Source organism: Lepidochelys kempii, chromosome 9, assembly GCF_965140265.1.
Source record: "Lepidochelys kempii isolate rLepKem1 chromosome 9, rLepKem1.hap2, whole genome shotgun sequence".
Taxonomy (NCBI): domain Eukaryota; kingdom Metazoa; phylum Chordata; order Testudines; family Cheloniidae; genus Lepidochelys; species Lepidochelys kempii.
The window spans coordinates 62370409-62501271 of record NC_133264.1 but is presented as its reverse complement, the minus strand read 5'-3'; the positions used below and the strand labels follow the sequence as shown (position 1 = coordinate 62501271).

The 130863-nt window shown below is 53.2% G+C and overlaps 1 protein-coding gene across 6 annotated transcripts; it reads left to right on the top strand.

The window, feature by feature from the left end:
• Positions 1 to 24458: 24458 nt before the first annotated feature.
• On the top strand, positions 24459 to 113109 carry KLF8 (KLF transcription factor 8). Of its 6 annotated transcripts, XM_073360692.1 has the most exons (7): positions 24617 to 25162; positions 43849 to 43974; positions 56207 to 56331; positions 100591 to 101143; positions 104382 to 104484; positions 104893 to 105035; positions 110264 to 113109. In XM_073360692.1, exons 4-7 carry the CDS (start codon positions 100627 to 100629, stop codon positions 110443 to 110445), a joined length of 945 nt encoding a protein of 314 aa, XP_073216793.1. In that variant the 5' UTR covers positions 24617 to 25162; positions 43849 to 43974; positions 56207 to 56331; positions 100591 to 100626; the 3' UTR covers positions 110446 to 113109. The 6 variants fall into 6 exon arrangements, with proteins under 6 accessions (XP_073216792.1, XP_073216793.1, XP_073216794.1 ...); XM_073360691.1 differs by lacking the exons at positions 43849 to 43974; positions 56207 to 56331 and adding an exon at positions 24459 to 24559 and having other exon boundaries at positions 25032 to 25162; XM_073360693.1 differs by lacking the exon at positions 56207 to 56331.
• The last annotated feature ends 17754 nt before the right edge of the window (positions 113110 to 130863 follow it).

Sequence of the window (130863 nt, the reverse complement as noted above, 5' to 3'; positions counted from 1 at the left end):
GGATGTGGAAGCTGTGGTATGTACATGATCCTGGAGGGGGCACCTGGTAAGAGTTTTGTCTGCATGAAATGCCGTCTGATAGAGCTGATGGAGGAAAAGATCAGAGGTTTGGAGATGCAGGTGGAAAGTCTGGTAGAGTTTAGGAAGGGGTTTGAGCAGATTATGGAGCAAAGACATGAGGTATCTGAAGGGAAAAGCTCAGACTTGCAGATGGAAGCAGGACTAGGGAATTTTGAGGGGAGACTGGGTGAGGAAAGTGGTCAGTGGAAGCATGTGACTAAAAGAACTAGGCAGAGGAAAAGACGGGCTAGTGAAGGAGAAATAGAGCTTCAGAATAGGTTTGCAGAGTTGGAAAATGAAGAAGGGGCTCAGCAGGTAGTCACTGAAGGTGACAGGGCAAGGAAGAAGAGAAGAGCGGTTAGTCCTATAGGAAAAGGGGAAGAGTTAATGGAGATTACACCAAATATGAGCCCCAGGAGGATACAGGATGGGTTAAAAAGGATTACAAGGGAGAATGGGAATGGAAAAAACTTGCAGCCAGAGGGAACAGGGGATAGACTGGAGAATAGCACCGTCACTAGGAAAAGGCAGGTCTATGTGATTGGGGACTCTTTATTGAGAAGAATAGATAGGCCTGTAACCAGAGCTGATCCAGAAAATAGGAGGGTGTGCTGTCTTCCAGGTGCTAAGATACGGGATGTAGACCTGAGGTTAAAAAGGATTCTAAAGGGAGCGGGAAAGAATCCCCTAATTATCCTTCATGTGGGAACAAATGATACGGCTAGATTCTCACTGGAAAGTATTAAGGGAGACTATGTTAGGCTGGGGAGGACGCTTAAGGAAATTGAGGCTCAGGTGATCTTTAGTGGGATTTTGCCTGTTCCTAGAGAAGGGCAACAAAGGTGTGACAAGATTATGACTATCAATAGATGGCTTAGGCAGTGGTGCTATAAGGAGGGCTTTGGGATGTATGGCCATTGGGAGGCATTCATGGATAGAGGACAGTTCTCTCGGGATGGACTTCATCTGAGTAGGGAAGGAAATAGACTTCTAGGATGGAGGCTGGCACAACTGATTAAGAGAGCTTTAAACTAGGAATTTGGGGGAGATGGTTGGGAGATGTCCAGGTAATCTCCACGCCAGAATTTAGCATAGAGTGGAAAGAAAATGAAGTAAGAGTGGATACAGCTGTAGGTAGGAGGAAGGGCAGTGTAGATACAAGTCTAATAGGTTATACTGGTAGTAAAATAACCGTGCCTAATAGGGTACAGAATGTGAGTGAGGCCAAACAGCAAAAATTAAGATGTTTGTACACTAATGCAAGGAGCCTAGGTAACAAAATGGAGGAACTAGAGTTACTGGTGCAGGAAGTGAAACCAGATATTATAGGTATAACAGAGACCTGGTGGAATAGTAGTCATGATTGGGCTACAGGTATTGAAGGGTATGTGCTGTTTAGGAAAGACCGAAATAAAGGTAAAGGTGGTGGAGTAGCACTGTATATCAATGATGAGATAGAATGTAAAGAAATAAGAAGCGATGAAATGGATATGACTGAGTCTGTCTGGGCAATAATTAAATTGGGGAAGAAAACTATTAGAGCCTCCCCTAGGATAGTGCTTGGGGTGTGCTATAGACCACCGGGATCTAATTTGGATATGGATAGAGCCCTTTTTAATGTTTTTAATAAAGTAAATACTAATGGAAACTGTGTGATCATGGGAGACTTTAACTTCCCAGATATAGACTGGAGGATGAGTGCTAGTAATAATAATAGGGCTCAGATTTTCCTAGATGCGATAGCTGATGGATTCCTTCAACAAGTAGTTGCTGAACCGACTAGAGGGGATGCCATTTTAGATCTGGTCTTGGCGAGTAATGAGGATCTCATAGAGGAAATGGTTGTAGGGGATAATCTTGGCTCAAGTGATCATGAGCTAATTCAGTTCAAATTGAATGGAAGGATTAACAAAAATAAATCTGCAACTAGGGTTTTTGATTTCAAAAGGGCTGACTTTCAAAAATTAAGGAAATTAGTTAGGGAAGTGGATTGGACTGAAGAATTTATGGGTTTAAAGGTAGAGGAGGCCTGGGATTATTTTAAATTAAAGCTGCAGAAGCTATCGGAAGCCTGCATCCCAAGAAAGGGGAAAAAATTCATAGGCAGGAGTTGTAGACCAAGCTGGATGAGCAAGCATCTTAGAGAGGTAATTAAGAAAAAGCAGAAAGCATATAGGGAGTGGAAGAAGGGAGGGATCAGTAAGGAAAGCTACCTTATTGAGGTCAGAATATGTAGGGATAAAGTGAGACAGGCTAAAAGTCAAGTAGAGTTGGACCTTGCAAAGGGAATTAAAACCAATAGTAAAAGGTTCTATAGTCATATAAATAGGAAAAAAACAAAGAAAGAAGAAGTGGGACCGCTAAAAACTGAGGATGGAGTGGAGGTCAAGGATAATCTAGGCATGGCCCAATATCTAAACAAATACTTTGCCTCAGTCTTTAATAAGACTAAAGAGGATCTTAGGGATAATGGTAGCATGATAAATGGGAATGAGGATATGGAGGTAGACATCACCATATCTGAGGTAGAAGCGAAACTCAAACAGCTTAATGGGGCTAAATCGGGGGGCCCAGATAATCTTCATCCAAGAATATTAAAAGAATTGGCACAAGAAATTGCAAGCCCATTAGCAAGAATTTTTAATGAATCTGTAAATTCAGGGGTTGTACCATATGATTGGAGAATTGCTAACATAGTTCCTATTTTTAAGAAAGGGAAAAAAAGTGATCCAAGTAATTATAGGCCTGTTAGTTTGACATCTGTAGTATGCAAGGTCTTGGAAAAAATTTTGAAGGAGAAGGTAGTTAAGGACATTGAAGTCAATGGTAAATGGGACAAAATACAACATGGTTTTACAAAAGGTAGATCGTGCCAAACCAACCTGATTTCCTTCTTTGAGAGAGTAACAGATTTTTTAGATAAAGGAAACGCAGTGGATCTAATTTATTTAGATTTTAGTAAGGCGTTTGATACTGTGCCACATGGGGAATTATTAGTTAAATTGGATAAGATGGGCATCAATAGGAAAATTGAAAGGTGGATAGGGAATTGGTTAAAGGGGAGACTACAACGGGTCCTACTGAAAGGTGAACTGTCAAGTTGGAGGGAGGTTACCAGTGGAGTTCCTCAAGGATCAGTTTTGGGACCAATCTTATTTAATCTTTTTTACTGACCTGGGCACAAAAAGTGGGAGTGTGCTAATAAAGTTTGCAGATGATACAAAGCTGGGAGGTATTGCTAATTTAGAGAAGGACAGGGATACCCTACAGGAGGATCTGGATGACCTTGTAAACTGGAGTAATAGGAATAGGATGAAATTTAATAGTGAGAAGTGTAAGGTCATGCATTTAGGGATTAATAACAAGAATTTTAGTTATAAGCTAGGGACGCATCAACTAGAAGTAACGGAGGAGGAAAAGGACCTTGGAGTATTGGTTGATCATAGGTTGACTATGAGCTGCCAATGTGATATGGCTGTGAAAAAAGCTAATGTCGTCTTGGGATGCATCAGGAGAGGTATTTCCAGTAGGGATAAGGAGGTTTTAGTACCGTTATATAAGGCACTGGTGAGACCTCACCTGGAATACTGTGTGCAGTTCTGGTCTCCCATGTTTAAGAAGGATGAATTCAAACTGGAACAGGTACAGAGAAGGGCTACTAGGATGATCCGAGGAATGGAAAACTTGTCTTATGAAAGGAGACTCAGGGAGCTTGGCTTGTTTAGCCTAACTAAAAGAAGGTTGAGGGGAGATATGATTGCTCTCTATAAATATATCAGAGGGATAAATACCAGAGAGGGAGAGGAATTATTTAAACTCAATACCAATGTGGACACAAGAACAAATGGATATAAACTGGCCACTAGGAAATTTAGATTAGAAATTAGACGAAGGTTTCTAACCATCAGAGGAGTGAAGTTTTGGAATAGCCTTCCGAGGGAAGTAGTGGGGGCAAAAGATCTATCTTGCTTTAAGATTAAACTCGATAAGTTTATGGAGGAGATGGTATGATGGGATAACATGGTTTTGGTAATTAAATATTCATGGTAAATAGGCCCAATGGCCTGTGATGGGTTTTTAGATGGGGTAAGATCCAAGTTACCCGGGAAAGAATTTTCTGTAGTATCTGGCTGATGAATCTTGCCCATATGCTCAGGGTTTAGCTGATCGCCATATTTGGGGTCGGGAAGGAATTTTCCTCCAGGGCAGATTGGAAGGCCCTGGAGGTTTTTCGCCTTCCTCTGTAGCATGGGGCACGGGTCACTTGCTGGAGGATTCTCTGCTCCTTGAGGTCTTCAAACTACAATTTGAGGACTTCAATAGCACAGATATAGGTGTGAGGTCTTTTTTAGGAGTGGTGGGTGAAATTCTGTGGCCTGCATTGTGCAGGAGGTCAGACTAGATGATCATAATGGTCCCTTCTGACCTAAATATCTATGAATCTATGAATCTATGAACACTGATAGAGATATATGCACAACTGTTTGCTCCCCCAGGTATTAATCACTGACTCTGGTTTCGTTAATAAACAAAAGTGATTTTATTAAGTATAAAAAGTAGGATTTAAGTGGTTTCAAGTAATAACAGACAGAACAAAGTAAGTTACCAAGCAAAATAAAACAAAAACAAGCAAGTCTAAGCCTAATACGTTAAGAAACTGTTTACAGGTAAAATCTCACCCTCAGAGATTTTCCAATAAGTTTCTTTCACAGACTAGACTCCTTCCTAGTCTGGGCCCAATCCTTTCCCCTTGTACAGTCCTTGTTAGCAGATATCTTAGGTGGAAACTAGGGGTTTTCTCATGACTGGGAGCCGCTTTGTTCTGTTCCACCCCCTTTTACAGCTTTGGCACAAGGCAGGAATTTTTTGTCTCTCTGGATCCCTACCCCTCCTTCTAAATGGAAAAGCACCAGGTTTAAGATGGATTCCAGTATCAGATGACATGATCACATGTCCTGTGAGACCGCAGCCTCCATTCTTCCAGGGCTGACCGGCTCGCACCCAGGAAGGTTTGCAAGTAAACAGACCATTTACAACCGGTTGTCCTAGTCAATGGGCGCCATCAAGCTTCCAAACCGCCATTAATGGCCCACACTTTGCATAATTACAATAGGACCTCAGAGTTATACTTCATATTTCTAGCTTCAGATACAAGAATGATACATACATACAAATAGGAGGAGTAGATTCAGTAGATTATAAGCTTTGGAATGATACCTTAAAAGAGACCTTTTGCATAAAGTATATTCCAGTTACATCATATTCATACTTATAAGCATATTTCCATAAAACATATGGAGTGCAACGTCACAGTAGGTACCTAGGGAGATAGCCATTGCCATGCTGACCAGCTGTGACCATATTGCCATGCTGACCAGCTGTGACCACATCCCAAATGGGTAGGACTGGTTACAGAGGCTATACTAACTCCAAGCCCTACCTAACAGCACTCCCAGTCCCTCTGACAACAGGACCCTGGAGCAATGCAGCAGGTAAAACCATGCTGGATCTTCTGCAGGAGGAGACGACAAATGCAGTTGGTCGTGGAACATGGAATCAATATAATTGGATTTAAAAATACCCCTAATTATACAACAGGCTTCCACTGTGCAGCTGTGATTAAACTGGACGGGGAGACAGAAGTCACTTTTGGGAGATCAAGTCAATCTCTGCTGGGGATTCCCCCGAGCTAGGGGATTTTCCATCCCAGCGGCATTGGCTCAAGCAATGGCATCATTTTTAAAGCCTCTTCCAGATGCATGAAAAATACTGAAGTAGATTAGACAGAAATCATAGGGATGGAACCTCATCAGACCAATGCGGTCTGGTATCTAGTCAGACCAGGGGGCCATCCAATCTGGAATTCCACATCTCACAGTGGTGCTGATACCTTTGGCACAAAACCGCCCAAGTTCCCAACCAGGCCTCTGGGGTGCTGTGCACTGCTCTGCTGGGGGGACTGGCAAGGGGGTTGGACATTCCTTCCTGACCCCCACCCTCGAGTTGATCAGCTGATAATGCCCTGAAGCATCAGGCTCGTTCATCCCGTTCTTAACATGAATATCTACAATGTTCTTTTTTTTTAAAAAAAATCCAGACACAGTATATGGCTCTGTCACTTCCTCCGAATGAGCCAGATGCTCTTACTGCCTCTGGCCTTGTCTGTATTGGGAATTACCAGCAATCAATGGCCAGCGCTAATATAGCTACACCTGTGTCTCTCCAAGCACAGACAAAAAAAAACTGCGATTTGAACTGGCGGAGTTTCCTTCTGCTTGGAGCAGAAACAGTCTCTCACTATGAGTCTGTAGAGAGTCTCATGCAATGCAGCCCTAATGTCAGTTAATAAAAGGAGGATGCACTGATGCAGCTATGTCAGTTGCCGGTCACTGATTGCTGGACTCAGAGCAAGTTCCCAGTGTAGACAAGGCACCTGCTGAGTACGTTCTGCCTGTAGGAGCATGTCCTTGGATTTCTTCTTACTGGTGGTGGATTTTATTATGGGAAACCCTCTCCCTCCCCACCAGGCAGCTTGGCCAAGGATGCAGCAGAGAGAGCGTCCTGAGGGTGGCTTGTTCTTGGTAAGGACTGAACAGATTATTAAGCCAAAGGAAAGGCTGGAAAATTAGTTCTGAATTAAATGGTTACATGATGTTAAAAAAACAGACTCCACAAGGGGAGGGTTAAAGCAAAAACCCCAGTTGTGGGGCATATGTTTGACTGGGGCAGAAGGTAAACTGAGGCAGTATATGCTTCTGATGCCAAACTGAGTAAACAGTAATGCCCATAACACTCACTGAGGAGTCTGTTACGGAGACAGTACCCCCCACCCTTGGTGATGTACAAGTGAAGTCTGCACAGCCCAGTACAGATGGGCACGGCTGAATGTCTATTGGCACTAGATCAGCATGTCATCTAGAAGGCAAACAAGTCTTGTCTTGCATTAATCACTTTAAAGAAGACAACCTATGAGTGGGTTTGCTTATAGGGATAAAAGTAGGGACCTCTGGATCTAAAAGCATGACTCTATTTCTTGTGCTGAAAACTCAGACCCCTTAGCTTGGAGACAGACTTGGGGCTTGTCTAAATGGGACAGGAAAATTAATCTGAATTAAATTTTAAAGTGGATTAGTTAAATTGTATTAAACCACTGTGTGGACACTTTTATTCAGAATTTAAATGGCCATGATTCAGTTTAGCTGTATTCACTGAAATAAACTTATCTTGATAAGTTTATGGAGAAGATGGTATGATGGGATAATATGATTTTGGCAATTAATTGATCTTTAAATATTCATGGTAAATAAGCCCAATGGCCTGTGATGGGATGTTAGGTGGGGTGGAATCTGAGTTACTACAGAGAATTCTTTCCTGGGTATCTGGCTGGTGAATCTTGCCCATATGCCCAGGGTTCAGCTGATTGCCATATTTGGGGTCAGGAAGGAATTTTCCTCCAGGGCAGATAGAAAGAGGCCCTGGGGGTTTTTCGCCTTCCTTTGTAGCATGGGGCACGGGTCACTTGCTGGAGGATTCTCTGCTTCTTGAAGTCTTTAAACCATGATTTGAGGACTTCAATAGCTCAGACATAGGTGAGAGGTTTATCGCAGGAGAGGGTAGGTGAGATTCTGTGGCCTGCATTGTGCAGGAGGTCAGACTAGATGATCATAATGGTCCCTTCTGACCTTAATATCTATGAATCTATGAAAAAAGGCCACTTTAATTCTGAAAAAGAGTGTCCACACAGGTGTAATGTGATTTAACAAATCCACTTAAATTTACACCTTTAGTTAATTTGGATTAATTTTCCTGAGTATCTCTGTGTAGACAAGTGTTTATAAACCTCTTTATGAAGTCCAGCCACTAAAGTGGGACAAAGACCCACATTGGTGAACAGGGGTCAGATGCTGGAATGCAGAGTCTCCCAAGGACCCCCCCCAACACCCATACCTGCTGTCGTCTATGCATGGAGGAGCAAGTGTGCCTCTCAAAGCTCCCATGAGCAGCTTTAGCTGATTCCCTTTTCACACAGCTCTTGGAAGTGATCTACCAAGTAAGTTGTTTAGCTCTGACCATTTCTCCTTCCTGGGAACCCACTCCCACTTCTTGAATTGTGCCCCTGAAAGGTGAGCCAGCAAATGTCTCCCTCTTTGTTCCCCTGAGACAATGTAGTAGCAGCACTTTGGGTGTAACTTACACCCTGTTGAGATGATCAGAGGTACCCTTGTTTGTCCAGCATGCTCCAACAGGGTGTAGATGAGCTGTGTCAGATCCATCCATCCACCCAAGTAGCCCTTTGTGGCCAGCCCCACCCCCATCTCAAACACCAGCTTTTTCTTTTTGAAATCTCTAATTCTGAGTGGTTGCCGGTGATGACTGCAAATCTGTGTTGTCCGAGCTCAGCAGAATGTTCCCAGTAACGCTCAGTCTCTGGGCTCGCCATTGGAGGTCCAGCTCACACCACATGTTGGATGATGTCACTCCTTCCTCCACCATCCTAATTAAAATCACAATTCACAGAACAGAGGAAATGCCTGTCATAGCTGGTGGTGTGTGACATTTCCCTGACTGTTATCTGGAGCAGTGATCTGCTAGGTCACTCCAATCCTTGACTCTGGGAGCCAGCCTTACCCTGCTCTGCTGTGAGAACCCCCACTCCTGGGCTGTTCATTTACAGCCGCTGGAATGTAAGCTGCTTGGATTGTGCAACTGAATGACACTAGCCAATATCTCCGGTCCCAGACACAACCCTAGGAACCTCCGTCCTGCAGTGTCCAGTTATGACCGCTGGACTCTGCAAGCTTATATGAGTTTGTCAATTTAACAAAGAAATTGATATTCACCAGGCTTGTTATCCCAAGGGGAGTCTCTGAAACACTTCAAACCAAACGCACTGCTTCAGGTAGAATAAACAAACAAATTTATTAACTACAAAAGATAGATTTTAAGTGATTATAAGTCAAAGCACAACAAGTCGGATTTCATCAAATGAAGTAAAAGCAAAATGCATTCTAAGCTGATCTTAACGCTTTTAGTGCCCTTACAAACTTAGATGCTTCTCACCTCAGGCTGGCTGGTTGCCCTTCAGCCAGGCTCTCTCCTTCAATCAGCACTTCAGTCGCTTGGTGGTGATGTCTGTAGATGGAGGTGAAAGAGAGAGAGAGAGAGCCAGCATTGCAAACGTCTCCCTTTTATCATGTTCTTTCTTCCCTCTTGGCTTTGCGCCCCCCCCCCCCTTCAGGGTCAGGTGAGCATTACCTCATCGTAGTCCCTGTCTGACCAAGGGAAGGGGGGTGACTCACTTGAGAGTCCAACAGATCCTTTGTTGCTGTCTAGGCCAGTGTCCTTTGTTCCTGTGAGGCTGGGCTAGGTTTGTCCCATACATGCCCTGATGAGGTGTAAACTGTCCCTCTGTTCCTGGAGAGTTTTGCCTGGGCTTGTTTTAAGGCATGAGGACACATTTTCAGCCTCATGACTATATACATGAAATTACAACCTATAACATTACTATAACAACAATGCTCAGTGCATCATGCGCCTTCCGAAGACACCCGACATGACAAACTTTGCATTGGATACCACACAATCATATTATAAGGATGAACATGGGGGTTCAGGGGGTTCCCCCAAAATACAGAGTGTCACAGGGTGTATGCGTCCATGTGGGTACATTCAGGATATTCTGGGCACTGGGACTGTGACATTTGGCTCTGCCTGTGTTGTTGAAACAACGTTCTGACCTGGGGCTCTTCTCCGGTCCCTGCTTTCCTCACCCTTCCTCCTTTGCTTTTGGCCAATGAAGCCTGTACAGATGTGGTTGCTGCATCCTTCCTACCTGTTTGCTCTAGCACTGTCTCCTCTCCCCAAGGTATCGGTTGCCACCCTTACTGCCAATCCATATCGCGGGTCTGTGGGGAAACTATTTCTGCTCCAGCTGAAACATCCGTTACCAAGGAAACGACTTGCTCTGGGTGCTCCTTTCTCAGGAAATATATCCCCGCCAAGCTCTCTGGTTAATTATTGGCCTCAGGAAAAGAAATAGCATCTGCCCAGCTCCAGCTCAGATGCAGACCCTTAGAGAAGGGGTGCAATTCTGAATTCCTCTGGTACCTGCCCTGTTTGGGAGGCCATGTTGTCTACTGGTGGCAGCCAGGTGGCCAGCTATCAGGACTCCTGGGTTCCATTCCCACTGACTCACCAGGTGATTTTGGGCAAATCACTCCACCTCTCTGTACCTCAGTGAGCTCATTGGCAGAATTAATAATTTTATTAAGATGATTTTGAAGTAAAAAGAAAACGGTACAGAGTTTAAGCATAGAAGTTTCTGGTTATCAGGGAATAAGGTACAGATTATCAAGGGGTGCAAAATTCGGTTTAGGAACAGGTGGTGTAAGGAATACATAATCTGCAATCTCCCCAATTGGGGGTAAAAGGTTAACGGGTCAAAGTACAGACATTGAGATATGGGGGTATGTTGTTCATATAATGGCTATGTTCAGGTATGGAGTATAATGAGTGGATATGATGATGAGGATGGATTTACTCTCATTTGGTGAGATTTAATGTTCAGTGAGTTTATGGTTCCAGTTCACATGGTCCAATGGAAAAAGTCTCTCAGTCCCTTTCCCATAGTTGATGCACGATGTCGTTCCGGCTCACACCTCCTGGTACTGTCGGTGGCCGGTGAGGTGTTCGATGTAGATGTCCCTGGACCATCGGATGGTGGCCGAGACCATGAGGCGCCGCATGAGCCGTGCGTAGTGTCGACCGATCCCACAGGTCTGCAGCACACGCTCGTTGCAGGGGTCCCAAGCGCCCAGGGCTCCGACAATCAGGGCATCCATCTGCACCTTGTAGCCCTTCGCTCTCAGGGTATCGCCCATGGTGGCGTATTTTTCCAGCTTATGAGCTCGGGCTTCGCGGAAGGCCAGGGTCCTGTTCCCAAAGGAGACCGTGACATCGATGAGGATGATCTTTTTCTGGGCGTCATCGGTGACTACCACGTCAGGTTGCAACTGGCTGTCGGTACTGGGGATGGCGCAGTTCACGGTGACCTCCCCCAGGCGCGGTGCGATGGCTTTCACCAGGCGGTTCTGGATGGCATTGTGGCGCAGCTGCCAGGCTCTGGAGCGGGGCTTGCAGCTGCACAGGACGTGGGGCAGGGTCTCGTTGGAGTAGCCGCACTTCCTGCAATGCTTATCTTGGTTCCCGTGGCGGACGACTCCGTTGAGCGGAACGCAGTTGAGCCGGGCACGGTGGATGAACCGCCAGTCGGCGAAACGGGTGAAGCTGCCCCCAGCAAGGAAGTGGCTGCTGGCGTCCCACTTGCTGGTCAGTTTGAAGGCTTTACCCTGGTCCGGTTTACGCTTCAGGGTTTCCATGTACAGTCAGTGGATGGCTGCCTTCAGGGTCCTCTCCAGCATGCCGCTGGCGCTTGGGGTGACGATGGTGTTGTCGTCAGACCTGATCTGTGGCACCAGGACTCCCAGCTCATGCTGCTCCCCACACCACTCCCAGCGGCAGCCGATGCACTTCCCCAGGCAATGCATGGCATTGCGAGCGCAGGACCACAGTGAAGCGATGTCGTGCCCGTCCTGTCCGAATTCGCCATCCAGGGAACCGCTCAGGAAGCTGGCGATGTCTTGGTTGGAGAGGGCTCTGCCAATCTGCTTCTTTGTCGCGTCATGGAGGGCGTTTGCTGCGATGTTCCTTACCATGGCGTCGGGACGTGTCAGCAGGCGGAAGGTGTGAGTGATCACCACGATGTCACACAGGTCGCACATGCGGGAGACATTGGCACTGACATTGGTCTGTGGACGATGTAGACCAGCTCGTTGCTGGCTCTCTGGGGAAGGAACAGCCACTTCTTCACCAGCTGCCGGACGATCTTGTCTGCCTTGTTGAGGGGTACCTTCGCCACGGCGGAACCCCTTCGGATGAACAAGATGCGGGGGATCAGGAAGGTGTTCAGGATGTTTATCTTCTGCCACGGTGCTAGCAGGGAGGGGTCAATTTTGGCGGCGTACTGCAAGATCTCCTGGATGGTGTCCTCGGGTGTCTGCCGGACACAGAAACCCGTCGGCATGCCAAGGTGCTGGTACGCCTGCCCCTCTGCCAGGGGCATGACGGGCTCGCCCTGGATCTGGAACCCCGTCGTCTGCACCGAGTCCCTTTTGCTGCTGTCAATGTGAAAAGTTGCGCACTTCTTTGCATTGAAGCGGAGCCCCATCCAGTTAGCAGCTCGACTGGTGGCATCTAGCATACGTTGGAGGTTCTCTGGGTCGTCCGCGGTCAGGACCAGGTCATCCGCATGAGCCAGGATGCTCACCTCTCACCGTGGAGGTTGAAGCCATCTGTGCCATTGGAGATCGCTCGCAGCAACGACTCCATGGCGAGGTTAAAGGTGATGGGGCTGAGTAGCAATTGGACACACTCAATACAGTAATGCTAACACTGCAGAGGGAATTTAAACACCCACAGTCGCTTTTCAGCCTTATGGACAGTGGGATCTCCTCGCTAGCCCAGTGGCATCCTGGACTCCCTGATGTTCTGAACGACTCTGGTGCCCCCCTGAGAATGGGAGGGCATTGTCGGGGTGGTGGGGGATGCCCTTGTGGAATGCCCTGTTACCACTGATTCCAGGCCAGCATATGGCACATATCCTCCAGCAAGGGTGGACTGCTGGGATCTCCAAGCACAGTTCCAGGTGTATCATGGGCATTGGCATCGCCTCAGAAACATCCACTGTTGGAGACAGGAGACCAGACTAGAAGAACCACTGCCCTGCTCCAGAACAGCTGTGTGCCTATGCCCACCCTAGGTAAATCTATGTGGTTCAGATGCTAAAGCCAAGGAGGTAAGTCAGTAGCTGAGGACTGGGATACCCTATGTCATTGCATTGCACGTGGTCTCTGCTAGGCCTGAGGTTACTCTCCTGGGATACAGTGTCTGGGATATAGTTTCATGCACTTCTAAAGGTAAACTGAAACCCAAACACATGGTCTTACCCTGCCTGGGCCAGACTCCAGCTCTAGTGTAGGAGGTTGCTGAAAAGCTACACCAGGCTGGCTCTGTTCTTGAAGTTGTGCTGCTCTCTAGTGGCCATGAGCATTAACAGCAGCAGGAGACCTCCTCTGTGTGGAGATGGTTTGGTTAAGGAGAAGGAAAGAAGCTAAGGACGCGATGTGCCTTGGTCAGCCATTCCCAGCAGGCACAGGGCGTTGCCATGTCTAGCAGCAGAGCTTGCACATCGTGACCCATCACCATTCCTGGCGTAGGGAAGGGTCCAAACACCAGATTGCAATCCCCCTCCCCCGAATGTTGGGGAAATCCAGACCTGGATCCAGAACTAGATCTGACCTTTGCATTTCTGGCCATTTGAGCTCCGCCGGGTCCAGATCTGCACTCCTTGACTAAGGGACCATTGGTCCAAGCAAGCACGTCTTCAGGAGCTATTGCACAGAGGTGTGTGCAGGGCCTTTTCTAGGTAGAATATTCCTGCCCTCCCCTGGAACTGGCAGGTAGCCCAATGGAACCTGGGGTGAGCTCTGGGTGATGAAGGGTAGAACCCCTGACACCCAGTGCTGAATGGTTGTGCTGTTTTTGAGGAATAACACCCCCCCACCCCACTCATTGTGCTGTAGAATGCAAAGGGCCCGGGAGACAGGTTATAAACTTGCATGGCTAGATGCTTGGGCTCAGGTGTGCCACTGGTCACATGTGGCTCTCAGTCACTTCCTTTATCCTCACAGAACCACCCCCTAGTTTATCACAGCTGCTGCTCTGTGCTCTGGACAGGTTTGCTGGGGCAGCCAGGCAGAAGGCAAAGCCTGGAAGAGCAGGGTGGAGGCTCCCTCAGCCATTCAGCCGCAGAGCTGGGGCAGGCAGGAAACTGAGAAGGGGGAGGGGAGTGCAGGGGCGGCTCACCGCGGCACATGCAGCTTCTGAACTGCACCTGGGATATATGGGGATGGTGTGGCCTTCTAGGGGGAAGATAGCAGGGCAGAAGGTCTTAAAGGGGAGCCCAAGGGAGGAAGCTGGAGTTACCCTAGGAAGGGGCGTGAGTTTGGACTCTAGGTCAGGGTCTTGGCTCCGCTGAGGATGGGTAAGTACTCGGGCCCAAATCCTCAATGGTATTGAGGTGCTTAATTCCCCTTGATTTCAATCTTTGAGGAGCAGGGCCTCAGTTTGCTCTGCAGGCCATCAAGCTGCAAGATGGAGCCTTTCATGTGCTTGTGAGCTGCGTGTGAACCTCCGCCTTTGCTGCTTCCTAGTCCATGGCCCTCCACCCCCGGGATCCTGCAGTGAGGTGGCAGCGCTGAACTTGTAAGGGCACAACCATTTCCATGGCAACACCAGATACAATTGGAGCTCTCTGATTGGCTGTCAGTGACGTCACCTATGTGCAGTGCATGCATCTCCACGTTTAGAGGGAGGTTTTCCCAAGTTGGCGCAACACACCCGGCTTCTGCGTGGCACGCGCTGATCTGCCCGGGTGTCTGCAGCCCAGTGTGGGTCTCTGTCTCTGGGATGCACAGAGCAGAGGAGGGCATTAGGAGGTGGGAATAGAGACAGTGTGGCAGAAGGAGGCCACAGACCCCTGTACAGAGATGGGAATGAACCAGCACCCGGATCCAAACCCACTGGAACCTCAGGGAAATTCAGACCTGCATGCGAACTGGGCAGTTCTGATTTCTGGGGCTGCTGAAGTGGGTACCTGGGGTCTTGAGAAAAACTCCATGGGCTGAGCCCAACTCATGTACTGTGATGGGTAGGGATGGGTGAAATGGATCAGCAAAAATAGTGCATGCCCCAAAGGGGCCCCTTCTAGATAACAGAGCCTGCAAACACAGGGAGGGGGGCATGTGGCCTAAGAATTACACAGGGAGTTCCTGGGGGTTTGTTAGCCCTGAGCCATGGTTACCTTTATTCTCTCCTGGCTAATAACCACAGATGCATTCTCACATTCATTGAATCATAGAATCATAGAATATCATGGTTGGAAGGGACCTCAGGAGGTCATCTAGTCCAACCCCCTGCTCAAAACAGGACCAATCCCCAACTAAATCATTCAGGACTAGTTTCCTACAGGGCGGAGCATTAAAGGAGCTGATGTGCCGATCTGGTCCCCATCACAATAGCATGACTTCACAGTCACCAATGAATTTATCCTTGCAACACTCCCGCCCCATGCTGCGCTATTATCCCCATCTTACAGACGGGCAACAGAGAGACTAAGGGACTCATCAAGGGCAGAGTAGGGAATTGAACCCAGGTCAGCACCCAAACCACTCGGCCATCCTTCCTCTCTACCTCCCTGGCCAGGCGAGACCAGCATGCTGCTATACCCATGCAGAACCCACAGCTGCAGGGTGCAGAAAGACGGAGAGCCTCTGAAATTCCTGCAGGAAATATACAGTCTGTTTCCCAAGTATAAAGTGGGGAAATGGGACCTCAGCCCAGGGGTGCTGGAACAGGGAGCCAGGGGGCCATGCCTCCCACACTTTTTATGGGTGGAAGAGCAAGTGACGAGCAGAAAGGGGTGGAGAGGAGCAAGCAGAGGTGGGGTCTTGGGGGAAGAGGCAGTGAGGGAGCGGGTCCTTGGGGGAAGGGGTGGTGTGGGGACAGAGTCTTGGGGGAAGCGGTGGTGTGGGGGCTCAGGGAGAAGGCGTGGTGTGGAAGCAGGGGTGGGGCCGCGGTTCAGGCACCTGTGGGCCCCCCCACACACACACTTTTAGGGCGCTTCCGCCTCTCCTCCCTCAGCCCTTCCCCTGGGGATATTAAGAGGGCACAGGGACCGGCTCATCCTATATATCTGTGATGCCCTTAGAGTGGGGAAGGCACAATTGCTGAAACTGAATATTCCTGGCAAGACTATTGACTTTAAAATTGACTCAGGAGCTGAAGTCACAGGACCATCACCTTGAACCCCTCCCAGAGCTGAAGTCATGTGACCCAGCTCTGACGAGCCCTGGAAGTATTCTGAGCTGCTTGGGCCAGTGTGCCACAGAAACAACGTACAAACACTTTGCATTCAGCTGTGCATCCAGACTGCTGGAGGATGGAAAACTGGGTTTCTGGCAAAGGGTGGATTTTGACAGAAGGGGTCTGCTTGCCTGGAAACCTTCGGCCTTTTGAGGAAACCTTTCCAACAAAAAGCTGACAGTTTCCCCTGGTGAAACCCCCACATTTTCTGATCAGCCCTCTTTAGCAGTAATGAATTGCACGCTGATCTGATGGCATGGAGATGGGTGCTTTCGGGTTCCTGAGGGAGATCAGGGGCTGGCTCCTCGGCTGGTGTAAGACAGGGTAGCTCCATGGGCCCTCCATGGGTGGAATTCAACAGCACTTCTCTCTAGATCTGTTTTCCTCATCTGCTGAGCTGATTGGATTTCCCACCCGGTGCCCTCCCTGCAGAAGGCAGAGGCTAGGACTCTCCATGGGGGTTCCCTGAGGGCATGGAGGCTTGGTCACTTGTGCTAAAGCTTACTCACTCAAGCCTCCAGATCCCATCAACCCTGTCAGCTAAGGCAACTTTATGGGATCCCTGAGTCATCTCCATCAGGGTCCTGGGTGGAGATGATGCCCATCCAGCTCTGCTGTAGCACATCAGAAATGGAAAGAATCCCGGGGAGCCACCAGTGTTTCCCCTACTGGTCAGGCTTCTTAAGAGAAGAGATGAAGCATCTTCACCCAGCCCGGATACTGGAGTCCATTCTCCTTGTTTGCCTCTCCCCTCCATTTTGGATCCCGCCCCCGCCACTCCTCCTCCTTTGCCTCCTTGCTGTCCCACTCTTTGCCTTCAACCCAGAGCTCAACAGCCCCTGTGCTCCCTGGCCCTGGTGTAAATCAGGAGTGACTCCCGCTGGTGTAAATGGTAGAGTGAGAGCCCCTCAGCAGGGGAAGACTGTCTTGCAGTCCCACCTCTCTTCCCCATTTCCCATGTATTCAGATCGCCAGTAGATTTGTGCCCTTTACCTTTTAAACTCTCCTCCCTCACCCGGCCCCAGGGCATTTGCACACTACTGTGTTTCTCTTGCGCTATCAGATCATTAGCAAAAAGAATTTATAGCAACTGAGCAATGCCAGGTGCTCTCTCTGCCCCTCCCTGCCCCACCCTTGCCCTTTCTCCAACCCCACAGCACAGACTAATCTCCCCCTCACCCAGGACATGGCGAGCTTGCTAGATAGCACCAGCCCCCGGAGCTGCTGCACCAGACTCAAGGCTAAGCGGCTACAACAGGCTGGGCGTGGCATTGTCACAGCCACCAGGGGCATGGGGCTAGCATCAGAAGCCTGCCCTTCAAGGACAAATGGCAAACCAGGTGGTAAGGGGAGGAGACGGCAGTCAGAACAATTTTACCCCGCCCTAGGTGGCACAGGCGTGGACTTCTGTTTTTGCTGGTGGGTGCTCCTCTCTGCTGTCTCCCCCACCCATGTGAGTCAGGGGGGAGAGGCCAAGTTGGGGGGGGGCGCGGAGCAGAGCATGGGTGGAGCCTCAGGGAAAGAGGCTGAGTGGGGGGGGCCTTTGGGGGGAAGAGGCTGAGTGGGAGGCGGGGCAGGGCCTCGGGGGAAGAGGATGAGCGGGGGTGGGGTGGAGTGCGGGTGGCGCCTCGGGAGTAAGGTGGCCAGGTGTCCGGTTTTCGACCCGAACACCCGGTTGAAAAGGGACCCTGGCAGCTCCAGTCAACACTACTGATCGGGTCATTAAAAATCCAGTTGGCGGCGCAAGCAGGCTCCCTACCCAACTCCGCGTGACTCCTGGGAAACTGCCAGCATCACCCTTTGGCTCCTAGGCGGAGAGACGGCCACGGGAGCTCTGTGTGCTGCCCCAGCCCACAGCGCCAGCTCAACAGCTCCCATTGGCCAGGAACCACGGCCAATGGGAGCTGAGGGGCGGCGCCTGCAGGCATGGGCAGCGCACATAGCCATGTGGTCGCACCTCCGCCTAGGAGCCGGTGGGAGATGTCACTGCTTCCCAGGAGCCACATGACATAAGTGCTGCCTGGAGCCTGCACCCTTCACCCCCTCCTGCACCCCAGCTCCCTGCACCAGCCCAGATCCCTCTCCTGCACCCTGAACCCCTCATTTCTGACCCCACCCTGGAGCCCACACTCCCAGCCCAGAGCCCGTACTCCCTCCCGCACCTCAACTCCCTGCCTCAGCCCTGCCCCAGCCCGGCACCCCCTCCCACATCTGAATGTCTCATCTCCAGCCCCACCCAAGAGCCCGCACCCCCAAGCCAGAGCCCTCACCTCCTCCCGCACCCCGAACCCCTGCCCCAGCCTGGTGAAAATGAGTGAGTGAATGACGGTTGGGCAGAGTGAGCGACAGACGGAGGGGGGATGGAGTGAGCGGGGGGCGTGGCCTGTGAGAAGGGGCGGTGCAGGGAGCGGGACAAGGGTGTTCAGTTTTCTGCAATTAGAAAGTTGACAACCCTACTTGGGGGAAGAGGCTGAGTGGGGGCAGGGAAGAGCCTGGGTGGGGCCTCGGGGGGAAGATGTTGAGTGGGGGTGGGGCACAGCGCGAGCAGGGCCACGGAGGGGGTGTGGTGGGGGAAGATGCTGAACAGAGGCAGAGTATGGACAGGGCCTTGTGGGGAAGAGGCTGAGTGGAGGTGTAGGCTCAGGAGAGAACGTGGGCAGGGTCTCGGGGAGGAAGAGGCTGAGCAGGGCCGGGGCCTCAGGTCAGAGCTTGGGCGGGGGGGGGGGGGCAGAGCCATGGTCCATGTGCTGGGGCCCACAAAAGATTAATGCGGCCTTCCAGGTGCTGAGCACCCCCTAATCTTTTTCGGTGCGTGCATGAGCCCCAGGGCACTCATGGAGTCGGTGCCTATGCTAGGTGGTACATTCCAATAGGGTGGGGTAAGGGACCAATCTTACAACATTCCTCAGCAGATCAATGGTCCAATTCACCTGGTTTCCTGGCTCTGCCATTGAGCAGCATTGGAGGCTTCAGGGCCAGGTGTATTATTTGTATTTCCATAGCGCTGAGCAGCCCTAGTCATGGAGCAAGATTCCCTTGCGTTAGGCGCTGTACAGACATAGAACAAAAAGACAGTCCCTGCCCCCAAAGAGCTTCTAAGCTGTGTATAAGATAAGCGGCAACAGATGGATCCAGACAGACAGACTGGAGAGTACAAGGGAACCCTGAGACAAACTTGGTCAGCATGACAGGCAGTGAGCTCAGCACGTCTGCAGCCTTGCTGTTGTCAAGCTTTCTCTAGGCGTCACAGCAAAGACAAGTTCTAAGGAGGGGCTTGAAGGGATGATGAGGCAGCTTTGCAGAAGCGTATGAGGCGCTCCTCCCACACACAAAGGGACCTGTTTGGAAATTTAACAAGCAGGCAATGGAGGCTGCCATCAGGGCCCATTGGAGGTAAGCGCTGAGTGCACGAAGCCCTCTTCCCACTGCACCTGAGTGCAAAGCTGTCCCCAGGGGTGCCTCCCTCCTGAGCCATGGCTGAGATTGATACCATTGGCTCCTGCCCTGGAGCACGAGGAGTGGGTCTCTGAGCCCAGCTGACCATGAATGCAGAAGCTGCTCTTGTGAGTGACAGGTTCTTTCCAGAATAAGCCCAAGCTATTGGTATCAATGACTCCCTGCAGCAGGCAGTGCCCCAGGTGAATGCCATGCTCCTGAACATGTGGAGGGGTGTGGGTCTCTTCACATCCTCACTGAACAACCCCTCCCCAATGTCCACAGCCCCTGTTGTTGGGACATGGAGAGACCTGCAGTGAAGCGCTGGTCCCCTGCAAAGTGGTTCTGAGCACACAGTTACACAGTTCCTGGGGACTTTCACAGGCCATGATGTTGAAGATACGGTGTCCTAGGCTTTGTGGGAACTCCACAAATCTGTGACTTGAGTCGTGAGCTTTATTAATCATGGCTATCCCCACAGCATGGACCCCCCAAATCCCATATCAGCCTACACGAGGCTCAGTGTAAAACCTGGGATGGCTTCACTAAGGGCCAAGATCTTCTTCGGTTGTTCCCAGTCAGGAATCTGGATGTGACATCTCCTGCTGCTAGGATGCTTCCCTCATAAACACGGCTGGATCAGCAGGCCAAGAACACATGATAGATGAGGTCTGGAGGGACAGGCTGGAAGGAAAGGGGAGTCTCTCACTCCAGACCCATGTTTGATCAACCTGCAAATATCATGCACTTGCCTTTCTGTTATGGCTGCATGGGGGGATTTGGAAGGTAGCACAGATTACAGAGGCCCACCCAAGAGCATCAGAGGAACTTTCCTCCTTCAGAGCCGCCTGCTGCAGGCCTCTGTAGGCCCATCCTGAGCTGGCCTGCCTTTGTCAAACACACATGCCCAAAGAGGGGAGCCATCGGATTAGCAGGCAACAGATGAACACAGGACCCCACAATCAGGGAGTCGGGAGGCATGGGAGGCAAGCAGGGAGTGCACTAAATGGAACCTCCCAACTAAAGCCTTCAGCCATGCCCCCTGTGACTGTCATCTCAATAGACCCCAGGGCACTTTTCATAAGCCTGTGGTGTAGCTAATCCCATTGTCCTGCCTGGACTCTCTGTATGATTATTACTTCTGTTGAGCGGAGATTCCCCCTTCAGTTTTACCTGGAGGACTTTTTATTTACTTCCCTTCCTGAAAATCATGGCGTGTCATTGCTGTGCTGCTATGCTCCACCCCCAGAAGTGGCTGCAGTTCAGTGGTTCATGCCTCAAGTGACTCCCTTTTGCACACTGAAGGGGAGATCTTCTGGCCAGTTATTGCTCAGTCTTATTGTCCTGACAGACAAAGTCCGCATCAGTGGAGATCTGGGTGAATGGCCTGTAAATTACCCCAGGCAGGGGAATTTTGCCATGTTAAATGAAACCAAAGTTTCAACGGAGTCCAAGGGCAATATGCTGCATTAAGCATCCAGTCCCCTTAACAATAGTGCAGTGTTGGTGCCAATGCTTCCACCCTGTGTCCGTGGCCCATTCACTCCTTGGCCTCTCTACTGGAGCACCAAGAGAACTCCTTAGTGCCAATAGTTTTGTTATGGAGTCACCTGTCCCAGATCATTTCACGTGAACTCTGAGCCACTGCTAGATGGTCACGTCTCTAGGTCTCCGCTCTGTATTGCCCAGGGCAGCAGCTGAACCAGCGATCTGGAGGTGAAAGGTTCTGTGTCCTATGGCCAATGACTGACTCCATAGTACAGGGCCACTGAATGCAAATCTTTATATGAAAGGCTTGATAGAGGAATGACTGCGTCAAGTTCTCTGGCCCTTGTTATGCAGGAGGTCGGACTAGATGATCAGCATGATTTCTTCCCATCTGAAATTCTATGAATCTATGAAATTACAAGGAAAATTACAACAGTTTGCGGGGTTAAAAACATGTCCTCCTGCAGTGTCATGAACCCAGACAACACAGCCTGTTAGAGCTTGGGCACAATAAAGTGAGATGAGTTCCCGGCGTGACCTGGGGAGAATCGCTTGCCTGCTCCTCTGAGCCTGAGTTTCCCCACTGACCACACCAAGAGAAAGGGGGAGCTGAGTTCCCACAGGTCTGTAAGGTTCTGAGTTCACCAGAGGGTGAAACTGGAAGTGAAACTGACCGTACAGCCCCCATCTGGCTTCCGCATCTGCATCCCAGCCGAGCAGCTACAAAGAGTAAACTCATGGCAGGAGTGAGGAGAGCGAGCTAGAGGAGTTTAAAGGGTGTTAGGCTTAATTACTAGCAGTGACTGGTCCTGACATAGCCTGCTCCTACTTCCGAGTGCTTTGCACACAGCACCATGATTGACAGCAGTGCGGAGCACAGACAGATCTATATGCTGTTCAGCCTGACAGTGCCCCTTTAAGCCCTCACCACTCTTGCAAACTTCCTTAGAAAAGCAACTGAACAAGCACATCTCCAAAGGTCCAGGGTGTTTGCTCGCCAGGCTGGTTCCTCGAGCTCTCCCTGCTTCTCTTAGTGTGAGTTTCAGATGCTGGAAACACCCTTTGTAATGAAATGTGACTTGAGAGACGTATCCATGGCAACAATGAGCCCCCCCTCTCACCCCACCCAGGGGCTCAAGGTCCCCAGCTGCCTCCCCTCCCAGCCATGAGAAAGAACTGTTCCCACGGGTGAGGCCAGCTTCCCCTCCCAGCCCCAGGAGCCAGAAACTGCACTGTCAGCAGCCACATCTGTTGCACCAGTGGGACAGGGTGAGAACACCTCCCCCGCCTCCTCCACTCAGGAGCCAGATGCCGGGAGGACAGGGGAAGCAACCCAGCTGAGCCCCCACCTGTTTACCCAGGATCCAGACACCAATGAGACAGAGAGAGAACACTCCACCCTTCCACCCAGTATCCAGGCACCAGTGGGTCAGGGGAGGGGGGCAGGAAGCTGGGGCTTGGACCAGTCGGACATTCCTGGGCCCTGCAGTTTCATCCCTGGACACCTCCCCAAAAGGACAGAGGTGGTCACAGAGCAGAAGGGGCAGATAGGTCCCCTCTCCTGCCACTTCCTGTGGGCAGCCTCCTCCTCAGAGCCATTGACAGCTGTCTGTCCATGCAGGCAAGCCAGCTGGCTGGGGAAGGAGAGCATCCTTCAGAGCCCTGGGAACCTGTGACATCAGGGGCGATGGAGGGTGGAGGGGCTAGATCCAGAGGGGGGTGTGGAGAGGTCACTGGATGACTTGCAGGGGTGGCCATGTGGAGGAAGGACTATCCCACCCAAGATGGAAATAAGTGCCCCCCACTTACCCTTTGTCGAAAGGTAATGCCATGCCCCAAGAGGACCTGTCTCATCTGATCTGGGTGGACATTCCCTGTATGTTCTACCTCAAAGGCATGAAGCCATGCCAGCAGGGCTGGGGTAAGCCCTCCTCTTGGCTAGATGGGAGACTTCTGAGGGAAACTCCCCTAGTCTATTACCCCTTACCAGGCAGTTCCCTAAACCACTGCCCCTGAGGCGGAGACCGTGTGCGCTAGTCTCCTGGCCAGAGCCCTAGACTGGGATCCAGGAACCCTGGGTTCTAGTCCTGACCCTGCCATCATCTCACTATTTGACCTCAGGACTAAGTCATTCCAGCCCAGATCCTAGAAGTTAGGAGCCTCAAGGATGTTGGCCTTCCCCTTTCTGTGGTTCAGCTCCCATCTGTGAAAGGAGACTAATCCACCTCCAGGGGGGTTGGGAGGATAAAATCCATTGACTATGCATGGCTCAGATACTATGAGGATGATGCCAATGTCTGGCTAATGGTGTCAGGGGGGTGGTGCTGCTTCCACCTTTTTGAGATGTAGAATTGAGGTGTCCTCAGTAGCTATTAATGATCCCTGGGCAATTAGCACCCAGATCCTCCATTGTGTGCTAGATGGATTCCAGTTTAGGCAGTTACATGCCACTTGAGTCCAGTGCCACCTGCTGTTTCAGGGGCTCGGTTGTCTCCTGCCCGAGAGCACAGTTTTGCACTGAGCTTGCTTTCAAAGAGCCACCACAGTTGCACCCCAGAGGCAGGTGAAAGAGACACCCCTTCTGGAACACCTGTAAAGTGCCCTCTGTTGAAAGGGGCTACCATGGAAATCAAAGAGCTGCAGGAGAAGCCTTAGTCTTCATGCCTCTTTAACTAGAAACCCAGCTTTTAGCCCACAGGGCATTAATTCCCTCTGTCCTTCATATGGGAGATAGATCGAGGTGCTTGGAGCAACTGTCCTTATTATTCCTCTGCGGATCTGATGGCAGGTGAATTGTCTGCCAGGGATGTCTAAGTTGAACTGGCTGCTCCAGCAGAAAGACTCATAAAAAACCATATATGCCTAGCTTGGTCAAGAACAGTAGCATCTATAAGGGCACAAGTGCACTCAGGGGAGGCAAAGCAATGTTTACATGGGGGCGGGAGGGGACGGACATAAAAAACCCATCTGATCTAGGCAATTTATTTAGCTAGCCTGAGGGCAGGAGGTTGCATGGGCCATGCCGCACCAACCCACTGGGCTGGGGGGAGCCCTGGGGAACCGCTGCCATCCAGCCTCTCTGCAGAGAGCAGCTCCCAGGCTAGCAAGGTGTGAGCGAGCAGCCGGGCTGTTCGAGCGCAGGAGAAGCAGATGGAGCTAAAGGGCTGGAAAACAACGGCCCCTCCCTGGAGTTTGCAGACACCACCCCTGAGCTGGGCACCGACCAGCTTCCTGCTCCTCCCACACCCAGCCCGGGCTTTGCTCCATTGCACATGCCCCCTCCCCCCTCGAAAAGTGAGCTCTAACGACCCAGATCTCGGGGGGTTGGGGGAGACGCCCCTCCTTGGACACCCTGTTCCCCAAAGGGCGTGGGAGCAGAGTTCATTGTCCTGATCTAGGCTCAGCGGTGGAAAGTCTCTGGACTCAGAAATGGGTGTGGGGGCAGGAGGAGGGTGTAGCCTTGGGGACACACCCACCCCCCCCCAAATTCAGTGGGAGCGGCGTTCTCCAGCCCGATGAAACTGAAAGGGGCCGAGCAAGGAGAACTAGCTGCTAGGGTGTCGCCGAGCCGCTCAGTCCGTCTTATGCACAGGAGGTAGGTGGAGTCAGGCAGGGAGTAGCAGCTCCATCCATGCAGCTCCCCCACCCCAAGGAATCACCCCCTACAGAGGCGATCAGGGGAAGGGGGGGGCTCCTTCTACCCTCCTCGGAAGGGTCCTGCAGCCTATGCGGACAGCGCTGGGCACTGGCCGTGGGGGCGGCCAAATGAGCCCAGGAGGGAGCCCAAGTTGTGCATTGCAGCTTTAAAGGGGCTGGTGATTGACAGGGCATGTAGCAGTGGATGGGGTGGAGCCGCTGGGTGGGGTCAGGGACAGGCAGCTGGTGAAAACGAAAAGAGAGAGAGGGGGGAAAACACAACATTACCCCCCACCCCCGCCCCTGCCATCAGCAAACCCAAGGCGAGGAAGAGGAGAGGGGGAAGAGGAGGAAGGCTGGGTGGGAGCAGAGCCTTTCTAAGAAGCCCAGAGCCTCCTCCACCCACCGACTCCACCCTCCCCTCCCTCCAGCACAGCTAAGCACCCAGAGCTCGCCCCGTGCCTGCCCGAGCCCAGGGGGAGGCAGAGGGAGGACCCCCCCCCCCCGTGAGCGAGCCCAGGGGGAGCAGGAGGAGATGCACTCCGAGGAGCAGAAAGAGAAAGTAAGTCCCTTTCATTTTGTCTGTGGTCCCCCCCCCCTGCCCCCATGTGGTCACAGGGTGGAGGGGGAGGATCCACCTTAAGAAACAGCCTCTTTCTTGCAGATCAGCGGGAGTGGGGCCTGCTTGCAAGCCTCAGTGTCCCCTGGGGGGCGGGGGAGGGCTGTGCACACCCAGCCAGGGCACGGGAGCCTCTGCTGCCCCGCGCTGCGGATCGGGGCGCTGTGAAGGGGGTCAGGTTTGGGGATTTTTTTTTTTAATGCAGTGGACAAGGCAAGGGCTCCATCTTGCCTGGCCTCTTAAAGGGGCAGTGCACCGCTTGGGAGGGAAGGAGGGAGAAGTAGGTTGCGCTGGTTGGAAAGTCATTCCAGAAGCAGGGCAGAAGGAGTGGAAGCTCCCTTGGTGCCGAGTGAGATCTTTCCTTGCAGTCAGTGACATTGCTGGGCCTGCCCTGCACGGTAGAGTCTCCCTCTGCCCCCAGGGTGATCTGGGGTTCAGTGTGTGTGTGTGTGGGGGGGTGCCCCTGCCACGTTCCCTGCCCTCCCATCGTTTGAGCTGCAGATTTAGGAGACAGATTAACCGTGCGTCGCGTGGTTTAACAGCTTCCTGAGCGTGTAGCAGTGACTGCTAGACACCTATGTGTCTGACAATTGTTTGCTTTTGGAGTGCAATGCAGTAAAGCGTGTGCGTGTGTCTCTTATTGATCTGGGCAAGTGGCCTGGCGTGAGTCAATCTGGCTAGGATGTCTGGGCACAGAATTTCAGGGGCACAGGGTAGTTGCCACTTGCCCTCTTGGTGTAGATGGCTATTGCATGAGTTAGCTTTCAGGCTGGGTCCTTGCAGAGTGTGGCAGAGATGCTGGCAAAGCCAGGTGCCCTGGCTTTGGAGCTGGAGCCAAGCTCAGGTGAGGGAGAGTGGTGCATATGGAACAGGTGCATCTCAATGGTATATCTTTCAGAGAGCTGGCTGTCTGCATCATCTGAATTGAGGCCTGGGGATAGCCGTTTAAAGGACCTCAGCTGAAAAATGAAGGAAAAAAATGACATGCATGTATGAATAAATGTGGACTCTAGGCATGTCTCTCTTGGCTAAACACTGGTGGGAAAACTACTGAGACATATTAGTAGAGAACATATTATGTTTTCATGCTGCCAATCAGTGCCTGGTCCATGTTCTGAATAGCTTAGGTCCAGATTTTCAAAAGTGACCAGTGGTTTTTGGGTCACCAACTTGAGACTCTTGGAAAATGCTGAGCCACCTGCCCTCTGAAAATCAGTCCCCTTCCAGCTGGGCACCCAAAATCACTTGTCACTTTTGGAAGCCTTGATTTACAGTCTTTGTTCCACACCCTGAAATTCAGAAAACTGGAGACTCATACAGCCATGTGTGTGCCAGTACTTGCAATGTTGTATAGTTCTACAGCTGGGGTCCATGTGAATTCAGACCTTCTTAACTAGAAGTGTGGTCCAGTGGCTGGACTGAGAGCTGGGAGCAAGTCACATATCCTCTCTGTACCACAGTTGCTCTATCCATAAAATAGGGATAATTGTTACCTTCTTGCCAGGGGGCTGATTGGGCAACTTAATTTAATTAGTGTGTTGTTGTGTAAGCACATTATAGACAGTGCTGAAACTTTAGTTTTAGGGTTAACTTCTTGGAATTCTTCCATCACCTGGGTGGGGAGAGGGAGTTTGTACACAGAAGATTTGAATGGGATCAGAGGTGGGAAGCCTTCTACCTCAGAAGAAGAGCATGGTGCCTGTTCTCGACCCTTGCATCTGAAGATGATCATTGGTGTTCCATCCTAGTTCTGACAGTGTGTTGAAAGAGAAGTCTAAACTCCTGATGCAGCCTTTACGATCTCACGAACTTCTGCTCCTGGACAGTAGAGTTATTTTCTCAGCCCGTGATTTTAGAAGTGTAAGGATCTCCTGTAGTGATTCCCTGATGAATCTCGCATTGCAGAGTTCCTAAAGCACCATTTCAGCAGAGAAGCTGGAGGCATTTACAGAGCAATCTGTATCACAAAGCATTGTAGAAAGGAGAGCAAATATCATTATCTCCATTTCACAGAGGAGTAGAGCCCTGCGCTCGGATTCAGGAGATCTCGGGTCCATTCCCAGCTCTGCCACTGACTCTCTGTGTGACCTTGGGCAAGTCAGTCTCCATGTGCCTCAGGTCCCTGTGGATGGTAACACTGCAGGGGGTGCTGAGGATCACCTTTTGGTACTGTTTTTGTCTGGGTGCTTCACCACAGCTGTATAAGTAAGTGCAGGCAGAGAGATTGTGATTTTGCTTTAGGTTGCACAGAGTCTCAGACTTCTGCTGTCCTTTTGGTCCACAGTGCTTCAGCTCCCAGTTAGGGACAGGTGGAACTAGTGTAAACAGGAACCAAAGAAAAATATATACAGAGTAGTCTTAATCACCGGAGAGCATAAAACTGGAATCCGGAGTGCTGACCTGCTTGCTAGTATATCGGATACTTGATGGCGTCTTTTTGTGATCACTATGGATGTGTGTTCTGTTTGCACCAGTCGCCCAAGCCCAGTCACACCTGTCATCCCACCCTTTGTAATTCACATATACATCTCTGAAGACAATCCACTGTAGCATCCTGGGATCTGAATGAGGGACTTGCTACTAGGGTTTAGATGGATGTTACCAGAGGCCCAGTTTCAGTGACCCAGATTCCCTGGTTTGACTGGAACAGGTACATTTCTGTGCCTAGTTGGCTCTTGGTGTATAGCTCTGTATTTGTTTGGTTAATTAAAAGGTGACTTGTAAATGATTATGACAAAAATAAAATATTGCGCTCATGCCTTTTTGTTGTTGTGGTTTTTTTTTTGTTTGGGTTTTTTTTTGCAGCTTTTTTGATGGAAGAAGGTCAGCAAGCTGTATGCCTTTTAAATCCCGTTCATTTTATTTTTACCTGTACGGATATCAGGAAAATTAAGGCTGGCTTCCCTGGGTTTGCTGGAGGACTTGTTGGGAGATCTCAGAGAGGAGTTTTATTCTACCTTCGTTGAACAGACTGGGGATGTTTAATCTTCACAAATACTTTTTCTCTAGAATGTTAATTGGGCATAGAAGTTTAACGGGAGTCAACAAAAGCCAAGGTTGTAAAACCTCTGCTGATCCCCTCCCCTCAGTTACTTGCCTTTCACACTCATGTGAGGTTGTCACTGCCCTGGTTCTCTCCAATCCTTGACGAATCTGCTCTAGACAGCGATAGGTGCTGTGCTGGTAGCAAGGAGGTGGCTGGTCTATACTAGTGTTCCCACAGTTGCTACTGTCAGTGGAGCTGTGCTAGGATGGTTACAGATGAACTGCTCTCCAGTCATGTTATCTGCCTGGACATTTCCCAGTGGCACAGTCTCCTGTAACCTCCGTTGGTTTAACCCTCCTCCTTTCCTTGGTCATGCCAATCTGGTCAGGTGTCTTATCCATTCTTTTTCTACTCTAATCCTTCCATGTTTTACACTGTCTGTTTCCCCCAATATGACTGTCAAGCATCCTTCCAGCTGCTATGCTGGAGTGGACATGTGTCTCCCAGTCTGGTTGGTGGGTACTGGCCTCCTGCATTCTGAATCCCACTCTCTAAAGATACATTTATTAGTTTTCACTGTCAGCTGCAGAGACTCAGAGTCTAGCTCTCTGACTTCTAAGCGTTATGAAGCGTGGTTGCAAGAGGATGTGGCTTGCTTAATGAAATACCCTCCATAGGAATTTGATTCTAATTCCCGGAATGCCATTGGCAAACAGGGTGGAACTGAGGCTTTTAATTTAGTGTTTTGTGGAGCTAGGTTAGCTTTAAAATGAGTGCCCGGTTTTATTTACCTTGACAATGTTCCTATCTGTGAAAGGGCTCATTTGGGAGATAGTATGGTCTAGTGGTTGGGGTAGTGGACTAGAACTTGACCTGGGTTCTATTACCAAATCTGCCACTGACCTGCGGTGTGGCCTTGGGCAAGTCACCTTCCCTCTCTGTGCTTTTGGGGCAAAACTGTCTCTCACTGTGTCTGTACAGTGGATTGGGGGGCAGTTGGGTGCTGCTCAGATACAAGTAATGGGGCCTCATTTAGCAGGGCTGCCCAGTCATTTCCCCCAGTGACAGAAACCCAAGGAAAGCCTCTCAGTTAATAGAAATAGAGCCAATTCCAGCTCCCTGGGTTTTTCAGAGGTTTTCTTCAAAGATAGATTGGGTGCCCTTTTTTAATCTCTCTCTCTCTCTGAAGAAGTCCTAAAAGGTACTGTGACAGAGAGCGAAATGTCCTTGAAAAACCGTACTGAATTAAATTAAAGTATCTGTGAAGTCCAGTATATTAAATACAGAGTTGATGTATGAATGTGGGCTGGAATTGTATGTAACCTCTTGAGGGGGCAGATGGGATGTGAGCCCTGGGAAGCGTTACGAACATCAAAGGACTATACTGAGCTATGGGCCAGACAAGAATGGACTTTTGGACAGTGTCAAGTGGTTTGCCTGGGAATCTCTAGTGGGAGGAGAAGCGAATGTGAATTTTCACATCTTTTGAAGCTAATTCCTGAGGAGGGGTCCACTGCCTGTTGATTACCTGGCCCTGGAATCTGAAGATCGAAGGCCAAAGCTGTATGAAGGAAAGATTCATGGGAGTGCTAGTTCTGAGCTAAAACCATTCTGAACTTGTAACCGCAGGGCAAACTCCTTGGTGGGGTTTGAAGGACCCATGTTAGAGTTAACATGAATGTAGATTCTTTTACTGTTTTTAATATATTATCTCTGTAATGCTTTCACCTTAAGAATAAACGTGCTCAGTTAGAAAGAGCTGTATAGTAACACATAACCGAGGGCAATTACACTGTTCATAGCCTCTGCAGAGAAAGCAAAGTGCGGACGCTGGCCTGATTAGGCAGTTTGGCTTGCTGGGAATAACACAGTGTAGGCAGGGAACTGTGCAACCTGGAAAAACTCCAGTCCGGAGGGGAGAGACATACTTCTCTGCCTAAGAGAGGTGATGCCTGGGGGGCCAGGAACCTAGAGTGGGTGCCCTCAAGGGATCATGAAGGGGGGGCACAGATGTAGTTGCTCTGAATTGTGACAGGTATGTATATTCTAATATTTAAAAATGTTTGGAATATTGAGGCTGTCAAATCTAGGTTCTCCTAGCTTTTCTGGAGGACTCATGGCGGGGGAGGGGAATAGTTGGCTTGGCGATGACTAGTTTGAGTTCAGAGGAGCTGAATCTTTTCTTCCACACGTGTGTTAGGCATTGGAGTTAAACAGGTAGTAAAAAGAAACCAACAACCAAAAATCCTGAGATTTCAACATTGCTCAGTCTCTTCCTCTCTGTTGCTCAACTTTCACGTTGTGGACTCTTGTGATGGGACTGTTTTTGTGTTTCTCCATCACAGAGGCTTCCTGGGATAGACAAGACCTGAATGTCTAATATCTACCCTTCTCCGTTCTAAAGACGCAAAACAAGGGCATAAGCCCAATTTTCCCAGGTCTCATCAGTAGCATTGCAAACTCTGGAGACTACACGTTCCAACAAGCAGTGCTCCCTCTCAATCTGTGCTGCCAGGGGCTGGGGACATGCTTTATCTGGCACATGCTTGCAGCAGATAAATCCTGTGCCCAAGCCCCATACCCATGGATTCGTTCCTGGCTCGTGTAAATGCACGTGGAAGTTGTCATTGGCGTGAATGGATTTAAATTAAGGCGATCATCCCAAATGGGACCACTCTCAAGGCTGAACTACTTGTTTAAGAATTAGATGGCTAGACGCAGTCTTGCCTAGCCTCATGTAGGCAGGAGAGGGAAGCTGGGATGAGAACCTTTGCTGAGCTTCTGGCTACTCCTCCCAAGGCAGGTACCTCCTAGCCATCTGGATCTGTGGCTGCATGAACTGGAGCTGATATTTGCTACAACATCTGGACTATAATTCTTCCTCTGAGGTATGCCTTCTGGGACACGCCCAGCCTCTGTAGGCTTTAGGAACTGAGATCCTGAGCTTGCATTTTTTTTTAACTCCTTCTCTGCATGGCTCCTTTGCAATCTGTGGATGTCAAGCTATACCTGCTACGTACCATGGCACCAGAAACGTTGCCACGTCTTCCTAAAGAATGTCACGCTCGTTATGTCCAAGAATTGCTTTGTACCTCGCTGTAGTGCAGCCGCTGCTTGGGACTAGAATGGGGTGGGCAAACTATTTGGGCCGAGGGCCACATCTGGGTGGGGAAATTGTATGCAGGGGGTTGGGGTGCGGGAGGGAGTGTGGGGTGTGGGAGAGGGTGTGGTGTGCAGGAATGGGCTCAGGGCAGGGGATTGGGGCAGAGGAGGGGTGCAGGGTATATGAGGGGACTCAAGGAAGGGGTGCAGACTGCAGGAGGGAGTTCAGGGCAGGAGGTTGGGGTGCAGGACAGGTGTGGCAGGGGGCTTAGGGCAGGGAGTTGAGGGGTGGGATGCAGGAGGGGTTCGGGCTCCGGCCTGGCGCCTCTTACCTAAAGCGGCTCCAGGGTGGCAGCGGCACGCACCGGGGCCAGGGCAGGCTCCCTGTATGCCTGCACTGGCCCCATGCCGTGCCGCTCCGGGAAGCGCCCAGAACCACGACCCTGCGTGGCCCCGGGGAGGCGGCACAAGGCTCCCATTGGCCGCGGTTCCCCGTTCCCGGCCAATGGGAGCTGCGGGGGGGCGGTGCCTGGAGGCAAGGGCAATGCACAGAGCCCTCTGCCCTCCCCTTCCCCCCGGGAGCTGCAGGGACGTGGTGCTGGCCGCTTCTGAGAGCGGCACGGGGCCTGCGGCACCATGGGGGGCAATCCTGCGGGCCAGATCCAAAGCCCTGACGGGCTGGATCCAGCCCGCGGGCCGTAGTTTGCCACCCCTGGTCTAGAACCTGTGGCTCCTGGGAGTCTCTACATGCCATGCCTTAAGCTTGGGTCATTTAAAGCTTGCCTGTGCTATGGATTTTTGCACCAATGTAACTGCTGCAGGTCAAACCCTTAGTGAAAACACTGCATTGGTGATATATAGGTCTTGCTCTGGTGTGGCTTATGCAGGTTTAAAACAGGTGCAAAACTCCCCGGTGCAGGCCAAATCCAAACTGCCTCCTCCTGGAGGAGGTAATCTGGCATGGGTCCCAGGCCATGGCCAAAGTGAACAAACAGGAAGCTTGTGTCTGACCCATGTGATGCTATGTTCTACCTGACAGTCCTTGACCAAAGACGGCTGGTCTTCGCCAGTGCAGCCTCCATGGGAGACCTAGGGATTTCCAGCTGTTTCTTTTAAGCTTGTTGGCCCTTTCCTCCCATCGGGCTCCCCTAGGGTGACCAGATGTCCCGATTTTTGGGTCTTTTCTTATATAGGCTCCTATTACCCCCCCCCCCCCCCACCCCCTGTCCTGATTCTTCACATTTGCTGTTTGGTCCCCCTAGGCTCCCCACATGAGCCTCGATTCTCTTTGCAGCATTGCCCTTCACCGGCTGGAGCAGCCCACCTCGGACACTGCTCTCCGGCTCCCCACAGTGTGTCCTTGTCGGTGTGGGCTGGAGTTCACAACCTCGGGATCCCTTGCTGGCATGCAGGGTGACATAGAACATGCCGTCCTGGGAAATCCGATCTCTGCTCTAAGCCTGCTGCCCTGCTTGCTCCGGGTCTTTTTTTTCTTTTTTAAAGGGAGCTGAATGGAATTAGCCTCAGCCCCTCAACAAAAGGGCTCTTGTTGAGACGTACCAGTGTGCGTCCGTAGGGCCCAGTGCGTGCTGACTGGGGCTGGAGCGAAGGGAGCACCTTGGCTTTGCCAGAGATCACCAAAGGAGAATGGGGCTCTGCGACTGGGTTTTCTCTCTGTGCTGCCCTGTCTCGTTCTCGGGGATTCCCTGCTCCTTCCAGCCATTCCTAGCTGGCGCATGCTCCCATTTTATTTTAAATTGAGGCAAATATATTTGAACTCCCCAGTCCCTGTGCATCAGTCTTGTCTGCAGGACCAGGGTCCTGGCCATTAGTTCGGTGCAACCCAGCAGTGGTTGCATGTGCTTTTTTGCTATGTCACCCCGAAATGGTGCCTCCTTTTTAAAAATCTGTTTTGGAGACAGACTGATATATAAATACATAGCTCTGGTGTGATCTTGGGTAAATCACTTAATCTCGTCGTGCCTCTGGTCCCCGTCTTCTGCTTGTGGTTGTATCCCTTTCTCCCGTTCTGTCTTGTCGTCTTTTAGATTCTGTTCTGTATAGGCTTTTGTGCTGCGTTCATCACTGTAGTGTCTGAGTATTGGGATTGTCAGCTCTTTGAGGCAGGGACTGCCTGTTGCTAGGTTTGTACAGCACCTAGCACAATGAGGCACTGATATTGGTTGGGTTTACTAGACTAATATTATTATTTTTGGTTTTCTGTAGTGCCTAGGAGCCCCAGTCATGGATATGGAACAAAAGACAGTCCCTTTCCCCCGAAGAACTCAGTCTAAGTTTTACCAACACTGTAATGCAGAATGCTCAGGTTAGAGAGGTGTAACCATTTGAAGGCAAATCAGATGAGGAGCTGGCAGGTCCTGCTGGAGATATTCTGTCTCCTTAGATATGAGAAGAAGTTCTTGGGGTCCTGGAGAGCAGAGTGGCTTCAATACTGCTGAATTGCCCTCTCATTCATTCTTAGCAGCATGGGGGGTTTTCCTCTGCGGGGGAGGGGAGGACAGGCCCCAAATGGAAAGGGAAACTTAGACGTGTTGTGAACATTTTGATTTGTTGGCAAATCCCCTGAACGAAATGAAAACTTTCCCATTTCTTTGTCCGTGTTCTGTGGCAAATCCTGACCCAGCTCTAGTCGAGGCTCTGTCTCTGAGCTGTGGCTGTAGGACATCGCTCTGCAGGACAGTTGGTCTCTGCCCACCATTCCCACTCTCCAATAGACTGGCACTCCAGAAAGAAATTAGGTTGAGCTTAAGCTTCAGCACAGGTGCTGCTTGGTTTCTTAGGGATGTCTTCATTACCATAAAAGCGGCAAAGAGTCCTGTGTCACCTTGTAGACTAACAGACGTACTGGAGCATAAGCTTTCGTGGGTGAATACCCACTTCTTCAGATGCGTCCGTGTAGGACTCTTAGTTTGGATCTGTAAAAGCGGCAAACACGGCTACCCCTCTGATACTTCATTATCCTACTTAACCTGGATTTTAGGTCAAACCCTCTCCCTCCACTACAGTCCACGTAGAAAACCTTTGACGTGGGTGTGGCGATGCTTTAAGCCCCGGTTTGCTGATCTAGCTGGGGGATAGAACCTGGGTCCAGTTTAACTTGGGCCGGACCCTGCCCTCTTTGCAGTAAGGAGACAGGCAAAAATCACTTGGGTGCTGGTACAGTCCTCCCCGGAGGATGGACAAAGTCTCCAACAATTGCCTGGGAAAGAATCCTGGAGTGTCTCAGCACAGAGCACCATGGTCCATGCCCCAAGACTCACGTGGGTGAGTGCAGGAACAGGGAGGCCATGGGACGTGGGTGGGCCTTTGCTCTGGAGGGGCTCGCACCATTGCTGGGCTAACTTGGCTGTGGATCAGCTGGGTTACATGTGCGGTAAAGACTTGCCCTTAGGCCTTGTCTAGGCTAGGATTGGAAAGGTGTTAGCCAGCATGTGTAGACAAGGCGATGTAAAGGTAAACACCTATAACGCCTCCCAAACCGTAGTCTTGGCAAGGCCTCGCTGAGCAGAAGGACGGTCGCCATGGACAAGCTGTCACATTTCAAAGACGACTGGGTAACCTCTGCTTTGTCTGTACCTGAGGCGTAGGCGGATGTTCCCTAGCAGAATGGTCCCTTCCCCGGCAGTAGCTGGAAACAAGGGAATGCTCGTGGGAGGGCGCTTTGCAGAGCGGTGAGCATTAACCCCAGGTTTGGCCTGGTGTATTTTTCCTCCTGCCATCAAATGAAACCCACAGGACTTGGTAACTGTCCAGCACTGGATGGCGTGACTGTGCCTGTGCCCTGTGTACTGAGGCACTGGGCAAAGGCCACCTAGCTCCAGAACGGGGGAAGGTGGGGTGGATTGGTTGGAGTCCAAATGTTCCTGCCACATCGCTTCACACCCAGACTGAACCCAATTCAAACCTGAGGGGGATAAATAAACTCCATGAACTTCTCTGTTCATGAACTTTGCCTGCCTTCATTTTGGGATCGCAAAGCACATTCCAAAACATGACTATTCCCATGTTACAGATGAGGAAACTGAGGCACAATGAGGGGAAGAAACTTGTCCCAGGCTGCAGAGCGAGTACTTGGCAGAACCAGGCCTGCTAACTTCCAAACCCAGTAGGCGAGAGGGTCCCATAGTGTTAGTTTCTGCTGCTTGGTGTTTGGCTGGGCTTGGAAATGCTTCTGCTCCCAAGACAGCAGCTCTTGGAGCCTGGTCAGAAGCAGGAAGCAGTATAAAAGATTCACTTTCCAAAGCAAACTTTCCTCTGAACCAAGAGCTGGTGTGGCCCAGTGGCTAGGGGATATGGCGGAGATTCAGAAGACATGGGTTCTTACCCCAGCTCTGCCTGCTGGGTGACTTTAGGCAAGTAACGTCACCTCTCTGTGCCTCAGTTTCTCCTCCCGTGCCCTGTCTGTATGGACTGAAGCTCTATGGGGTGGGGACGTCTCATACACTGCAAGCAGATGCAGTGTTCTGCACAATGGGGCCCTGATCTTAGCTGGGAGTTTCTAGGTGCGTCTGCAACAAGAGTAAATAACAATGATTAATGTCCCAACCCTGTGACGCCTTTCTGAAAGGAGGCCAAACTCTGTCCCCGGTACCAAGTGTACATGATTCCTATGCTGCACACCCCTGACTGTCTCTGGGCCTGTCAGCAACGGACTACTCCAGGGTCTTTGCCAGCCTCTTTCGGAGCCGTTTATAGGCGTATGCAGCCTGTGTGACATTGAGACCTTGCAGCAGGCCCCCGTGGGGCTCGCAGATGTCCTTGGCGAAGGGGAGCCCCAGCAGGGAGGCTGCGCTCTGGCTCTTGCCACCGTGCCTGCCCCTTTGAAACAAAGCACTTCGTGCTGCAGGAGCTTTGGCATGGGGTGAAGAGGTGCTTCCTGCTGGGCAGCAGGGGGCAGTAGAGGTCCCAGTGCCACTCTTGGGCAGGCCTGGGTGTACCAGTCCAGCTGGTTTCGTTGCCTCGGTGGAATATTGGGGCCAGGCTCTCAGAGGATCTGACTCTTTGAACAGAGGGGTGTGTGTGTGTGTGTGTGTGTGACCGTGACCTAGATCCCAGCCTTGCAGTTCGGGTCATCTCCAAAATCCACCCATGTTGGTGTGAGATCTCAGCCCAACATAGTGGCCTCAGCTGGGTTTCTGGAGTCGTTTGATCCAGGAGCGAAAGACCCAGGGGATTAGAAAAGGGACAGAGGGGTCATTCAAGTCTAGGCCGTGCCAGCCCGAGCCCACCAAGTTGCCGTGGCTGGGGGCGTGAGGAAGGATATGGTGGCCTCCCCTCAGTCTGCTGCGGAGAGGTGTCTGCTTCGTGGTTAACCCCTTTCTGGCTGTCTTGGCAATGGGGCCAAGGAGCTGGGTCTTGCATGGGGATGTGTACTCTGCCAGCCGTGCTGTATGATGATGTAGGGTCTCCTAGGCTCTTCACTGAGGACCTCTCACTAGGGCTCCGCTCACTTCAACCTGGCCTCTTCCCAACTCTTGTGCTTCAGGGCACATGCTGCCGGCTCAGGGAGGGATTTGACACCTGGTGGGCTGGAGGCTGCCCCTTCCTCTGGTCAGAGTCAGTGGGGCTGGGGGAGGGAGGGCAGCTGCTCTGATCCGATTGGGCCAAGTGGGCTTAGTCTCCTGCTTCTTATAGGTATAAACTGGGGGCTTCCCCTCTGTTGCTTCCCACTCAACCCCAGGCCCTGCACCGGGGGTGAGCGCCCCTCTCTGCTTCTGCAGCCACACTAGGTTAGGCTTTGGGGTCTGTCAGGCAGACGCCATGTGAGCTGCTGCTTATCCTGCCAGCCCTGGGTCTGTGTCCACTGTACCATCCTCCCCACCCCCTCTCCAGCTGTCAGCAGTGAGCCCGGGCTGCTTTCTCCCCTCCAGCTCCTCCCCAGCTGTCTTTTTGGGACCCCAAAAAAGGGCAGATTTTCTGTGGCTCTGGAGCCAAAAGAAACCGTCCCCAGGAGAGCACCTGCCTGGGCCCCATGCTCCCGCCCTCCCCTCTCAGCCTGGGATTAGCAGGGCTGGGCTGCTGCGGGGTGTGGTAACCTGCTAACCACACCCAGCTGCGTCTCTGTGCCGCAGCCCAGTGCAGGCCCCCAGCCAGCATTGCACAACGGTCCCAGGTTCAGGAGGTGTAGCAGCCGATGGGTCAGAGGATTAGGCTAAACAAACATAAAATCCGCCCCCCCACCCCCACCCCCACCCCAGCAACAGCTGCTTGTTGCACAGCCCTGCAGCATGTTTGCCTTCCCCTCGCCTGCCTGCAGGCCGGGCTCTGTGCACAACAACCGCTCAGCTTCCGCAAAAGGCTGCCTGGCTTCCTCCCCTCCCCCTCCTCCCTGCCCCGCCTGAATTCTGGGAACAGGGGAGCAACTCATGGCCTTGTTCTCTTCCCCCTCCATCCCCGGTCTCAGACAGAAGTCATGCAGGGCTGTGGGGCGGCTGTGCTTTGCTTCTGTGTGTGGCCTTGCATCAAGGTACCTAGTGCTGTTTCCTAGCTAAAATTGTCCCTTCCTGGTACCACCATTGCTGGGCCAATGCCCGCCCCCAGTCACTGACCCGGAGCGTTCTTAGTGTGTGGTTTCCTTCTGCAAGGTCACCTGGAAGTGGTGAGACTCTGTTTACTGGCGCTGTACAAATCCTGATCAGATCTGCTCCGATCACATGTAACTCCTGCTGGCCTCTCTGTGCCTCATACTTTACCAAAGTGCTTGCCAGCTGGGTTCTGCTGAAAGCTTGCTGTGTGAGTCACTTCCCTTCCCTGCACCTCAGTTTACCTACCAGTAAAATGGAGATGGTAATGCTGGCCTGGAATTGTACAGTGCTGGACTAGAGATACCATAGAGTGCATGACTACCTGAGAATAAAACCGACTGGTCTGGTCCCAAGTAGAGCACTAGTAGAAAATCAACAGTGGAAGAAGGAAGCGTTGTGTGAGGGTTTAACGACTGCACTGGCAAATGCAAGTTCTAATTTCAGATTCCCTGAGTGACCCGGGACAAGTCACTTAGTATCTGTGCCTCAGTCTACCCATCTGTAAAATGGGGATAATACTTCCTTTGGCTTGTCTGTTTAGATTGTAAACTCTCTGGGGTGGGGACTCTCTCATACAATGGGGCCCTGATCTGAACTGGGGACTTCTGTGATGCAATGAATGATTTAATTTGTAACCTAGGCCTTTTTACCAGGGTAATCTAGGCAGTGTCTAGACTAGGATTTGCAGATGTGACATTAACATGTGTTTAAATTAGTCTAGTCAGATTTTAGGGAAAGAAAGGTTCAGTATGTTGCTAATTTGTTTTCTGTAGGCAGTTCTTCAGAGCCCTGTATTAGCCATGTCACGTGTAGTATACTCACACAATCGATTCCAGTAAAATCGTCCATACCTCAATAGCCCATAATCTTAACTCCCTCCAGGAGCGCATTCCCTGGGATCACCTCCCTGCCCTGCCTTTGTTCCTTTTGTACTGCATGTGGTCTTACTAGGCCCCATTCCTTTTCACAGGCCTCCATCTCCCCTTATCTCTGCCCCAGATCAGCCCTCATCCCTATATGAATCCGGCCTCTTAAGCACTCCCTTGTCTGTAATGCCCTCTCTGCTCAGTTGATCATGCTTTTAATTGCTGCTCCTAGGGTGTAACCTCTCCTGAGTGCATAGCCCTCCAGTTGCAGCAGCTATCCCTCACCTTTGGCCTGTGTGGACCGTACACTCTGAGCACGTGAATATTGGGTCCTATCCCGGGAGCTGAATGACTGAGGTCTCCTCCCTCTGTGGAGCCTGTAACCTTCCCGTCTGCTTTGCCACCCTGCGCCATGAGCCAGTATTCTGTGACCTCTTTGTCTCCTTGGAACCTGCCTGTCCCCTCCCTCCTTTCAGTGCTGCTGCAGCTTCCCTTGGAAAGGAATCCTGGCACCAAACCACAAGTGCTGAGCCCATGGTAGTCCCTGCTGATCCCCCTCCTCCTTCACTTCCCTTAGTCACCCCCATCATGTCCACTCCTCCTTACTCCAATGCCCCCCTGCTCTTTTCTGCTCTGGCCATATTGTATGTGTCTGTCCCCATCACTGGCCCAAACCATCTGTGTGCCGTCTCCCCATCCCCACCTGCTGCTCCTTCCAGCTGGCCCCCTCAGCCACCGGCTCTGCCATCCCTGAGCCCCTCCTGCTGCTCGCTATCCCCAGTACAGCCTGCGCTTTGGCCTTCATAGCTCTGCCTGTGAGGAAACCTGGTTCTCGTGTCCCTCTTCCCCAGGGTCCTCCCTTGCTGCTCTGCACCGGGCACCATCTCTAATGCCTCTGTTGGGCAGCAACCTCCTCCTCAAACCACATCCCAAACCTTTCCTGCCTCCTCTCTGCTCCTGTCTGTCCCCCTCCCCTTCCAGCGACCAGGGGGTGTTAACTGGGAGCCTGAACCCCAGGCTCTGCTCTTCAGTGAAAATGACCAGAGGATAGCTAATGGGATGCCAATTTTTTAAAAAAAAGGCTCCAGAGAGATTCCCAGCAATTACAGGCTGGTAAGCCTAACTTCAGTACCAGGCAATTTGGTTGAAACTACAGTAAAGAACTTCATCAGATACATAGATGAACACTATTTCTTGGGGAAGAGTCAACGTGGCTTTTGTAAAGGGGAAATCATGCCTCACCAATCTACTAGAATTCTTTGAGGGAGTCAACAAGCATGTGGACAAGGGTGATCCAGTGGATAGAATGTACTTAGACTTTCAAAAAGCCATTGACAAGGTCCCTCACCAAAGGCTCTTAAGCAAAATAAGATGTCATGGGATAAGAGGGAAGGTCCTCTCGTGGATCAGTAACTGGTTTAAAGATAGGAAATAAAAGGGTAGGAATAAATGGTCAGTATTCAGAATGGAGAGAGGTAAATAGTGGTGTCCCTCAGGGGTCTGGACAAGTGCTGTTCAACATAGTCATAAATGATCTGGAAAAGGGGTAAACAGTGAAGTGGCAAAATTTGCAGATGATAACAAAACTATTCAAGATAGTTACATCCAAAGCAGACTGTGAAGAGCTACAAAGGGATCTCACAAAACTGGGTGACTGGGCATCAAAGATGGCAGACAAAATTCAATGTTGTTAAATGCAAAGTAGTGCACATTGGAAAACATAATCCCAACTATACATACAAAATGATGGTCTCAATTAGCTGTTACCACTCAAGAAAGAGATCTTGGAGTCATTGAATGGATGTTTTCAGAGAACTATCCACAATGTGCAGCAGCAGTCAAAAAAGCGAACAGAATGTTGGGAATCCTTAAGAAAGGGATAGATAATAAAATAGGAAATATCCTATTGCTTCTATATAAGTCCATGGTATGCCCACATCTTGAATACTGCGTGCGGATGTGGTCGCCCCGTCTCTAAAAAGGTATATTGGAATTGGAAAAGAGCAACCATATGAGGAGAGATGAATGAGGCTGGGACTTTTTCACCTTGGAAAAGAGACGACTAAGGGGGAATATGATAGAGGTCTATAAAATCATGACAGGTGTGGAGACAGTAAATAAGGAAGTATTATTTACTTCTCATAACACAAGAATTAGGGGTCACCACATGAAATTAATAGGCAGCAGGTTTAAAACGAGCAAAAGGAAGTATTTTTACACACAACACACTATCAACTTGTGGAACTCCTTGCCAGAGGATGTTGTGCAGGCCAAGACTGTAACAGGGTTCAAAAAAGAACTAGATAAATTCACGGGGGATAGGTCCATCAACGGCTATTAGCCAGGATGGGCAGGGATGGTGTCCCTAGCCTCTGTTTGCCAAGGGCTGGGAGTGGGCACAGAGAATGGATCACTGGATGATTACCTGTTCTGTTCATTCCCTCTAGGGCACCTGGCATTGGCCACTGTCGGAAGACAGGATACTGGGATTGATGGACCTTTGGTCTGTCCTTTATGGCCGTTCTTATGATGTGATCAGACACATCAGCTGCAGCAGGTCCCGCCTTGTACTAGCCATGATGGTGCCAACCCTGCTGGGCACTCCCTTTATTTCACCTCTAGTTCCTTTCAGTCTGTCACTTCCCCACCCACAGACACTGCTGAGCCTGGGATTTGATCTTCTCCTCCAGGATCCAGGGCTCAGACCTCTTATTCAGTGGCTGGCCTGACTCCGGATTGGGAAGGAGCCATCCCTGATAGCAAACTACTGCCAGATGAGCTGGGCAGCTTCCCCACTGGCCTCTCCCATTGCCAGAAGAGCAGGGACACTCGTTCCTCCATCGCCAGTGGGGCAAGTATTCTCCAGCTTCACCTCCGATTCCTGGTGGGACTTGGGTGTTCCTTGCCTCCCAGGTCTCCCACTACGTTGATGCTGAAGGGGATTCAGTTCTCCAGACCCAGCATGCACTGGGCTGAGCCATTCCACGCTGTGGCCAGGTCCATTGTCCTCGCTGCTGAGGTCATGTGGAGCAGTTGTCCTAAGGCCGTAGAGATCCCAGCTCCTCTAAGTCTGCCTCCCTCTGGGTCTGGAGGTGGTTTTCGACGCTGCTCCCTGGTGTTCAGGTTTCACATCCTGCACAGGGTGAGGAAGTCCCCGCAAATGCATCCTGCCTTGAGTGTGTGAGGTGGGGGTGGGAGCATGGGGTGAGAGACAGCATCCTGCGGTTTGCAGGTGTGTACGGCTGTGTAACACACATGTGCTCATGGGGGAGGGCGGTCTCGCTTTCTGTTTTGGATAATCAGCTGTTCTGGTGTATATCGTGCCTCTCCTCGACACCCCTGCCTCCCAGGCACCTGCTGCTGGGGTGGCTCTTCCACCATGCCCACATTTGGGTCAAGGAAACCAGGGCAAATCTACCCTGCTGTGAAAAGGCCTTTGGGTCGCTAATGCCCTTGCCGTGGTGAGGACCTTGGTTTAAAAGCTCTCACCTCCCCAGTCTCACCCACCCAACCTCATGCAAATAGCCTGGATCTTGGGGGATGTCTATCTGGGGAGGAGCAAGGATGGAGTCTCCCCATTCAAATCTGAACCTGTGGGTCCCAGGAGCTGAGATATTTGGAACCCGATGCACTTGGGGATTATGTATCTTCGGGCCTTGCTCAGCACTGGGGGGGAAAAAACAGCATCTGTTGGGTGCATCCAGTCAGGCTGTAGGTCTGCAGAGAAGTAACCAAACATCCTTGGTGCTTTGTCACAGCCCGTGTCTAGACAAAGGTGATCTTTCAAGCTAACTAATAGGAAGGGAGATTAAAGAGACACTGGAATTTGAACTTCCCTGTTATAGAAAAGACAGTGAGTATAGTGGTTAGAGCAGGCATCAGGCGAACTGGGTTCTAATCTAAACCTCTCTTGCTGATGGTTCAATGCATGTGACCTTGGGCAAGTCATTTCCCTTCTCTGTGCCTCAGTTTTCCCCATCTATGAAAGGTCATCCCTGTGTTACAAAGTGCTTTGAGATCCTCAGGTGAAAAGCTCTGTGTGAATTCACAAGACTGTTACAATATAAGTTTTATATTTTATAGCATGTCTTGTGCAAATTCTGTCTCAATCACTGGGTGATATATCCGTCTCATAAATCTCCAGCCCACCGGGTGGCCCATCAGAAATCCTTATGACCTATGTCTGAACCTGTCAGACACCAGTTGCAAGCTCATGGTCTGTTCATAGAGGCTTTGGTTTTCTATGTTTTCTCATTGATGACTTGTTGCCATGAGTGAGAGGAGTGGTCCTGTGGGTTTCTGACTGGGCTGGCAGTGAGTTTATTTCACAACTCACCTGGGCCCACCTTTCCTTAGCACAGTCATCAATGGTAGCAGATCCTGTGGATGGAGTATGAGGAGAGATGAATGAGGCTTGGACTTTTTCACCTTGGAAAAGAGACGACTAAGGGGGGATATGATAGAGGTCTATAAAATCATGACAGGTGTGGAGATAGTAAATAAGGAAGTATTATTTTACTTCTCATAACACAAGAATTAGGGGTCACCACATGAAATTAATAGGCAGCAGGTTTAAAACGAGCAAAAGGAAGTATTTTTACACACAACACACTATCAACTTGTGGAACTCCTTGCCAGAGGATGTTGTGCAGGCCAAGACTGTAACAGGGTTCAAAAAAGAACTAGATAAATTCACGGGGGATAGGTCCATCAACGGCTATTAGCCAGGATGGGCAGGGATGGTGTCTCATCTTTCTCACCACCAGTACATGTGAGTGAGGAATAATGACTCTCCTGGGGTCCAAAGAGGTGGAATTAAAGGCATGAAAACACCACACAGCCTGGTTACTGGAATGTAGGAAGAGACATGGAACAGCTGCGAGCCTTGACTCATTACTGATCGCTTTGCCCCCTTCATGGGACAAGCCCTTAGATCACATGGCCATATAGTAGAGAACAGAGGTGCTGAGACATTTGGAGGCCTTCAGATTCAAGTCCAAGGGCATCTGGTTTTATTCCAGTGGAGTCTGCCCCAATTTTTGCCGTGAATTGCATCCCTCCTTTACAGTGCTGTTGGTGCCTCTGCATCGCTGGCCGTAGCCACCTAACTAGGAAACTTTTTTTCTGCAGTTGTGGGAAGAGCTGTAAATATGAAGAGTGGATCCTGGGTATGACTGTGAAGCAAACAACCTCCTTCTGAGCCTAAACTCTCTTCCTCCCCCCTCCTCCAACCCTGAGCCCTCTCTGCCAGCACAGGTGATTTTACAGTAGTTCCTCTTGGTTTTTTGGTACCTGTGTGTGTGTTGGGGGGAGGGGAGACGTGGGGCTGGTCCAGTGAAGAAATCCTGTTATGGAGAAATCGCATTGGATCCCAGCTGGAGCTTTGTGTGGAGAAAGGATGAGTCACAGCTTGGGGACAGCTCTTAGATGGGCTAATGCTTTAGTGCAAACAGGATACGTTTCCTCTAGGGAAATTCCAACTTGGGTCTGGGGTGGGGACTGTGCATAAATCGGAGAGGAGGGTCACGAGACCTGTTCCTAGGTCTTGTCATGGGCTCAGTGTGACCTTGGGCAAGTCATTTAAGTTCTGTGCCTCAGTTTCCCCATTTACAAAGAGGTGATACCCACGCCACAGGGGGGTTGTGAGGATTTGTGGGTGCCTGTTATCACACTGTCTGGAATGGCTCACGACCGTGAGAGTCTGCTGGGAGGTAGGCAATCAGAAATGGGGCAGTCACCCCAAACTGATGGTATGTTCTATAATTAGATTTCACCAAGCCAATAACAAATGGGAACTCCTGGATCACTATATCAGTCATACTATGGAGTCACAAACAGTCCCCTCAGACTCTCCAATCTGTTGTGCCACCCAGACAAACTGAATTTTGTGATAATGGTCATTTAAACCAAAAATCGCATCACATCAGGTTGCTCCCAGTCCCAAGAGACTAGTCACTTACCCCAGATCAGTTGGTACTCTGGATCTTACACCAAAGACAGTGCTGACAGCCAGTTTTATAGTAAACTAACTAAAGATTTATTAGCTAAGAAAAGGAGGTGAGATATTGAGAGATTAAAGCAGGTCAAATATATGTACAGGTAAGTCACACTTTGTAATTCCAAATGGTGGCAGTGATGTAATAAACTGCCAGTTTCCCAAACATCTCCCAGATTGTCTCTGGAGATCTCCACTTTGCATCTGGTACCCTTCCCTGTAAGAGTCCAAGCAGCTCAGAGATAAAGGGTCTTTCTCTGAATCCATATTTAGAGTTTCTTCACCCACAAAGCAAGCTGACAGTATCTCTACGCACCTGGGCTTTTCCTTTGATGACGGTGAGTGAGGAATGCATTTAGTCTTTTCACCTGCAACCATCATACATAATGGCCCCTTGCTTGGAAATTAGCATTTTCTATTAAAGTTCTTAAGTCCTTTCTTAGCATTTCCCAAGATTTCTTTGATGGGTTATTTAGTTACAGGGGTATAGCAAACATTTACATTATGTATTACATTATAACAGAAACAGATGAGTGAAAACAATGTAAGTAACATTCCACTAGCTTTCATGAAGTTTAAACATCTGAATACACTTTGACATTTCGACTCATTTGGATCTATACTAATACACAAGTGAACTGACCTGAATACTCTCCAGCGTGATCTGGTCTGCCAGCATCACACCTGTATCCGCTGTAATGGGAGGGGCTATAGCAGGGCGCAGAGTCATTACTAGACCTTGCTCCTGTTGCTGGCATGGAAGTCCCTGAGATGACTCTGTAGGTATGTCTACGCTACCAAAAAACAAAAAAAAACCCCACAAAACAAAACCCCATGGCAGCGAGTCGGAGTCTGGGTCGACTCACTTTGGCTCATAGGGTCAGCGTAGGTGTAAGCATTCCGGTTGGAGCCTGGGCTCTGAAACCTGGCGATGGGGAGGGTCTCAGGGCCAGGGCTCCAGCCTGAGCCAGAACATCTACCCTGCTATTTTAGCCCTGCAGCATGAGCCTGAGTCCATTGACCTGTTCTCGGAGAGTCATTCCTGTGGGCGTTCTTTTCAGTGTATGCATACCCTATGTGGCCTGTCTCCACAAACTTCCTATGGGTGTCAGCCAAGGTCTGGCCAGCCCTGCTGGGGGGTTTATGTTGGGCATTCCTGCCCCACATTGGATGGATGATGGTGTGTGGGGTATGTGCAACACCATGCGCACATCTGTAGGGTGTGTGAAGATAGGGAGGTTCCAGGCTGAGTCGCAAACACAGCGACTCAACCCTTACAGACCCATTCCTGGCCCTGGGGGATGGTGTAGTGGTCTAAGCAGCAGGTTTGGAATTTGCTGGTGTTGCAGGGTCTGAGCCCAGCAGGGCTGTCTCTTCCTTCTCAGGCCGATAAACTGGACTACATGTGGCTGACTCTGAGTCTTTAGTGATTCCTGATAAACAAAAGTCCCTGGGTAGATATTTAAGCTCCCAGGACACACTTCCGAGGGCCACGTCCGTTCAAAGACCTCTTTAATTCCCATGCTGCAAACCTTTCTGTGGACGCTCTTTGCTTATGTCAGTAAACCCCCGTCCTAAAGAAGAGCTCTGTGTAAGCTCAAAAGCTTGTCTCTCTCACCAACCGAAGTTGGTCCAATAAAAGATATTACCTCCCCCTCCTTGTCTCTCTTATGCAATTTAGCTTTGAGATCAATTTAGTTTAGAAGCCAGATTTAAAGCAATATAGGTGTCCATACAAGGGCTTGTGCCAGTTTAGAATCAGACCTGTTAGTTAAACTGGTTTGGTGCTGTGTTTCGACTAGGCCTAAGAAGGTTGGGCGAAGGGTATGGAACATCTGCTGCAGCTCAGTCCAGATCAATCCAGTTTCTTTTGAGCCTTTAAGCTTTCTAATGTGTCCAATGAAGTCTCCCTGCAACGGCTTGCGTCTAGCAGGTGCATCACTGCTCTCTAGAGCCTGTGGGACAGCGGGTCCTGTAGTGGTGTTACTGACACAATGCTCCATGGCACTGGAGTCGCCCTTTGTGCCGGCGACTGTCCCCATGCATGCTGCTATGCTGTCAGCCCCAAGGACGTTCATGGGCTCTCCTGCAGAGGTGGCTGGTGGGACACGGGCTGATCTAGCTGTTGGGGGTTGCCAAGGGAGCTCCCTGGGCAGGAGCCCTCTGGTTTTGTGCTGTGGGACATCTGCTGGTGTCTGGATTGTGTTATATTAGGTGAATTAAGGGCGGGGCGGGGGGGGGGGCAGTAAATGAACAAAGCTGCTTTCAATTTCTAAAGTGCGCACCTTGGATCCATAGATCAAGATTAATCAAGGGCGGTTCGCTAACAAAATAACAAGTAACCAATTGACCAGTGTCAGTCAATGGCCCTACCCCGAGACTCGAGGGAAAACTTGGCATCTATCTAACGATGCTCCTATTCTAGCCATTCATCCTGAGGGGTCCTTGGGAGGCGCCCATCCCGAAGCTATTAATGACCCTGTTTAGGGAGCCCTAGAAGGGATCTCTGCTCTCTAAGCTTTTGCCGCTCCCCTCATCATAATCTTTGGTCTCTTTCCTCTGGTTCCTTGTCATCTCTGACTCTTGTTTCGGCCTCTTCCTCTCCACCCGCTCTGGTCCCAGGAAAAAGAGTCTCGACACCTCCCCCTCCTCCCAGTGGACAGCTGCCCGAAGAGGGACCTGAGCTGGGAAGCTGTGCTGATGCCGTTGCGGTTGTGACCACACACTGCTTCTCGCAGAGAGGATTCCACACTGGGGGTCTCCACGTCAGCCTGGACACTGAAAGCTTGAGATTGGTGTGGGTGGCTGATGATTTTGGGGGGGCCCAGCTTGAGACACCTGGGCAGGGGGGCTGATTTTTCAGACCGTGCTGCGCACCCACCCTCTGGGAATCGGGCCTCTTTGAGGTGTCTCGAGTTGGGCTCCCAAGACTGAGACCCCCCAAAACTACGGGTCACTTTTGGGAACTCTCAGCCAGACGTTTGTCCCCCAAGTATTATTTTGGGGGCACATAAGAGCTCCCTCCATCTCGCCCATCTCACTCCTATAACGGCAGTGCAGCGTGCTCTCGCTGTGCGAGGGCTGCCAACTTTCTAATTGAAGAAAACCCAACCCCTTGCTCCACCCCCTGCCCCACCCCTTTCCCCAAGGCCCCCTCCTGCTCACTCCATCCCCCCTTCCCTCTGTTGCTCGCTCTCCCCCACCCTCACTCACTTGCTCATTTTCACTGGGCTGGGACAGGGGGTTGCGGTGCAGGAAGGGGTGAGGGCTCTGGCTGGGAGTGCAGGCTCCAGGATGGGGCCAGAAATTAGGGGTTTGGGGTGTAGGAGGGGGCTCGGCTGGGGGTGGAGCCAAGGGGTTTGGAGTGTGGGAGGGGGCTCTGGGCTGAGGCAGGGGGGTTGGGGTGTGGGAGGGAGTGAGGCTCCCGCTGGGGGTGTGGGCTCTGGGGTGGGGCCAGGGATGAGGGGTTTGGGGTGCAGGAGGGGGCTCAGGGCTGATGCAGGGGGTTGAGGTGTGGGGTGCAGGCTCTAGGAAGGGGGTTGGGGCACGGAAACAGGTGTGGGGTTCGGGCGGTGCTGACCTCAGAGTGGTCCCAGCATTTCCCAGGGACAGAAGTCCGTACAACTCCTAGGAAGTGGCGGCATGTCCTTCTGTTCCTAGGCAGAGGGGCGGCCAGGGTGGCTTCATGCACCGCCCCCAGGCGCCGCCCCGATCGGCTGCTCTGCAGCTCCCACTGGCCATGGCGTTCCCAGCCAAAATTGGGAACGCATTCAGGCTGCTAGCTCCCCGTTGTCAGGTAGGCAAAGATTGTTGTGCTCACTTTACAGATGGGGCAAGTGACCGGGATCAAGTGACTTGCCCAAGGCTGCAGGAGTCAGTAGCAGGGCTGGAATTAGTACCCAGGAGTTGCTGGCTCACATGGCTATGCTTGGTCCTTTGGACTGTTCCCTCCCACGTGCCCTGGCTTGGGGTTGGAGAGAGAAGCACGGCCAGGAGGGCTCACGGGGCAGAGATCTGCTCAATTCTTCTAAGGGGTCATTTCCGTCTTGCATGTGAATTCCGGCCTTGAGTTGGTGGCTGAGGGGAGCTGCCACTCAGCCTCCAGAGCGTGACTGCGTGTGCTGGGAATGGAAAGTTGCCCTGTCTCTCTCGCTCTAGAGGCTGCCTGCTCCTCTGCAGGTGGGTGTGTTGGCCAGGGGCGTTCCTACCCCATTGGGATGGAGGGGGAACTGGCCTACAGCCCTGGTAGTTCCAAGAAACTGCCTGGGAATTCTCTTTGCCCCACCCATGCATAAAGCACCTGCTGTCAACGCCGGGAGGGAGCGTAACGCCAGGGTGGGGTGGTATTTCAGTCACCGCTGAACCAGGCAAACTCCTGTCTCTTCTCTCCCTGAAATTCCTCTTGAGCTGGGTCTGTCCCCCACCACCCGGCTGCTCTGGGCATCTCAGCAGCTCTCTGTCCCCTTCCCTGCCTCCTTTCTGGAGTCCCAAACATGAGCTGGGCTGCTTTCTTCCATAGGCGCTGCTCCTTTGTTCCGCTCTGGAGTGGCTAAGTGCCAAATGGTCCCCGCTGGCCCACCTGGTTCGCCTTTGCTTTGCCCTTCCCCCTGCCCCGAAGGGGATCAGCCCCCTGGCATGGAGTGTTTCCCCAGTGGTGACAAGGGAGCGACTCTCCCCATGTGTGTCTCCCTCTGGCCCTCCGGGCTCGTGCTGCGGAAGGATCGTGTGCCTCACTGGGCACTGTCCTCTGCAGGATTCCTGCCCATGACAGCACAGCCACTGGGTGCTCATTGGGTTGCTGAGCTGCACTGTCCTCACTCTGGGGCCGTGGGATGTTAATGTGGGTCATGGGCAGGCCTCTCCTGGTGAACCCCAGCACCCACCAGCTGCTGGGGGCAAAGGGCCATCCCGTGTCACTGGTGAGAAATTCCATTCTTCTCCTTCCCCCTTCCTGCAGGCCGTCTGGCCTGTTCCCCTCTGTGATTGAGGCTGAGCGCCCCGGTCTTTTCCTTCTTGAAAGATCTGTTTGTTTACAACCATTTACAGACCCAGCCCAGGGCTAGCCCTGTGACTGCTGCTCTGGGGAACGTGGCCATGTCAGCCACTTCTGCCAGGGGCTGCCTTGTACCCTGGCTCTGCAGAAATTCTTGCTGGCTCTGGAGTCTGGGATGGGCCATGCATCAGCAAGGAATAGCCAGGCCTGGCACTCTCATCCCAGCCCACATGGGGCTGGTGGGCACGAAGGCTGAGCTCCTTTCCATGATGGTGATCTGGCGTGAGGTTCCAGACAGCCAAAGGCCCTTGCTGACGTGCCTCAGCTCTTCTCTGGGGGGTTCAGACGCAGGCCGCCATTGGAGGGGACAGTGGGTTATAGATACCTGCCCACTAAGAACTGGACTGAGATCCCTCCCACACCTCTCTCTGAGTTTCAGGCCACTCAGTAAACCACAGACGGCGACAGTTCTTGGCCTGGGCTGTCTTCGAAACCATGACCTGCTGGTGATGAGCTCTGAGCCTTCTGATCCCTCCCCCTCATCTGTTTTGGTGTTTAACCAACCCCCCATACCGAACCCCATTTTCCTGCTGCTAGTGAGTTGGGCACGGGCAACTCTCCCATACTTATTTGTATTGCTATCCTGCCTAGGAGCCCCAGTGCATGGACCAGGACCCCATTGTGCTAGGCGCTGTACAGACATATCATCGGCACAGGTAGCACATTCCTGATTCATTGCAGCACATTACAGCATGCGGCCGCATTGCAGCCATCTTTTGCTCTGTGACCGCCTCCTGTGGCCCCCCCAGCCCCCTCCCCACCCGGCCGGCTAACCTGGGTTAAGGAAATGGGGGCCCTATGCCTTTAATAATAGGGTTAGTTTCCCATGGAGCAGGAGGCGGGCTCTTGGGACAGGCTTGGAAGGTCACAGCTGTGAGCTGGGTGGATGGGGGGGGAACTAGGGGGGATCCTGACTGCAGTGTTGCTGTGCTTCTGCCTGAGACCTGCCAGTCTGTCCCGCCCAGTGCAGGGCTGGGATCTCTCCTCCCCAATGCATTCGCAGGGTGGGCACCAATCCAGCTCTTAAAGCACCAGGTGTGGCCGTGGGAGGCAGTCTCACAGGGGCCAGGCCTGCGGAGGCGGCAGTTGCTGCTGGCCCTTTAAAACTCTCCGCCTGCTGGTGGACAGCTCTGTCACTGGGAATCTCATGCCTGGAGTTTCTATAGTGCCGCTGTCTAAGCAGGGGTGGGGTGGACCGGGAGAGAGGCACTCTCCATAGCCAGGCCCATCCAGGACCTGGTGCAGGAGAGTACAGCAAGGGGGAGCTGCACGTCCTAGTGATGCTTCTTACCGAAGAGATGCGGTCAAGTTCCTTTGCCTGAAAATGGGCAGGAGATCATGGGCACTTCCCAGGCAGCATCCAGCCCAGCATCCCCTCCCAAATGCCTCATTAAAAATGGATTCCTACCTATTGGCTGGCTAGCTCATTGTCCCCTCTGTACGGGGGGAAACTGAGGCACAGAGATGTGCCGTGACTTACCCAAGGGTGCCCAGAGAGTCAGTGCCAGAGCTAGGAATCAAAGCCAGGAATCCTGACCCCACCCCCAATTCCAATCACCAGATTTCCCCCCCCCCATACCTTTTTAATGTCTGGCCTTGAAGAAACACCCTTTGCTCACACCACAGGGTCACCCTCTACCCCGAGGCTCAGGGGGATATCTGAGCATGGAGGCTTTGGCAAATGCTTGTTTTTGTTTTCCTGGGGACCATTATTCTGTTCTCTATGCCAACCATCCTTTTTCAGATTTAAACTGGAAGTGCCCCTCTCTTTCCCTTCCAGTGGACCGTGTGTCCATGTGAACAGCCGGAAACCGTACCTTACTGCCTGGGGTTTGTTTACGTGAGACATGCAGGAAATGGGGGGCCTTTCCCTCTTGTGTGTAGGGCTGCAGCAGGGGCAGCTGGAATCCCTGGGCCAGTCCTACAGTATGGGGTGGGTTAATAGGACGCCTGGGTTCTGTTTCTTGCTTGGAGCAGGCGTCTGAGGCAGGGCACCTGGATTCTGTTCCTAGCTCTGCCACTGGATCACTTAGGCCAAAACTTTCAGAAGTGGCTGCTAATTCTGTGCAGAGGTTGGCTTGGGGCATCCCACCCTAAGCTCCCAGCAGCCTGATTCTTCCACAGTGTTGAGCACCTGACGTCGGATGGACATTCAGGGGCTAAGTACCCCTGCAAATTGATCCCTGGTGCCTTCCCCCAAAGAACGGGGACACTGAATGAGTAGGCACAAAAATGGGGACCTTGACCTCCTTGCCTCAGTTTCCCCCATCTCAATAACAAAAATTGCTAACACGATGCACAGGGCGGGGAAGGTGTGGTAAGGACTTAATTCATGTGCTTAAAGTGCTTTGGGGGGGCTAGAGAATGGGGCACAGTGTTAGGTTAATTTGAAGGAGAGATCACCCAGGAGGGTTTGGTTTTTGGTAAATTCCCTTCCTCTGCCTTAAAACAGGTAAGACTTCCAGGGTCGCCCGTGGTGCATCTTGACGTATGGGCCAGTGCCAATTGGCTGTGCTCCATTGGCAGTCGATGGAGCTACTGGCTTACACCAACTGAGGATCTCGCACAAGTTTTATGACCAGCAGACCATCTGGATCTGAGCTGAAGTCCATGAAGTTGTGTTGCCACCTTGCAGTTGGAGGGCTTGTCTTTTAGGGAGGGATGCAGGTTCTGTGCTTGGTGAGGGCAGAGCTCCCCCCCCCCCATCCTCCCTGGAGCCATTTGCTTTGACCTCTGGGCGCATTTGGGCTCTTTGGGCACATGGATTGGGGGTGGAGAAACCTGTGGTGGGTTTTGTCAGGACGGGCAGAGCCACCTCCCCTCAGACCTGCGGGACACTTGGCTCAGCTCCTGCGTGTTTGATACCTGGTGTTATTGCAGAACGCCAGGGCAGCCTGCAGCAGTATCAAGTCTTGAACACACGCTACTGGGTGCCGTCACCTTTAGGCAGGGTGCCTCTGATCTGTAGCCCCCCTGCTATCCTAGGCCTGACACCCTGCACAGCACAGTCCTTCGAGAGCCCTGCTATTCTACTCCACCACTGTGGCCTGCAGGATCTCTGTCCCACATGCAGCTGGTATATAAAAGCCAACAGATCCCTTTCAGCCATGAATATTTCAGGAGGGCGGGGTGTTCGCAGCGGGTAGGGAGGTGTGTTGCAGGGGGATGAGTGGCTGTTCTAGCCATGTGCACGAAGCCCCATGTTTCTAACGCTGGTCTGTTCCTGGGCTTGTCTCTGCAGGGAGCTCGGATACCTGCCGGCCTCCTGCTGCATGCAGCTGGCATGCGCTCCAGGTATTCTGTGGCCATTTCTACGTGCACCGCTGCTGGCAGATGGAAACCCTATTAAATAGCTGTGTGTCTCTGAGCCCTGTAATTACCCAATTGGTCGTTCGTGGCATAGCTGGGAAGGGCCATGTGCTGATGGAGCTGGGAGTGGGGAGGGACTGACTGTGGGGTGAAGTGCAAGGTACCTCTGTGAGGTGGCACTCCCAGTGAACATAGGCTAGTGATCTGAGCAGGGGACCAGGGCTCCTGGTCTGTCCCTGTTGGGTCAGTGGATTACGAGTTGGGAGATCTGGGTTTGTTCCTGCCATTGACTTGCACTGTGACCTTGGAAGAGTCCCATACCCTCTCTGTGCCTCAGTTTCCTTGCTGGCACTGTGGCAGTAGGGATGATTTGGGGCCAAGTGCTCCAGCTGGGCCTTGCCCTCCATGCTCTGGGTTAGGGCCTGGTGGGAGAGGCAGGGCAGTGCTCTGTCTGGGGGCAAGATGTTGGCAAAGCTGGCATCTCCTGAGTTGTGCTCCTCTCCAGCTTGTGCTCTGGAGTTTCAGGAGTCAGGGCTGCTGGGAGTGTCGCGTGCAGGGCGTCTGCTGGGCTCGGCGTAGTGCTGGAGGGGCATGTTTGGGCAGGCGGAGAGTTGGGCATAGTTGGCAGGCTTGAGAAGCGCCAGGGCTGGAATAGCAGGAGTGGCTGCAGGCCAGGACTGAGGAGCATCGCCAGGGCTGGGGGGAGGGGGAGCCCAAGGCTGGGCTAGCAGGCCAGGTTGCAGTGGGTCGTTGGCAGAGCTGTGTGGCTGGGGAGGAAAAGAGCCCAGGAGCAGAACAGCAGAGGAGCTGTGGCTCAGAATTGCGGGGCATTGGTAGCCCTGCGGGGGAGCCCATGACTGGAGTAGCAGAGGAGGCTGCAGGTCAGGATGGAGGCGCATGGGCTGAATGCCCTACAGAACTCACACCACACCCAGCAGCAGAGCAGGTTGAGTTTTAATGAGGTCTAATGTTTCCCGACTTGCGTTCTGCAGTGACATCTGGTATCAAATATGCAAGGGCTGAGCCAACCAGAATAGAAAATAAAGTGTCTGCAGGCTTGGGGGGAGCTGGAATAGTGAAGGATTGGGGGGGCTGTAGGTCAGTAGTGAGGGGCATCAGCAGAGCTGCGGGTGTTGGGAGAGCCGGGGAGGGGGGCTTCAGGTTGGGATTAAGAGACATCAGCAGAGCTCGGTGGGGAAGCACACATGGCACCTCAGAAGGGACTTCCTATAAGCACATGCCGAAACACCGATTTCCCCAAAACCTCCCTGCATTACCAGTCAGTCCCCTTGGCCTGTCAGTCACTGCATCTGACTGACTGGCTCCCCCCTGCTTTAGCCCCCATGCCCATTAGCCCTGGATCCGGGCATGCTGGCAGGGCCAAGCACCTCCTGTTCTGTATAACTGCCCTGAACTGGGTGTTTCCAGCACCCGTCTTCCTGCTGTAGGGTCCTTTTGGAAATCCTGCAGCTGTGGGGCCCAGTGTCAAGGGCCATCCTGCTGTAGCAGCGGGTTTGCCCCCAGGAGGAACCTTCCTACCTGAACTCTAGGTACTTGGCTCAGTCCTTTCCCTGTGCAGTGTCCTGGCGCGATCTTCCAGGGACGGTCACATGCCTCTATGGCACTGTTTGCCCGGCACATCGGCCAGCGCGGAGGTGGCTCAATGCAGCAGTTCTTGTGGCACTGGGGAAGGAAATCCATCCAGTCAGGCCTTACTCCCCTCTCTAATCAGTGATGGGGCCCGAGCCAGTGAGTCAGGACTTGAATCCAGGGCTAGTTCTGGTCATGCTGCCATCTAGCCACACATCCACCCCCAGTGCCAGATGGGCTGCATAAACCCCAAGGTGGGAGAGCACCTGCCTTTGTTGCTCTGGCCCTTTGATCAAACTAGAGAGCTCACCTTTGAGGGTCAGTGCGGGTCAGAGGGCGACCCCAGTGCTCCTCAGTTACAGGGGCGAAATGAATGAGGGGAGGGGAAGAGAGACACTGCTAGGTTTGATTCTCTGCTTCCCCATTCCTGTGCATGGGGTGGTAACAGTGAGGAGTTACAGTGGCTGTAGGGTGACCAGATGTCCTGATTTTTGGGTCTTTTTCTTATATAGGTTCCTATTATCCCCCACCCCCGTCCCGATTTTTCACATTTGCTGTCTGGTCGCCCTAAGTGGCTGTAAGCCACCTTGCTGCTCCCTGTATTCAGAGCTGAATTGCTAACGTACATTGTGGGCCATAAAGTCAGAGCAGCCTCAAAGCTGCTCTAACTTCTGCTCTGCTCCCTGTGGTCCGTGGGAAGCAGAGGTACTCTAGCCACACCAGGGCCTGGGAGCTGGGGCCTATTGCCGCCACCACCACACTATTTGGGGAGGCCGCACACACCGGGCCGGGGGGGCGGGGGTCTCAGCAGGTTGTTTCCACCCCCTTCTTCTGACATAGAGGGGCCTGAATGTCGCTGGGAATCAGCCCCCGCACGTGCACGGAAGGAGATGACAACATTGCTTTGCCGCAGAGGCAGAGGAGGGAATATTCCCGTACGTGGGAGAAGTTCTCCTAGGATGGCTGGACAGACAGACAGATACGGGAGTCCCAGAGATGCCGAGGGAGGAGCAGATATCCCCTCCCCGGGTTCGGGTCAGTGGAGTCGTTAATCTGCCCCACCCAGCCTGATATCTGAAAGCCCCAGGTCTGGGCAGGCCTGCCGCTCCCAGGGGACTTTCCTCTGCTTATAATGAGGAGAAGCAGGTGCTGCCTGGAGCCTCGGGCCCTGGCAGGTTGAGCTGCTGGGGTGGGAGCTGCCAGTGGCAGGAGGATGGAGGGAAAGGGTGGCTTTTCCCTTTCTGTCTAGAGCCCAGCTGGAAAATGCCATCTGGAGGGCACTTGCCTCTTCACACCCCCCAGATGGGGAGCATCCCCCGAGTCACTGAGACTTGGTTGTGATGCCAGGCCCCAGGAAGAGGTATGGCTTTTTGAACCACTTCCCATCCCCTCAATGAGATGGGCTGTCAGGGTGCATGCATCTCCCTCACCCCCTAAATCAGGGGTTCTTGGCCCCCAACACTTGGATCTGAAATACCACAGCTGGCGTATGGGCTAATTCTCAGGGTTGCTCCTCCCATCCTCCATGTTCCCTGCTCCAGGAGCCTTCCTGGTTGAGACGTCCCATGGGTGAACTTGGAGATGATGCCGTTGTGTCGATTGCTGTGTCCTTAACCCCTCCGTGCAGGGGCTGGGCCGACGGCGTAGACCCTGCTTTGATCCCGAGGTCTGTGTTCGTGGATCCCTCTGACAGACGCCCAACCTCTCCATAAACGGACGTGTCGGGCGATCATTCTTGGAGCCTGCATTCCTGAACATCCCGTTGTTGTGTACCTGTTCTCTGTACCCTTGCTTGAAAGTGGGCTAAGACCTGCACTGGAAGAGTCAGTCGGGCCTTTGCCTGTCTATGCTGGGGGGTTGCAGCAGCAGAGCTGCCCTGCGGGCTGCAGTGGGAGAACGTGGCATTGTGAGATGGCACTGAACCCTGGTGTAGACACCATGGAAAGCAGAGCTGGGAAGGGTTGTGCCCTGCAGCCTGTTCTCCTGGCCAATGTCAGCAACTCAAGGGAGCCCCATCCAGTGGGAGACTGTCACGCCCTGTGAGGGATCTCTGGGTCCTTCCATCCAAAGTGACCCTTGTCCTCTCCCTATCCCTGAGCCCTGGCAAGCTGGTATGGTGCCTGGAGCTGCTCCATGTTGGAGACACTCTGTGGGGAGGAGCTCTGAGACGAAGGATGCTGAGGGGTTGTAGACAGGTCCACTGGTGCAGGACTGAGCTGGCTTCTACTGTCCAGGGCCTAAACCAGGCTTTCCAGCGGATATGGCTGTGCCAGCCGGAGGGGTTGGCAGATGCCTTGGAGCCAGGAGTCTTCACTATGCCAAGTTGCTAGCTTTGGGGGCTATGTCCTCTGCACTAGACTGGGCTCCACCTGTTCTGCTCAGCCCTGGCCCTGGAGCCACCCGGCATGTGGCTGGAGGGATGGATGGGGGATCCTTGAACTTTGCTCCAGGCGGTGTTGGCATGGAGGGAGCAGTGCTGGGCAAGGTGCCCATGCTTCTGCTTCCCACAGTCCCCTCTGTGTCTTCCCTTAACCCTTTCTGGGCTGATGCATTAGTGGCTGAGATCAAACAGGAAGGACACTCGGCATCAGGCATGGGAGCCACCAGGGGCAGCTGGGGGATTGGCCCGTGGCAAATGATCTCTTGGCTCCTCCCCCTTCGAGTTCTGGGGTCACGTGCATCCCTGGGGGCCCCCCATCCATTGCTGCTATGCCTCGGCTGGCACCTTGGTCAAGGGCAGCTGGGATTTCCCTTTGGGGCCAGGATTCAAGGGCCTGCTGTTGAGTAGTCTGAGTTGCTCCCCCTGCCCTGAGTGCAGCCCCAGGGATGCAGAGGTCCCTACGCCCTACCTCCACATTTCCCCCCCCCTTCCCTGAGCCACCCTCTCAGAGCCTAGGACCAGTCCATTGAGCGCGGCTCCGAAAACAGGCTGCCATGTACTTACAATCGAGTCAGGCTGAGCTTGCCCCCGATTCCCCTTGCTGAGCATTCCAGAGAACCTGTCTCCAGCTGGCCCAGGGAGCCATCCCCAGGCAGATTCTCCTGCCACCTTGTGCATGGTTCTAGCCTCTGACAGTCTGGGCATCTGGGGGTTAAGGCGGCAGCCCAGCACAGATGTCAGGCTGCAGGGAAGGAAGGGATGCTGGAGTAATCAGGGCCTCCCAGAAATAAAGCTGGGGGGAAGGGGCCAGAACTCCGTCTGCCATGAGTGCTCCTGGAAGCCAGAGCCCCAGGGCTTGGAGCTGGCCCTGGCTACAGGGAGGGGAGGAGGAGAGAGGGGTGGCCTCGGAGGCCTGTGCAGCGCTGTAGAAATGCATGGTTGAAATCCACCAAGGGAGGTATCCCCTCCGCCTCCTGCTGACTGCACTGCCTGTGCCCCAGGCTCCGGGGACCCTAGGGGGCTGGGTGGTACAAGGGGGGGAGGGGGGCTTTGGAGACCCTGGGTTTAAATTCAGATCAGGTTGCAGGTGGCACAAGTTTTGTTGGCTGCATTTTTGTCTCTTTTGGCAGATTGTCTGCGTCATAAAATAACCCTGGGGCACCTCAGGCTGGGATACAGGGGGGCTGCGGGTGAAAGGCAAGGCACCGGCAGCAGTGCAGGGGGGAAGCTGGCCTCTGCTTAGTCTCTCTGCTCCCCCAGTTTTAAAATCAAAGAGACATCTACAGTCACCTGAGCCGTCCTGGCACCTGCTCGGATCCCATTGTGGGGGTGGGTCCCAGGGCTCCTGGCCTCTGGGAGCTGAGCTTTTACCCAGGAGCCTGTGTGGTGGGAGGGGGGAGGCTGCCTCCAGCAAGCCAGTCCTGGGGGAGATGAGTGAGGCACCAGAGCAGCCTCCCCCATGGAGAGCTGGAGGGAGGCCAGCCCGGGTGGCTGCTGATTCAAGGGGTGCAGGGGCAGGGTGGGTCCTGAGGATCTCAGCCCTGGTGCTGGTCTGTCTCCAGGGGCAGCTGGAACGTGGACCACCAGTGTGGCCATCAGGAAACCCCTGCCTCAGCCACAGTCCCTTCCTCTCCTCCCCCACCCCGCCAAGGCACCTTGGGCACTTTGTCTCCAGCCTACACGTCTTGCTGCCCCCAAAGTGGTAACGCCTGAGCCTTGTGACTTCGTCTCTCCTTCGACTCCTGTTGTCCTGGTGACATCCCCCTCCCCCCCACATCACACACATGCCCCCCCATCTGCGCCCATAGTCGCGCGTACAGGGGGCCCCAATCTCTTCCCTTCCCGACAGACAGACAGACACACGTGCTCCCCCCACACCGTCCACCCTCTTCTCCCTGGCTGCTGTTATGTTGAGTCCAGTCGTTGTCCTCCAAATTTAAAAAAAAAAAAAAGGTGGGGGAGGAGCTGTAAAATGAATGGCAGGTAAGGCCTCCCCTTCCCCCCCCTTTCCCCAGGAGATTTCAGAGTGAGAGCCCAGCGGAAGGAGTGGGGTCTCGTGGGGAGATCCTGTGCATTAGTTCTGGGGGGGAGAATGTTAGCTAGCAGGGTAGAGCAAGGATTCAGAGCCCCTGGATTCTGTTACTAGCTCTGGGAGGGAATATCGGCTAGTGGTTAGAGCCAGGAGACCTGGCATCGGTTCACTTTTCTGGGAGGGAGCATGTCTGCTAGCTGGAGGAGAGGGCAAGGAGTTGGGACCCCTGTGTTCTATTCCCATCTCTGCTACTGGCCTGCTGGGTGACATTAGGCAAAACACCGCCCCGTTCCGTGCCTCAGTTGCCCCATCTGTATCCCAGGGATACCATTTGATCTGGGTTACCAGCTGTTTGTTTGTAAAGCACCAAGAGGGTGGGATAAAAGGAGCCCCATGCCAGCTGCTCTGCGTGGCTGGGAGCTTGCACTGCAGCTTGGCTCAGCCACGCCAGGGCTGTGAGGGAGCCAGGGTGCAGCTGGCAGCCTGAAACGGGCACGCCTGCTGGCTGATCCCTCGATCCCTACCCCCGTTCAAGCACTTACAGCTGCCTATTTTGCGACCACCGCCCCGTGCCATGGTGACAAATGCCACTGTGTTGTGGTGAAGCCCCGGAGAGGTGCCCCTCATCCTGCTCCCTGGTGACACCATGTCACCGCCCCGTGATGCCACCCGTGGATAATGCACCAGCTGGTCATTAGAGGTTACCCACAAATGAGAACCCGTGTAGGGTGCTGCTCCGTCCGAGTCCCCTCAGCTCCTTAAACCCAGGGACATGGGTGCCCAGCACCTCTGGATCAGGCCATGGGGCAGGTAATGGGTCGAGATGCAGCACAGCTAGGACCTCTGAGGAAGACTGAACAGTAGTGCAGGAAAAAGACAGTGGGTCTGTCTTCGGCAGGTACAACCGCCCCTCACCCCCTTCCCGAGAGGGGGTTATGCTGAGTTTGGGCTTGAGCCCATGCCCCTCGGGCAAGTGGCTCTAGCCCGATGCCACATCTGTCAGCATGGCTTTTTGATCGCTGCGCTCTGCTAAGCTGTCTCTGGCTGATCCCTGGTAGTTTGAGGGAATTGCTGTCTCGTATTGGGGATGCTGGAACAGAAAGTGTTTGTGGCTATGTCTACACTAGCACTTTTGTCGGTCAGGGGTGTGAAAAAACACCCCCCTGATGCTCTCCCGCTGACATAGCTACTGTTGAGGGTTTGGGGGAGATGGAGAAGCAGCCCTGCTAGGGGAGATCTAGAGAGGGCGCGAGGGTCGGTTCGCAAAGGGCGCGGCACCAGAAATATGAGAAGCGGCATGTCATGTAGCGGGGGCTACCCCAGGGGATGGGCTGTGGGCACCAGGTACGCTGTAATGCTATATACACTAAGCCAGCTCTGGTGCCACTCCTTACTTGGCTGGAGAGGATCACTTGACCCTCCCAGGGTCTCCCCCCCCCCCCCCGCCCATCCATGGAGGAGCAAGGTAAGACGTGGGCTTGCTTTGATGAGCCCATCGTTTTGGGGGGAGCAAAGTGTCCACTTGTTGTGCTTCTTAATATCACTTGGTTTGTGCCTGAGTGGCTTTATCTTGAACAGACCTATTGTGACGGGCTCTGATCTCCCTCAGTGGTCCTGTGTACCCATGTGTAGGTCACATAATAGTGGCTCACTGGAAGTGGGGGAAGGGAGAGGGAAACTTAAATGCAAAGCATTTTGCAGGGCAGGGAGCAAAAGCCCAGGTTTTCCTTTTCCTTGCAGTGTTGAAAGGCGACAACATTGGGGGTGTCTGTTTTTTTTCTTGCTTGCTTTTTTTTTCCCCTTCAGAACAATCAGGAATATCAGTTATGGTCTCGGGTGATGTGTTGGAGTGGCCTCAGGGATATTTATTGTTCGATCGCTTTCTCTCCCGTCCCCTTTGAAAAGACAGAGGGGTTAGATATTTAACAAAGACTACTTTTCTCCACAGTGTTCATTAGGCATTGGAGTTAAATAGAAGCCAAGACAGAGTTTTAAACAGTCTGGCCAACAATCCCATCTTCTTAATTGGTCATGGCTTTTGTGATGTCATTGCTTCACTAGATCTCCAGACTCCACAGAGTCTCTGAGGGTAGGCGGGACCAGAATTTCAAATGGAAACACTTTTAATGCCCTTCCCCCACCACCCAAAAGGAGCAGAAAAGGGCAGGTCCTCTTTAAGATGTCTGATCCAGAGACCGGAATCCCTCTGATAGTTCAAAGATCTCTTTCCTTCCCACTCCCTCGTGCCCCCCATCTCTGTTCCTGTTTCCCCTGCCTCTTTCCCCGATTGATTGCAAGCACCAGCTGGAAGGCTCTGCCCCCGCAGGCAACCGCGTGCAGGCGCGACTCCTTTGCAAGGCCTGGCATGCAGAGGCAGCCCTGGATAGTGCTCGCAGCCTGGAGCAGCCGGGCTGGGTTGGGAAGCAGCAACTTGGTGTGTTTTTCCACTGCTGGCAGGTTGTGTCCAGGGTTATGGAGAGGTTGTGAGGCGGGTGTGTCCATAAGGCGGGGTGGCTTCACACCCCACATTTACCTCTTGCCCGATTTAGCCTAATCTGCCTCTGCGTGCATTCCCGAACCCCTCCCCTGGAGCGAGTGCACCCCACTGGGCCAGTGACGGGGCAGCTGCTGGATGGATGGGACTTTGGGGGGAGAAGGGTGGTCTGGATGTTCGAGGGCAGGGTGAAGAGTCTGTGTGTCTGGGTTCAATTCCTGGCTCTGGTGTGTAACAGTCTCTGCTCTGTGCCTCAGTTTCCCCCTTGGTGGAACTGGGACAGTGGTGCTTGCCCACAGTGCAGGGGTTTGTAAGGCTGAATTAACACTTGTGCAGAACCTTGAGGTGCTGGGATGGGAGTGGCTGGGGGAGAGGTGGGGTGTTGTTTCAGCCAGACCTGGGTGAGCGGGAAACTGTCCTGGCGAGGTGCTCCAGAGCTGGTGAGCGTCCTGATGTTTGGGTTTCCATGTGTGCTGACGCAGCATCGTGATGCTGACTAGGCCCTGGAGGGCAACGTTTAAACAGGCACTCATGCTAGTTTGGGGCTGGGGTGGGGGCTGGCCAGTCTTGTACCTTCCAGGGGATGGTAATCTGAAATCCCAAGACTTCCTCTGCTATCAAGCTGGTTGTAGCAGGCTGACAGCCCCTCACTTTGTTAGCAGGTGTGAATTCTGAGGGAAGTACCTCATGAACCCCCTCCCACTCTGGGTTACCATGGGAGAGAAGATCTAGGGGTGGGCTGAGCAGCCCTGAGAGAGGAAGCCTTGCAGCTGTGTCTGGGGAGCAGGCTAGAGCCACGTGCTGGTATCTTACTGTTGCTTTGACAAAGCCAAGCCCAGCAGGGGGCAGTGTGGACTCCACGCATGGCGTGCGCTGTGTTTGAGAGCAGGCTGGGAGAGGGAACGGGGCATAGACTGTCTCTGGTGGCTGTGTCCCATTCTCTGACTCTCTTTTCCCAGCATGCTCTTGGGGACCTTGCCGTGTGAATCATTACCTTGCCCTTGAAGTCTCTTGTGCCCCAGGGACTGGGGGGGGGACGGGGCGGGGCTCTTGTGACAGTAGCTGAGCTGCCCAGCTGGGCAAGGATTGTGGCTGCTGTTTGCCTCCCACAGCGTGGGGTGGTGGGGGGCGATGGGTTCTCAGCCCTGCCTCAAGAACCCTCCCCACTTTAATTCACACTGATCCCCACCCTTTATTCCCCTCCCTCCGGCCCTGTCAGCCCACCTAACATGCATTGCCTGGCTGGGGATCTTCAGGGCCATGGCTCCTTTATCTCCTTGGGCAGCTGCCCTAGGAGTAGAGATAGCACCTCTCAGGGCTTGGGGATCGACCCCTGAGCTGTGTCTACATGGTGCTGTGTAGGCCCCGGGCTCATCCAGAAAGGAGTGTGGGTGTGGGTGAGGTGTCGGCATTTATCAAGCCCTAAACTGTAGGGGAAAATGACAGGAGTTTCAAGCCAAATTACCCATCCCTCTTCTAATCTAATGGGAAGGGCAGGCGCGGCTGGTGGGGGTGGGCGGTGGCTGGGTGGAGTGGCCTGTATGTAGATGAGTTAAGATGTGCTGCCATGACACCAACGCCAGTCCCCCCTCCCTCCTGCCTGCCTGCGGAAAAAGCTATAAAAAGAATGTATTTAAAGTGATACCATCATGATAAAAATTGGAGAGAGGGATTTTAAAACCTCCACCATGCCGTTCCCTCCATCTGCAGGAGCGCAGGGCAGGCTGGCCAGCTTGTGTGCGGATCCCCAGCTTGCTCTATGCTGGGGTGGGAGTGAGAAGCCAGGCTGGTCAGTTTCACTCTCTGCTCCCTGGTCTGTAGGTGATTTGGTTGTATGCAGATTGCCAGCATTGTAGGGGTTTCCCCCCCCCCCCCCCCCGCACTTTAATTCTCATGGCTGCGAGGATGTCTCGGTGTCCCAGAACGCCAGCCAGTTTGGGGATAGTCAATGTGGGACTAGGGGGAGCATTGTCCTACTGCATACAGGTCCCCCTGCCCTCTTTGGGCCTTCCCTCCTCTCAGGGCTAGGCTGCGCTTGGCCCCCAGTCTATCTCTCTGGAACACCCCATGCTGCTGTCCCTGGGGTTGGAGAGGGGCAGGGCAACACGAGCCATGGCAGCCTCCAACCACAGTGGGGATAAAACGCCTTCCTCTTTCCCTGTCTGCCCCTGAGGCCTGGCCCGGCTCCAGCTCCCAGCCCAGGCGCAGAAGGTGCTCGCTCCTGAGGGATTCTAGCCCCTTCCGGAGTTGCCATCTCAGCAGAGGCGGTATGAACAACCCCCCGTGAGGGAGTGAGGCATGGATGGGGTGGGCCTGGGCCCCCTGAAGATGGGGGTTCCTAATAGCGGGGTCAGCCAGGTGGCTGGTTAGTGTGGCCCCTTATAGCGGGATGCTGGGAGGTGCATTGCAGCATGGTTTGGTGCCGGGGCAGGTGGAGAGAGGAGAGGCTGGGAAGGGTATGATGAGGCACAGCCCCTGCCTGCTCAGTGTGGCACTCTGTCCCTCTCCGGCTGGTGGCTGGGCCACATACAGAGGGTGATGAGCCAACTGCAGTGTGGGTAGCAGAGCTGGGCCTTTTAGCTCAGGCAGTTGAGGCTCGTGCTGTAAGATGCAGAGGTGTCAGGTCTGGTCCCGGCTGCCAACAGCCCATCGAGTGGTACCGCACTGCGCTGGCATAGCTGGGCAGGCGGCACACTCTTTCTCACCCTGCTTTGCCATCCAGGTATTGAGCTCCCCCGTTTATTTGGGCACATTCTTTGTCTCCGTTTCCTGGCTCCCCACAGCCTCCATTAACCCTTTGTACTGAGGATCAGGCTTTCCCAGCGCCCTGCAGGATTTTGTCTGAGCACCAGGTTCACTTGATCAGCAGTCCAAAAGGACAAAGCCTGCCTGTTCAGATTGGCTGCAGCCCTCCTTCCCAGCTGGATCCAGAGTAGCTAGGGCCAAAGTTCGGCTGGAACTGACTGACTTAATGCTGCTCTGATCTGAGCCTTGGGAAGGGAAACCTTGGGGCCAGATTGCAACTCTGTAGGCCCATTCCCAGGTCTATCAGACAGTCTGGTCAGAACCCTAGCTTTCTTTTTTTTTAATTGTTTTCTAGCTCTCCTATTTGCAAAGTGAATCTTTAAAACCTGACCCTAGTGCAGAGGTGGGCAAACTTTTTGGCCCAAGGGCCGCATCTGGGTGGGGAAATAGCACGCAGGGCTATGAATGTAGGGCTGGGGCAGGGGGTTGGGGTATGGGAAGGGGTGTGGTGTGCAGGAAGGGGCTCAGGGAAAGGGGTTGGGGCAGAGGAGGGGTGCAGGTGTATGATGGGGCTCAGGGAAGGGGGTTGGGGTACAGGAGGAGGTGCACAGTGTGGGAGGGGGCTCAGGGCAGTGGGAAGGGGTGTGATGGAGCTCAGGGTAGGGGGTTGGGGTGCAGGGTGTGGCAGGGGGCTCAGGGCAGGGGTGCAGGGTGCAGGAGGGGTGCGGGGTATGTCAGGGGGTTGGGGTGCAGGAGGGTGTGGGGTGCGGCAGGGGGCTCGGGGCAGGGGGTTGGGGTACAGGTAGGGGGGTCAAGGCAGGAAGTTGGGGTGTGGGGTGCAGGAGGGGTTCGGGCTCCAGCCCGGCGCCGCTTACCTGGAGCGGCACCGGGGCCAGGGCAGACTCCCTGTCTGCTGGCCCAGAACCCCGCGCCACTCCAGGAAGCAGCCGGCACTTTGTCCCTGTGACCCCTGGGGAAAGGGGGGCAGAGAGCTCCACACACTGCCCTTGCCTGTGGGTACCTCCCTCCACAGCTCTCATTGGCCACGGTTCCCCATTCCCGGCCAATGGGAGCTTTGCGGAGCCCTCTGGCCCCCTCCCCCAGGGGCTGCAGGGCCATGGTGCCCACCGCTTCTGGGAGCAGCTTGGGGCCCGCAGCATCACAGGGGTGGCAATCCCATGGGCCGATCCAAAGCCCTGAGGGCCAGATACAGCCTGTGGGCTGTAGTTTGCCCACCCCTGCCCTAGTGTAATTGGCACAGTGATGTCTGCCTGAATCTGCAGAGAGTCTGGCACAATTACTCTTGCCGTTGGGGGGGAGAAAGTAACGGAGGCACTGACCTCTGCCTGAACCTGCAGACAGCCTCCAACTGAGGGTGGAGGCGCAGTCCCTAGAACCAGGGAAGAAGCCATCTGGGCGCCTGCCATCAGAGGCGCCATCTTTCTAAGTTGCAAGGGGGTGCTTGACCCCCCCGCTCCACCCCTGTCCCCAACCTCCCCACCTTGCCTCTCCCCGCCCTTGCTCCTCCTCCCCCACCCAGTGCTTCCTGCATGCCGCAGAACAGCTGATCACGGCCGAGGGGAGGCATTGAGGGAGGGGCTGCCAGTGGGTGCCTGCCATTCTCTGAGATTTAAGCGAAACGCTGTTAAGCAAATCCAATTTCCCCATAAGAATTAATGTAAATAGAGGGGGTTAAGTTCCTGGGAATTTTTTTTTTTTTTTGGCCAGACAAAAGACATGATCTACATATACAGTACAGAGTAGCAGCCATGTTAGTCTGTATCCGCAAAAAGAAAAGGAGTACTTGTGGCACCTCGATGAAGTGAGCTGTAGCTCACGAAAGCTTATGTTCAAATAAATTTGTTAGTCTCTAAGGTGCCACGAGTACTGCTTTTCTATATACAGTACAAGTTTTAAATAATTTTAAACAAGCAGTTTAATACTGTACTCACCAATGATGATTGTGACGCTTGGTTGAGGCAGGGCCTTAGCGGCGTCGGGGTGCAGGGGCTTGCCCCGCTTCACCTGCTGGGCGTTTCAGCCAGGGAGCGGGGTCGAGGTATGGGGGCTTGCCCCTTCCACCCGCCCGGCGCTCCTGCCGGGAAGCAGGCTTGGGAGCTTGCCCGCTCTCCGGCCGGAATGCCAGGTGGGTGGAGTGGGGCAAGCCCCCTCGCCCCAACCCCGCTCCCCAGCAGGAGTGCCGGGTGGGCAGGCGGAGCAAGGCCAGCCAAAAAAACCTTATAATGGAACATTGCGCGACTTTAAACGAGTATGTTCTCTAATAGATCAGCAACCTAATAACAAAACAATGTTAACCGGGACGACTTTAAGTGAGGAGTTACTGTAGAATCTTCTAAATGTGAAAGCAAGTGTAAACTGATGGCAGTGGTGTCTTCCTGAGTCTGCAGACAGCCTGAAGCAGTAACCCAGAGGGGAGAATTCCCCTGCCTCCAGTAATTGTAGTTGGGATGTTAACTCTGGAACCTAATTATGTAAATTTAGTGCACACATTAATTGCTGATCATTTTAGCAATGGACAGGAGTGGGCGTGGAGCCTGGAATGGAGTAGGGGAGGAGATGGAATTGGGAGTAGCTGCAGGGAGGGAAATGAAGAGGGAAGAACCAAGGTGATCAAAAGATGGGGAAAAGGGAGAGAAACAGAGAAAGGAGCATGGGGATGGGGGGAAGAAAAGGAACTCAGGGCAGAAACAGCAGTTCTCTTAAAGTGGGGGGCTGATTCGTACTGAGTGTACTGACTGAGAATAAATTATTGAACAAATAATAACACTAAGAGCTAAAGGTTTGGTTACTACATGGAGGTGTATTCTTCTCTTGATCTTTGAGCAAACCTCCCCCAGACATCAGTGATTTCTAAGGGTTTATCTATAGGAGGAAACTGACCAGAATACCTCTTCTGGAATAGCTCCCCATGGGGACAGTCTGTTCCGGTATAAATGACTGTATCCAGAATAATTACTCTGCTTTGGAAGTGTACGAACTATATTCTGGAATAAAGTGACTCCCTTGAGAACTATTCCACAATAACTCTTCAGGTCAATTCCCCCATGCCCTCAGGTGTTTAGGGCAGGATTTGGAAGGGGGATTAGCCAGCACATGTTAACAGCCCAAATGCAACCCCAAAGTTAGGTCTTGTAAAAACAAGTTGTTTCAGTACTGACCATCACTAGAAATTTCTCTGTGACTTAGTTTCTAAACATTCAGATGGCCACTTATTGAAAACAATAAAAATTGAGGTCTTGCAGCAGTCTAGTGTGTAGCAAGGTGAAACTGACTAGTTTATTTTCATTGCCGGGGCTGCTTGAACTGCAAGACTTAAACCAACTGTCTAAATATTGGAGCCACAAGGTGGGGGAGGCAATATCTTCAGCTGGACCAATTTCTGTTGGTGAGAGAGACAGATGTTGGTCCAGTCAAAGATATTACCTCTCCCACCTTGTCTCTCTAATATCCTGGGACAAACATGGCTACACCAATGCTACAAAGTAGACTCCTTAGTTTGCTATAATCTAAAGTGGCATTAATTCCACATATAAGGAGATGTTTTAATAAAATAAGTCACCAAATTCAGCCTTCTGTTACTTCTTCGCAGCCTGGTTCTGGCAGGATCGAGGACGGAGTCTCTTTGTTTTGTTGGATGATGATCTTATTTTTGTAACTGTGGCCCAGATGCTCAGCTACTGTAAATTGGTGCTAGCTGACTTCAAGGGCACAATGCTCCTTTACCCCAGGGGAGGATCTGGCCTAATGAAGGCTCTGTTGGGGTGTGCTGGGGGATGTTAGTTGTGCCAAGGTTGCCTCTTACACCTATCTTCTTCCCTCCCTGGCACTAACTAAAATCGAAGATATAAAGGGCATCCCTTGGTGGTGTGTGAGGGGGGTTTTGCTTGGGGAGGAGGGAGGGAGAGGCTGAGCTGGGAGGAAATTCCTGCAGAAGGTGTGGACGTGTAAGAGGCAGGGTGTGTCTCCTTTCTGCAGAGCACAGCCCAGCCCGGCTCTCATGAAATCTGTGAGGGCTGCCCAGATATCTGCAGCTCCCAGCTGTGCCCGGGAATAGAGGCGAGGCCCCAATGGAGCCAGGAGGGGAGTCAGATGGCTGCTTTCCCACGGCTCGGTCCCCTGTGCTGGAATGGTTTGAGACTGGCGCCCGCCCCTCCACACAGGGAGCCTTTGACTCTTTTGGGGGAGAGGGAGGGGCCGTCGCCGCAGGCATTGGAGCAGCTTCGTTGCCCGATTTCCCCACCTCCTCCCAGGGAGGGGATGGGCGGGGGTGGGCAGGGAGGAAGCCAGGGAGCGGCTCTGCAGAGCAGGCAGGGCGGTTACAGCCCAACAATCTGATTACTAGACTGTATCCAATTAATTCTCAGCCATTTACAGACATTTTTACCCAGCGCCCCCCTCTAATCCAATTAGATTTTGCCAATTACTGGAGGTGTTTGGCCTGGAGCTAATCAAGAGCCTCCCTCTAACGTGAAGGCTAATGGAGGGGTGCTGGGGCGAACCTCAGGGGCCCAGATCCTCAGTCTGGGCATCTGACTTTGAAGTTAGGTGCTTAAATACCTGAGGATCTGGGCCTGGCTCCCAAAGGCTGTAGTTAGATGGGGTTCTTGTTACAGTTGTTCATATCCCAGGTGCCCCCTTGACTGGCCCTGCCCTGTGACCCAGCTGCACTGAATCCTGGTTGCCGCTGGCATCTCTGGTTCCTGCTCCATTTTCCCCTGCATCTCTAGCTCTTGCTCTATGTTTCTGTGACTCAGCTGCCTGCTCCCCCTGTGCCCGTGAGGCCTGACCCCACTCCATTCCCCTGTGATGGCTCCGCTCCGTTTCTGAAGGCTGGGGGCTGCTGGTTCTCCAGGGAGTGAATTTCCTACCCTCTCAGCTCAGTCTCATTTCATTTAAGTCACGGCAGTTTCTGGCCTCCACAGGATGAGGGGGGCCCACCCCAGGCAGGGAGCCAGGGCAGAACAGCCATGTTCTGCTGCTTTCCTTGGCTGCAGGGGCCCCGCAGCAGGGTGTGCGTTGGGGTGGGAGGCATAGGGCAATAGGCCGGATCCAGCTTGCGAGCAGCGCGACCCACCCACGCCCTGGGCTGTGCGGATGGTGTTGTGGGGGACGACCCAGGGGCCTCTCCAAAGAAGTATTCGGTTTGGGGATGCAGAGCTGAAACTACAGCCAGGATGAAGGGAAAAGCATTCATTTACTGTACTAAAGACAGCCAGTAATGGAGGGCAGGCGGGCACCTTTCCATTGTGTGGCTCCCTTTTACCTCTAATAAATACAGTGCCCCAATGCTCCAGACTCGATCCTGATCCCCTCCAGCCCCGCAGCAAGGGGCAGGAACCCCGCTGGCAATGGAGGTAAGGCAGCATGTGACTAGACCTGGGCCCTAGGTCTCACCACCTGTCTGGGGCCATTACTCTTTCTAAGGAGAAGCTGCGTTTGTCTTCTCTGATATAGGCCCACCAGGATGTGCTACAAGGGAGGTGGCTGCTGGCTACAGCCGTGAAAACATCAGTTCCTGCTGGGGCTCTAGGAGCGCCAGCATGGGCAAGCCCAGTCTGTGCTCAAAGGCCACTGTAGAATAGAGTCTGGCAGCTCAGACATGGCTCTCGCAGCCCGTGCTGGAGGAAATCACGTTTGAAGCCTTCTGGTGCCAAGGAGGCTCCTTCCTGTGCCGATCTTGGTCCTTTCCTCCTAGGCTTTCACCATGCTTTAGTGAGGCATGTTAGTGTTGTTGGTTTTTTGTTTTTTTTTTGTCCTGATGTTCTAGATTTGCGGAGTGGGGGTGGGGGAGACGCTGGGACTGAGGGGGGAAGTGACTTGCCTGAGGTCACACTGAGAGTTGTTTGCAGAGCAGGAAGTAGGACCCAGGTGTCCTGGATCCCGGTGCCTGGCTCTAACAAGCTTGGTTTTGGCTGTAGGATGGTCATGGCCTGGGGAGTCCTGGCAGATGACGGCTTACCTGAAATCTACCTGTGCTGAAGTTGTGCTTGATGGTGAAAAGTGGCCTTTTGGCTTCCTTGAACAGACCCTTTGTGCTAATGGGGCATACAAAAGCCGTGGGAGACTGTGGCAGATTGGCGTCAGTAAGGCGGGCAGAGCTTAGCGCTTGGTCTAGCTGCCGTGAAGTGGGGTTATTTCCTGCCCGCACCTCTGTGTCTGGATTACCCCTTCCAACTAGGAACGCAGTCACCAGCAGTGCAGAGGGATAAGAGGTGGGGGTGGGGAAGATTTACTGATCCTCCAGTGAAAATGGGGATTTTGGAAAGCAGGAGTTTTTCATTGCGAAGACCCTTCCAGGCCTCCTCCATCATCAAACAGCAAAAGACGCAGGGGGTTGGTCTCCAGTGTTGTCCTGTGTCTTTTGGAGGCCATTGGGGGGTTTGCAGTACCACCGTGAGCCATTTTAAAAAAAAAAAAGAAGTCCATGCCCTTTTTGAGAAGCTTGATAGAAATAACCGTCTTTGCCCCACTGCCACCTGGGGTAGCTAACAGCTGAACAGCCCTGGCTGAGCTGAGCATGGGGGAGCTGGCTACACCAGCCACGGGATAAAGGATCTGGATGCCGACTAGCTTAGCCAGTGACTGCTTAGCCATATTCTCTCCTTCCAGCCCGCTCTCCTCCTGGACCTGCCAGTGGAAACTGCCTGGGATCCAGGCTCGACAGACTTTTCTGTTAGCAGCGAGTCAGGCTGGGCCCGAGCTGGCTCAGCCGGGTGCGATGGGGTGGGGGCGGGCGTTTGGCTGCAGGAGAGGTTCCCCACTGAAGGGGTGGGTAGTGGTGGTGCGGGGGGTTGCTGATGGAAACTTAGCCTTTTGAGAGGCAGCACAGATGCCCAGCAAAGAGAGGGAGGAAGGGGTTGGTTTTGACTGCCACTGAACCCTGGAGAAAATGAGTCTTTTGTTTGCTGTTGCTGTAACTGCTGAGTGCTCACCCGATCCCCACTCTCTGCTGGAGTCACAAGAGCAACTCCGCAGTCTTAGAGCAGGAGTCAGAGGAAGTTCAACCGGATTTCATCCCTGAGCGGAAATGCAGCCAGCGAGGCGCCCAGAGCCCTGCGTGATGGCCCTAGTGCCATGGTGTTTGTAAGGTCTGCGCTTCAGGGGGCAGGGATTCTAGGGGAGGGATAGCTCAGTGGTTTGAGCATTGGCCTGCTAAACCCAGGGTTGTGAGTTCAATCCTTGAGGGGGCCATTCAGGGATCTGGGGCAAAAATTGGGGATTGACCCTGCTTTGAGCAGGGGGTTGGACTAGATGATCTCCTGAGGTCCCTTCCAACCCTGATATTCTATGTGCGGCAGCAGGGGCTGGCACCCCCCCAGCGGCTGGAGGCCCTCCAGGGTAATGCTGCCCTGGGAGGTGCAGGGAGCTCAGCTTGGCTCGTCAGTGTAAGAAGTTACAGAGCAGCATCTCTGACGTAGGCTGAACAAATAAAGGGGGTCTAATGCCTGCCCTCTGCCTCCATGGGGGAAACCTGCTTGGAGCCTCTGTCCGGCTCGCTATCCATTCTCCCCGCGGTCAGGAACAGGGCAGCCATGAAGGCAGCTGTTCCCCGATCCTTGCGCGCTGCCATGGCTTAGCCTCCATCTCTCCAGCTCTGCACTGAGCTGGGCAAAAGGAACAGAACAGCCCTCTTTCCATCCAGTGGGAGGGCCTGGCTCTCCTCCCTGGTCCCCTGTGTAAATCAGGAGTGACTCCACTGTTTACCAGTGCAGTTTTAGTACAGGTGTAAACTCCCCAGGAGATCAATATCAGGCCTCTGCACAAAAGCCCAGGCAGAGGCTGTGCTGCACATTAACCCTAGTGCCGCCCTCACTCCCTGCTCCAAACTGCTAGTCCCCTCCCCCTACACCCATCCTGCCTCGTGCTGTTTAACCCTTTCTCTTCTCTCTGGACAATAGCCCCAGCCCCTTGGACTGGACCAGGCCAGCCCCGCCCCTCCTCACAATTGTAGGTTCTCCCCCACTGTCCCTCGCCAGACCATCCCCCGCAGCCATTCAGTTCCCTAGCTGCCAGGCCCTCCTTACAGCCCCCTGGGTAAAAGCCTGAGCAGCCCCTTCCCCCAGGCCTGACAAAAATGCTGCCAGGTGGGGCCCAGCTGGAAATCCAGCAGCAGGGGGAGGGATCCTAGATGAGAGATAAAGCACCTCAACGGGTGGCTGTCAATGAGGACAAGGCTGGTGGTGGAGGGGGGCGAAAGGGGGATGTGCTGAGACTCTCCCCTTCTGGAGGAAGAGCCCACAGGTGCTGGGAGGGGAGGGGCAGGGAGTCTGAGATCGCGGGAAAAGACTGGGCTGTGGAGGAGATGAAGAACGGCCTGTCCTCCTGGCAATAAGCAAAGGGGGGATGAGAGGGGCTGCCGCATAAGAAGTGATGCCTTGGCAGGGCACTGCTGCTCCCATGGCAGTGTGCTTCCCCCACCCCCATTGGTTTTATAGTTCATGTGCTATTAAGGCACCCCATGGTGTCTTGGAGCCTGTCTCTGCAGCCTCTTCCTGCAAGGCGGGTTTAAGGACAGGAGTGTTTCACTCTCCCCTCTGAAGTTTGCCCTGGAAACAGGAGCGGAATGTAGGCTGTCCCTTAGGGCTTGTCCACATGGGATGTTATAGTGGTGTGAGGTAAGGTGTGAATTTCAACTCCTGTAGTCACACCAGTCTAACCCCTGTGTGGACACTCTCATTATCAGGGTCACCTTTTTCTGGTTTCACTTAAACCCTTCCAAAGCAACAGAGGCTAACCTGGAAAAAGGCCCCTCTGATACCACCTGGTATCCACAAGGGGGTGGGGGGTGTCATGCTGGTGTATAACTAGTACGGTCTACTTAGACTGGTATAACTCCTGCAGACAAACCTGTACGCTAGCAAGTTGTATAGCTTTAACTATCCTGGGGTATAGTGCACTCAAGGAGCTGAGAGCCCACTTGGCCTGGCCTCTTGGGGTGGGGCAATAGATGTTGAGTAATCCTACACACAACCTTAAGGCCTGGCCTACACTTAACCCCCCTTCCCCCCCCCAAATAGAAGAATGCTACCATTGTTCAGGGAGGTGTTGTTCCTACAGCAGTGCAAACACCCTATCTGGTGTTGGAAGCATCTACACTGAATGAGGGAGGCAACCTAGTGACAGAGGATGTGGAAAAAACTAATATACTCGATGCTTTTTTTGCCTCTGTCTTCACGAACAATGTCAGATCCCAGACTACTGCACTGGGCAGCACAGCATGGGGAGGAGGTGACCAGCCCTCTGTGGAGAAAGAAGTGGTTCGGGACTATTTAGAAAAGCTGGACGAGCACAAGTCCATGGGGCTGGATGTGCTGCATCCGAGAGTGCTAAAGGAGTTGGTGGATGTGATTGCAGAGCCATTGGCCGTTATCTTATCATGGCGATCGGGGGAAGTCCTGGATGACTGGAAAAAGGCTAATGTTGTGCCCATATTTTAAAAAGGGAAGAAGGAGGATCCTGGGAACTACAGGCCAGTCAGCCTCACCTCAGTCCCTGGAAAAATCATGGAGCAGGTCCTCAAGGAATCAATTCTGAAGCACTTAGAGGAGAGGAAAGTGATCAGGAACAGTCAGCATGGATTCACCAAGGGCAAGTCATGCCTGACTAATCTAATTGCCTTCTATGACGAGATAACTGGCTCTGTGGATGAGGGGAAAGCAGTGGACGTGTTGTTCCTTGACTTTAGCAAAGCTTTTGGCACGGTCTCCCACAGTATTCTTGCCAGCAAGTTAAAGAAGTATGGGCTGGATGAATGGACTATAAGGTGGATAAAAAGTTGGCTAGATTGTCAGGCTCAACGGGTAGTGATCAATGGTTCCATGTCTAGTTGGCAGCCGGTTTCAAGTGGAGTGCCCCAAAGGTCGGTCCTAAGGCCGGTTTTGTTCAATATCTTCATAAATGATCTGGAGGATGGTGTGGATTGCACCCTCAGCAAGTTTGCAGATGACACTAAACTGGGAGGAGAGGTAGAAATGCTGGAGGGTAGGGATAGAATACAGAGAGCCCTAGACAAATTAAAGGATTGGGCCAAAAGAAATCTGATGAGGTTCAACAAGGACAAGTGCAGAGTCCTGCACTTAGGATGGAAGAATCCCATGCACCGCTACAGACCAGGGACCGAATGGCTCGGCAGCAGTTCTGCAGAAAAGGACCTAGGGGTTACAGTGGACGAGAAGCTGGATATGAGTCAACAGTGTGCCCTTGTTGCCAAGAAGGCCAATGGCATTTTGGGATGTATAAGTAGGAGCATTGCCAGCAGATCGAGGGACGTGATTGTTCCCCTCTATTCAACATTGGTGAGGCCTCATCTGGAGTACTGTGTCCAGTTTTGGGCCCCACACTACAAGAAGGATGTGGAAAAATTGGAAAGAGTCCAGCGGAGGGCAACAAAAATGATTAGGGGACTGGAACACATGACTTATGAGGAGAGGCTGAGGGAACTGGGATTGTTTAGTCTGCGGAAGAGAAGAATGAGGGGGGATTTGATAGCTGCTTTCAACTACCTGAAAGGGGGTTCCAAAGAGGATGGATCTAGACTATTCTCAGTGGTAGCAGATGACAGAACAAGGAGTAATGGTCTCAAGTTGCAGTTGGGGAGGTTTAGGTTGGATATTAGGAAAAACTTTTTCACTAGGAGGGTGGTGAAACACTGGAATGGGTTACCTAGGGTGGTGGTGGAATCTCCTTCCTTTGAAGTTTTTAAGGTCAGGCTTGACAAAGCCCTGGCGGGAATGATTTAGTTGGGGATTGGTCCTGCTTTGAGCAGGGGCTTGGACTAGATGACCTTCTGGGGTCCCTTCCAACCCTGATATTCTATGATTCTATTATTCTATACATGCTATGGGGTTATGCAGGTGTAGCTATGCCTACGTAGCTCTGCTGGTATAGTCTCCGTAGCGTAGACCATATCCTGAAATATAGGGCAGGCATCTCCCATTGCTCTGGAGTAATAAGTGAGGTGTAAGGTCACTGTAATGACCAGAGCCGTGACTCACTGCTCAGCAATAGCACCCACATGGTTCTGGTCTTGAGCACTGAGGGATGATTACCCCATCCCATTCAGAAGGGCCTTTCCTGTTGGACATCAGCCACCTGGGCAGACAGAAAAGCCCTTGGATTAACATCTAGATAGGTAGGTTACGTGTCACACCCTTAGCATTCTAAGCGGTCTGATTTGCAGGATCACATGACTGCAAGTTGTTTTGCCTTGTTCCCTTACTTTAATTGATCATAATCCTTTGAGCTATTGACTAGGTGGCAATCGAGGAGGACAATGGAGGTGCCTCCCTATGGGGTAATACCCATTTTGCATCCCATGATGCAGCACCTTTGGCAAAGAAATCCACGCTGCTGGGGTGCAGGGGGTCGGGGTCTGTGTCAGGCAGCATGTAGGGCTGGCCCATGCTGAGTTAAAGCAGGGGTCACCCCTGTAATGCTACAGCCAGTGTGGACCCGAGGACAGATACAACCTCTGTGGGCCTGTGCCCTTGTGTAAGGTTATCCTAGAGGGTGTGGTTGGCAGTGTTTTTCCTGTGGGCTGTTTTTTCCTTTGGGTACAGGATGCCGCTCTGAGGCGGTGGGGAGTGGCTGGCAGAAGGGTGGGCAGTGATGTCCCTGGCTTGTTGGCTGAAAATTGCTCAGGGGGCTGAGCAGTGTTGGGGGTGGTGGTGGTGGAAAACAGAGGCAACAAAGGCAGGCCACCCAAAGGAGGCACATGGGTGCTGGAGGTGCAGGCCAGTGTCTCTGGGGGGGCGGGATGTGGTTGAGTGTGTCCGGCTGTTTTGCATACTGCCGGGGATGCTCCCCGTGGCACTGCCAGGCTTACGCTGTCTATCAGCAGCGGGCTCCTCTCTAGCTAGCCTTATCGGGCCCAGTTGGCTGGAAGGCTCTAATGGCCCAGAGCAAAAGGGTGTGTTAAAGGGGATGTTTTCACCAGTGCAGCCCTGCATGGGGTAGGGGGTGATGGGCTGGATTAGGACTGTGTGCGCTGGCCTAGAAAGAGAGTTCTAAACATGGCGCCACCAGCTAAGGATGCCGTACGCATCATGAAGTAGGGGGCTAAACTGGATCTAAAAGTGGGGTCATCAACAGGCAGACTGCTGGCTAAATCCAGACTGCCAGATGCTTTTGAACGTACCCTGAAATCTATTTACTACTTACTATCATTATTTCTATATTGTTATTGTTTTCTCTGGAGTCTGGACCTTGACAAAAAATAATTGACTACCCCTGATCTAAAACCACTACTCTAGCTTAGGCCCTTTGTATGGGTTTGATGCCATTTGGGCTCCTGGGCTAGCGGCAGGTGAGCAGGGGATCCCTGATGCCGCTGTAGATGGGGAGTGCATGCAGGCATGGCTGCCTTGGAAAGCTGTTTGTAACACTAATGAACACAGCCTCAGGGAGGATTCCCCACAAAGGCCCTTTGCCTGGCTGGTGGGATGTATGGATGTTATAGGCTCCCCTCATTAAGTGACCAGGCCTCCTCCCTTTAGTCCCCATAGACGGGCACACAAAGCCCAGCATGAAGCTAATGAACCTCCCCCAAAAGAGGAATGTGCTTTCATCCCTTTCAGCGCTCTCCCCACCCCTACCCCCGCCTAGGGGACAGGAGACCAGGAGGGATGGGGCTTGGCAAGGAGCGGATTGGCTGGGGCTGGGGGGGTGCAGGAAGTGGGTGTGCCTGTGGCTCAGCGGGAGCAGGATGGAAATTGGCCACTGACCTCAAGCAAAGGTGAGGGTGGGGAGCTCCTGCTGCCAGGGCCCGTCCCCCTCCCCCGCTGTGTGGAGGGGCAAGAGAGCAACTGGAATGTGCCCTGCTCTGTACAGTGGGAGATGCTGCTGCAGAGGGGTGGGAGGACCTCTGCTTGGGCAGAGCAGATATTGGAAAGTTCACACAAGCCTGCTCCATGCCAGAGTCCTTGGGGAGCACTCGGCCCAGCACAGACGAGGCCCAGGCATCTTTACCCTTAGATCCACTGCCAGCAATTGGCGTGGTGGTACCGATGCCCTATCTCTGCTAGAGCTTCCTGCTGGGCGAGCTGCAGTCCTGGGAAGCTTCACTACAGCCTGAGAACACATGTCGGAGGGGAAGTTACCCTGATGATGTGCTCCGAGGGTCCCAGCCATATGAGGGTCTCAAAGCACGTTGCTAAGGAAGGGTCCACAAGTGTCACTGTCCCATTTTACAGATGAGGGAAGCTGAGACATGGGGAGGGCCTGGGGTTAGAACCCCAGTGATTCTGCTTCTTTATTAAGAGTGATATGGAGCCCGTCAAGATGATGTCTTAATGGGCCAGCTGTTATAGGATCAGACTCCCTTGGGGTGTTTCCTATTGATTGATGTGATTTTAGTCTCTGCACAGGAGTATTTACTTACTCCTATTTATTTAAAACATGCCACTCCGTGGCTCTCAGTGCATGTCCAGGCATATTTCCCAGCCTGAGTGGGATGCATTGCAGCTTGTGGTTCGAGCTGTGGCTCCCCAGAGCTGAGATAGCAGGGAGGGTGCAGGTCAGGAGTGAGGGCCAGGAGCAGAGCTGTGTAAGGGCACAGTGCTGGGATAGCAGTAGCTGCAGGATGCCAGTTACTCGGCTGATGGCCCCACTTCAGCAATGGGTTAGGGCTAAGATGGCAGGAGAGTTTGCTGGGGATCCCGCTCTGTAGCCTTAAGCCCCTCTTGGATGTGTTTGGGGCTCCTGCAGGAGACGTAGATGAAGCAGCCTCGACCTGGCAGGGAACCCCAGCCACAGACATGTCAGCACTTCATGGGCCAAGACTATAATGCAGGACAGGGATTCGGCCCCAAGCCCTTCCTTGGGTGTGGGCTGTTTAAGGGTCACGGCAGCTGGTGTCAGTGACTCTTCATCTCAGCTTAGTCTGGTCTTGCGCCCCTTGCTTGCGGTTGTGGGGGAGGGAATGGTGTGTAGGAAATGAGCTCCACTTGTGGTTGCGTGTGAGATGTGCCTGTGTCCATTCCCAGGAGGGTGTGGCAGGGCAGGGAGGGGAATACGCTCAGTCGCGGGTGTGGATGAGGACATGCCTAGAGCTTTCAATGTGCCCACACCCATTTACGGGGCGGGACGGGGTCAGAGAGTGCCCATTCAAGGAGGGATGGGAGCTCTGCAGAGCAGAGAAGCTGACCGCACCCATTTGCTGGGGAAGAGGGTGGGGCTACGGGCATGCTAGGAGTTCCCTCATGATTAGTCTGGAGACCCTCAGAAGGGCTCTGTTTGTGTGCAGGTGAATTCCCTCCCCTGTGTCTCTCCAGGGACTCTGATGGGCTCTCGCAGGAATGAAGTGGGCCCAATCATGGGAAAGTGCTGGGGCATAGATGGCTCATGGTAGCTGTGCCTGACCTAAACTCAGCTGAGCCACGTCAAGGCTTTTTGTCTTTAGGAAACTGGATAGCTTTCAATCTAGGATCAGTCCGCTTACCTGTGGCTGAGGGAAGGAGGCATCCGTGATCTAAATAGCCTGATCCTACATAAACCAGAGCAAATCTGCTTTCCCTGCATATCGAGGCAGCTCCCAGCCTTTGGGTTGGGTTCCTAGTGCCCCCCAAAATCATGGAGATGATCACGTGTCTAAAGCCTGAAGTGGCCAAGGTCTCCCAGCCCTTTTCAGGGCTCCCCCGTGGCAGCCTGTGGACAGTAGGACTTTGGGGCAGTCTGATGAGAGCCCTGGTCCATGATGACCACTGACCTACTTGGCTGCCTTGGCCATCAGGGCTGGTGGATAGGGGCACCCAGTGAGTCTCGAGTGCAGGGTTCCAGGAGTAGAATTTGGAGTGGGGATTTTCACACACCCATCAGAAGCTTTGGAATTCCCCCTTAGCCCAGCCTCGCCATGGTACAGGAGGTGGGGTTGCTGCCCGAACCAGTTTCTCCCTGCCAGCTCGGCTGGCAAGACATTGAAATAGATCCGAAATACGTCTGAGGACAGAATGCAGTCATTGTGCTGGCCTCGGAGGCAATTGGTGCTCTTGGCATTGGTGGAATGATGTCATTGGTTGCCTGGTAACCTGGGGTGGCACTGTCTGCATGGCGATGCTGTCTTTGCCCGTTCAAGTCGCCTGCTCTAGAAGGTTTCACCTCCAGGGCGGAGCCATCGCTAAGCGTCGTCCCCGGGAGCGCATGGCAGCGGGCTGGTGACATGGAGCGGTCGTTGGTTTGGGAATGGGCATTGCCACATGGGCCAGCATTTTGTAGTTAAAGGGATCACAAGGGAACAGAGTGACCTGTCAGTGGGAGGTGGTGCCCACTGCATCCTTGGATCTGATTTTATCCCTCGCAGCTCAATGCCTCCTGAGACTGCCCGCTTCTACTCCCCATATGGCTGGCCCTGGCTGTCTGCCAAGAGAAGCAGACAGAGGTGTGTTGTGTGGCCTCTCTATTGGAGCCCTAGTTGCCCAGCTGGCAGAATAAGCAAGGAATGGAGCTTCAGCCCCCCTTTCCCCCCCCCCCCACCTCTCATGTCAGCAGCTATGGGATTTATTTCTCTTTGTCACTAGAGATGGGCCCCCAACCAAACCCGCTGCTTCCAAAGGCCCCAGGCTTCTCAGCTGGCCCTTCGCCCTTCAGCAGCCTGGCCCTGGATCGGGGAGGCCAGGACCATAAGGCTGGTTTGGATACTGCTGCAGCCGTTGCCAATCGCATAGCTCCAGCCCCGTGCTGTGCCTTTTGTGGGCCCAGTGCGGCCCTGGCCCAGCCCAGTGGTGCCTGGTTCCGCAGGAGGCGGCTGCCGGGGCTGCGGTGGCGTTCCAGGCTGGAGCCGCTGCGCCAGCCCTGGTGACGTGGGTGAATAGCGGTGCCGGGGGAACACAGGCTCCTCTCTATTCTGCCTTCCCCCACCCCAAGCCTCCTGCCCAGCTGGAGCTCCAGAGGGTTTTGTTTGTTCAGCTTGGGAGCAGGGAGGGTGGAGTCAGGGAGGCCTTTCGTTCCCCTGCCTCTCCCACCCCACAGCCAGGGCAGGGCTAGGCTGGAGCTAGCCTGGGCTGGAGAAATAGCCCTGTCAGCAGCAGCAGCCAGGGCCCCCCAGTGCCGTGTCTGGCTCCACACCTCTCAGCTGCTCTGCGTTAGGCCACGCTTGGTTTAACCCTTGCCTACCAGCCCCAACTGCCTCTCTCAGCCCTGCGGGAGGGGCAGATGCTGCCTTTGGAACCAAGTACCTGAGCCGGCCTCTGGCCAGGGTGGCATGGCAGGGGTTAAAACTAGGTAGCAGCGGGGGCGCTGGAGCCTCGGCGAGTGGGGGTGGAGCAGGGTGGGAGCGTTATGAGGGTATGTGCTTTGGGGAGAGGTCGGTGTATGCAGGTGATAAGCGGGGGAATAGTCCCGCTATTGTGGGGAACTTTCCTGGCTTCGGCACTACCCTGGTGAAGTGGGCTAGCGAAAGGATCTGAGTCCTTGCTCCCACTTCCTTTACCCAGTGGCCTCCCTGCCCTTGAGGACTCCCCTTCCACTCTCCTGCCTGGAAGAGTCCTCGTAACCCCGACAAGGCTGGGCCCAGGATTCCTGGGGGGCTTGACCCCCAACCCTGCTGTGGTCACCTAGGACACCTAGGGTGTCCCCACTCTGGGGTACTCTCTCTGCACTGGGCACTTCTCTGACCCACTGACCATTACATACAAGTTAAAGCAAATGCAAGTTATTTAATCAACAATTAATTTTAAAAAGAATAAGGAATAATGAGAAAGGCTAAAGGAAACACATCAACCCGCTCTGTGGCAGGGAACATCACAAACAGTGTCTCTGCAATGTCAGGGCAGTTCAGTGTCTGTTCCTTGTAATTCCCAGGCCACCTTCTCAGGCCCTGGCTGTGCTGCAGGGATGCTGTGGGTTGGACACTTGCTCTGGTGGTGGTCACGTGCTCTCAGGCTCTAAGTGGTAGGACCCTTCTTCCCAGTGTCGCCCCCACCCTGTCGGGGTTACGATCCAAGCCTGGCCTGCAGAGCCTCGTGGCTGAGGCGTCTCCCTGTGCTGGGCCCGCTGCCCAGGGTCCCCCTCGCTCTCCCCAGCTGCTCACCGCACCCAGCTCTGGACTGCTCCAGCCCCAGCTCCACCACTCTGTCTCTGCACTGCGGCTGCTGCTCTGCCTCCAGCTCCCTGGGCTGCTTCTTTGGCCCCTCTGGCTCTGGTTGCTGCAGCTCTGCTCCCAGGACAGGTCTGCTCTGCAGGCTGCTTCTGGAACTCTGCTCCCAGCACTGACCTGCTTCCTGGGCTGCTTTTTTTGCCCCTCTGGCTCTGGTTGCTGCAGCTCTGCTCCTAGGACAGAGTCTGCTCTCTCTGGGCTGCTTTTCTGGTCCCTCTGGATCTGGCACAGCTCTGCTCCCCAGCTTAGCTTGGGCCTCTGCTTTCTCCTTGGCTCAGCCCCACTCTGTCTGACCCAGGCAAATCCAGCTCACATGGAGGACGGGGCCTCCCTGGCCTCCTGACTCCCTGATTAGCCTGCCCACCCTGTCATTCAGGCTGACCTGGAGCTTTGGCCTCTCCCCATTGTTCCTGGGGGCCATTGTTCCTGGGGGCTGTCAGTCTCAGGGTCCTGATTCCCCATCGACCCTTCCCCCTTTTTAGTAGTGGGAGCTAGCAACTAAAACACCCCCACTGAATGTTAGTAAGGGGGCAACAGTCCCCTTACACAGGTGCAGTGAGAGAATGTGGAATAGAAGTGCAGTGAAGTGCCAGGGGAATATCAGCATGGGGGTAGGTGTAGGGGGTGGGTCAGTGCAATGCGGGATGTTGAAGGGAGGTGCAATGGGGTGTCGGGGGTTTAGCATGGTGCTGTGGTAGGCGGGGTGTCGGTGCAGTGGGGGGTTTGTAGGGAGATGCAATGGGGTGTCTCGGCGGGTTCAGTGTGGTGCTGTTGTAGGGGGTGTGTCAGTGGAGTGGGGGGGTGTTGGTGTTGGGGGTTCAGAATGGTGCTGTTGTGGGGGTGTAGTGGGGGTGTCAGTGCAAAGAGGGCATTGCAAGTAGGTGGAATGGGGAGTCGAGAGTTCAGAGTGGTGGGGTGGGGGTGCGTCAGTGCATTGAGGGGGTTGTAGTTAGGTGCAGTGGGGTGTCTCAGGAGCGTTCGGCCTAGGGAGGTGTGTGGGGCGGGGGGGGGGCATTGTCTTTTCTACAGCTTCCGAGCTTGTATCTGTTTTGGGGTGTGATCACTTCCAGATGTAGCTTGTGTCCACACACGTACTTGCTGTCCCAGTTTCCAACCAATCCCTTATCCCCCTTGTCAGCTGCCTCAGCTTGGCGTGTCCTTGGCTTCCAGCTTGGCCCACTGTCCATTTGTGCTGGGGACAGAACCCTCTAACGGGTACCTGTGCCAGCAGCTCGGCTCTTCCTCCCTCCCTGCTGTGTGCACTAGGCACCCCAGGGGTGCTCTGCGGGCGTGGGGAGAGAGCGGCCCAGACTTTCCCAGCATGCCCTGTTGTCCGCACAGCTCAGCCATGGGTGCCAGGCAGAAGGAGCTCTCTCAAGTGGTGCGTGTCACAGTTGGGTCGAAGGAGCGTTGCCAGCTGGCTGCTGAAACGCTGTTGTGCTTGCAGCATGGGCAGGCCCGAAAATCTGGCTGATTTGGGTGGTCTGGGCAGTAGCCTGGGGCAGCTGACTCTCGGGTGGGAGGCAGGCTGCATGCCCAACGGGTTGGCATAAACTGTCTGCTCCGCTGAGGCCGGCAGCCCCAGCTGTTTGATTTTAAGACACTCTGCAGTCCTGCCTCTTAGAAGCTTCCTTGGTGTAAGTCCATTAGAAATGGTGCTGGCTCAGTGATGTCTGCTATTGGGCCCTCTCCCCTGCCCCAGACTTCAGGGAAGGGTGGACTGGGGGGAGTTCCCTCATCACCCCATCCCACAAGGAGCCCTGAAGGGTCCTGCCTTTTGGGGTCTTACCCAGGGCACAGTTAAAGGGGAGAGTGCGCATGTGTGAATCTCTCTCTTGCCCTGTTCAGGCCTGGTGTGCATGTCCTGCATGTGGCTGGAAGGAAGGTTTGGGGGGTGTCACAGGCCACTACCCCCCCCCGCCTTAGCACAAGCCCTATCAGGAATCTCCTAGCCAGACGTGCATTGGGCTGCCTTTCTGCTGGGAGGGGAGGCTGCAGACCTACAGGTTCCTTCCCTTCCCTGCGGGAGAGCGTGCAGCCCAGATCTATCTCTTTTAAGGGGAGCCTCTGATTAGCCCCCCCGTCAGTCCCCTCCCCCGTCTGTCCCCTTGCGGGGAGCACACCGTGACCTCCCCGTCCTTGCTGGATCTCGTGTGCTCGCCGTTGCCATGGCGAGCATTGTGTCTAAATATTGCAACCAGTTGTCAGGCTGCCTTTCCCTGCCTGCCCCTTCCTGGCTTCCAAAGCGCCGGGCGCTCGCTGGCGCAACGACCCACTTTGCTGCGGCTTCTGCGTGGGTGCCAAGGGATGGAGGCTGGGGGAAGGAGCCGAACGCTGCCCGGCGAGGCGTCCCCACCTGGGGACAGGCGAACTGGCACGCTTTGGCGGCAGGGGAGGAGCCGGCAGCCGCAGGCTTGGCTTGGCACTCAGCCCCTCCCTTCCCTCCCCTCTCTGCAGCCCGTCCCTTTTAAGGAGCTCCACCCAGGGTCAGGCCAGGGTGGAGCTGTCAGACTATTCACACCTCACAGCCCAGGGCTGGCAGGCTAGACACACCAGCAGCAGGCAGCTCTTTATTCAGAGAGAGACTCCTCTGTGGAGGAGCAGAGCTCTCTGACTGCTTCGCGGTTGTGCATCTCCATGGAAGGCTGAAGGCTTGGGCCTGTGCAGACCCCGACGTGAACGTATATCAATAATAAGGTGCCGCCATTGGCCACATCTCTCCCTTTTTTGTTTTGTTCTTTTTTAATTCCCCTTCCGCGTTCTTCTGTTCACCCGAGAGGCGTGTGGGGAAGAAACTTGGCTGAGGATCTAGGGACCTCGACAGCGTGCTAAGTTGCCAGGTGTACAGGCCGGAGGAGGTGAGGGAGAACGGTGGACCCACCCTGACCGCCAGCCGGCAGAGCCCTGGGTTTTGCAGGGGGACCCCGACTGCACCCACACGGGCTGGTATCCCACCTCCTTTGCCTGCTCCCGGCCGCCAGGAATAGGAGCGTCGTGCAGACCTCGCGCGTGGTGAGGGGCAGCTGTTCGGAGCCCGGCTCAGGAGCATGATCCTCCCCGCAGACAGCATGAGCGCCGTGCAGTACCGGAGGAGCCCACCGCGTGCCGGCTGGGCGGTAAGTGGCTGGCTGCTTCTCTGGTGGGGAGCTGGGATGCTCCCCTTGGGGCAGGCTGCAATGCTGGGGTGGCATTTTCCACTCTTGTACTCCAGGGCTGCATGGCGTAGGCGAGCTACTTTCTGGGGGGGTCAGGATATCTCCCCAAGCCCTCACGGGGTACATCCCCGATCCTGCCCTTCTCCTTTTTAACAGCCGTTCTCACCCCCCAATTCACACATGCACCAGTCCTGGGCATGGCCCCAGTTCCCCCTCCCCCACTCTGCCATAGCAGCCCTGGAGAGGAGGGGGCACCCACTGGGCCTTAAAGCCATGGGATGGTTGCTCAGCCCTGGAGGGCTCTGAGTCCCCGGTCCCCTTTGGACTCCGAGGGCGGGCGGGTGTGTGCAGAGAGGGGGATGGGTGTGTGCCTGTCTCCTCCCCCAAAGCCGGTGCATGGGAGGCCAAAGCAGAAAGAGCTCCAGCGGGCTGCAAGGCCAGAGGCAGCAGGGTGCACTGCCCCTTTAAGAGGGGGCTGGGACATGGGGGACCTTTAAGGAGCAGATGGGAGAACAATTTGTGGCGTGTGCACTGCCCCTTTAAGGAGGGGAGGAGGAGGAGGAAGGTGTGCCGCACCCACTCGCCTCCCCTGCTCTTTAAGAGCCTGATGCCCTCAGCCGACACTGGGTGGCAGCAGCAGGAGGGAGGACTGGCGGGGAGAAGGGGTGTTTGGGCTGTATTCCAGGTTTTGTTATGGTCCAGGATATGCACACACCTCCCTCTGCGGGGGTCCCCCAGTGTGGATGGGAGGTTTGCCTCACGTGGTTATTGTTGCATTCAACATCATGCAGTGGGGGATCTGCTCCCCCTCAGGGTGCTGCCAGTGCCCCTTTGTCTCTTTTCCTTTCCCTTGCCCTCTCCTCTGTTTTCCCCTCTGCATTTTCTTCCCTGCAGCAGCTTCCAGCTCCCACCTCTGGAGGGCACCATTCCCCCCACCCCCATTTTCTGTTCCATCTGGCAGTGGAATAGTGAATATTAATGTAGAAGTGTTGTCATTAGGCCTTAAAGATGACACCCCAGTGAGATTAGTAGGGCAGGGCTGTTCACCCCTTGGAGTTATTGTTTAAGGCTGTCTGCAGACTCAGGCAGACCTTGTGCCTTTACTTTACATTTGGGCCCCATTTTATTTCTGCAGCCAGGAGGGCTAGAAACATACTTTAAATGAATGCCACAATTCTGCACAGCCTGAATATGCGTCATGCGGGCCACACCAATACTTCATGAGGGCTGGATCTAGCCTGCGGGGCTGCATGTTGGTTGCCCCTGGTGTAGAAAGAGTCAGGGACCTCCCTGCTGCTAAAGCCCTTGGGAAGGAGGGGATAAAAGAGTGTTTCTTTCTCCTGAGTGATGCCTCTAACTGCTCCCAAGAAGTCCTTCTCCGTGCTGCCCCCCAGCTAGACAGGCCAGTCTGGGGATCCCTGGGAAGGGCCCCACTGGGAGGATACACAAGCAATGCTGGGCTGTTATGTCCCGTCTGTTCTCACTTGTGAGATCATTGAGGATGAGGACAAGGCGAGTGGGATGATCTGGGGTGCCCCTCTGGGACTGGCCATGTGTGAAGTCTTCCGACTTCAGATCTCTCCTCCGCACCAGAGCCCTTCTGGGCTCCCCACTGAGTCCCCAGCTCCCCCAGAAGCCATCCCCAGCTGCTTTGAGTCCCAAAGAAAGTGTGTCCTTGGCTATGATTTGGTCCAGGATGGGACTGGCGTCTCTCTCCCCATGGTCACTTGAGTTTGTCCTGTTCTGGTTAGGAGGGATGGAGATCCATCACCAGCTGGTGGGAAATGGGGCCAGGTGTTCCCAGCTGGCAGCAGTGGTGGAGCCCAGGTGGCTGCAGGTGGAATTCTGCCTGCCCCTGGGGCAGTGCTGTCTCTCTAGGTCAGAACTTCAGCCAGGGTTGGTATATGGGAAGGCTGAACTGTCTGTGTGCTGGGGAGACATGGAGGGCTCAAGGCTCCAGCGTTGTCACTGAAAGCCTGCCAGGCCTTTCCCATGCCCTCTCCCCAGTTTATCACCTGGCGATCGCCAGGAAAGCTGAGCCTGCTGTGGAGCCGAATGGTTGGTCAGTGCAAAGTTGTTCCCCAAGGCAGAATCCTGAGCCCTTTGCAGTCTCGGAGCTACTCCTAATGCTGAATGTCATCCCAATGTGGCCTCCACAGCTTCTCCACCAGAGCTCGGCCAGCACCTGATTACATGGAAAGGCAATGTCAGGACAGTGCTAAGAGGACAGGATGGAAAATAAACTCGCCTTAAAGCAGTGGGTGCAGCTGTTTGGATACGTTTCTCCCTGCCCCCCCTTTGTGTTCATCTCTTCTCTGGGGGCCGGGAGCTTTGCATTCATTAGTAACCAAATCTCCCCATGTTGCCTGCAACTCCTGCTGTTCCAATCTCTCCAGGTTCCCATATGCACTTCCCCCTCCACTTGTGGTGTCCTCTGCAAATCTGGTTATGGCTGAGTCAAGGAAAACCAGACAAAGAAATCCATAGGGATCTTGGGGCTCTGAATTCAGCTGATCCGGGACCCCTCAAGTGTCTTTGGCTGAGCTACTAAGAACTAGCAGGAAGCTTCAGGGCTTGAGGACGGAGAAGCTTCCTCTGTAGCTAACAGTGCTGCCCTTTAAATGATCATTCCTGGGCCCTCCGAATTCCAAGGCCATTGAGGGGAATGGGGCAGTTCACAGCTCTCAGAGCTATTGTATCAGGCTCTCAGCAGACATAGGGCATGTCCACACTTAAACCACTGCGCTGCTGTAGACACTCCCAGCAGGAAAGATGGCGGTGGCCTAGTGCTGTCTACACTGGGGTAACTGTGGTGTGGATTTTACACACTCCTGAGTGATGTAGTTGTGCCCACCCAATTTTCTAGTGTAGACCAGGCCTGTGCTAACTCGACTCAAACCAGGTGTAAACTGATTGAACTGTGCCCACATTAGGCGGATGCCATGGTTAGGCTACACTTGATTAATCAAAAGGAGTACTTGTGGCACCTTAGAGATTAACCAATTTATTTGAGCATAAGCTTTTGTGAGCTACAGCTCACTTCATCGGATGCATAAAGTGGAAAAAGCAGTGAGGATGTTTTATACATACAGTCCATGAAAAAATGGGTGTTTATCACTTCAAACCCCCCACCCCACTCTCCTGCTGGTAAAAGCCATTTTTTCATGGTCTGTGTGTATAAAACATCCTCACTGCTTTTTCCACTTTATGCATCCGATGAAGTGAGCTATAGCTCATGAAAGCTTATGCTCAAATAAATTGGTTAGTCTCTAAGATGCCACAAGTACTCCTTTTCTTTTTGCGAATACAGACTAACACGGGTGCTACTCTGAAACTTGATTAATCAGTGCAGCCTTTGCTGTCTAGACAAGGCCTTACTTTTGTGCAAACTGAAATTCTGGAACATCAGATGAAAACTTGGCAGAGATACTGGGATGGTCAGTCCAACCCCAGAGTTACAAATCCCATCATACTAACCCTAATATGGGGATTTATTCCAGTTTTGCTAACCATAGCTACATAGTGTCTCCCTACATTTCCCCTGCAGTTTCAATTGGATATGGGATTGTAGGGTAATTGCTAGGATCATCTGGGTAGGTTTTACTTAACTCCCTGCCATTGCAGGGGCCTTGGCATTGGTGCACATTGGTCCCTCCTGTTTTCTGCCCATGGGCTGCAGTACTTCGGCTGAATTCTGGGTGTTGGGCTTGACGTGATATACAGTGGGTCAGACTGGATGATCTGACGCGCTCTGTTCTGGCACTTCCTGTCCTGAACTCTTGTGGAATGTTGCTGTTGAACAGTGGCCACGTTTCACTCCAGTGGTGGCTGCATCTCTGTGTGGAAGGGCCCTTGGGGATGAGCACTATAGAAATGTAAGCTTCTGTGGCTTTGAGTGTGATTCCTGAATCTCTGCTGGATACCAGCGAGAGGGAACGTGGGGAATGAGGCTGTTGCAGGCGGTGCGAATCCTATGTCTGATAGGGTCTTTTGGGGTGCAGTATGTTTGTTTGTTTTTTCCCACTTGGTGCTGTCTGTGTGTGGGGGTTTGTGAGGGAGGAGAAAGGTGATGCTGAAGCAGACTGGAGAGACAATTCCATTCCATGGGCCTCATCTCTTGCTTTAGGAAGGAGCCAGGGCTTTGAAGTGCATGGGTGTGGGACAGTAGGTTTGGCTCTGTGTCAGGTCTGGTGTAGTCTTCTCTGCTGTGCATGGATCCGCCTCCTGTGTCCCTGAGGAAATAGCGAGAACGAGCTAGGAAACTCTCACCTGGGCTGAGCTCGGATACCCCAGCAATGAGCGTGTTATAAATACGCTGCTAGGGTTCTGCAGACTGGATTTCAAGCCCCGTGTTGATGCTCAGGAGCTGTGGTGTGTTTATGCCGAGCCTGTGGAATACTTTGGTGTGAAATGCTGGTCCTCCCAGTGCTGTTAGCCTCCAATATAAAGAGCTTTGCTGTATCTTGGCTTGTAGTTTCCTGGCATCTCCATCTCTGCTGATCCCTGGGATCTGAGAGCGCTCGCAATGTTTCCTCCTTTGGAGCCACTTCTGAATGCAACCCTTCGCTTGGTCCCCATGACCTTTGACCCTTGGTGCTGGGAGTCTGGGATCTCCTTGCTGTGAGGCCCCATTGCCCATCTTGGAAGCTGGGGTGACAGTTAGCCCCACGGTAAGGTCACTGAAGCTGGTTGGAAGGCTGGACTGGGCTGCTAGTTTGCTACCAACTGTTGTAGCACGTCTTGTGGGGACCCTTCTAGATGGGTTTTCTATGGGGTCTCTGTATCTTGCCCGTGGGATCAATGTGCTCTGTTGGCTTTGTCCACACTAAGCGTCTGTGCTCCGAATGTTTGTTGGCTGCTGCATGATATAGTGCGCTGTGAGGCACTGCTGAAAGGGACAGCTGGAGCCCGGCCCCCTGGAATCACAGGGCCACATGGCAATGCACTGAGGCAGCACTTCAGCAGGATGGCATGGTGTTGACCACACAGGGATTTCCAGACCCTCTTCTTGCCGGGTGAACTCCTGCTCGCAGGACACAAGCCTGGCTGGCAGCCCTTTGCATCGCCCCCCTCTGTACCTCCCGGCTTCTCCATGAGGGAGCGGGTCTGGGGTCTGTTGCTGTTCATTTGCGACTCTGATCGAACATTAAAAGCAGCTCCCCCTCTCACTCATTTGAGGGGCATTGGGCTCCCCGTTCACACTGTCCCGGGGAGGTTGAGGCAGGTTTGTAGGTACTCCTGGAGGTCACCTCCTTCAAAGGAGCCTGCTGGGTTCCTAACCTGGGGCTCGAGGACAGGTTCCCAATCCTCCATTTCTGGGGCTGTGGGGACACAGCTTGCTCAGTAGTGGGCAGAGGACTGTTATAATAAGCCTGTGTTGTCTAGGAATTCATAGTTCTGTTCCACAGCCTCCCAGGGCCACATGCTGTGACTAATTGGTAGCAACTGTGATGCTCCAACAGCACAGACTACTACCCGTTGAGCTCATGGAGAATCTCCTTTTTGCTGATAATATATAGGGACTATGACACACACTCAGGCAGTTCTGACTGCACCAAACACAGCCTGGCAATTTGGGTCAATAACCAGGGAATGGTATTCCTAAATCAGAGGCCCCCAGGGGAGGGCTGCAGGATTCCTATGCTGCTTTGGAGTCCCCTAGTGGTTAAAGACTGATGATCTCTGGCACATGCATCCCACTTACTGGTTGAAAGCTACAGCTCCTTGTAGCCCATGGCAACTTCCTGTCTAACCCCTCTCCTGCTGCGCTGAGCCGCAGGAGGGGATGGTGCTCGTGGCTAATGATTTCAGAGCTAGCTGACAGAGGCTGCTGTTCCCCGGCTATGCATGCACAGCCATTCTGGCTGGATTTCCAGGTGATTACAAGGAAATGCCAAACCAGCATATCTTGGTTCTTGAACATCCCTTAATCCCCACAGGGATCTGTGCACCATGAGGCAGTGAATAGCTCTGCCTTAACTGGAGAGCACATGCTCTTTTGGGGGCTCAATTCAGCTTCCTTTGACATCCGTGCCCAATCTCCTGTTGACTCAAGTGGTAGCCGGTTGGGGCCCTCACTCCTTTTTTTTTTCTTTTTTTCTTCCCCTTCTTAAGGTATGTGGTTTAAAAAGAAATAAAAAAATCTTCCTTCAATAAACTCCAAAGTGGGGTCTGAACCCTCCTGCTTCAAAGCATAACCTTGGGGGCTGGGAGGAAATATCATGTAGGGGCATGTTCTCCCATAACTGTCTCTTGTGGGGGTATCTTGCACATCTCTCTGAAGCATCCATTGGAATGCGTCCGATGAAGTGAGCTGCAGCTCACAAAAGCTTATGCTCAAATACCTTTGTTAGTCTCTAAGGTGCCACAAGTACTCCCGTTCTTTTTGCAAATACAGACTAACACAGCTGCTACTCTGAAACCTGTCAGAGACAGGATACGGGGCTGGGTGGACTCACTGGTCTGATCCAGTCTGGTGCTTCCTATGCTCCTGGTATTCCTGCTAACAGATTAGATGATTTGTAACAAAATAGCTTTAACCATGGATTTCCTTTTAATGGCTGAGGCAGCTGGCTTCAATTTCAACCCATCAGGCACTTTGGAACAGGGCTGGTCAGTTTCACGTTTCGTCTCCAGTCTGTTTCCCTCTGACCGTAGCCCAAAGCTTCAATATTTGGAATCCCAGCCAGGGAATTTTTAAATTCACTCACTGCTCAAGGGGAAAGAAATACCCTTAGAACTGAAACTCACAAAATCCTATCCACATATGTTTGTGTTAAGTAAGCTTCCTAAGCGTTAACAGCTCATGCGTACGGGGCCTTGAAAGGCTCTGCTCCTGCCAACTTCCTTTGGCGTAGGTAGGTTTCCTCTGTGCTTAGATTCTGCCTGGGTCGAACAGAACCAGCCTGCCTCTGCCCGTTTTTGCCCAAGACTCAATCCGTAAATCCTCACACACACACCCCTTGTCCCCACTACTCTTTGTATATTTCATGCTGCTTCCTCCCAGCCCCTGACCATGCAGAAATACCACAAGGCAGGCTGGGCTTGTGAGACTTCCAGCCTGGCTCTGCAGGCCCAAATCATTGGGGGCGTCTCTGGATCCTTTCAATGGTGGCCCCTTGCTGTTCCCACTGAGAGTTGGCCTGCATTGGCCATGTGCTGTCCCTGGTGGCCCAGAGCAGTAATGCCTGATTGACCATAACAGCTTGCTTCCACTCTTGGACCCAGCCCCTGTTCTCTTTAGCTTGGAGGCTGGTGGGGGTGATGCACTGAGCCTCTGGCGGTAGAGGGGGCAGAGAGCAGCATGGGGCAGGTTGCTCAGTGATGTGCAGAGCAGCGTGGGCAGGAAGGAGTTAACAGGGAGGGGACAGGGGGTGCTCTGTGGAATCCTGCCTTGGTGTCTGGTTTTGGAGAAGGGTGTGAAGCAAAAGGCCTGACAGCAACTGTCGTGGATGGTTTTGTCAGAGACACCTGCACTGCACAGAGTGGGACTGACAGGAGAGGCAGGGCTGGCCAGGAGATAAAAGGCTTGGGGATAGGTGGGGGGCCTGGATCAAAGAGAAATCTGTGCTCTGCCTGGCTGGAGGGGCCTGGGTGTGGAAAACAGATGGGAAGGGAAGCAGAGGGATGGCTGAAGGAGGCCATAAATCTCAAGGGGTGTCGGATGGGCTGTGGTGGAGAAGGGCTCTGTGGGTGGATCAGCCAGGCTGTAGACTGTGGGGTGGGTGGCTTGCACCGGGAGGCTTCTAACCCCCCTGGGATTCAAGCCCAGCTCTGTCTATAACTGTTGGGGGGCAGGCAGGGCCTGCAGAGCGCAGCTAATCCCTGGCCTGGCTGACGCCCTGAGCAGAGCCTGGGGCTGCACATAGCCGGTGGGGCTAAGGTGGCTGCCACAGGGAGCGGGGAGGGGGAAGGAAGCCAGGCAGGCTCTCAACAGGATCTCTGTGTGGGTGGCTCCGCTCAGGGAGTGACAGCCGTGGGTTGGGCCTGTCTCGGCTTGCCTGCCAAGGGAAGGATTTGTTTTGTCACCAGGCTGGCTGCAAGGGCTTGGGCCGCAGCCAGGCAGCACATCAGAGCCACCCAGGACAGTGCACCTATCCAGAGCAGCGGCCTATATGGCGAGGGTCCTGGGAGCGCGGAGATGACTGGGGGAGGGCAATTCATGCACATGAGGTCAGGGCTGGGTTAGGGTGTGAGTCTGACCATCTCCTCCCAGCATGCCCCCACCCCCTGTTTGGGATCTGAGGAGAGGGTTGCGTCTGAGCCCCTGGCTTCCCCAGCCATGCCTCTCCCAGCCATGCCGGCAGCCTTTTGCAAGCATCCTGCAAAGGCTCCTGCTCCTCCCCCCACTTGGGCATCAGCCGCCAGCACTCCTGGGCTCCATGCCAGGTGGTGCCAACTTCTGCTGCCACTGAGTCCCTGCTGCTTCCTAGTGCTCAGCCAAGCTGGGGGTAAAACCGGCTCCATCCTGGGCTCCCAGTCCAGCCTCCTGGCTGCAGACCTCTTCTTCCCTGGGACAATGACCTCCCCTCACAACCCAGCCACCTTCTGGTGCAACTCACCCCTGTGCCTGAAGGGTTAATGTGCCTGAGGTTAACCCTCTCCCAGATCCCTGGCATCCTCTCCCAGTCCCCATCCTGCTGGCCAAGGGCTGGGTGGGATTCTCTTGTGTTCCTCAGCAGCCTGGAAAGCGATAGGGAATGCGCCCCCAAGGAGATGCTCGGCACAGCTTTGCCTAGATAGTGAACTCCTACCTCTGCCCATTCCCCTCTTGCCAACTGGACCCACTGGAGGACATCTCTGTGCCACGTAGCCAGGCTGTGGTGCCCCCTCACAGCCCCAGAGGAGCGCAGTGCTGACTTCCCCACTGAATCTTGTGGGGGAGAGGTATGGGCACCCCCTAGTGAGCAGGGAGGGGATATCGCTGCTCACCCCCTGCTCTTGTATCTCCTGTGGGAGGGGCAGCTGGTGCCCCCCTCACAGGAGTCCAATTGGCCAGGGCGGGAGCCCTCGTCCTCTCTCATAGCAGCACCCCCTCGCAGCCAGGGATGGGCAAATGTTCTGCAAGCTCCATGAGGGTCGTCTCCTCGGGGGCTGCGGGTTGACCCCCACCTGGCCCATCTCTTGGGCCTGCAGGGACAATAAACCGACCCAGCGCTCTCCCCAGCCGCCTCTCTTGGTCCATGCGCAGGCTGCAGGCCCCAGCTGGTTCGTCTTGTACTCGAAGCCAGTGTGCCCAGCCTGGGGCCGCTGTGGCTGCCTTGCTAACGATCAGAAGGGGGTGGCAACCCTGGTCTGTCGGGGGGCCCCTTTGGAAGCTGACAAGTAAATGTTTATGGGAGCCTCAGAATAGAGCCCAGGGTTCTGAGCCCAGCTCCACCTTGGTCCACCCAGGAACCCCCTGATTGCTGCCAGGGGGCAGCTGAGTACCCCACTACTTCACCCATGCTGCTCTGGGCTGTGATTGGCCGTGTCTTTTAACCTTTTGGCTGGGGACGGGATCTCCCCCCCCCCCCCCCCCCGCGCAGCGCTAAGGTGTAACCACAGGGCCAAAAAGGTGGGTGGCTTGGCTGGGCTGGGAGGGAAGAGTTGGATCTGCCCCAGTGACCTCTGGCCATTCTGCAGGGGCATGGAGTTTGGACATATGAGCTGCTCCCTGGGCGCACAGCCGTGATCTAGTTCTCATAGCAACCCGCAGGCCTGTTCCATGCCTTGGGGGTGTGCTGGGGGGTGCTTTTTGTTCCTTCTCTCCCTCCCACTCCCTCCCCATCCCCCAGTGGAGGCTCAGCATGCGTGAGCTCCATCTGCTGCCTCTCCCCAGCCCAGGCCCTGCACTGGAGCACAGTGCCCTAGGCGGGCTGGCATCCAGAGCCAGTGGGGCAGGGGTCTGGCTGCATAGGAGTGGGGCTGGTGTTTGTATGATGCAGGACTCCCCCTGCCCGCCATTGCCCCGAAGGTGCACACACAGCCATCTCCCCCTTGCTCGAGACCTGCACTACAGTCTGAGGTGGTGGGTCAGTGCCCTGGCTTTCTGCCTTCAGAGATCAAGGCTCACATCCTCGCTGAGGTCCTGCATGAGATCCACCATGGTAGCCTCATCACAGTCCCTGCAAAGCCATTCTGCAGGCTGGCCCCCTTCCCCAGTTCTGATCCAGGGGCTTGGGTGTGGAATGGCAGTGGTGCTGGTCTGGAGTGAGCTGCGTAGGGGTCAGGACTGGACCTGCACTCATAACCAGCAAGTCTAGATCAAGTAGCAGCAAAGAGCGAGGTGTGGGGAGCCCAGGACTCCTAGATGCGGGGCTGTGGGTTGGTTGATGGGCAGCAGAGAGCTGTGTGCGGGGAGCCCAGGGCAACCGGGGTGAGATGGGAGTGGGGGCTGTGGGTTGGGATTGAGGGGCAGCGAACAGCAGTGTTAGGCGAAGAAGCACAGGACTGGACTAGTAAGGTGTGATACAGGTTAGGACTAAGGTTCATTAGGAGACCTTTCACATTCTTAAGGCCCAGCAATGCAAGTACCAGCCTGCAATGAGATGAACCACGCCAGCCGCACTCACGGCACAGAAATGCCCTGATCAGGATGCTTCTGGGGCTCTGCTAGCATCATACCATGTTAGCCGTGGAAATCTACTAGCAGGCCCTGGTCTTCAGTAGCCTCTTTCTGGCTCAGAGCCAGGGCACCCAGCTCTTCGGGCAAGCTTCCAGCACCTGGACTTGCAGCACCTGACCTGGGTCAGGCAGAGAATACGTTCCCCTGGCTACTGTCAGGGCTGGTTCAGACTGCACTCGGTTGGGGGGCATTGCTGGGCAAAGGGAAGGGGAGGGGCTGCTCTTTCAAAAGTGAATGCAGCAGTGCTGGTGAAAGGCCCCCGGCTGCCAGCGCTGGAGGCCTCTGTATCCCCAGAAGGGGGACAGGCTCGGGGATGCCGGCTCCTCCCTGCCCACCCTGATCTAGAGGGGAGCTCCATCTCCAGGGTGTCACCATGTCTCTGCTGAGGCTGCCAATAGATTGTGATGTTCAGGGGGAGGCGGGTTAGTACCAATTATTTAATGTTCCCTATGGCATCAAATCTCAGTGCCCCCTTCTTGAGTCACCTCCTCCAAGTCCCGGTGACTCCCTCGTGTCAAGCCATTCTGTGCCACCTCCCAGCTGAGCGGGGGTTGTCTCCATCTCCCTCCCCCTCCCAGCGTTTCCCTTTCCCGCTTCCCTCTGCTTCTTCCTCTGCCAAAGGGCTGGGAGTGAGTTGCTGGATGGAGGAGCCTTGATCTGTGCCCCACATTACTGCTGCTATCCCAAATCTGTCCATGCTTTGGGGAGGGAGTGTGTCCATCCATACAGAGGATTTACTGAGCGTAATCCCTCTGCCAAGCTTCCCCCCTCACCCCGCCCTGACCCACTCTTGCTGAACAGGACCAGACGGCACATCAGAAATCAAGGGGAAAGTGTCCTGAGGACTGTGCTTCTGGGATGTCTGCTGTTTTGGGCGGGGCGGGGCTGTGGTTAGGGCGGGGCGGGGCTGTGGTTAGGGCCCAGGCTGGAAGCGGGAAGGCCCGGATTGTATTCCCAGATCTGCCCTGGAGTCACTGTGTGACCTTGGCTGGTCAGTCACACCTCTGTGCCTTGGTAAACTATGTGTGTAAAAGCTGGATGGGGTGTGTCAGTGTGGAGAGGGGCGGGTCAATGAGCGCTTATGGGGAGAGCTCTCCTCCAATGGAAGTGCCGGGTATTTCCATGTCACTGCATAGGGAATCATGGGATTAGATTGCTCTGTGGAAACATTACCTGCATTTCTAGCCGAGGGCCTCAAAGCATTTCCCAAATGTTAATTAAACCTCATGCCACCTCCTGACAGGCAGCTGAGTATCACCTGACCCATGTTGGGGAAACTGAGGCACAGAGTGAGTCACACAGTGACTGAGGCAGGGATAGAACCCAGGAGTCCTGACTCCAAGCTCATCTGCACCAACCAGCAAGTAATACCACCTCCCTCTCCCCTGCTGGCTTGAACTGGGAGCAGTGTGACTCCACGGATGTGGTGGCTGGGCCTGGGAGCCCTCATCCATGGTGTTACACTCCTTCTTGAATGCTGTCAGTATGTTCCTGCATTCTTTACAGGCTGCCCCAGAGCCTCAGGGCTCTGCGGCCTGATCCTGGAAGGTGCTGAGTGTTTCTTCCTGCCATGCAAGCCAGTGGGAGTTGAGAGTGCTCAGCCCTTGAGAGACCAATAGCGAGGTGTCTACAATTTTGCATCCCGTTTTCTATCTTGGGCAGAAGCAGGTAGACCTGGGTGCCATGCCAGTGGGGCTCAGGAGAGTCCCATAGCACAAGATCCTTCATCCCCCTCATTAAAGAGGGTAGCTGGAGTCCAGTTCCCAGGCTACCCTTACCCATGGGCAGCCAGCACTGTAATGACCTAGTGCAATCCTTAGCCCGCACATGGCATGTTGGCATTGCACATTGGCCCCAAGCTGGTGTCAACGAATGCTCCAGTCAGAAGCGACATGTTACTCAGTGTCTCTGCTCCCCGGGTCTCTCTGTCGCTCCCTGTCCTCCCAAGGGGCTTCCCCATCAGCTTGGCATGGCAGGAGATGACATTTCTAACCACCAGGCCTGGGATCAGAAAATCCACTCAGCTTCTCCGCTGTACGGCGAGCTGGGAGCTGCGATCGGCTGCAATGGTGTTGATGATACACGAGGTTGACTAGAATGCAGGCTGCCGTCTTGGCTTTGCCGGGCGAACAGGAATAGCAACTTGTTTGTGTCAGAAGCAGATCTGACTCAAGGAGCGAATGATTCTCTGACGCGAGCTGCCCTTTAAACAAAATCCACACACGTGCTAGCCTTACTCCTGCAGCATTACATAACCCACAGGCTGATGGCTGAAGGTCACTGGGAGTGGAAGGTGTCCAAATAGCGCTCGGCAATCACACCTAGAGCGTTCCAGGGAGCAGCTTGTGGGGAACTGAAAAATCACCCTTTTCTTGTCCTACTCATCAAATAGCTAAGCACTAAGCTAGGCAGCCTCTTCTGGATGCTTACGACATAAGATGCCGCTATGTAGAGGTGTTCAGTGCAGCACTCAACCCAAGTCTAGCTTGTCCGTGTCAGTCACTCCAGTGGCTAACTCGGCACTGAAGGGATGACTTACTGATTGAACTGCTTTGTTTCCTTTCAAGGGTCGGTTCAGATCCAGGCAGAGTCAAGTCAGCCAAACTAAACTTCCCAGGTGCATCAGTGGCATTCCACCACATTTTGCTGGGTTGGGTGGAATTTTTTCAGATGAGACCTTTGTCACCCGGGTCCTTTCCGCTTTGCATGATATTCAGAATTCCCTGGCCCTTTGTGGTTGCCCCTATATCCTTTGTAACATACTCCTGTTCTCTCGTTTCATCTCTTTGTGCTGTGTTTTCATTGGCCGCTACTCTCAACCCCAGAAGTGGCTGCATTTGCTGCCTGTGTATAGTGGGGCCTTTTGGGATGAGAGGTTGTGACAGACATGGCGATTTCCTGTAGTATCCTTGGAAAAACCTTATTGAATTAAGTTTAAGTATCTTTGGAGTCTGTTCTAGTAGTTGTAACGGTTAAGTATTATTATGGGCCTGGATGATCCAAGGACTATACTGAACAATGTGGCAGACACAAATGGTCTTTTGGGACAATATATGTGAAGTGGTTTTGCTGGGAAATTTGTAGAGGGATATGAATGCAATTCCCTACTCCCAGTTATGCACAAACCCAGTCTTTTGCAGTGGGTGGACCTCTGTCTGCTGATCACCTGTTACATGAGGCCAAGATCAAAGGACAGACTGAACTGTTCTGATTCTGATTGAGGACTGTTGTACACTTGTAACCACAGGAAAGACCTTGTGGTGGGGGGTTTGGAGGGCTGATTCCTACCAGAGCCCTCCTTGGAGTTGGGAGTGAGCTCTGGTAAGCAGGTGTGTAAGTTTTTTTTACTGTTTTTAAGACATGGTCTCTGTGATGCTTTTACCTTAAGAATAAATGTGCTTGCTTAGAGCTGCATGGTAGCTTGTGATTGCTGGCAATTCCAGCTCTTCGGAGAGCAAGCACAGAGCAGACGCTGGCATGTTCAGGCAGTCTGGCTTGCTCAGAATATCCCAGTGCAGGCAGGGAGCTGTGCAGCCTAGAAAACCCTAGCCAGGAGGAAGCGAGATGCAGGTCTGTACCCAAGATTGGGGACGGCTGAGGAACTTAACAGGTGCAGTTGCCCTGGATTGTGACAGAAGCATTGTGTAAGATGAGCTGATTGCATGTTGCAGCATGTGGGAGTCTCCCTACTGGAGAGAGTCATGGAGCCATCCCCACGCCCTGCAGCAGGCCTAGCCGGGGAACCAGGCTGAACTGGTGGGTGGGCGGGGAGTCTCATTTTCTAATTGACTTTGGTCAGGGTGTCCAGCACATTGATTTCAAAGGCCAGGGCTTCGGAGCTGCCTGGAGCTGTGCTTCCTCCCTTCCCCACCCCACCCCTCCTCGTCTGCTCTAGAGTGGCAGGGGAGGGAGGGTTTGGCTGTGGATTGAAGTCATCCCTCTTCTCCTTCCCCCCTCTTTTCTCCACACACCAGGAAGCTCGGTAAAGTGGTACCCCGGGGCAGCATCCATGGGGTGTTTGTCGGGTGTTTTAGCAAGTGCCCCGCTTTGAAGCAATGGGAGCGAGAGAGAATCGTTGACTCAGACCAGGAGCCTAAAGCCTAGTGGCCCTCTGCCAGCTCTGTGTGGCTGCTCCACCCGGCTGGCTCCGGGTCCCGAAGCTTAGGTTCCAAATGGCTCATCCCATGACCCAGATTCACTCCTTGTCTCCCCTCCCACCGAATCTGGGCTCTCTTCCCTGCATGCACACAGGCACACATGCAGTGAATGACTCTTGCCTCCCATCCCCTGGCTGAGGGGATGCCAGACCGGCTGGGTGCATTGGAAGGATCATTCCATTGGAACTGGCGGGGCAGGAGTTCTTTCTTTTTAAAAACGAAATGCAGAAAAAGCCAGAATAGGAATTTCTCAAGCTTACCCCATGAACGCTGCTGTTTCTCATGCCGCGTTCCCGAGGGAGGATGTTGGTGGGCGTGCGGGTAATGCTAGCCTTCTGGAAGCGCAAGGGTTAATGCAAGGGTTCTTCCACGCACACCATGGTACGTCTGGGGCTACGGTGTAACACGGCAGGGTGAATGTCTCCGGCATCTGCTCTCCCTTCTAATCCAGTGTAGTGCTTAGCGGTGTGATGCCCATGCCCACAGCATGGTCTGAGCACAGGACTGGGAGCCAGGACTCCGGCGCTCCCTCCCAGCCTTACCAGTGATTCACTGTGAGCAGTGGGAAACCTGCTCTCCCCCTTTGTGCCTCAATTTCCTTATCTCGAAGACGGGAGTGATGGCCCCTGCCTCCCCAGGTGCTCCAATGCTGTGGAGAGCATGGCCATAGCAGTACCTGGACAGATGGGCGTTGAGAGGCTGAGCTCTGTTGTGCGTCTGATGGCTGCAGTCCAGCTCCCTCCTGTCCCCTGTGTAGTGAGTCTGTGCCGGGGGAGACGCTAGCAATCTGCCAGCAAAATGACCTGGAAGAAGTGGTTGGTTCCAGCTACCTCACCCTTCCCTCCCACACCACAGAGCCAGTACCCTGTGTGTCTCTATCCGTGACTAGCTACAGTGCTGGGATGCGTTTCTTGAGAGCCCATTTGACCCTGCTGCATGGAGCTTTTGTCATGCTGGGCAGTGTGGCCCAGTGGGTGGGGAACTAGGTTGGGAATCTGGACATTTGGGTTCAGTTCCTAGATCTGCTGGGTGATCTTGGGAAAGTCACTTCCCCCTTTCTGTGCCTCAATTTCCCCATGAGTAAAATGGGGGACACTGGTATTTCCCTCCCTCCCAGGGTGTGGGGCAGTTTCTCCCTTCCCAGTTGCTGCAGTGCCTCCCAGTGGAGGGCTTGGGAAGTGCCATGTGCTGGCCTCACTCAGTCCACGCCCCGGTGCCCTCATTGTTGATTTCTTGTCTCTCCCAGGCTGCAGGCTCAGTCCAGAGTAAGGTGCTGCCCAAGATGAGCTCCTCATCACTGCTGGAGGACAGCTCCATAGAGCCCCCGGTGCTGCTGACTGACATAAAGACGGAGCCTCCTGAAGAGCTGCTGGCCAGCGACTGCAACCAGCCCCAGGCCGAGCCCGTGGACCTGTCACTCAACAAGCCCAAGGTGTCTCTTCAGTCCTCCACCCTGCTGCCCTCCTCCATCAGGTCCTCGCCCATGCTGGTGGCACCACCCATCCAGGCCCCTGTGGTCTCCATGTCACCCACGGGGCTGGGCTCTTCGTCCGCCATCCCCGCCGTGCTGTCCCCTGGCTCCATCCTGGCCTCCACGCAGGGCAGCGGGGGCCAGCAGATCCTGCACGTCATCCACACAATCCCCTCGGTCAACCTGCCCAGCAAGATGGGCAATCTACAGACCATCCCAGTGGTGGTGCAGTCCCTGCCCGTGGTCTACACCACCATGCCCACAGACGGAGTCACCGCCGCCATCACCGTGCCCCTCATCGGCGGTGATGGCAAGAACGCCGGATCTGGTAAGGGCTCACTTCCCTTCCCCAGGGCTGTGGGTTGGGATTGAGGAGTGTTGGCAGGATTTGAGGAGCATCAGCAGAGATCAGTGGGTAGGGGAGCCCAGAGCAGGAACCACTGGGAGATGGGGGAGCGGGGTTGTGGGTCAGGCTTGGGGAGCCCAGGACTGGACTAGCAGAGTGAAGCAGTAGCTTGGGATTTGAGGGATATTGGCAGAGCCGTGGAGGGATCCCAGAACTGGCCCAGCCATGGACAGATTGGGCCATGGAGACTGGACCCCTGGAGATGGGATCCTTCCTGGTTAGGGCTTAAGCATGTCAGCTGGGGGCATCGTGGGGGAAGATTGCCCTGCCGCTGACCCACTTCCGTGGCAGAGCTGTCCATCTGGTACCTTTCACCAGGGCTAGCGTCATAAGGCAGCAGCCAAGCCAGGGCTTCATAAGGTCCTGTTGGCTCCGCTCCCAGAGCGTGATGAAGCCCATCTGTCTGGGTGTGGGAGGAAGCCTGGCGTGCCGGCACTGCTGCAATGGGCAGGCATCATGTGGTGCCCAGCGGGCAAATGCCTTGCCTCCTTCCTTCGCCTGTAGGTGCATGATGCTGCATGACGCTCCCCTGACCCCAAGTGGCCAGTTGTGGTAGGTGGGCGGTCCCTTCTCCACGGGCTCCGAGTTCAAACCCAGCAAGAGGGAGCAGGGCTAGGTGTCTAACTCCATGTTCCAGCCGGGCTTGCGTCAGCCCTGCCGTGTGCTCAGTCACTTCCCGGGAAATGCAGCATGTGCTTTGGAAGGCAAGGCCCGGCCTGGCGATCGGAAAGGCTGTTGGGTGTCCCAGCTGCACTAGCATAGTCGGGATCTGCTCTGCTGGCCCGTCTCTGACCAGAGCCCATGGTGTCTGTGAGAGTCCCATCGCTGATCCCCCCTGCCAGCAGGCCGCGGGCTCGGAGCCTGTGTCCCCCAGCTGCTCTCTCCAAGGCAGTTGGGATTTCCCCCAGTGTATTCTGGATCTCTTCTTCCCCTCCCCCTGCCATTCCTCTTTCCCAGCCTCATTCCCTCCACTGGCCCCGCAGCTCCCTCTCCATATGCCCTAGCCCTGCACCATGTGGGGTGCCAATGGTTCTGCACCGAATCTCCCCCACCCTTTGCACCATCGCCCTGCACCCACAGCATGTGTGCCCGGGAGCCCACCCCTGAGAAGGTGCAGCCACATCAGACCCTGCCTACTGATGTGGGGGTGGGAGGGGGTTTCTCCCTAAAGGCCTGGCTCAGCTGGCTTCCTCCCTGTTCTTTGGGAGCTCTGGCTGCCTGGGAGCTGCTCTCTGGGGGTATGGGGCGGCACTCAGCACCTGACGCTGGCAGTTCAGTGTGCCCGGGACTGATGGGACTGGTCAAGGGAGGCTCCAGGGGGGGCTCCCCAGTTGCAGGAGAGGGGTGGGTTTGTAGCCACGCTTTCACAGGTGGTCCCTGACTCTAGTTGCCTCAGTGCGTGGGAGCTTGGCTTGGGGCCCCTTAGCCTGTCCAACAGGGCCCTGTGAAACTGGATACCCAGAATTCAGGACCACCTGGGTAGGATGGAGGGGAGGTGCTGAATGGGCTATTTCTTGGCTAAGTGTGTTGGGGGCAGGGTGGTGGTCCTGTTTGGGGGAGATGGGGAGGGAGGGGAGTTTTCCCAGTTGGGAGATGAACATGATTCCTACTGGAGCTGGAGGAAGGGAGTTTCCCTGCTCTGTGTGTACGCTGGGGGTGGGGTTGGGCGGGGTCCCAGCTCTGTGTTTGGGGGATGGGTGCGATTCCTGTCAGAGGCTTGGGAGGGGTCCCTGCTCTCTGTGTGTTTGTGGGTGGGTTTGATTCTCAGCTGGCTGATCAGCACTGGTAGGCGCTGGGTGGTTCCCGGCTGTGGGGAGGGGATCAGCCACCCCTCACAACTGCCTGGCAGGCCCCACTCCACCCTATCTGTTCCAGTTCTCATGCTGCACCCATCACCTTGGGCTCAGTGCCTGTTTCTTTCCCACACTGCCCGGAGCTGCATGGCAGAGCTGGGATTCCTGCCCGGGGCAGGCGGGCCCCCCAGTGCTGGGGAGCTGCCTGGCTCCACAGTCGAGTGGCTGTGAGTCAGTCAGCCGTGGGAGGAGGCTGTCTGTCTGCCCTTCATCCTGGGGAGTGGGGTAAGGGGGGGTTTGGCAGGCTGCCTTCTCCCTCACCACAGGGTGGGGTCTTGACCTCCCCTCCCAGGCCCCCCCTGCGGCCGGCTCCAAGGCTGCTCTGGTTCCAGTTAGACTGGCTCCCCCCACTCCCAGCGCTTCCTGCCTCCCATCCGGTGAGCAGAGAACTCCCAGGCGCTTCCTGTCGGAGGCCCTGGCTGGTTCCCCTCTGGCCAGGGACACGTGTGGAAGTTGGGGGGCGGGAGTAGCTGAAATGAACCAGGAGCGGGGGGAGGGGGAGCTCTTTCTGATGGCTGCACCTATGCTCCAGTGCCTTGCCCAGGGGGTGGGGAGGGGACGAGGTGGTGGGGCTGGGCCTGGGTCTTGGGTCTGGATCCCATGGATGGGCCGGGGAACTGTTGGGCCCCATCCCTGCCCAGGCTGCCAACCCCCTCCCCCAACCCCATCAGCTGTACCAGGTGTCCTGCTCTGGGGTGCGAGCCGGTCCCTGTCCAGCTCTGTGACCGACTCCTGTGCTGGGCGTGTCGAAGGCCCCGCTGCCCCTCAGAGCACGGGTAGGCCTGTCTCAGCCCATTCTGAGTGACTGGTGGGGGCTGAGATGCTGCCAACCCCCTGCTGGCTTGGGGCGCTGCTTCCCGCTAGACAGATTAGCAGGTTTTTCCCCGGAGCTGGGCTCTGGGGCTGGGTGAAGTGTTGTGGGCTCAGGCTGGAAACCTTCCCCACCACTCCAATGCCCTGTCTGTCCAGTCCTCCGCACCCCATCCAGTGCCATCCCCCCGCTGTGCCAGGCAGCTCCCTTGTGCTGCTGGCTCATGTCCCTGTGACTGGGCAAGGGGCAGGAGAGATGGATTGAGAGGGGACTCAGGGCTCCAGTGCTGGGGCGGCCAATGTTACAGACAGCTCTGGGCAGGGGTGAGGTGACCAATCCCTGCAGCCCAGGAGGAGGACCCTGTGGGTTCTAGGTCAGCAGAGGGAGCGTTATCCCATGGTGCAGTGGCTTTGATTCCTGGTCAGAGCTGGGGACAGAGCAAGGGGATGTGGCTCTGGGGCTATCTCCGGTTTCAGTGGGTCTCTTTCCTCCCCAGTGAAAATTGACCCCAGCTCCATGTACCCCCTGGAGATGAACAGTGACAGCGAGGACAGCGTCACGGAGAGCAGCTCAGCCCCCTTCCAGGACCTGCAGAGAGAGTGAGTGCCATCCACACACTGCCCTGGTCTATGGCTGGGGTGGGCCCACTTCTTGGTGATAGAGCTGGGATTGGCACCTGCGTAGTACGGGGCTGGGGGCGGAGAAAGCAAGGCTTGCCTGTTGGGTCTGTCCAGCAGGGGAGGGAGTATCGGCTTCCCCTCCCCCACGTTGATGAGGCTGCACAAAGCTGCTTCATAAATGACTGCCCAGGGCACTGGCATGGTGCTACCCATTGTGGGGGTGGAATCCGGCTGTGGTAGGTAAGGCCATCCCTGGGGTGGAGCTATGGTTCCCTGGTTGCTGCAAGTCAGGCGTAGTCTGCTGCGAGGGGCTGTGCCAGCCCGGAGGGAGAGGGTGGGGCCCCCAGGAACCAGCGCTGTGTGACACTGCTGTCTCCCCCTGCCCAGGTCGCGGTCGCCGGTGGCCCGGATGCAGCGGGCCGAGTCCCCCGACTTGAAGAAGAGGCGGATTCACCAGTGTGACTTCGAGGGCTGCAACAAGGTGTACACGAAAAGCTCCCACCTCAAAGCACACAGGAGGATACATACAGGTAGGGCTCGGTGGGGCAGCCTGTGCCATGCTGCTGCCAGCCCAGGGTGGCTACGCTCCAGAGCCGTCCCACCGCCCAGCCGGGGGACCTCGGTGCTGCGGGGGGGAATCTCCCACGGGCCCATCGCCCCCCCACGGCCTTTCTGCTCACCATAGCAGAGACCAAGGCATGGCTGGGCCGTGGACACTGAGGTCCCCTTACTACTAGGGACAGGATAAGATCAGCAGGGCAGAACCTTGCTGATCTTGCTCTGTGGAGGGGCTGCTCCAGGGCTGACCTTGCACCAGCTCTGAACTGGCTCCAGTACAATCCGTGAGTGGCAGTGCCTGATGGATGAGATTCCCTGCCCCACCCGGGCAGGGGTTTCTGTGTACCAGCACGAAGGTAGCTGCACTGGGAGCTGGTGTGTCCCTTCCTACACAGTGCATTTGGGCTGAGATCCCCAGAGGAGGCAGAGGGCGGGCAGTGCTGTGGGGTAACAGGGAACACACAACCCAGTTTGGCTTAGTTTTGTTCACCTTGGTTTAACTCCAATGGCTAGTGAACCATTTTGTGAGCTCTCCAGCCTCAGAGACAGCACAGCTGAGATCCCCACCAAGTCCTCCCACAAAACCAGAGGTGCCCTAGTTCAGCATTCCTGGGACTCTGTGATCATGCCCTGCATCTCCAAGACCCTGTCCATCCTGTGGTCTGGCAGGAAGGGCCTCTGAGCTTATCTCCACCTTGGCTTCATGCCTCTCTGTGCCCAGCTCAGTGGGCACAGGGCCGTGCCCTGCAGCCGGGAGAGCCCAAATGCCCAGTGACTCCAGTCCAGGGTTCTCAGTTTGGAAAGCTGTGAGCCATGTGCAACCTACTCCAGGCTGGGTTGAAGGGGGCTTTTTAATTAGAGGGAAATTCCAGCTGCCAGCCCTCAGGGTTAATTGCGAAGGGAGCCATGCTGCTCCGGGCTCACAACCTGCCCACAATCTGCACAGGCCCTGACTCTCTCTGCGTATGGTACTGTCCTTGCTCTGCTTGCATGGGTGTGTAGTTCTCAGATAACCACCAGGGGGCAGACGTCTGCCTTCTGGACACAGCTTCCAAGTGCTGGGTTGTCTGTGAAAGCCTTTACAATTGGATTTGAATGTGTGGCCTTGAGAGCTGGGGGGCCAGGGGAGGAGATTCATATCCCCTGGGGGCAAGAGGAGTTTTGTGACTGGGTGCCATGGGCTTCCAGATGAGCTGCTGGAGTGGGCTAGATGAGCTGCTGGAGTGGGCTAACTGGGACATATGGCATGTCATACTGGAGGGATATTGTCCTGGATCCTCTAAGGCATTTAGGCACCTAACTCCAATCGGAATCAATGCCTTTGAGGATCAGGACCATTAGCCCTTTGGGACTAAGAAGGGGATTTATTTTTGCTGACCATGATCCCCTAGGCTGTTCCCTGCTCTGCTTCATGGGGGAGGGCTTTTGTCCTCCTCTAACACACATGTGTTTGACTGAGAATGCAGTGCTGTCCCTCCTGGCTGCTGCGTCTGGCCCCACCCGGCGAGGCCGTAATGTATAGGCCTGCGTACAGTGCAGCACGAGGAGTCACGGCCTCTCCATCCCCTCCCCTTGAGGGGATCAGCTCAGGATGGAGGCTGTTAAATGCACTTCTCCCTGGGCTGCAGAAATCAGGGGGCTATTGAGCCATCCATCCATCTCTTTGCCTTGCCCCCATCTCAGGGCAGCGCCCCCCACAGTCCAGCAGCTGACCTCTGCAAACAGGAAAGCCTGCATACTCTCTGAAGGGGGGGATGGATTTCCCCCCTCTGAATTAGTTGTTCAGTAGGATCAAGGGGTCCCCCAAACTCTGAAGGGGGTTTTATGGGTGTAACTGAAGGCAGGATTGGGACCCTATCCCGTAATCCATGAGGTGCACGGATGAAAGATCCATTCCTTTAGAGAGTCATTGGGAACACTGCATTATAATAATAGAATCGTACAATATTAGGGTTGGAAGAGACCTCAGGAGGTCATCTAGTCCAATCCCCTGCTTAAAGCAGGACCAACCCCAACTAAATCATCCCAGCCAGGGCTTTGTCAAGCCAGGCCTTAAAAACCTCTAAGGATGGAAATTCCACCACCTCCCTAGGTAACCCATTCCAGTGCTTCACCACCCTCCTAGTGGAATAGTGTTTCCGAATATCCAACCTAGACCTCCCCCCACTGCAACTTGAGACCATTGCTGCTTGTTCTGTCATCTGCCACCACTGAGAACAGCCTAGCTCCATCCTCTTTGGAACCCCCCTTCAGGTAATTGAAGGCTGCTATCAAATCCCCCCCTCACTCTTCTCTTCTGCAGACTAAATAACCCCAGTTCCCTCAGCCTCTCCTCATAAGTCATGTGCTCTAGTCCCCTAATCATTTTCATTGCCCTCTGCTGGACTCTCTCCAATTTGTCCACGTCCCTTTTGTAGTGGGGGGACCAAAACTGGACGCAATACTCCAGGTGTCGCCTCACCAGTGCCAAATAAAGGGGAATAATCACTTCCCTCGATCTGCTGGCAATGCTCCTACTAGTACAGCCCAATATGCCATTGGCCTTCTTGGCAACCAGGGCACACTGCTGACTCATATCCAGCTTTTTGTCCACTGTAACCCCTAAGTCCTTTCCTGCAGAACTGCTGCTTAGCCAGCTGGTCCCCAGCCTGTAGCATGGGATTCTTCCGTCCTAAGTGCAGGACTCTGCACTTGTCCTTGTTGAACCTCATCAGATTTCTTTTGGCCCAATCCTCTAATTTGTCGAGGTCACTCTGGACCCTATCCCTACCCTTCAGCATATCTACTTCTCCCCCCATCTTAGTGTCATCTGTGAACTTGCTGAGGGTGCAATTAATCCCATCATCCAGATCATTGGTAAAGATGATGAACAAAATCGGCCCCAGGACCGACCCCTGGGGCACTCCACTTGATACCAGCTGCCAACTAGACATCGAGCCATTGATCACTACCTATTGAGCCCGACAATCTAGCCAGCTTTCTATCCACCTTATAGTCCATTCATCCAGTGCATACTTTTTTAACTTGCTGGCAACAATACTGTAGGAGACCGTATCAAAAGCTTTGCTAAAGTCAAGATATATCACGTCCACCGCTTTCACCATATCCACAGAGCCAGTTATCTCATCATAGAAGGCAATCAGGTTGGTCAGGCATGACTTGCTCTTGGTGAATCCATGTTGACTGTTCCTGATTTTCCTCTCCTCCAATAATCTGTCTGACCACGAGATGGCGCCATTACTCCACACAAATCCACCTGAAGCTGATGAGGCCGTTTGAGCCAAGACTTAGAAAGCCGGCCCGCTCCCAGTCAGACTGAGGCAGGGATTGCACTGCTTGATCCTTTCTGTCTTTGGTATTTCTCTGGTCCACATCACCGCAGCATCTGACCAGCTGACAGTCTTTTACAGCATCCGAGTGCTGTAGGGCAGTGTTGTTATCCCCATTGTACAGCTGGGGAAATTGAGGCACAGAGTGGCTAAGTGACTTACCCACGGTCACACAGGAAGTCAGTGGCAGAGCAGAGAATTGAATCTAGCTGGGCCACAGCCCAGGCTAGTGCCAATCTTCCTCTCCATCTTCTAATGACACTCTCTGCAGCCGCTCTCCGACTGAACCTACTTCAGCGAAGGCAGGCAGAATGCGAGTGTAGCTCTCCTAAAACCAACAGGGAGAGCTGTGGGATAGAGGGAAGGGATGGAGTCTAACCTGAATAGACAGTGCCATGGGGGGCGTGGAGTAGAGAACTTTCCTGCACTGGCCAAGGAATGGCTAATCAGCAGGCCTCTTCTGTCACGGGTTTCTCTGGCCCTAATAAGCACATGGCTCTGCAGTATAGTTGCTAAAATGGCAAAACCTGACATTCCAGTTGCTCTGCTCCGTGCATTATCTTCCTAGTGAACTGAGTCCAGTTCTAGGTCTCTGTCCACACAGCCATAGCCACTTGGGTGCGATTACATCTATGGATCATGCCAAGTGTTTTAGCAAACAATGTATTTTGAACTTTGTGGGGAATTCTGAAAGCGTTCCTTGGCACTGTTTCTTTTTCATGTCCCCCTGCCTGAGAGCTGCTTTGTCTCAGTATTGTGAGCCCAGCTGGAGAGAGAGAAAACAAATTCAGTTATAAACCTCCGAAAATAATCAAAAATATCCATTTCTATACAAAAGGATGTCGCCCTGCTCTCCAGCCTACCCCCATTTCATATCATGGGAGAGGGGCTTTGAACAGCACTCGGATGCTCTGAAATGCTTGCGTGGCATGCGCATAACCCCTGCAGCCAAGGGGCATTTAACTATTGCTCCCACCTCTGCCCTGCCAGCCTAACAACACTCATAGCAGCATCCTCTTACCCACCCACACAGGTATCCTAGCAACCCAGGCCAGTATCCTAGCCACCCCTCCAGTATCCTAGCAACTCCTCCAGCCCCCAGTCTCATGGAGGCTCCTCCCCCTCTCCCTTATGCCAGCAATAATAACAACCCTCTGCAGGGGTACATGGCTCCTTCAAGCCAGGATTGCCTAGGTCTTGACAGAGCCTCCTGGTTTCTCAGATAGCTCTTCAGGTTTAGACTCGAGCTGGCAGACCTACAGCATGAGGTGATGGAAATGCCAGCCCAGAGGCGTTCCAAGAGGGTTATAGCAGTTTTTGTTGTGGATTGATTTTTATGTTGTTACATCTGCTTAGCGTCAATGACTAAATACCATTTTGGAGAAGGGAAGTTTTTGTTAAAGGTTCAACAGCCTCCCACCTTCCACCAAGCCACAGCATGCTCCGATTGCTTCTACCTCCCTGAGGTCTTCCAACAGAGCCAGGAGAGAGCAGACATTCCTAGTGCTTCCTGGGGGGGCGGGGGGAAAGAGGCAGGGCCTGTGTCCTCACCATGTGACTGTGCAGCAAGGATGGAGCCCTGATCTAGGTAAATGCTACTGTAATGCACCTAATAAATAACTGAGATCAGGCATTATTACTAATTAAGAGCCTACAGGCCTTAATATCTGATCTTGGTTAAGGCTTGTAGGTACTGCTGTGATGCCCCTTGTACGTAATAATGCCTGATCTCTGCTGACAGCCATAGGTGATACCATAATGCACCTAATAGATACTGCCTAATTTGGACGGAGGCCAGTGGGTGCTGCCATAATAGGTAGAAGTTTGATGTGTGCCCAAGCACTGAGCTGTCCCCTCTGCTCCCTGTGCAGGAGAGAAGCCGTACAAATGCACCTGGGAAGGCTGCACCTGGAAGTTTGCCCGCTCCGACGAGCTCACCCGGCATTTCCGCAAGCACACAGGCATCAAGCCCTTTCGCTGCTCGGACTGTGACCGCAGCTTCTCGCGCTCGGACCACCTGGCCCTGCACCGCCGGCGGCACATCATGATGTAAGGGGAGGGCCTCCGGTTCCTCCACTGCCCCCCCGCCTGCCCACCCCCGCCTCACCAGCCACAGTGGAGAGACTGCGAGACGGGAGGCACCGTCCCCAGCTTGATTCAGCCTGGCAGCAGGCTGGATGCCAGCTTGGCACCTGTGGCTGCCCACACCTGAGAAAGCAGACCTCCTACCACACACATGAGAGCTAGAATGAGGCTCTGGAGAGATGCCCTGCTCCTTCTCTTCTGTTCTCCTCCCCTTCCTTCAGTGGCTGGAAAGCCCCAGGATTCCTCGAAATGGCACCCAGCTCTTCATCTGGCTTTGATTTTTTTTTTTGCACATTGCCTTCCCCTCCTGGGTCAGGAAACACCGTGGGTGTCCAGCACATGCGTGCACAGCCCCAGCACGACCCTGGCCTGGGGGAGTGAATCAGACTGGCCGGACGGCGTCGCTGCAGGCAGAAGGCTGCTGCTGGGGGTTGGATTGGGGGTTTGGCTCACGGCGAGGGGCTGGCCGTCTCCTACCCACGGGCTGATGCAATAGGGCTCCGTTCCTGTGAAGCTGGCACTGCCATCTCTCCTGTTCCACGACACATCAAACGTGGCTTGTCCTAGCTGATCCCTTGCACTCCCTGAGGTACTGCTGGCATTGGAGAGCGCGCCTGGCCTTGGCTTGATCTCTGTCTTTCATGAGCACATGGGCAACTGGCCGTTAGCGAAGAGGCCTCATTACTTGAGGACAAGGGGCTCGTGGTGTTACCTGAGGAGGGAGGGCCCGAGGAACAAAGAAAAGGGAAAACTTTGCGGAACACGGAACTGTGATGATTTTATCTGATTTTAGGGGGGGTGGGTTGGGGACCCTGAATTCTGCCCACGCTGCAGAGCCAAGGAATAGGACAGTAGATATGTTTCTAACTTAAACCTAGCAGCCTGGACACGGACTGTTGCATTTTTCTATTGCTCGTCTGGCCTGCAGAGGCTGAGCCGGCCCCGTGCTGTGCGTGGACTCATGGGGCTCTGTACTGGATCGTTTTGGACTTGATCTTGGGGGGGCTGCGGGGCTGGAAATACACACGTCCGTGCACAGTTGATATATATATATATTTTTTTTTAAGAATTGCTTTTCCCCTTCCCTTCTGCAGGGGCAGAGCTAAGAACTTGCTGCTTTTCCAGATGCGCCTTTTTGTGTCTGCATCTTTCTCTCTGGTGGATTTGAGTTTGGCAAATGCAGGGATGGAGTGCGCCTGCCAGACAGCCTCTGTGCCGCCCACGGGAGAGGGGGCGAGTGCAGTGGCTGGAATTGGTGGGGGGAGGGAGACGGGAAGGAGAAGATCGTCAAGATGAGGCAAATCGGATCCTCGTCCTGCCACCAGCCTGGGCTAGGGATCTGGTGTTCCAGCTAAAGCGAAGAGTCTGCCAGCAATCCTGGTATTGACAGGATGTATATGCTGAAGGGGAGAGACTGGGGAGTCCCGTTAAATGTTTGGTGCTGCGTGTGGCTCTGCTTATCACATTGTTTCCCCTTTGCTCCCCAGTCCGGCTCAGCGCTGAGTTCATGTAGGCCCCGCAACTGCATTTCACTGTGCAGATTCTCTTTCTTACTCGCGTCCCTTTCATTTAAGAAGGCTCTTGATCCATAGGTGCCGACTCTGTGGGTGCTCCAGGGCTGAAGCACCCACTTAAAAAAATAGGGGTTGCCCAGCAGCTGCAGGGCCTGATTAATCTTTTGTGGGCCCTGGTGCCTGGACCATGGCTCCACCTGTGCTCCACCCCCTGCTCCACCCTGAGGCCCCACTGTCACTTGGCCTCTCTCCCTCCACCCCCCTCCGAAGCCCTGCCTGCTGCTCGCACGGGAGGCAGGGGGTGGAGAGGAGCACCCACCCGCAAAACCAAAAGTCAGTGCCTGTGTTTTGATCAACTCGCCACCCACTGCAGCTCCTTTGCGCCTCAGTGGAACCTGGAGCCAGTCCATAGCAGGGGAGGAAGAGGTGTGTGGCCACTATCCGCCTGCGGGTTATGCAGCGAGATCCCAAGCGCTGCCTCTGACGCAGGTCAGCCCTCCTCTGAAATGATCTCCCCAGGCATTGTCCCTTCCTCCAAGGGCGTGAACAAGTCTTTCTGCATGAGGGAAAATCCCACAGGGCCTGCTGCCCTTTCCAAAGCTTGAAGCTTCAGGACAATTGTTTAGGGTGAGGTTCCAGACAGGCTGGCATTTGAAATTCCATCTGGGTCACTTTGCAGCTGGCAGCTAGCTCCATGGGGAAGTAAACTTATTTCATCTGAACTTCAATCCTCAGCCTACCAGGAACACAGATCTGCCTAGACTTTTCCCATCCCCCACATTCCTGTTACCTGGCTGGCCTCAGTGTTGCCAACTCTGGCTGTATTTGGTGTTTTTCTTAAAGCTGCAGGTCCTGGACTCAGGTGACAATCTCAGCTTTCATTGAAGAGCAAAGTTTTTCCTATCTTCCTGGTTGTGGAGCAAACTTTGAACATGTGACCTCTAAAGGCTCCAAGTGAAAAAAGCCGCCCCCCCCCCCCCAAATCGTGTTTTATAAAAACCTCATGATTTTTGAATGCTCGGGGTTGGCAATACTGAGATGAGATCTGGGAAGCTGACAGGCCATGTGTTTTGATTTTAATTTCTTCAGTCTGCTGTTTCCTGAGCATCCGTGCAAAACACACACGTACACACATGCAACAGAGCACAACAAGAAAACGAGGAGGGCAAGAGACATCACAGGGAACGGTAGCTCCCTTCTGTCTGAGCAGGGCAGGCTTTGCTTTGGGATTTTTACCATGAAATATTTTAAAATCTTGAGCTGTGAGATATTTGTACAAAACTGTTTGACGTTTTTCTACATGGGAATAATACGGAAAGTAGATGCATTTTATTGGTGTGTGTCTTGCTTTTAAAAAGAGGCTTTTTTGTCTTTTGGTTGGTGGGAGGGAAAAGGCCGTAGTTTCAATCCAGTAAAAACAGATCCCCCTTTCTTGGTTCTCGGCGTGATCTCTATAAAGGGAAGAAGTTGTCAAGCACTGTTTTGGGTTCCAAAATTTAGATTTCAACACCCCCCCACACAATAAATAAATAAAAAAGGCTTTTACAAAACTTAAGAGCAATAGATCTATTTCTATGGAGTTTTAACAATATAAATCTAAAGAAAATAGCATTTACATTTAGAATTTGGAAGTATTTTGGAAGTAGAATTTGGAAGTAGACATTTGAAAATTTCTTTAAACAAATAAATCCCTCCCTTGAAGTGTTTGCAGCCCAAACATTGCAGGGCTGGGAACCCAGAAGTGAAACTGACTTCCTGAGTTGGCAATGTTGAGACAGCGAGAACTGTAGATGGCCTACAGACTCAGATGATATGGGGAAGAATGGGATGCTTCAAATTGCCTTTGGATACCATGATCCGAGATGGTGTTAGTAGCCAAGATTACATTATTAATAGAGTTGGTTTTGTGAAAAAGTTTTGAAATTGTTTTCTTTTTGCAAGGCTCAAAATGAACCCATTTATTTTCACTATTCCTCTCCCAGGCCCCTCAATTTGTCTTTTTCAACAAACTCATTTTTTCCCATTCCCATTGAAAATGGCAGGGGGTGAGGAAAAGAAGGGGAACAAAAGAAAAGGAGAAAAGTAAAAGTAGGAAAATCATACATTTCAAATAAAACATCCATGAAAAGTTTCCAGAACATACAATTTTTGGACATGCACAAATTTTTGGGATGCAGAACAAATTGTGACTAGCTGTAATACACAAACATTGAAAGATGGTGTTATTGATGAGTTGGTTCTTAGCTTTGCTCAGTTGCTCTATTCCACCCTCCTCTCCTTAAACTACTAACCCGCTGCCTGCTGGATTCAGTAGCTAGGAGCATGCAAAGACAGACTGCTGGAGGCCTCACTGCCCCGTCTACACTACGAAAAATAAAATAATCAGGAGCCTGATTTTCAAAGTAGTCCCCAAGCCCACCCACACTCCCATGGATTCAGTTGAGTTGTGGGTGCTGAGAATCTCAGACAACTGGGCCCTACGGGCCAGGGCCCAGATCCTCTAAAGTCTTTAGATGCTTTTCTCTCATTGAAATCAATGGGTGTTAGGCCCCTAAATACCTTGGATAGTCTGGGCCCAGATCCTCAGCTGGTGTCAATGGTCATAGTTCCATGGAAGTCAATAGACCGCTGACAGTTTTACACCAGCAGAGGATTTGGCCCCTTGGGAATGTCTACACTGTGATTAAAAACCTGCAGCACCAAGTCTCAGAGCCCACCCCCTTCGCGGGGTCTCAGAGCTCGGGCTCCAGCCCTAATGTCTACACTGCAATTTTATAGTACTGCAGCCCGACCTCCATGAGCCTAAGTCAGCTGACCCAGGCCTGCTGCGGCCATGTCGTGGGCCTTTTATTGCAGTGTAGATAGACTCGGTGTGTTTAAACTGTTATGAAATATGATTTGTTTTAGTGCGGATTGGTTTTTTGCCTCTTTACACTGGGGTGGGGGGAAGGTTAAGGCCCCGGGTTCTTGTCTAGATATTTACCAGGGTTAGAACTGAGTTTCTTGCCCTGATTATAACTCTGGGGTTTTTCTGTGCCACGTGGGAATGAAAATACCAGTCAAGATTTTCAAAAGTCACTTTGGGTGCCTCAGTTTTTAGAATTGACCAGCTTTAGAGTCCTTTTAAAGGGGCCTGATTTCCAGAGGTGGGTTTTGAGCACTTCCAAGCCCCTTTAAGCTGTCTTGAATTGGAGCCCCCCCAATCACCCTGTTTCCAACACACTTGGGCCCAAATCAGACTTACCAGCAGTGATTTGAAACTTTGTTATGTCTGTAGACAGGGCTTGCTGCACCCCGTCTGCGCCAAGGCAGAGTAGATGTGTGCTGTTTAGGGTATCGTCTGTTGGCATGCCTGAACAATCAGACCGTGCTTTCTCCCAATTTGAAGCCAGCTGGGGTACTTAACTTCTGCTTCCGCTTGCACATGGCTCAAAAGGGAAAATGCAATGGAGGGGGATGAGGCAAACCTGGCGCTTTCTCAGTGGCTGTGTGAGCTGGGGTTGAGCAGGTCTCCTGCATCTTCTGATCCAGTATTGCGTCTCTGACTCAATAGATACATGACCGGGAAATTAGAGCTTGCAGAGGTGTGAACTGCCTCATCCATCCATGGGCCATTAACTCTGAAGTAAAAAGAAAAGGAGTACTTGTGGCACCTTAGCGACTAACCAATTTATTTGAGCATAAGCTTTCGTGAGCTGCTCACAAAAGCTTATGCTCAAATAAATTGGTTAGTCTCTAAGGTGCCACAAGTACTCCTTTTCTTTTTGCAAATACAGACTAACACGGCTGCTACTCTGAAACCTGTAACTCTGAAGTGATGACATTCAGCGTAAGCATCAGTGAACAATGTCAGTGCTGGTTACTTGAGCTGCAGGAACATCCAACCACAATGGGGTTGTGGGTGCAGTCTGAGCAAAGCCCCCACCACTCCTATCCTACCCCTGTCCCACCACAGAAATTGGGTGAGGGCTGGATCTTTTGGGGATCACACTCTTCACATGTTGTGGTCCAAATGTGAGTTGCATGCGATGGGACTTGAACAGGGGCAGATCCCCTTGGGCCCAGATTCTCCCAGGCATTTAGTATCAATGGAAGTTAGGCGCCTAAACATGTGTGAGGATCTGGGCCTTTCTCCAACTTTCACTTGGTAAGACCATTCTCTCTAGTGCTTAGAGCAGAAATGCAGGGCTCAGGACTCCTGGTTCTATTCCCAGCTCTGCCGCAGACGTGCGGTGTGACCTTGGGCAAGTCATTTTTTCTCTGTGCCTCAGTTTTCCCCATCTGTCAAATGGGGATAATAATACTTAACCTACCTCACAGGGGTGTTGTGAGGCTTCCTTCGATATTTGCAAAGTGCTTTGAGATCCTTGGATGAAAGGTGCTATGAAGTGAAAAGTATTATTATTTTATTTTTAATATTAAATAACTTATAACGAAGTGCGCGCGTGCCGTGGGCTTGTGTGGGCTGCAGGCGATGTGAAGGCTGCAATGATGGACGCTTAGTGCAAGTGGCATGTGACGCCATTCAAAACCCTCGCCTTTCCAGCTGTGCATCATACTGGCTTCCTGGGTCTGGTGCTTCCCAGACAGCTGAGAAGCTGCAATGGGACCGCCACCCCCAGCAGCTCAGACCTGATTCCCCAGCCCTGCCCCACTAGCTGCCTCTGGCATCATCCGCCCTGAGAGAAGCACCTCACTGAGCTTGCCTTCAGCGGGGGGGTGCTTCGTGTAAATCTGGCCCCTCACTGTTCTCTGTCAAGGACCCTTTATGCCCTAGTTGTTGGCATCAGGGGAGGGGGCGGGTATGTAAATCAGCTCCCCAAATTCTTGGGTTTTGCTCTTATTTTTGGATCAAACCAAAACCGCTCTTCCACCACCTCCAATTGGGTTGTGTTCCCAGCCCCGCCTGGGAGATCCTCTTGGCCCTACTGGTGTGGCATTTAATGTGTGTTTTTACTAACTGGTGATCAGAGAGTTAATGGCACCAGTGAAACATGCTGGGAACGCAGATTTGGCTGGCTCTGTGTTGTCGCGACTCTGGTTGAGTTTTCTGTTCATGGTTAGTTCTTTCCCTGCGCGCTGTGGATTTGTTTTAGCCGATCTCTATCTCTGCATCCTTTCTGCTGCTGCTCCTTACCTTTCCCTGGGTCCATTATTTTAGTGATGTGTCATATGGAACACAAGCCCACCCTGCAAACGGTAAGTTCAGTAGTGGCTCTGAGCCAGATCCTAGCCCTACAGAAAGACTGATTGGAAGAGTAAAAGCCTGCAGTAGGTTTGCATGACCAAGCAATCGCTCCTTCCCCCGCCCTCAACCCTCTTTTGGGGCCTTGCTCTCCTACAGCCCAGAGAAGATGAAGTGGTTTGGATGGGATGGTTGTTGTGACCCTGTGTATTGAGTGATCTTATCCAGTTTGATTGTTGTACTGTTTTTTTGTTTTTTTTTTTAATTAATAAAATGGTATTTTAAACTTGGGAACGTTGTTTTATTTTTCCTTCCAATGGGATCTTAGCCCTCTTATATCCCCAGCTACGGGGATCTACTTCTACAGACATATTGGGACTCCAAACTTAAGGGCACATTGATCACAGCTGCACTGCCTGAGTATCCTCCCAGCATGGACTAAGCTCCCGAAGTCCTGTCCTAGTATGCCGTGGGCACATCCCAAACCCTGGGAAAGAGGCCCTGGGAGCTGGCTGCCCCTTTGATAGTTTCAAAGGATGTTGGAATACTGCTTCCTACCCCCCAGCCAGGCTGCTGATGGCTTCATTTTCCATAGAGGGCAGGAATTTCATTTCCAAATGTCTTTCTGGCTTCATACCTTGATCCTGAGATGCACTGAACATCTGTTCGTTATTGTACAGTAGTTTTCTAGAGGCTCCCTCCAGGACTTTGCTGTAGGTGCTGAACATACACATGGCGAGCAAGTCCCTGCTCCAAAGGGCTTACAGGCTAACTAGGCAAGACAGGTGCAGGCTAGGAAGGGAAACTAAGGCACAGAGTAGGGAAGGTCACACAGTAGGTCAGCGGCAGAGCTCTCCTGAGTCCCAGGCCAGGACTCTACCAAGCGGCTCATGCTGCTTCTCCCAGTAACATCAGTGGAAGCTGAGGGCACTCCACGCTGGGTCGGGCTTGGGCCTGCTGTTGCCGACACTAGGATATCAGCTCATTCAGAGGAGCCCCCAGGACTGAGCACCTGCAACTCCCCTGGATGTCCATGATAGTGCAGCCTGAGCAGAGACGTGGGGATTTGGCTGCTTCCCCTTTGGGGATGATCTAGGCCAAGCCCAACCTCCATCCCTTTACAGAGACCTACCCGCTGTCTGAACCCCCATCCCCCACATGACTGCCTATAATTCCCCCTCCTCTGCTCCCGCTGGGGTATTCTAGCGGTGATTGGGGTGGAGACTGGGCCTCCCCATCCTGTAGTGTCAGGAGCCCCATTCGCTCCAGCTGCTTTTCCCTGTCTCCTCCCGCCCCATCAGGCAGGCTGCGCCATGGCAGGGCAATCCAGCCTAACGCAGGACTTGCTGCTCTTCACGGCTGGGGACCGACTCTGGCAACGTCTTCGTTCCTGCAGGAAGTCAAGGCGAAGTAGCATTCACAGCACCTTCCGGCTCTTTGCAGGGCTGAGAGACACTTGGCTGCTGGGGACTCTGGGACACCACTAGTCTCTGCTCTGAGGGTCTGTCGGCACCACAGCTACAGCCAGGGCTGGAGACCGGCTTGCGGCACGGTTGTCTGCTGTCCTGATTCCAACACTGCCCCGTCCTCTAGCAAGGCTGGAGTGTACAGGCTGGGCCACCACCAAGATTTTGAAAAAGAGTCCCCCCCACTGCTACTGCTGGGGCAGCTTCAGCAGTGCTCCGGCCAGTGGGCGTGGGGTAGGGGGCTAGGGGCCGTTTGCTCACCATGCTGTCTGATCTTAGGCTCAGGGCCGGCTCTAGGATTTTTGCCGCCCCAAGCAAAAAGAATTTTGGCTGCCCCTGCTTTTTTTTCGTGCCCCCCCCGGCTCCGCCCTGACTCCGCCCCTTCCCCAATCCATGGCCCCGCCTCCTCCCCCGGGCGTGCCGCATTCCCCCCCTCCCCCATTGCTTCCTGCGGCTCCCCCACCGCAACCCAACGACCCGCCCTAGCTCGTCTCCACTCCACCACCACCTCCTCTCCCGAGCGCGCTGCCGCTCGGCTTTTCCTCCCTCCCAGGCTTGCCGCGCCGAACAGTGGCAAGCCTGGGAGGGAGGGACGGGGCAGAAGCCGAGCGGTGGCGGCACGCTCAGGGGAGCGGGCGGAGGCGGAGCGGAGGCGAGCTGAGGGCACGTTTCTAGGGGCGGCATTGCCGGCGCCGAAAGGCCGTCCCTAGAAATGTGCCGCCCCAAGCACCTGCTTGTTTTGCTGGTGCCGAGAGCCGGCCCTGCTTATGCAGAGCAGGCTTAGATGGTACGGTGGTACCTGGGAGGCACAGGGACTTTCCACCCTTCCAGCTACGGCTGGTGCTGAGCTGCCGGGAGCCACACCGGTAAACTTGCAGGGTGGGGGGGAAATCTAAGAGTAGGCAAGGCCAAAGTGTCCTTGAACTTCAGACAGGCCATCCTGCGGGGACATGGTTAATATCCCCTCTGTGCTATGAAAGGGGGCAGGGGACGTCACTGACTGTCACAGAGATGGAGCCAGTTGTTTTCCACTGTCCTCTCCCATGAACCAAGCCAGATGGAGAGGAAATATGCAGCCTTAAAAATGATTAATAAGGCTAGTCCCACTCTCTGCAGATCTCTCTCCCTTCCTTCCAGCCGAGCCCTGAGTCCAGGGCATCTGGTTTCACTAGGCACGTCCCATCCCATATGCCCTGGGGATGAAACCCAGTTTGGCAGAATTAGCTTAAAAGCTGAGATAGACCCGAACCCTCAAAGCGTGGATCTGAATGTGGTAAACTTTGAATTCAAGAGCCCATCTTTTATTTAAATGTGGGTTAGGCCAACCTCCATCAAACCAGGCTTTGGCCTGTGCCTGTCGAGCACAGGCTAGACAAAGCATCAAAGGAGTGAAGGACTGGAACAGCCTTCCAAAGGAGGGCAAAAACCCTAACTGGCTTCAGGACTGTGTGTGATAAGTTTATGGAGGGGATGGTAGGACTAGACTGCCTACAATGGCATGTAGCCCATCTGCGACTGCCAGCAGCAAATATCTCCAACAGCTGGTGCTGGGACACGAGATGGGGAGGACTTTGTCTTACTATAGAGAATTTGTTCCCAGGGAGCTGCCTGGTGGGTCTTGCCCACATGCTCTGGGTCTAACTGATCACCATATTTGGAATTTTCCCTCGGGTCAGCTTGGCAGAGACCCGGGAGTGGGGGAGGGGTTCACCTTCCTCTGTAGCATGGGGGCACGGGTCACTTGCAAGTTTGAACTAGAGTAAATGGTGGATTCTCTGTAACTTGAAGTCTTTAAACGATGATTTGAGGACTTCGGTAACTCAGCCAGACGTTAGGGGTCTATTTCAGGTGTGGGACGTTCTGTGCCTGTGATGTGCAGGAGGTCAGATTAGATGCTCATGATGGTCCCTTCTGACAAAGTCTATGAGATTCTAAACAATTCAGTCCCACGTGCTCTGGCTATGGGAGAAGAAATATAACCCCAGGCCTGCTCCTGCGGCTCTGTCTCAGCGCAGAAGGGACCGAACGGTCTGAATGTTGCAGAAGTTTTTGCCATAAATATCCTATGAAATGGGTGGGTTCTTTTAAACGCTTTTGATCTCTGTGCCCAACACTGTAATAATTAATGATCATTCTTTGCCCGTCTCTAAGGGCTTTTCATCAGTGGATCTCAAAGCACTTCACAGATTAAACAATAACTTCAGGATTCAGTAGTCCACTATGGGGGACTCTGGCAGATCTTTAACCTCACATGCAGCACTGGCTACCGGGGATGCAATGTTATCCCTATTTTATGGAGAGGGAAGCTGAGGCAGGGGGAGCTCAAGCCACTTTCCCCAGGACCTAGAGGGAATCAGTGTCACAGCTGGGATTAGAACACGGGGCCTCCTTGTAGCCCACTAGACAACATTTCTGTGCAGCATTCTGGCCGCTCAGGTGCTGGGTTGGCTTCAGCATCCCACTCCCAGCCCCTTCCCCAGGAACCTGCCAGCTGAGTGCTTATGAGGCTGAAGTTGCTGGTAGCTGATGCTAGGGTGACTGGAAAGACCCCATCCCTGCAAGGGCAGAGCCAGCTGCCTTGGCACAAGTGGGTGGGAGGGGCCAGGTGAGGGAACTGAAGGCAGAGCACTTACCACTAGGCAAACTGTCCAGCCTGAGACCCAACTGAAATGAAGCTAATAGGGGCAGGGCAGGCCTGGCTCCAGCTGCAAGAGGTTTACACCCAAAGTCTCAGTCATGGCCAGTGATTTGTGGGTACATCAATTCCGGAGGGGGAAGGGAGGGTGACTTTCAGAAGTACCATGCAACCCCCATGCCCAGTGACTACAACTGGATCCAGGGTTTCTCCATGCCTTTTAAAATCCAGCTCTAGGTGGCTTGTAGCATTGCTCTCAAACCTCTGGCCACAGGTAACCGTGCTGGCTTTAAGGTGTGACTGATGGCGGTAGCAGCGGGGGAGGGTATGCGACCAGCGAGATGTGTCTGGCAGATCCTCAGTGATTCTGGGAAAAGCTCCTCCGCCCCAGAGGATTGGGGGTGTTTGTGCTGGGCTGCTCGGTTAGGAATGTCTGTGCTTGTTTATACAGTGGAGCTCCTTTGTGTGTGTTTCATAGCAAGGGGTCCAGTGCCCACTGGGGACACTGCCATGGGCCTCCCTTGAAACCGCTTCAGCCTGGCGATGCGAGGAGCTGGGGCTGGGGTCAGGTCCGGACCCAGAAACAAACTAAATATTCAAGATTCCAAAGAAGTCCTTGAAAGCCCTTACAGATAAGAGAAAAGGGTCGTTCCAGCCGCCAGCCAAGTGCAGCAGACACACGGCTATTGCTGTGGCTGCAGCCAGAAGCTTGGCAGGGGATGCAAAGTGGCAGGAGAGGCCTTGCTGTTGAGCTGGCTGGCTGGCTGTGTCAGATCCTTGCTCCAGCTGCCAGTGGTTGCAAAAGGCTGATACAGCAGCCCAGGACCAGCCAGGCACAAAGCCCCCACCGGCTGTGTGTGTTGGAGCTAAAGGCAAAGGGAATTTTAAAAATCAGCTTTTATGGAGAGCTTGGGATTTGTTTCCCACTCGGCATCTATGAATTGCCCTCTTACGCTGCCAACCCACTGCCAGGTAGCCAGGGGGAATCACAGCACAACAGACTTGTCGAATCCTTGTGTTTTGTAAGCTCTCTAGCACCTCCACCCAAACTACATTGTACCTGCCTATGGCGTCTTAAATATCGGACCCTTTGGCCAATGGCTCCTATTTCTCTGTGGCTACATTTATTTGCAGGAATGTGTGTGCATGTGTATGTTTTAGGATTCCTACACAAAACTAGCGAAATAGAGCCATTTGTTGTGGGTGGGTGGTGTGGTTATTGGCCTGGGCTTGGGAGCACAGCATTCCCCGCCGGCGATGAACCCAGAAAAGCTAAGTGGAGAATGCCCAACAAAGCATGGTGGTGATGAATTTCACCTGTGAGCAACTCCTTGGCTTGTTCCTCAGCAGAGAGCCACTTCCTCTGATGTGCTGGCTATCCGAACGCACTTGCCAAATAGCTCTTGGCCTGTAGCTTGCCCATGAGCGAGTATTCAGTATTTCAAATCTGAGCTGCTTTGATTGGACACACAGCTCCCTCGATAAGTTTCTACTCCCTGACTGGCTATAGGTACCCATTAGGATCAGGTTTCCACTGTGAATGCTCACAATTACACATTTGAAATTTGCTTTCTCTGACTATTCACCAAGAGCTGCTTAAAACAGGCTGTTTCCACAGGCCCTCTAGCCAGGAACCACATTTGCTTGAGGCATGGTGTTGAGGCCCCTCCCCATTGACTGGGTCTGGCCAGCTTAAGGTCTTGATCTAGCCCCAAGACACATCCAGCATCTGCAGAATGCACACTTTTGCTTAAACCCCCCCAGCTACATTTCCATGCAAACTGAAGCCAAGTGTAACCGATACAGCGATGTGGGCTGACAGCCTGAAACAAGAGCTCAGAGAAATACATACTTTCCTCTTTCAGCTTGGTTAGGGTGCTAATTCTTAAGCTTAGCAGTGACACTTTAAGCACCAGGTTTTCAAACACTTTAGGTGAACAGCAGTGCATTCAAAATGCACAGCTACCACAAGAGTGTGTGCAAAATGGGTAGTTGCAAAGGGTAAATGATCAAACCAAACACAGGGATAACTATAGTCCTAAAAATGCCCTGCATCATTTTTCCCTCTGAACGATGCTGACTCCAACAGTAACTTTGCTAACTGCAAGGTCAGTTTCTCTATGCTCTGGCTCTGTCTGCAGACTGCACTCTTGGGTAAGGTACAGATCTCTCATCTCAATTATTATTTCCAAGGAAGAATCTGAACTCATCACCCTTCCCTCGAATAACCATCAATTTGTTTCCCTTTGGTGACCCCTGGTTTGTTCTAAGGCCATAACGCAACTCCTCCAGCCTCTTTCTTCAGCTCAGCTGTTCTGGCCCCAGAACTAGCGGGGGGCAGGAGGGGGGTGTCCGTGTGTGCATGTGTGTCCATGCATGCTGGCAGGACAGTCACTCCAGCGTGATGTCAGGCAGTGGGATGCAGTTTGGGGCAGTTGCTGAGCTGCTGGAGAGGCCAGTTCCAGTTGGCGAAGACAATGGCAACCCTTTCCTCAGAGATACCAGCAGGGAACCCAATTGGGTTGATCCAGTAGATCGCCTGAGTTGACTTCTCTCCCAGTGGGTGGAGTCCATGACCTCCTTTTTGGGGTCAGTTCCTCTGGAAACAGGTTCTTTGTGTCCAGCTTTGCTCCCTGTTGACATTATGGAACAGAATCGCTCTAGCTGGGACACAAGATCTGCTCCCACCCCAGGCAGACAGGGCCGCCGCAGGAATCACTGACTGTTAGCAGCCCAGGCCTAACAAATGCTGAATCTCCTGACATATCCCTGATCATGACTAGCTCCTTGGTGTGTCTCCTGGACCATCTTTCCCATCATGTACCTCAAAGCGCTTTACCATCTGTTCAGTGGGTGTGATTGGGACACCATTTGCAGTGCGCCAAAACTGAGAGAACTTTATTGGGCCTAGAAAATTTATGAACAATGTTGCACGCTCTGCACCAGCAGATGGCGCTCTTTACCTTAACTAAGCTCTTTGGGTTAGGGACTGTCCTGTTCTGGCTGTGCAGTCGCAGGCACAATGCACACTCCTGGAGCAATGTAATAGAGCTATTACATCAGAACACGCTCCCACTCACAGCTCTGCCTGGGCTAGAGCTGGTTGGGAAAAGGGGAAATATATTGTGTGAAAAAAAAATTACAATCATTTTTTCTGTTTCGTTTGAAATTTTATTTCTTGTTTTTGAGGGGAAAAGTTTGAAATGAATGTTCCCCAACTTTCTCGTGCCTTTTAACTTTTCTCCCCCCTGCACTGGGATAAAGAGGCGTGTTCATTAAAATTTTTGAAAAAGTGACATTTGTTTTCCTTCCACCGAAACAAAATAATTTTTTTCCCTGAAAATTCTTCCTTTAGAAAGTCCAGGTTTTCTTTATTTCTTTTTTTTTTTTTTACCAAAATGAAGGAAACTTTTATGAAAATGTTCACTTTGATCCAAAAAGCATTTGCTGTCAAAAAAAAAAAAAAAGAAAAAAAAAGTTCAGAGGGAAAATTTCTTTTATACATAACTCCCATCCCATTGTGTACTTCAGTTATCACCGTGGCATCTGAGTTCGCCCACCGGTGGAGGTGTCATACCAAAAAGCACAGGGCTCTGGTCACAACTCTCTGTGAAGCAAAACCTTCTGCAATGGCCACCTAGCCAGAGGAGGAAGAGCTAGGCAGTATAAGGAGCTCAGCTGCGGAGAGGAGTTAGGAGGAGTTTCCTCTTCCGGGGAAGGGCCTGAAGAAAGGTTCAGGAATTGGGATTGGTGGTGGCGGGGTTAACTCCTGTGGCGGGGAGGGTCCTAAGAGAGGAGCCCCAAGCTGGTCTGTGTAGAAGACCCATTCATCCAAGGTAAGCATAAATAGCAGCTGATCTTCTTTACAGAACCACGGAGCTGAAACAATAGGAGCATCACCAAGCACAGGTAGATCGCAAGGCTTGAGTAGAAATTGAACTAAGTAGCTCAAGGGGTTTTCCTGGGGACTGACATGGAGGCTGGGGCATCATGTGAAAGAAGCAGAAGAAAGCCAAGGCCACAGCCACAGAAACACTGGTAGCACTGTCTCAGGGTCCCACTAAAGAGAGTTTTGGGGCAGAGTGTTGGCTGGAAATAAGCTTGGAGCTGTGAGTCGTATGGTCATTCTTTTTGTTTCCTTGAACAGCGCACTTTATATGTTCTTTATAAATAAACAAGATGGTGTCAAAGAAATACTTGATTCCATCACCAGCTTCTCCTCTCAACCACAGGACCTTGAAAATCAGCCAACTGCTTGGGTCAAAAAAGGTAAGGCTTTGTGTGCTGGAAGCTGGTCAGATGGCAGCAGCTCAGGACATGTCAGAACTGCCCCTAGAGGACTGCTGGCCTGCAAGAGAACTGGCTTGAGCAGTGGCGGCCCCCCAGGCCATTTTCTCCCCAAGGTCATAGGGGTTTTTGCTTCCAGAGCAGCATTTCCTTTGTCAGACGCACTAGCCCCTTCCCTGCCCCCACCCTTTAATAGCATTTCCAGCCTCTTTGCCTCTTCTTTTGCTTTCTTACCCTGATGAAACTTAACACTATGTACATGGTTGTCAGGACAACTGGTAAACAGCGTGCTGGATGGACTGGGAGGAGACAGGGCTCTGACGAGAGGCTTGTGTTCTCCATGGGAACCAATATTAGATAATGGGCTCTTCAGTCTAACAGACAAAGGTATAATAAGATCCAATGGTTGGAACTTGAAGCTAGACACATTGAGATTGAAATGAGGTGTACACTTTTAACAGCAAGAGGAACTGATCATAGGAAAATTTACAAAGGGTTGTGGTGGATTCTCCAGCGCTGAAAATGGAAAAGTCCAGATCTGATCTTCAAACAGGAGTTTACTCCTGAGGACATTCTGCACCAAAAAATTAAAAATTCTTCACACAATATTTTAAAATTCTGCAAATTTAATTTGTCAGATAAATGTGGAGGCTCCAGCATGGCATTAGGGAGCAGAGGGCACTGGCTGCACAGAGGTTGGAGATCACTGTGCAGCTCCCCCCATCCCAGACACAATGCTGCACCCAACCCAGACACAGCGCAAGGACTGGGTCTGCCCCAGAAATACCCCAGGGCCTTGCCCCTCCGTGGCAGGTGCATCAGGTGTGGGCAGGCTGGCTCAGCAAGGCAGGATCAGAGTGTGGAGGGCCTTAGTGTGAGTTGAGAGGGTTCTGTGTGGGGCAATCTGGGTGTGGCAACTCAGTGGGGGATCCGGATATGTGGGGGGATAGAGCTTGGCAGGGAGGTCCGGATGGGAGGTCCAGATGCTGGGGAAGTGGGGCTCAGTGGGCTGGGGATCCAGGTGCAGCTGATTGGGGCTCAGTGGGGATCTGGGTGTGGGTGGCTCATCGGGGTGGTCCAGGCACGGGCTCATTGGGGTGGTCCAGGTGCAGGGGGGTGAGGATTGGTGGGTGTGTCTGGGTATGAGGGGGTCTGGATGCATGGGGGTTGGGTGGATGTACAAAGATCCCTCGCCCTCCAGCTGAGGAGCGATGGGTGCAGGAACTGCAAGTGGGGTCAGGGGGAGTTTGCAGGGCTTCCTGCAGCTGGGGGAGAAATCGGGGCAGGGGGGTGGGTCTGACCCAGCCCCGGATGCCGGGCAGGGGAAGAGGAAGTCCCATCCTGCTCAGCCAGGACTAGCAGCTGAGCCCAGTGCAGGGTAGGGAGTTGGGTCTTCCCCAGTCCCACCCCCTGCCCCACAGTGATTTACCTCTCTGACGGCTGCCCTGGGCACCCGAAACACACTGCTGGAGAGGGTCGCATGACCGCTCTTGTCTTGTGGCTTCCCCTTGCTTCCCTGTCAGAAAGCCATGATAAAGAGAATGCACTACAGTACTTGGATGAGGTGAAATGAAAAACACTATTTCTTTTATCATTTTTACAGTGCAAACATTTCTAAAAAAAAAGAATATAAAGTGAGAACTGCACACTTTGTATGCTGTGTTGTGATTGAAATCAATATATTTGAAAATGTAGAAAAACATCCAAAAATAGTTAATACATTTTGATTGGTATTCTATTCTTTAACAGTGTGATCAAGCTGAGATTAATCAAAATTAATTTTTTTGAGTGAATTGTGCCAATTAACTGTGATTAATCAACAGCCCTAATTCATGCTATAATAAACTGAGGAATAATGAAGATCAGAAGGCTAAGGGTGACTTGATCTTCCTGGAGGATTTAGAACAGGGATTCCTGCTGGGAAGGTGAGATACATGACCCTTTTCAGACCCCACTAAGCTCCTTCCAGCTGGCTGCTGAGAGCTCTCCATCCGCTTTCTTTGGGATGCTGGCTCAGCCAGCACTTCAGCCCCTCAGTTCACCAACGTATTCCAGACCTGCTTTGTACCTTGGACGTTGGCAGCTGCTCTGAAAAGAGAAAATACAACCCGTTGCGTAGCAGAGGCAGCCACCCCATGCTCTGCTTCATCATTCAGAGACAGGCTGCCGCCAAGGCCCAGAGCTGGAGTGAAGTAGCTACCCTCTTGGTCAGTGCACATTGTGTGTCCCCTCAGTACCTGCTCCATAGAGGATATGGTCCTGTGACAACTCTCAATGTGAGAGGAAGGAAGGGCCAATGGTTAGGGCAGTAGTCTAGCAGTTGGGAGACCTGGGTTTAAGTCCTTGATCTGTACAGACTTCCCTTGTGACCGTGGGCAAGTCACTAAGCTTCTCTGTGCCTCAGTTGGGAATAGCACTGTCCTACTTCACAGGGGGTGGTGAAGCTAAATGCAGTAAAGATTGAGAGGAGATTGGATGTTACGGCGGGTGGGGTGGCAGACATAAATACCTAAGATGCTGAGTCTCTTTAGCTCAAGCAGTGGAGACTCATGGTCTCAGCTTTGAAGCTTTGAAGTTCCTGCTTCAGGCCCTGGTGTGTCAACCAAGATGGTGCCTCTCACAAAGTCCCTAGCAGCAGAGTGGTTTAAGGCAGTGAGCAGTAGAGGTGAAGGGAGCAAGGTTGTCCACTTACTCATTAGCACTGGAGTCCTGTAGGGAGGGACAGTCCCTGGCCATTGAAGGCCTGAGGGACGATGACATTTCTTTGGATTGCTGATGTTGTAATGCTCCTGGAGAGAAGACACAGGACTTGGCTGCAATGAATAGGGGTGGTGGTTCTTAATTCTGGCAACTGGAGATACAGACCCCTGTCACCCCAGCTCCATGACTGCCCTTTCTCATAACAGCTATATTCCACCAGAGCAAGTAAACCCCAGGCTAGTAAGGGACGCTCATGAATGCAGGAGACAGAAGTTTCATGAGAAATGGAGCTAGACTGTGGAACTCTCTGCCACAAGGAAGAAGAATGATCATGGACCTCTTCATGTTAAGAACTAAATACAGACCATATGTCTGTGACTTTCCCTCAATTTCTTCTCACACATCCTCACAGATATAAACACACTCATTCACATGCACAAACACACACAGATATGCAGTGCACCCACCCACTCACACACAGGTAAGTAACATAACCGCCAAGTCACATACACACATGCAATCCATACATGCTAGCAAAAAAGAATCCTATCAAGTGATTTCTCTGACAAGATGGGAAGGAAGAAAGACACAGAGAAAGATGATTATGGTTATTGTTAAATGCTTGGGAAGTACTCATGATACTACAATGCTGGGAATAGATCAGATTTGATAGGAATTGTTACCAGATGTGCCCGTTACTTTGGGGTATGTTCATTTATTAGGGTTACTTTTCTGTGGGGGGGTTCTGTAATTCTATCAATGTACTGCTTGTGTCACTTGTATTTTCATAGGGAGCTCCATTTCTCCCTTCTGCAAATCCTCTCCCAGTGGAGGTATTCTGCAGGACCTAGGTTCCCCAGGGCTGGGTTCCTCCAGCCCCAGAACCGGATGAATACACACACACACACACACACATTAACAGAGCAAATCTGAGTGGACCGGATCAATCAGCACTTTCAAGCTGACCCCTTATATATCCCTGGGCTCAATAGGCTGGGCCAGGCAGCACTTTCAAGCTGCCACCCGTATGTGCCACAGCTACCGCACCAGAACAGAGTAAGCCTGAGCAGGCTGGGTCGAAGAGCACTTCCAGGCTGTCACCCTTATGTGCCCCTGGACTCAGTGGACGGGGTCGAGCAGCATTTCCAAGCTGCCACCCTCATATGTCCCAGGTTCAGCACATCCCTATCCCCACTTTCATGTCACAATTGTTCTGGTAGTAACCCACTTGATGAGCAAACCACACAGGAGTTTTGGGCACTACAGGGATCTTTAGCTTAGGTAAAAGAAGCGTTGCTGCAGAGTAAATGGGGAAGCTAAAAACACAAGAGAGTAAAGTTCAGAGGGAGACAGAGAAGCAACCAGCTTAACCATAAAAGTTATTTATTGAATAATAGTGATAACTACACAAGGAGAGCCTGAACCAACATAACAGTTACCTTATTAAAGGTTAATACCTGAGGTAGAAAGGTAAACAGAGAGAGAGAGAGGGAAGGATCTCATCGCTCCATGAAGCTTGAACTGGTCGGGGTTTCCAGGTGATGGTGGTAGCTCAGGGCCCTGAGTGCTGGAGACAGGCAGAGCCCCCAGCACACTCAGTTAGGAGCAGATGAAATCCCAGTGAAACTTAGACGGAGTTTGGGTCCATGCATCAGAACACTTACTTGAACATAGGTAGGGGTTTTGTAGGGAAACAACAATGGTTCAAGGGAGAACACTAGATTTGTTTATCGGTAAACTGATGATTCAAGGGTTTTCTTTAGGCTAGACAATAGGAGCTGATCACTCTTGGCTATGGATGAGTTCCTTCCAGGGAGCTCACAATGCAATTAGGCTGCTTCAGTATTTTGGATATCAATCAATGATTCATTACTAGAATTGGTCTAATAGCTGCTGAGCTGGGTGTGTGCAGGCGTAGGTTCATTAACATCTGGAGCAGAGATTCCCCCATCATGCTGTGCTTCCCTGCTTTTCTGGTCCCAGAGTTCCATGTGGTTCTTGCCTTGGAATCTCTGTTCTCCATTCTGTATGCTAATGGAGATGCCTCCCTGTCCCATCTTTGATGCAGATGAGGCTAGGGGAGTTGTCTTTAATCTTGCCCCCCCCCCCCCCCCGCCCCGGTCAGAAGCGGTCTAGGCGTGTCTCCCACTGCCCTTCACTGCTCTCTGCAAGTCTTTTCTCCGATCGGTTTTGGCTCAAGCAGAGGCTGGTGGTGGGGTGTCTTTCATGAGTCAGACAGGGTGGATACTGCGCCCTGGTTCCCCAAGAACACAGAGCTGACAGGTATCAGAATATTCAAGCAAGATTCATTGCAGCCTGCATCCAGCTGTAACAGGGACACATCACCTTAAGAACTGCCTGCCCCAAGGCAACAAAAAACAAAGATTTCTCTCTTAATGGGCAGCTGGCTGGATGGCAAAGGGTGACATCAGATTCATTCATAACATTTGCCTTTTCTTTTTTAATCTCTGGTGCATATTTCCCTGTGGTTCCACCCTAATCACTTGGATACTGGGGCAGTACATCCTCACATGACACTTAGTTGGTTTGCATAATTCAGAGCTAGTGTCACATCTTCCCATGAGGCAAAGGCAAGAAA

What these genes read in the sequence shown, in the direction of transcription:
- KLF8 (XM_073360689.1), top strand. Translation starts at nt 84,474, where the DNA reads ATGATCCTCCCCGCAGACAGCATGAGCGCCGTGCAGTACCGGAGGAGC. An exon ending in CACCGCGTGCCGGCTGGGCG is followed by an intron (nt 84,543 to 100,590) that starts GTAAGTGGCTGG and finishes TGTCTCTCCCAG; the next exon opens with GCTGCAGGCTCAGTCCAGAG. An exon ending in TTCCAGGACCTGCAGAGAGA is followed by an intron (nt 104,485 to 104,892) that starts GTGAGTGCCATC and finishes CCCCCTGCCCAG; the next exon opens with GTCGCGGTCGCCGGTGGCCC.